We start from the raw sequence: 121,896 nt of genomic DNA on the forward strand, positions 1-121,896 counted from the left end.
TGACCTCCAGCAGGCCACAAATGTGCATGTGTCTGCTCAAATGGTCAGAAACAGACTCCATGAGGGTGGTATGAGGGCCCGACGTCCACAGGTGGGGGTTGTGCTTACAGCCCAACACCGTGCAGGACGTTTGGCATTTGCCAGAGAACACCAAGATTGGAAAATTCGCCACTGGCGCCCTGTGCTCTTCACAGATGAAAGCAGGTTCACACTGAGCACGTGACAGACGTGAAGGAGTCTGGAGATGCCGTGGAGAACGTTCTGCTGCCTGCAACATCCTCCAGCATGACCGGTTTGGCGGTGGGTCAGTCATGGTGTGGGGTGGTATTTCTTTGGGGGGCCGCACGGCCCTCCATGTGCTCGCCAGAGGTAGCCTGACTGCCATTAGGTACCGAGATGAGATCCTCAGACCCCTTGTGAGACCATATGGTGGTACGGTTGGCCCTGGGTTCCTCCTAATGCAAGACAATGCTAGACCTCATGTGGCTGGAGTGTGTCAGCAGTTCCTGCAAGAGGAAGGCATTGATGCTATGGACTGGCCCGCCCGTTCCCTAGACCTGAATCCAATTGAGCACATCTGGGACATAATGTCTCGCTCCATCCACCAACGCCACGTTGCACCACAGACTGTCCAGGAGTTGGCGGATGCTTTAGTCCAGGTCTGGGAGGAGATCCCTCAGTAGAACATCTGCCACCTCCTCAGGAGCATGCCCAGGCATTGTAGGGAGGTCATACAGGCACGTGGAGGCCACACACACTACTGAGCCTCATTTTGACTTGTTTTAAGGACATTACATCAAAGTTGGATCAGCCTGTAGTGTGATTTTCCACTTTAATTTTGTGTGTGACTCCAAATCCAGACCTCCATGGGTTGATAAATTGGATTTCCATTGATTATTTTTGTGTGATTTTGTTGTCAGCACATTCAACTATGTAAAGAAAAAAGTATTTAATAAGATTATTTCATTCATTCAGATCTAGGATGTGTTATTTTAGTGTTCCCTTTATTTTTTTGAGCAGTATACATATGAGATGAGTAATGTAGGGTATGAAAACATTATATAAAGTGGCATTGTTTAAAGTGACTAGTGATACATTTAATTACATCAAGATGGCAAGATGCAGTAGATGGTATAGCGTACAGTATATACATAGGAGATGAGTAATGTAGGGTAAGTAAACATTATATATATATAAAGTGGCTAGTGATAAATTGATTACATCAATTTCTCCATGATTAAAGTGGCTGTTGTTGAGTCAGTATGTTGGCAGCAGCCACTCAATGTTAGATAGAGCCATCAACAGCATGTATAATCACAGATAGAGCCATCAACAGCATCGTATAATCCAACAATAAAAACCAAAAACATTGCTACATGCCACAAAGACATACCATTGGGCCAGTGCAGCCATTCATTTCTTACTTAGACACATCTACAGCAATATAGGGCTTCCTATATTTATAGTAAGCACTGCAAGACTAATCAATTATTTGAGAAGTTAGGGAAGTTCGTAAGCATCAGATGAAGTTCCTCAATCAAGCCTGCTTACTGTGAGAATCTACCGGTGGTTTACTCTGTGGACTTACAGCAACATTATAGATGAAGAATTTAATTTTGTCTTCCAAAAGTCATGATTTGACAACATACATTAAGATATAAGCTTTGCTGACTCCCTGAAATAGCAGAATGCTGTATTTAAGAACAGTGGCCAATTCAGACCTTCAATCAGTACAGGAGTGGTAGACTATGGAGATGTCTGACTGTACAAACGAGAACACTGCCATCATCGAGCTGAAATGGCAGATGTTTTTGAGAGGACTGCTAATGTTTGCATTAGTACAGAAGACACCATGAAAGTGCGTTATGACCCTGACATTGAGAGAGGACCTCATCTTAAGGAGGACACCGGGGCACTCAACAAATACCAAAGAGGAGCCTCTACTCAGTCTACAGATCTGCTGCAGTGTGGCTCGGGCTGCTGTGTGTTCTCCTACTGGCTGGGGTCATAGGACTGGTTCTCTACCACAACAAAGTGAACAGGTGATTTTGAGCAGGAGACTCTGCTTCAGAGAGATGAACTTCAGAAGAGGTTTGATGATCTGGTGCAACAGTTACACCAGGGATGGATGGATGATCTTCACCTCAAGACTAGATTACACCTTTAAAATGTACTACCTCTCCACTGAGAAGAAAACCTGGGATGTGAGCAGACAGGACTGTCATAAGAGAGAAGCACACATTGTGATCATAAACAGCAGAGAGGAACCTGACTTGATCTATGGATTGAACAAGCACATCTGGATTGGTCTGACTGACAGAGAGAACCTGGAAATGGATAGACAGCAGACCACTAACTACAGCATACTGGGCAGGTATGGACAGCAGACCACTAACTCCAGCATACTGGGCAGGTATGGACAGCAGACCACTAACTACAGCATACTGGGCAGGTATGGACAGCAGACCACTAACTACAGCATACTGGGCAGGTATGGACAGCAGACCACTAACTACAGCATACTGGGCAGGTATGGACAGCAGACCACTAACTACAGCATACTGGGCAGGTATGGACAGCAGACCACTAACTCCAGCATACTGGGCAGGTATGGACAGCAGACCACTAACTACAGCATACTGGGCAGGTATGGAAAGCAGACCAGTAACTACAGCATACTGGGCAGGTATGGACAGCAGACCACTAACTACAGCATACTGGGCAGGTATGGACAGCAGACCACTAACTACAGCATACTGGGCAGGTATGGACAGCAGACACTAACTACAGCATACTGGGCAGGTATGGACAGCAGACCACTAACTACAGCATACTGGGCAGGTATGGACAGCAGACCACTAACTACAGCATACTGGGCAGGTATGGACAGCAGACCACTAACTACAGCCTACTGGGCAGGTATGGACAGCAGACCACTAACTCCAGCATACTGGGCAGGTATAGACAGCAGACCACTAACTACAGCATACTGGGCAGGTATGGACAGCAGACCACTAACTACAGCATACTGGGCAGGTATGGACAGCAGGCCACTAACTACAGCATACTGGGCAGGTATAGACAGCAGACCACTAACTACAGCATACTGGGCAGGTATGGAAAGCAGACCAGTAACTACAGCATACTGGGCAGGTATGGACAGCAGGCCACTAACTCCAGCATACTGGGCAGGTATAGACAGCAGACCACTAACTCCAGCATACTGGGCAGGTATGGACAGCAGACCACTAACTCCAGCATACTGGGCAGGTATGGAAAGCAGACCAGTAACTACAGCATACTGGGCAGGTATGGACAGCAGACCACTAACTACAGCATACTGGGCAGGTATGGACAGCAGACCACTAACTACAGCATACTGGGCAGGTATGGAAAGCAGACCACTAACTACAGCATACTGGGCAGGTATAGACAGCAGACCGCTAACTACAGCATACTGGGCAGGTATGGACAGCAGACCACTAACTACAGCATACTGGGCAGGTATGGACAGCAGACCACTAACTACAGCATACTGGGCAGGTATGGACAGCAGACCACTAACTACAGCATACTGGGCAGGTATGGACAGCAGACCACTAACTCCAGCATACTGGGCAGGTATGGACAGCAGACCACTAACTACAGCTTACTGGGCAGGCGAAGAGCCTAATAAAGGTTAGGTTATTGCAGAAGAGGACTGCACAATCCTCTCCTTCCATCAATACCCTGTGATGAACTGGGAGGATGGACTATATACACAGTATACTATATACGCACGTGCGCCACAATGTCTTTGTCCAGTCGACCACCAGTATTTGTAAAATCGCTTTGCTAAGAACCCTGAAATAAATGATCTAATATTGTTTAAATGTTGTTTATATCCTTGTCACACCCAAAAAATGTAAAGCAAAAAAAAATGTATTTTTGTTCTGTTGTGAATTTACAAAGTGGCACCTCAACAACGAAACAAAGGTACAGTATATGTGCAATGCACTGTGTCATGTCCTCAAAATATCCACCTCCATATTTACAGTGGCTTGTGAAAGTATTCACCCCCCTTCACATTTTTCCTATTTTGTTGCCTTACAACATGGAATTCAAGATGCAAAGTATTTTTTATTGTGATGCAATAAGACAACAAAACTGAAAACTTGAGCATGCATAACTATTTCCCCCCCCCAAAGTCAATACTTTGTAGAGCCACCTTTTGCAGCAATTTCATCTGCAAGTCTCTTGGGGTATGTCGCTATAAGCTTGGTACATCTAGCCACTGGGATTTTTGCCCATTCTTCAAGGCAAAACTGCTCCAGCTCCTTCAAGTTGGATGGATTCCGCTGGTGTACAGCAATCTTTAAGTCATACCACAGATTCTCAATTGGATTGAGGTCTGGGCTTTGACTAGGCCATTCCAATACATTTAAATGTTTCCCCTTAAACCATTCAAGTGTTGCTTTAGCAGTATGCTTAGAGTCATTGTCCTGCTGGAAGGTGAACCTCCGTCCCAGTCTCAAATCTCTGGAAGACTGAAACAGGTTTCCCCTCAAGAATTTCCCTGTATTTAGCACCATCCATCATTCCTTCAATTCTGACCAGTTTCTCAGTCCCTGCCGATGGTCGCTCGGGGTGATGAGAGATGTTGGGTTTGTGCCAGACATAGCATTTTTGTTGATGGCCAAAAAGCTCAATTTTTATCTCATCTGACCACCTTCTTCCATTTGTTTGGGGAGTCTCCCACGTGCATTTGGGCAAACACCAAACGTGTTTGCTTATTTTTTTCTTAAGCAATGGCTTTTTTTCTGGCCACTCTTCCGTAAAGCCCAGCTCTGTGGAGTGTACGACTTAAAGTGGTCCTATGGACAGATACTCCAATCTCTGCTGTGGAGCTTTGCAGCTCCTTCAGGGTTATCGTTGGTCTCTTTGTTGCCTCTCTGATTAATGCCCTCCTTGCCTGGTCCGTGAGTTTTGGTGGGCGGCCCCTCTCTTGGCAGGTTTGTTGTGGTGCCATATTCTTTCCATTTTTTAATAATGGATTTAATGGTGCTCCGTGGGATGTTCATAGTTTCTGATATTTTTTATAATCCAACCCTGATCTGTACTTCTCCACAACTTTGTCCTTGACCTGTTTGGAGAGCTCCTTGGTCTTCATAGTGCCACTCGCTTAGTGATGCCCCTTGCTTAGTGGTGTTACAGACTCTGGGGCCTTTCATAACAGGTGTATATATACTGAGATCATGTGACAGATCATGTGACACTTAAATAAAGTCCACCTGTGTGCAATCTAACTAATTCTGTGACTTCTGAAGGTAATTGGTTGCAACAGATCTTATTTAGGGGCTTCACTGCAAAGGGGGTGAAAACATGTGCACGCACCACTTTTCTGTTATTTATTTTTTAGAAATTTTTTGAAACAAGTTATGTTTTTCATTTCACTTCACCAATTTGGACTATTTTGTGTATGTCCATTACATGAAATTCAAATAAAAATCTATTTAAATTATGGTACAGTGCAAGGCACAGTACCATGGGCCCAACTGACACACTATTTCCTATACAGTGACTTTTGACTTCAGCTCTATGGGCAAAATAAGTGCACTATAACGGGAATAGGGTGTCATTTGGCTCACAGTCCATAACATTTATATTATTTAAGCTATATTTTAACAGAGAAGACATACTGAGACCTAGGTCTCTTTTCCAAATGTGCCCTGTATAATAGATTCTAAACACAACATACAGTGCATTTCGGAAAGTATTCGGACCCCTTGACTTTTTCCACATTTTGTTACTCATCCTTATCCAAAAATGGATTAAAAAAAAATTAAATCTAGCTCCTAGACAGGATTTGTCGAGGCACAGACCTGTGGAAGGGTACCAAAACATTTCTGCAGCATTGAAGGTCCCCAAGAACACAGTGGCCTCCATCATTCTCAAATGGAAGAAGTTTGGAAGCACTAAGACTCTTCCTAGAGCTGGCTGCCCGACAAAACTGAGCAATCAGGGGAGAAGGGCCTTGGTCAGGGAGGTAACCAAGAACCCGATGGTCACTCTGACAGAGCTCCAGAGATCCTCTGTCGAGATGGGAGAACCTGCAGAACTCTACCAATCAGGCCTTTATGGTAGAGTGGCTAGATGGAAGCCACTCCTCAGTAAAATGCACATGATAGCCGCTTGGAGTTTGCCAAAAAGGCACCTAAAGGATTCTCAGACAATGAGAAACAAGATTCTCTGGTCTGATGAAACCAAGATTGAACTCTTTGGCCTGAAAGCCAAGCGTCACGTCTGGAGGAAACCTGGCACCATCCCTACGGTGAAGCGTGGTGGTGGCAGCATCATGCTGTGGGGTTGTTTCTCAGCGTCATGGACTGGGAGACTAGTCAGGATCGAGTGAAAGATTAACGGAGCAAAGTACAGAGAGTTCCTTGATGAAAACCTGTTCCAGAGTGCTCAGAACCTCAGACTGGGGCAAAGGTTCACCTTCCAACAGCACAACAACCCTAAGCACACAGCCAAGACAACGCAGGAGTGGCTTCAGGATAAGTCTCTGAATGTCCTTGAGGGGCTCAGCCAGAGCCCGGACTTGAACCTGATCGAACATCTCTGGAAAGACCTGAAAATAGCTGTGTGGCGACACTCCACATCCAACCTGACAGAGCTTGAGAGGATCTGCAGAGAAGAATGGGAGAAACTCCCCAAATACAGGTGTGCCAAGCTTGTAGCATTACATTTACATTTACGTCATTTAGCAGACGCTCTTATCCAGAGCGACTTACAAATTTGTGCATTCACCTTATGATATCCAGTGGAACAACCACTTTACAATAGTACATCTATATCTTTTTTGGGGGGGGAGGGGGTTAGAAGGATTACTTAATCCTATCCCAGGTATTCCTTAAAGAGGTGGAGTTTCAGGTGTCTCCGGAAGGTGGTGATTGACTCCGCTGTCCTGGCGTCGTGAGGGAGCTTGTTCCACAATTGGGGTGCCAGAGCAGCGAACAGTTTTGACTGGGCTGAGCGGGAACTATGCTTCCGCAGAGGTAGGGAGGCGAGCAGGCCAGAGGTGGATGAACGCAGTTTGGGTGTAGGGACTGATCAGAGCCTGAAGGTACGGAGGTGCCGTTCCCCACACAGCTCCGTAGGCAAGCACCATGGTCTTGTAGCAGATGCGAGCTTCAACTGGAAGCCAGTGGAGTGTGCGGAGGAGCGGGGTGACGTGAGAGAACTTGGGAAGGTTGAACACCAGACGGGCTGCGGCATTCTGGATGAGTTGTAGGGGTTTAATGGCACAGGCAGGGAGCCCCGCCAACAGCGAGTTGCAGTAATCCAGACGGGAGATGACAAGTGCCTGGATTAGGACCTGCGCCGCTTCCTGTGTAAGGCAGGGTTGTACTCTGCGAATGTTGTAGAGCATGAACCTACAGGATCGGGTCGCCACCTTGATGTTAGCGGAGAACGACAGGGTGTTTTCCAGGGTCACGTCAAGGCTCTTAGCACTCTGGGAGGAGGACACAATGGAGTTGTCAACCGTGATGGCGAGATCATGGAACGGGCAGGTTCAGCTTGAGGTTCAGCTTGAGGTGGTGATCCGTCATCCACACTGATATGTCTGCCAGACATGCAGAGATGCGATTCGCCACCTGGTTATCAGAAGGGGGAAAGGAGAAGATTAATTGTGTGTTGTCTGCGTAGCAATGATAGGAGACTCGAGGTTGTAATCACTGGTCAAAGCTGCTTCAACAAAGTACTGAGTAAAGGGTCTGAATACTTATGTAAATGTGATATCAGTTTTTTATTTTTAATACATTTGCAAACATTTCTAAAAAAAAAACATTTTATGAGGTATTATGAATAGATTAATTATTATTATTTTATTAATATTAATATTAATTTTAGAATAAGGCTGTAATGTAACAATATGTGGAAAAAGTCAAGGGGTCTGAATATGTATGTATGTATGTATGTATGTATGTATGTGTGTATGTATGTATGTATGTATGTATGTATGTATATCTATACACACATTAAAATACAAAAACACAGTCATGGGAAGCACAAATAAAGCATCACAAATCACCCAGAAAAACATTTACATTCATCTCCAAATAAGTCCCCAATCAATACTTTAAATTGCCCAAACGGCACCAGAACATCAAGTTAAAATGAATTTTGCTCCAGCAATACAGTGTATTAAAACAAAAAAAAACTGATTTACCTAGCTCAGTGGAGAACAGTTAACCAATCCTGTGAACGGATGGGTTAGACAACTGAGTGTCTATACTTCAACAGTAGAGTTTAGATAAGAGGGAAGTTTATGAATTAGGGCCTTAATGTAATGTAGAGATCTACAGGTCTTTAGCGAAGTCCAGCCAACCTTTTGATACAGGATACAGTGATGAATATCAAATCTGTCCCCTGTAACAAAACAAAGGGCAATATGGTAGATGGCATCCAAAGGTTTAAGAGTAGTAGCAGCTGCACTTTGATAAATAATATCACCGTAATCAAGAACAGATAAAAAGGTTGATTGAATAATCTGCTTCCTACTGATTAGAGCAAGACATGATCTGTTTCTGGAGATAAAGACAACTTTAAATCTTAGCTTCTTAACCAGCTCATTTACATGTTTTTAAAATGTCAAATCCATATCAATCCAAATGCCTAGGTATTTATATGCGGGAACACGTTCAATTGGAGAACCATCTAATGAGTTAACATGTAGTTAATCTGAAACATTCTTACGAGAGTTTAAAAGCAACATGTATTTAATTTTGCCCGTATTAAGCACAAGTTTTCAATCAGCAGCCGGGGCAATACTACACATACCTGTATCTTCTACATGTAGATAAAGTTTACAGTTTTTAACAGAGTGACCAATGGTGTTTATATAAATAGTGAAGAGAACAGATGCCAAAATCGGCCCTGTGGTACATCTTTATGCACGTCAAGAAATTCAGACTTAACCTCATCAATCACGCTGGTCTGAGTTCTGTCACTAAGATAATCATGAAACCATGAACAGGCGTCAGAGCTCGAGCCTATCGAGGACAACTTAGTCAATACAATAGCGTGATCAACTGTATCAACAGTTTTGACTGGTCCACAAACAAAGCAGCACATTTCATTTTAGTGTGTAAAGCATCGACAAGATCATTAACTACTAAAGTGGTATCTGTATTAGTGCTACACCCAGGACTAAACCCTGATTGGTTTACATTCTAAATATATTTCTCAGATAAAAAAGAGCAAAGTTGTGCATTTACCAAGGATTCTAGAATCTTAGCTAGACAAAGAAGCCTTGAAATGTGGCGATAATGATTAAGATCTCTACTATTCCCGTCCTTATGGAGTGGCAGAACGAGCTGAAGTCCATACTTTTGGAATATTTCCTTACAACAATGTTAAATAACTAATGTGGGTTATTGAGCCAACAATGATGGGCGCTGCACACCTAAGCAGATCAGGATCCAATTGGTCGCCCCCCTGTGGATTTCTTGTTGTCTAATGCTAGCAAATCATCCAGGATGTATTTTTATGTAAATAGCCTAAAAGAAAAGCTTTGACTATCATTTCTCTGATCATTCAGAAAGTTTCCCCTATCAGCATCCAGACCAGTATCATTGTGAATAGGCTTAGAAGTTATTCCAAAGAGATAGCCCGCTGAAATAAAATGCTGATTAAATGCATTAATAATGCAATTCTTTCCCATAATGAGACCAGTGTCTGAATTCATTTGTTGTGGCAGAAAGGATGCAGAAACCTTCAGGGATTTGACAGCTTTCCTGAATTTAGCCGGGTTTCCATTACAATCTGAAAGAGCGGTTACATAATAATCAGATTTAGCCTTCATGATTTGTTTTACACAATGATTGCCAGTCCGGGTCTAAGCCTGTGTCCCTGGCCTTGACCCAAGCATCCTCTCTTTTATGAATTACTTCTGATAATTCCGGAGTGTACCAGGCATTCCATCTACATTTAACCCGTAATTATCCACAATAGTATTAAAGAGATCCGCAAAGAGGCTAAATGCTAAATCAGGTTCAGGGATAGCGGAAATACAATCAAGGTCACATCTGTTACCCCCTCGGGTTAATGGGTAAGGGTTAGGGGTGAATGGTATGGTCCCTGGAATGGAACTAACTAATCCAGAAAATGAGTGGCAGAGATCACCAGAGTTCAAACTGTGACTCATAGCCCACTTTACACAGAACTGGACCAGCAGGATAGGGAGGCCAGGGGACTGGACAAGCAGGATAGGGAGGTGAGAGACCTGGACCGGCAAGATAGGGAGGCCAGTGAACTGGACCGGCAGGATAGGGAGGCCAGTGAACTGGACCGGCAGGATAGGGAGGCCAGTGAACTGGACCGGCAGGATAGGGAGGCCAGTGAACTGGATCGGCAGGATAGGGAGGCCAGTGAACTGGATCGGCAGGATAGGGAGGCCAGTGAACTGGATCGGCAGGATAGGGAGGCCAGTGAACTGGACCGTCAGGATAGGGAGGCCAGGGGACTGGACCGTCAGGATAGGGAGGCCAGTGAACTGGATCGGCAGGATAGGGAGGCCAGTGAACTGGACCGGCAGGATAGGGAGGCCAGTGAACTGGACCGGCAGGATAGGGAGGTGAGAGACCTGGACCGGCAAGATAGGGAGGCCAGTGAACTGGACCGGCAGGATAGGGAGGTGAGAGACCTGGACCGGCAGGATAGGGAGGCCAGTGAACTGGACCGGCAGGATAGGGAGGCCAGTGAACTGGACCGGCAGGATAGGGAGGCCAGTGAACTGGACCGGCAGGATAGGGAGGCCAGTGAACTGGACCGGTAGGATAGGGAGGTGAGAGACCTGGACCGGCAGGATAGGGAGGCCAGTGAACTGGACCGGCAGGATAGGGAGGCCAGTGAACTGGACCGGCAGGATAGGGAGGCCAGTGAACTGGACCGGCAGGATAGGGAGGCCAGTGAACTGGATCGGCAGGATAGGGAGGCCAGTGAACTGGATCGGCAGGATAGGGAGGCCAGTGAACTGGATCGGCAGGATAGGGAGGCCAGTGAACTGGATCAGCAGGATAGGGAGGCCAGGGAACTGGATCGGCAGGATAGGGAGGCCAGTGAACTGGATCAGCAGGATAGGGAGGCCAGGGAACTCAATATGGCCCTGTTCTTGTGCCGGGATATTGGCTCTCCAAACCATCACACACCCCTGCTACATGGAGAGCTGTCTGCAACCTCAAACAGCCCCTGGGGGTGCAGCTGAGCCCTGAGATATGGGGTGATCCTTGACAGATGCACCCTGGCCACTGGCCTCAGTAGCATACCGGGGGAAATATTTAGCCTGGCCCCAGTAGCATGCTGGGGGAAATATTTAGCCTGACCCCAGTAGCATACAGGGGAAATATTTAGCCTGACCCCAGTAGCATGCTGGGGGAAATATTTAGCCTGGCCCCAGTAGCATGCTGGGGGAAATATTTAGCCTGGCCCCAGTAGCATGCTGGGGGAAATATTTAGCCTGGCCCCAGTAGCATACTGGGGGAAATATTTAACCTGGCACCAGTAGCATACTGGGGGAAATATTTAGCCTGGCACCAGTAGCATACTGGGGGAAATATTTAGCCTGTGAGAAGGGAGACTAATAGAGTGCCATTCTATCCTGTCATGCCAAGGCTGCAGTGGTAAGACAAATGAAGTATTTAACACAGACACAGACAACATACATTAATATGGGTCTTTAACCAACAGACAACATACACTAATATGGGTCTTTAACCAACAGACAACATACACTAATATGGGTCTTTAACCAACAGACAACATACACTAATATGGGTCTTTAACCAACAGACAACATACACTAATATGGGTCTTTAACCAGCAGACAACATACACTAATATGGGTCTTTAACCAGCAGACAACATACACTAATATGGGTCTTTAACCAACAGACAACATACACTAATATGGGTCTTTAACCAGCAGACAACATACACTAATATGGGTCTTTAACCAACAGACAACATACACTAATATGGGTCTTTAACCAACAGACAACATACACTAACATGGCCAGTGGCTTCTGACTAACAGATGGAGTCATTCCACGTCAAATCAACAAGCCATAGCATCCCACTATTGCATGTTTTTTTGGTGATCAAGTGTATATTTTCATTTTGTGGTGATGGTATAGTGTCAAAATCTCTGTGTTCATTTCACATGGAATGATCCAAAATCGATTCATCAATAAATACCATTTTCATAGTCTCATCAACAGCAGCACAGTACAGCATACACCCTGACGCCCAGTTGTTCAGAATACAAATGACAGATAAAATATCACTACTTGACATTTAAAATGGGGTCAAGTTTAACTTTGTCTGATTCAAATCAAATCACATTTTATTTGTCACATGCGACAGGCATTGGCTCAAGTGGTTGTTGTCCTTGATGATCTTTTTGGCCTTCCTGTGACATGGGGTGCTGTAGGTGTCATGGAGGGCAGGTAGTTTGCACCCGGTGATGCGTTGTGCAAACCGCACAACCCTCTGGAGAGCCTTGAGGTTGAAGGCGGTGCAGTTTCCATACTAGGCGGTGATACAGCCTGACAGGATGCTGTCAATTGTGCATTTGTAAAAATTTGTGAGGGTTTTAGGTGACAAGCCAAATTTCTTCAGCCTCCTGAGGCTGACTTACTAAATAAACTGAAGTTAAAAAAATCGAATAAAAAGTAACAAAATAACAATAACGATGCTATATACAGGGGGTATTGGTACCGAGTCAATGTGCGGGGGTTAGTTGAGGTAATTTGTACATGTAGGTAGGGGTAAAGTGACTATGCATAGATAATAAACAGCGAGTAGCAGCAGTGTAAAAACAAAGGGAAGAGGGGTGTCAATGTAAATAGTCCGAGGGGCCATTTGGCTTGGGGGTAGAAGCTGTTAAGGAGTCTTTAGGACCTAGACTTGGCGCTCCGGTTTGTACATCTAGTCAGTAACCAACAACGACTGTAATGTTATCTTCCTCTAACTTTACACCAACTTGTAATTAAAATGAATGGAAAACTCCACAGAGGTGTCATTCATCACTTGTTTTGTTCCCGACAGGGTCAGGCTCAGTACCTAATCACACACATTCACCGAGACATAAAGGGAACCGCTGTCTACAACACACAGGAAACATGTTGAAGACAGGCATAAAATTAACACTTCTATTCACACAGACATTTGAGAGAGTGTTTCCAAGAAATCTGGACATAGAGTTCAGAAGAACAGGACACCTAACCACGGAATGGAACTACATAGTGAAACAACGGAGTATCTCCTCAGACAAGTATAGATAGATACTGAAATGGATATAAAAATGTCAGAGCGGTTCATAATTTAAGACACATTTCAGCAAGACAAAATGTTACTCGAGGGCTTTTGTCAAGGGGGCAAAAAAAGAGAGTGACAATCGCTCAGGGTTGTGGCCGCACAGAGGCAGGTTAAGAAGAATTCAGAGTGTTTTCCTCTCTCCATCTGCAGAACACATCACTTCTGTCTGTCAGGGGACAGATGGGGGAGACGATTAACCCTAATAACATTCAACATCAACACATACTGGGATGCCTGTCATGAACATGACATAGTACCTGTTGAAAACCACAGATACCTCATGCCAAAATAGCAAAAGGATGACGTCATCAAGCTTCCTGTGTGTGTCTCTGTGTTCATGGTGCTTAAGAGGAAGAGACAGATCCCTGACTGCTCTCTGTGTCTCTAGAGAAAACTACTACATGAAAGAGCATTCACCATAGCTGTGCTATTGACTTCCCTGGTCGAGGTCAGCAACAGAGCATATTAATAATTCATGTTTCATGTCTTTGGCTCCAATGACCCAGGGAAGAGAGGCTAATGCATCATGCAGTGAGTGCTGTGCTGTTGGCCACAGCCCCATGAGGGTTCAGTGGGAAGGTGTTTCCTCTTTCCTCTCTAACTCAACCATAGCGGAGGACTTCCAGGTGGATATGTGTCTTTTTAGGGGGTAAACAAGGATGAAGAGCTGTTGTACCAGTGTCAAATAGAGGCTAACTAGGCATCGTGGCACTGTCTAAATCTTTTAAATACACTCATTTACTGCAACGGGAGTGAAGCCTTTACCAATATTTCACTGAACGGGGCAACGGGGCCGCTGAATCCGATCTGACCCCTGACCTTTTGCATGCCTTAAACAACTTTGTTAGCGGGTGACTGAGAAGAAGTCTTTCACACCTACGTTATCCTCACTGTGCACTTAACATCTGCCCTGACATCTTCTACGACCACAGACAAACAGACAGCATAGTGCGAACACTTCGGAGGTATTCTTTAAGTGATTTGTTTTTCACTCACAACAGACATAAACTAAATGTCTTACATCCAGTAATAAGGTGCGGACAGCATTAGTCTGGACATCTCCAGTCCTATATAGCTAGAAAAGGCTTGTGATTAGGGACGGTAACACTTTATATATGTTGCCTGTTTTGCATGTTATTTTGGCATTAATACGTGTCACATATCAGTTTGTAAACAATGTAAAAATGTTAATAAAGCCGCATACAAACATGGTCTCTTTTTTGTTTTCTTGAGTAAAGCAGCTCCAAAATACAGGTGTTTCAGCCTAACTTAGTGCTTTCTGTGGTGGTGGGGCAGCCAGCGGAATATACAGAGCATTGCGCCGTGATTGGCTCAGGGTTCTGTCACTCGTGAGAACACTACGTCACCGCAAAATCTAAGGGGAGAGCTACAAAACTCTAGCCACCTTGGGTGCTGCCATAGAGTTACATTAGAAGTGCCCATCCAAGAAGGCTCAAAGTCATTGGCCACAGATAAAATGTCAAATCACGTTATACGTAGAGTAGCTTTGATTGGACTGATCATGTCAACATCATACTTACAAAATCTTAGCTAGCAGTCATCATCATGAATTAATTCAACAATCTACTGACAAATCCTTTTCAATCCTTGTCATATGAAGAGAAATTATAGATAAAAAGTATCAGTGCTCATCAGCCATTGGACAAACATTACACAAGTTGGAAATTGCAAATTCAACAATGAGTGGTTTAGAAGGAATCAGTGACAGTGGCTAACTGCAAGCATTGCAAAGCAATCACTAGCCTATTATTCAGTGGAGTGGCTGTGTGGTCCCATATCTGGGATTAAGGAGCTCTTTTCCAAGTTGAAAATGATAAAAATTCAACATTGGCCATGCTGTCAATGAAGCATGATTTGTGCCTCGCTCAAAACAACAACTCGGAACTACGAAAACTTGAGTATGGAATAAACAAGCTCCGACCGAACTGAAGATCACTGACATCATCATGATTCAACCTTGTTCTAGAGAAACGTAATCATCGAATATTGTAAGAGCTGTCATTGTCTACTTATATGCCCCCTTTATTTATCCTACGACTCTGACTTGGTGTACAGGGATAACACTGAGAACGGCCCATGTTCTGACTCTTATCCGCTTGTCATCCACTTATGCCATAGTTTGTACATCTCAATTGTCATTAGAAACCACATTTGTTAAGCATGTCAGTCAAATCAGCTGTTTTTAAAAGGCAGCAAATGAGGCTGAATGAACTGTTTCGCTGCCAGAGAAATCTCCGCTGATAGCCAGGTGTAGTGGTAAGACGTTGGGACAGCTTTATGTAGGCCATTTGTGGGCACCGTTTGTCACCGTTATAGTACAACTAACGCATTGTTTAGTGTAGTGTAGTGGCTTGCTGGCACGCATCCCACTTTTTTTTTTTTGCCCCACCAAGATTTACATTATAAAATCCTCACTGTTTACAAAGTGTGTGTGTAGTGAGATCAGAGGCAATAGAGATGACAAGGGATGTTCTCTTGATAAGTGTGTGAATTGGACCATTTTCCCTTTCCTGCTAACCATTCAAAATGTAATGACAACTTTGTCAGGGAAACTGTATGGCGAAAAAAAAGTACATTATTTTCTTCAGGCATAAAGTAGTAAAAGTTGTCACAAATATGAATAGTAAAGTACACATACCACAAAACTACTTCAGTAGTACTTTAAAGTATTTTTCTTTAAGTACTTTATACCACTGCAGAGCAGTAAAGGATGGCGCACAGGACAGTCCTTAATCAAATTTGTAACATCAGAAACTCTAGCAAAACGTTGGTTATGGAGTGATATTAGTGCCACCAACAATGGATTCTGAATTTACTGCAATTCTAACTACAACCCACTAGAATCCCCCCCCCCCCCCAAAAAAATAAATAGGCTTTGGCATTTAACTCTATTTTTTAAAGAGTGCTCTGCTCAGAGGCATAGCTAACCATCGTAATGGGGGCTTAACAGAATTTACTTATCAGTGGCGTGGTCTTCTTGAGATCTCTGCAGACAATGAAGAAATGACCACATGCAAAGGTATCAGAGAGCACCTCCCGAGTGGTGCAGTGGTCTAAGGTGCTGTAGTGCTAGCTGTACCACTAGAGAGAGGGTTCGAGTCCAGGCTCTGTTGCAGCTGGCCGTGACCGGGAGACCCATGGGGCGGCAAACAATTGGCCCAGTGCTGAACGTTTTTTTTATTTATTTCACCTTTATTTAACCAGGTAGGCCAGTTGAGAACAAGTTCTCATTTACAACTGCGACCTGGCCAATATATAGCAAAGCAGTGCGACAGAGTTACACATGGGAAAAACAAACGTACAGTCAATAAAACAATAGAAAAATCTATATACAGTGTGTGCAAATGTAGCAAGATTACAGAGGTAAGGCAATAAATAGGCCGTAGTGGCAAAATAATTACAATATAGAAATGAAACACTGGAGTTATAGAAGTACAGAAGATGAATGTGTAATTAGAGATACTGGGGGCAAAGGAGCAAAAAAAAATTCAATAATACAGGATGAGGTAATTGGGTGGGCTATTTACAGATGGGCTGTGTACAGATGCAATGATCGGTAGGCTGCTCTGACAGCTGATGCTTAAAGTCAGCTGTCAGGGGAGGGTTTGGCCGGCACGGATGTCCTTGTCCCATTGTGCACTAGCGACTCCTATGGCGGCCGGACACAGTGCACGCTGACACCGGTCGCCAGGTGCACAGTGTTTCCTCCGACACATTGGTGCGGCTGGCTTCCGGGTTAAGCGGGCATTGTGTCAAGAAGCAGTGCAGCTCGATTGGGTTGTGTTTCAAGGGATGCACGGCTCTCAACCGTCGCCTCTCCTGAGTCCGTAAGGGAGTTGCAGCGATGAGACAAGACTAACTACCAATTGGATACCACCATTTTTTATTTTAAAAAGGTATCAGAGAGCAGGGTTGTATTCATTAGCAACAACCGTTAGGTTTCAAGTGAATACAGCCCATGTGTAGGTCAAAAAGACCCAAAATAATAGTCCTGTTCCATTTCATTATGTGGTGCAGCCTAGGGTATGTCTATGACTGAGTATGTGAGTCTTAAAGGAAGAAGTAAATGTAGGTACAAATCAACAGAAACTATTTAGGTCGTAGTTTACATTGTATTGCATGGACTAGACACTGTTGTTGTTGAGTGGGTAACGTGTCTATATCTGAATAAGCATGACTGGAAAAAAAAAACATGGAAATATTGGGGATACATATCTTTATTTAAAGCATCACAAACTGCAGCGATAAACTAAATAACAGTATATATTTCAGCTAACCAGAAACTGCTCTACTGTAAATCTAGCCTTACACTGCCCTCTAGTGGCTCAGATGAGAAACACCACAAGACAACAATAAAATACTTTACAAAAAAGGGTTTAACAGTACCCCCATTATCTAACCCAGGGGTACTTGAACAAAGTAAAACTCCTATTGAAACATGTTTTCTACCAGCACCCAATACAGTCTGCCCATCTGGTCTCACAAGTTCCCAATGCTTTAGAGCAGTGACCAGGGAAACTGCAGAAGATGGCGCGGCCCTTTGGAACTGATGTTATGCTCACTGTGGTCAGTAACGACGTCACTTAGAAGAGAAGTAAAGCTGTATTCATCCCAACAGGCAAAACTGGTTGTCAATGATGTCATTTCAACTAGTTTCTGTTGTCACAACGTCACTAAACCGAGTTTTGCCCGCTGGGATGGTTCCAATGGAATGAATGGAATAACCAAGTAAAGAGTTAGAGCTCATGTCAGCTTTTATAGTAAAGCATGGAACTACATGCTGTTAACTTTAGTGATGAAGCTCTCCATAATGTCCTTCATCTTCTGAATGTCCACCTCATCCTCTCGGAAGGCTTCTGTGTACACCCTGTCTACTCGCTTGTGTTGATCCTCTAAGAATTTCTGGAAATGATCACAATGTGAAATTCAGGCTCAGAAAGACAGTCATTGTCAAATGAAGTTGTTATTGTAAAAGGGAATATCAAGGCAAGGAATAAAATAAGTATTTAAATAAAGGCGAGATGAGCACGAGGTCAGTGGCTTTGTGAACAACAGGTTAGGGGCAAGATGGAGACTGACCTCTACAATGGACAGGTGGTTGGCAGCCGTGGTTAACACACTGGCAAGGTTGTTAACCACAGTCCGCCGCTCCTCATTGGTTTCTTGCTGGACAAGATGGTACCTGTGTACAATGAAAACAAACTTTGTGGTTGTGAAATAATTGTTAAGCCCAGAACATACCTCACACAAATGAAGAGTAGCCTAGGGCAGGAGCATATCTCATGTTTCTGTAGCGTGAGGCAGCTTGATGTACAAGTACTCCCCCTGGACAGGACGCTAGTCTATCCCCAATCCTTTTTTTTTTTTTTATGCCGTGTCTGCCTTTGACTATCTCACTGCACTCCTGCCTAAGTATGTAAACCCCCTTCAGTGGGTTTCACGTGACACACACAACAGCGGCATTGCACAAAGCAAGCCATTGTAAAGATCGTACCCTTTTTTTCAATATTGATTAAAATGAAATACCCAAATCAAACTGCCTGTAGCTCAGGATGATAACATTTGAAAGGAAACACTGTGGAAATGTGAAATTAATGTGGGAGAATAACACATTAGATCTGGTAAAAGATAAAAAGTTGTTGTTTGTTAAATCATCTTTTTAATGCAAGAGAAAACCCATAATGTCGTATTGCAGTTTAGATTTTGGCCACCAGATGGTAGCCGTGTGTGTGAAAAGTTAAAGATTGATTTTTATTTTATTTCACCTTTATTTAACCAGGTAGGCTAGTTGAGAACAAGTTCTAATTTACAACTGCGACCTGGCCAAGATAAAGCAAAGCAGTGCGACACAATAGAGTTACACATGGAATAAACAAGCGTACAGTCAATAACACAATAGAGAAAAAAAAAAAAAAAGTCTATACACAGTCGGTGCAAATGGCGTGATGAGGTAAGGCAATAACAAGGCCATAGTAGCGAAGTAATTACAGTTTAGCAAATTAACACTGGAGTGATAAATGGCAGATGATGTGCAAGTAGAAATACTGGTGTGCAAAAGAGCAGAAAAGTAAATGAAAGCAATATGGAGATGAGGTAGGTAGATTGGGTGGGCTATTTACAGATGGACTATGTACAGCTGCAGCGATCGGTTAGCTGTTCAGATAGCTGATGTTTAAAGTTAGTGAGGGAAATGTAAGTCTCCAGCTTCAGCGATTTTTGCCATTCGTTCCAGTCATTGGCAGCAGAGACTGGAAGGAAAGGCAGCCAAAAAAAGTGTTGGCTTTGGGGGCGACCAGTGGGTGGGTGTTGTTATTGTGACCAGTGAGCTGAGACAAGGTGGAGCTTTACCTAGCATAGACTTATAGATGACCTGGAGCAAGTGGGTCTGGCGACGAATATGTAGCGAGGGCCAGCCAATGAGAGCATACAGGTCGCAGTGGTGGGTGGTATAAGGGGCTTTGGTGACAAAACGGATGGCACTATGATAGCAAATTGGATGCAGTCTGAGTAGAGTGTTGGAGGCTATTTTGCAAATGACATCGACAAAGTCGAGGATCGGTAGGATAGTCAGTTTTACGAGGGTATGTTTGGCGGCGAGAGTGAAGGATGCTTTGTTGCGAAATAGGAAGCCGATTCTAGATTTAATTTTGGATTGGAGATGCTTAATGTGAGTCTGGAAGGAGAGTTTACCGTCTAACCAGACACCTAGGTATTTGTAGTTGTCCACATATTCTAAGTCAGAACCGTCCAGAGTAGTGATGCTAGTCGGGCGGGCAGGTGTGGGCAGCGAACGGTTGAAAAGCATGCATTTGGTTTTACTAGCGTTTAAGAGCAGTTGGAGGCCACAGAAGGAGCGTTGTATGGCATTGAAGCTCGTTTGGAGGTTAGTTAACACAGTGTCCAAAGAAGGGCCAGATGTACACAGAATGGTGTCGTCCGCGTAGAGGTGGATCAGGGAATCACACGCAGCAAGAGCGACATCGTTGATATATACAGAGAAAAGAGTCAGCCCGAGAATTTAACCTTATGGTAGCCCCATAGAGACTGCCAGAGGTCCGGACAACACGCCCTCTGATTTGACACACTGAACTCTGAGAAGTAGTTGGTGAACCAGGAGAGGCAGTCATTTCAGAAACCAAGGCTGTTGAGTCTGCCGATAAGAATACAGTGATTGACAGAGTCGAAAGCCTTGGCCAGGTCGATGAATACGGCTGCACAGTACTGTCTCTTATAGATGGCGGTTATGATATCGTTTAGGACCTTGAGCGTGGCTGAGGTGTACCCGTGACCAGCTCGGAAATCGGATTGCACAGAGAAGGTACGGTGGGATTCGAAATGGTCAGTGATCTGTTTATTAACTTGGCTTTCAAAGACTTTAGACAGGCAGGGCAGGATGGATATAGGTCTATAACAGTTTGGGTCTAGAGTGTCCCCCCTTTTGAAGAGGGGGATGACCGCGGCAGCTTTCCAATCTTTAGGGATCTCGGACGATATGAAAGAGAGGTTGAACAGACCGGTAATAGGGGTTGCAACAATGGCGGCGGATCATTTTAGAAAGAGGGTCCAGATAGTCTAGCCCAGCTGATTTGTACGGGTCCAGGTTTTGCAGCTCTTTCGGAACATCTGCTATCTGGATTTGGGTGAAGGCGAAGCTGGGGAGGCTTGGGCAAGTAGCTGCAGGGGGTGCAGAGCTGTTGGCCGGGGTCGGGGTAGCCAGGAGGAAAGCATGGCCAGCCGTAGAGAAATGCTTATTGAAATTCTCAATTATCGTGTATTTTTGTGACAGTGTTACCTAACCTCAGTGCAGTGGGCAGCTGGGAGGAGGTGTTCTTATTCTCCATGGACTTTACAGTGTCCCAAAACTTTTGAGTTAGAACTACAGGATGCAAATTTCGGTTTGAAAAAGCTAGCCTTTGCTTTTCTGACTGACTGCGTGTATTGGTTCCTGACTTCCCTGAAAGGTTGTATATCGCGGGGACTATTCGATGCTAGTGCAGTCCGCCACAGGATGTTTTTCTGCTGGTCGAGGGCAGTCAGGTCTGGAGTGAACCAAGGGCTATATCTGTTCTTAGTTCTACATTTTTTCAGAGAGGGGCATGCTTATTTAACATGGTGAGGAAATTACTTTTAAAGAACGACCAGGCATCCTCGACTGACGGGATGAGGTCAATATCCTTCCAGGATACCCGGGCCAGGTCGATTAGAAAGGTCTGCTCGCAGAAATGTTTTAGGGAGCGTTTGACAGTGATCAGGGGTGGTCGTTTGACCGCGGACCCATAGCGAATGCTGGCAATGAGGCAGTGATCACTGAGATCCTGATTGAAAACAGCAGAGGTATTTAGATGGCAAGTTGGTCAGGATAATATCTATGAGGGTGCCCATGTTTACAGATTCAGGGTTGTACCTGGTGGTTTCCTTGATAATTTGTGTGAGATTGAGGGCATCTAGCTTAGATTGTAGGACTACCAGGGTGTTAAGCATATCCCAGTTTAGGTCACCTAACAGAACGAACTCTGAAGATTGATGGGGGGCAATCAAGTCACATATGGTAACCAGGGCACAGCTGGAAGCTGAGGGGGGGGGGGTCTATAACAGCAGATTCAGTGAAGGATGGCACTACTGGACAATATTTTGTATCAAGTCTGGCCAAATGTGCCGAATTGGTCAATTGATACATTTTCAAGTACATAACTAGAGAGAACATACAAAAATGATATGGTAATACAACATTTAAGTTAACACACTCCCAGGAATGTCATACATGATGGAGCATTAGCTTATACACATCTAGATGGCCAGTCAGGGTGGGTGAGGAGCCAGAGACAGTAGGGGTTCAAACTGTAGAACCCAGTTCCTAAATTTGAATATAAAAATGGATTTTATCAAACAAAACTATGCTACATTTTATCTCTGGGAGCCTGAGGATGACAAATTAGAGCAAGATTACTGAAGTAAATATATTTACCTTCAAAGGGTGAATGTATCAAACCAGTTCCCATGATAAGAGTTTTGTTGTGCACTCTCAAACAATAGCATGGTATTTTTTCACTGTAATATCTACTGTAAATTGGACAGTGCAGTTCGATTAACAAGAACGTAAGCTTTCTGCCCACATAAGACATGTCTATGTCCTGGAAAAGTTTGCTGTTACTTACAACTGTCATGCTAATCACATTAGCTCAAACGTCCTGGTATAGGGACACCCATCCGGTAGAACTTAAATTGAGGAGGAAGTTTAACTAAATGGCTACTCCCTACATCCAGCTCAGCTGGACATAGGGAAAATAGGTTGACCTTTCAATCCTGGAACAACAGCCTCATCCTCCTCAGGAGGTTGAGAAGATGGCATATACCCTCAAAAAGTTATACAGCTGCACCATTGAGAGCATCTTTACTGGCTGTATCACCGCTTGGTATGGCAACTGCACTGCCCTTGATCTCATGGCGCAGACAGCCCAGTAGTTCACTGGGGCCGAGCTCCATGCCATCCAGGAGATAGATAGGAGATATATCTATATCTATATCAGGCTGTGTGAAAGGAAGGCCCGGAGGGAAAAAAAACTCCAGGCATCCAAACCATAGACTACGCTGTTACCCGCACAGCAAGCAGTATCAGAGCAACATCAACAGGCTCCAGAAGAGCTTCCATAAGCCATAAGACCGCTAAATATCGAACTAAATGGATACACAGACTATCTGCATTGATACCTTTTATGCACACTCACGTAATTGGCTAACACGCATCATGATGCCTAGTCACCTTACCCCTTACACATCTAACCCTACAACTCCAGTATCCATGCACATTGGAAATATGGTATTGGAACTGACCTTGTATATAAACAGTAGCTTACTTACTCGTGTTATTCATATTTACATTTGTGTTTTTTTTCCTATTTTACTTTAGTAGACAATTTTTACTACCGATATGAATTACTTCAATGTCAGGAAAGAAAGGCATTTCACTGTAGTTGTGCACGTGACAATAGAACTTGAAACTAAGCCCTGTAGCCCTCACCATTGTGATTTGGTCCAAAATAATTGTTAGGAGGAGCACTACTCACTGTTGCTGTGCAGCTTTCAGCTGCTCCACAGACTCGTCATAGCCCAGGGTCACCTTCTTCTCCAGCAGCTTGCGGTGGGTCTCCACAGACTCCATCTCAGCAGACCACTTCTGCTCCTCATGGGCAATGTCCTACACACACACACACACACACACACACACAACGAAGGGATGTCATTTTTCAAAATGATAAAAAACAATTTAACCACAGATGTGGATACAATACATTTAAAATAACTGAGGAGAACAAGAAAAGTTGTTTCCATGATGGTCCTAACAAGACAATGAGCTGTCTTGGAAAACCTTGGATGGACCAATGATTCACATAGACACCACTTCCTGACCAATAAATGACTAGCCTGTAATATCATTTCAGATGGGTTTCTGTATAGAATATTCAAACATTTGTAATGTTGAAATTATAACCCACCTGTATGTCTTGTTCGAGCTGCTCGTCGAGCCTACGGATTTGCTCTCTCAGTTGTTTCAAGTCATTCGCTTTATCTGAAATATTGGAATTCACCTGAAAGAGAAAGAGACCATGTTAAAAAAAAAAAGCACCCACAAAATTGGACAAAACCTTTGGACTTCTAAGAAACAGTGAAATGTCTAGGTACCTGTTCTATGGACTCCTCCAGGCTTAGTTTCATGTCTGTCAGTCGACTACACTCCTCGTCCACATCAGTGATCAGTTTCCTCAGTAGTTGCTGTACAGAATAAGCCACAGAATTAGGACCAGATACAACACACACCTGTTGTAATAAAGCGATTGTTCAATGAGAACTAAATCGCCATACTTGAATCTGTGTTCTGCATTGAACCATGGTGGACGGTCCGTATTCTGTGGAGGTCCTGATCTCAAAGTCGTGGCCGCACGCGTTCTCGGCAGACACAGGGATGAGCTTCAGTTTGCGGGCAAGCTTGTGGTACTCGGCCAGCTTCACTTCGGCCTAAATCAGACGGATCAGCATTGGCTCATAGCTAGCCAGTCATTTAAAAAAAAATACTTATTGAACCTTTATTTACCAGACAGATGAGTATAGAATGCAGACGTATCAGGCCAGCATCCTATTCCTTACCGTCTCCTTGGCCTTGGCCAGAGCGATTTCCTCGTTCCACATGTGCTGCTCGGCCTGCTCCAGGCTCTTGCTCAGGCTGTTGATGGTCTGCTGCAGCTCCCTCTTCTCCCAGTTGATCCTCTCAATGTCTGCGGGAGTGAACTTCTGGGTGGACAAGATGTGTTGGAGCCGGGACTCCTCCTGTTTTAGGGTCTCCACTTGCAGTCCTACACAGGACAAAAAAGGGTAGTGGGGGGAGTGTTAACATTTCAGGGTTTCCAGGACAGTAACAATTCTTTTTAACGAATATTTTAAGGGATTTTCAGATTTCATTTAAACAGATAGGATGAAGTGGGGACAGATAGAGAGATGATGTGTCAAAGGGTAGTAGACCACATATACAGACACTGTAGAAAGAGAAAAGTGTCCTGGAGGCTGCATCAATACCGCAAGACCAGCCAACCCACGAGAATAGCAATGTTTGGTCATAGTTTTTTACCCGATGCTTCCAGCTCCTCGGCCAATCCAGAGGCTTTGTTCTCCAGGTTGGCTTTGAAAGACTCCAGGTTACTGCGATAACTCTGCAGCTTCTGCAGGTCTGTCTGAAGTTTGACTTTCTCTGTTCTTTTGACCATCAATCGGTCCTGCTCCAAAGTGAATAAAATGGTTACAAATGTACTGAACCAAACGGCTCCGTTCAAACGTAATTGGCACTTTTACGGCTCATCGACTGCTTAAACAAGGTGAGGTGTACAATATTCCCGTTGCAGTACATGGACAAATCTATAAATACAGTGCATTCGTAAAGTATTCAGACCACTTGACTTTTGCCACATTTTGTTACAGCCTTATTCTAAGAAGGCTACAATATTCTCTCCCTCATCTACACACAATACCCCACAATGACAGAGATGAAAACGATGTACTAAATATAAAAAACTGAAATACATTTACATAAGTATTCAGACCCATTGCTATGAGACTACAAATTGAGCTCAGGTGCATCCTGTTTCCATTGATCATCCTTGAGATGTTTCTACAACTTGGAGTACACCTGGGGTAAATTCGATTGAGTCAACATGATTTGGAAAGGCACAAACAGTGAGGGGAAAAAGTATTTGATCCCCTGCTGATTTTGTACGTTTGCCCACTGACAAAGAAATGATCAGTCTATAATTTTAATGGTAGGTTTATTTGAACAGTGAGAGACAGAACAAAAAATCCAGAAAAACCGCATGTCAAAAAGTTTATAAAATTATTTGCATTTTAATGAGGGAAATAAGTATTTGACCCCTCTTCAAAACATGATTTAGTACTTGGTGGCAAAAGCCTTGTTGGCAATCAGAGGTCAGACGTTTCTTGTAGTTGGCCACCAGGTTTGCACACATCTCAGGAGGGATTTTGTCCCACTCCTCTTTGCAGATCTTCTCCAAGTCATTAAGGTTTCGAGGCTGACGTTTAGCAACTCGAACCTTCAGCTCCCTCCAGATTTTCTATGGGATTAAGGTCTGGAGACTGGCTAGGCCACTCCAGGACCTTAATGTGCTTCTTCTTGAGCCACTCCTTTGTTGCCTTGGCCGTGTGTTTTGGGTCATTGTCATGCTGGAATACCCATCCACGACCCATTTTCAATGCCCTGGCTGAGGGAAGGAGGTTCTCACCCAAGATTTGACGGTACAAACATGGACCCGTCCATCGTCCCTTTGATGCGGTGAAGTTGTCCTGTCCCCTTAGCAGAAAAACACCCCCAAAGCATAATGTTCCCACCTCCATGTTTGACGGTGGGGATGGTGTTCTTGGAGTCATAGGCAGCATTCCTCCTCCAAACCAGCTAAGACAACGCAGGAGTAGCTTCGGGACAAGTCTCTGAAAGTCCTTGAGTGGCCTGACAGAACCTGGACGGGATCGAATATCTCTGGAAAGACCTGATAATAGCTGTGCAGCGACGCTCCCCCATCCAACCTGACAGAGCTTGAGAGGATCTGCAGAGAAGAATAGGAGAAACTCCCCAAATAGAGGTGTGCCAAGCTTGTAGCGTCATACCCAAGAAGACTCGAGGCTGTAATCGCTGCCAAAGGTGCTTCAACTAAGTACAGGTTCTGAATACTTATGTAAATGTGATTTCAGTTTTTTAATTTGCTAGCATTTGCTATAATTGATAAAAACCTGTTTGCTTTGTCATTATGGGGTACTGAGTGTAGATTGATGAGGGGAAAAAAAAAAAAAAAAAAAAAAAAAACACTAAAATAGATTAAGTAGAAGGCTGTAACATAAAATGTGGGAAAAGTCAAGGTGTCTGAATATTTTCCGAATGCACTGTATACACAGTCCTTAGATTCAAAAGACTAACCGTTTGGCTTTCTTTCTCCAGTCGCTCAACCTCATCACTCAGCATCCTGTACTTCTCCTCCATGGATGCGAGAAGCCCTTCGTCAACGTTGTAAAGTCTCTCTGTAAATATAAGTTGACGTTTTATGCGCTTGTTGCTGGTTTTTGTATATGTTCATTTGGAAAGAAAAGGCACAACTCACAATTAAAATCAATGCATTTGTCGTCACTGCTTACTTAGTTTAGCAAGATAATCTGCATCCTCTTCATCAAAGGAATCTGCTCCTTGCATGAACTTGTTGTAGGTTTCAGCAGTGTAGTCCAGAAAGAGCTAGAAACGGAGGGGAGCGTGCAGGGTCAAATAGAGGCCTAACATCCTAAATGGTTTTGTTGTGAGTAAGTTGGCTCTGTACCTTGTTGAACGCCACCCCGTCCTCAATCTCAGTGCTTCCGTCAGAGAAATCAGCAAAGAGCAGGTCCTGATCACTCATACAGCAAAAGATCTGCAAAACAACCAGAACAAAGTCAAGGAAAATAAATTCAAGGAAACATACAGTATACAGAGACATGATTGCATGGAACTGCCATCTTATATGGCGCAAGTGAACAACAAACCTGGTTTCAAAAATAAAGTAACCGTTCATGGCACAAGGCCTCCGCCCCATCTGACCTACCTTTCTTGTTCATGTATTGAAAAGTGTAACTAATAGATGCACACACAATACATGTTAATGTTTTGAAATGTATGTAAATTGTAAAGGATTTTGTTATGTCGAAGTGCAGTAAGACTAGCAGTCGCCATTGGCGTCGGCTAATGGGGATCCTTATAAAAAATGTTTTTATAAACATCTCATTATTCAAACCTTCATTAAGACAGTTAATGTTATTATTGAGTTTAGAGATTAAATAGTATTCTGCTGTACTAATACCCACCTTCACAGTATCCATGAGCCAGACAACAGCCCCCAAGACCTGTGGCCATGTATGTGGTGCCCCCACAGAGTACATGGAACTTTTGGAGAGAACAAATGGATACCTGCCATCAGAAATATACAGTCAGTATCCTAAAATGAGGAACGGGCTTGCGTACAAAAACCAGATGCAAACAGCAAATGATCACATCTGGGTCCAAAATAGCACCATATTCTCTATATAGGGCACTACCATTGGCCAGGGCCCATAGGGATGCCATTTGGGACACAGACCATGTATGGTAGAATGAGCACATTTTTTACGAATTTAACATGTAACCTTTATCTAGGCAAGTCAGTTAAGAAAAAATTCTTATTTACAACGTCGGCCTACTGGGGAACAGTGGGTTAACTGCCTTGTTCAGGGGCAGAACGACAGATTTTTTTTTTTTTTACATCGTCAACTCGGGGATTCGATGAAGCAACCTTTCAATTACTGGCCCAACACTAACCACTATTTACCCCAAGTCTTTGAGAATCCTGGGGACCTCTTCCTCCACTTTGGAGGTGGGCATCTGGAAGGTGGGGTCCAGGAGGCAGTAGATGAACTCAAAGATCTTTAGGAACTCCTTGGTGGAGGGCGACTGGAGAGACTTGACTGTCATTGAACCCGGAAAGCCCTTCTCTGACAGAAACTAGAGGAGAACGAGGGAAATTATGTGTCTTTGTGAAGGAGTGCTGATCTAGGACTAGACCCCCCCCCCCCCCCCAGTTCATAGAATCTTATGCATGAGGATGTAAAAGTGACAACAGATCCTAGAGCAGCACTCCTACTCCGAAATACTATATAAATATTCGGGCCGGTCTCGAAAGACTTAAAAGTACAGTGAGATTCTGTTTTAGAAATCTGTGTATATTAGGAATCCATACCTCACACAACTGTCTGATGCACTGCTGAACATAGGCCTTATCGTGTAAGGGCCGGGGATCCTTCATCTTCTCTGTACCTCCAAAGGTGCTGTTGCGAGCCATGCCAGCCCCACTGGTCCTGAAAAGAGTTCAGATTTTTAGCATTTATGGTACTACTTAAGCCTCGTTCACATTGAAGTGACTCAAATCAAAACATTTTGCATATCTGATTCAAATATCTTCTTTTTCCTGCAGTCTGAACAGTCAAACAGCACATGGTAGCAGACATTTCAAGTCCCAAATGTGATTCCTGACCATGACGTGTCTGAATGGTCAAATCTGATTGATTTGCCCTCGTGGTTTTACGACTGTTGTTTGGCATATCTTGTTATTTGCTATTTAGTCTTGACAGTTTTGACAAGAACATGTGGTAGCTAACTAGCTTTTTAATTGTTTACAAACAAATTAGTGAACGCGCTATAGCGCTTAACATCTACTGTGAGATTTGGCCCTGCATAATGGGGTGTTAAAGTTTAACCTATACCTTTAACCTAATAAGTATTGTTGGGTTTTATTTCACTTATTAGATATGATGCATTACCATTTACAGTAGATGTAGGCCTAAGTATGAACGGACTGTAATGCACTAAGAGGTTTATATTGTATTAACATAGATTGAGCAACATATAATAGACATGACTAACTGGGGGGTTGCTGACTAGTAGGAGTGTAGGCTGAGTAGACTCGTGACACACACACACAATGCCTGGTTGTGGGGCCGCTCAAGGACAGGTGTACGGGAGGGGCTGGTAGAATGGAAGCAGAAAACTGTCCTAACTGTAGCATAAAAACAGGCACTGTCCTTGGGTGTCTGACTCTCGGGTACACACATGAAGATAAGCTAGAAGACAACTATGCTTGGCAACAAAAGATGCGTCTAGAGGCTGGGACCAGCCTGCACGCCAACGATAGGATGAGTAAGTTTAAACCACGCTCATCCTCCCTCTGACAGGCCAGCAATGAGCTGGAACTATCTCTGTCAGAGTATTTAATGAAGAACTTATGATGTCATTTTCAGTTCTCTGTTTGCCCTGCGAGGTGTTACAGTGAACCCGTATATACGGAATTTGCATTTGCCATTTATTAACTGCTGAATAAATATTGACATTAATATAAAATATAATTGACTCTTTGTTCCTATATCAGATTCGAACACATGCAGCCTTAACACTACCTAACAAGTTAGTTGAATATTGTGGCTAGCCAAAAAGGACTTGTTTTGAAAGTTGGATCACCTTGTTCTTTGAGGCTTTAAAAAGGTGTTCTGACACTATGATTTTGAACATTCAAAGCAACTGTGAAACATCCCTGGCAGGCATTATTTTCACCGTAGATTTTGCTACATAACTATGGGATCAATATCATGCCAAATGTAAGTCACCATTCCACCAACAAACACCTTTTGATTTGTAAATCAATATATTGCAGTAGCATTTTTTTTCTAACTGCAGATATGCAGGTCATTTCCAAAACTACTGCCATAAAGACAAAAAGTTCTCACGCGTAGAAAGCGATGTAGTCGTAGAAAAAAAGTTGATCCTATTGATGCTGTTGACACAGATCACTGGTTGATGTGGAAAAGGAGCCAGTGAAGGGATTGAGTGTAACCGGTGTGAAATGGCTATTAGCTAGTTAGCGGTGCGCGCTAATAGCGTGTCAATCGGTGACGTCACTCGCTCTGAGACCTTGAAGTAGTTGTTTCAATTAATCTGCAAGGGCCGCGATTTTATTGGAGCGATAGGTAACGATGCTTCGAGAGTGACTGTTGTCGATGTGTGCAGGGGGTCCCTTGTTCAAGCCAAGATTGGGGTGGGGGAAGAAAGCAATATTGTTACAAAGTCTGATCCCATATCCTACACCTCCCCTCTATCTTTCGCATGCCTCTCCTGGAGAAATGGCTGGAGGCCTCAGGAACACTTATGTCTCCTTAATGCTCATCGTCTGTGCAGCATAAGACAGCGGATGGATTATAATCATTTACAATATATGACATATCCTTCACATTTAGTGGTGCTATCACATTGGCCAGCTAATTCAACTATATGGGTGACAAACGGGTGTACACAGCAATAGTGTTGCAAATAGAGTAATCTAGGGCTTCGATTATTTACGTTGGACATACTATGGTTAATATATTATGGTTACTACACTACCATTTCTGCAGCCTTGAAAGGCAGGCATCAACATTGCCGAACGAGAGGCTGCCAACGATGTACATAAATCGCTTTCTATGGGTACAAACCGTTTTTTCTAGGAATACAAAACACTTTGTGTGAGAACTTTTTTTCTTATGCATGAGAAAACGTTATTTTTCTTGTCAAATCTCTGCCAAAAATCAGGTGATTTTTTTTCTTTTTTTCTCCAAATATGGAGTTGCAGGTTTGCCATATCTGTTATGTTTGCGCATATCTCTCCTATGTGCAAATCTTTATGGCAGTCATTTTACTTAAGGCCCTTGGAAATTACCTGCATATCTGCAGTCATAAAATAATTCTAATGCAATTTATCGATTTACAAATACAAATCAAAAGGTGTTTGTGGATAGTGATTTACATTTGGCATGATATTGATTCCATACATAACTTCTAAGTGATAGGAAGCACGAGCTCCACCACCAATCAGCTTACACCACTGCGTACAACCATCATTACTATGACAACTAGCATAGCCTTGTCAGCAAATGAAGGCTGTCTGAACACACAAATCCAATTTGGACACTTAAATTGCTGTTTGGACAGTCACTATTCCAAAACAGATTTGAAAAACAAAACTGATTGGAGCAGTAAGGCCTGCAGCATGAACATGTCCACAGCTACAATAAAAACGTGTACTGTCAGAGGGACTCGAGGACTGGAGTTGGGAACCACTGAACTTGGCAGTGTGAAATGGCTCCCAATCATATGGATTCACTAACAGGAATAGTCTTTGTCTCGCATGGTGACAGTGATAGAGAACTAGGTGTATAATGGTATTTTCTTCAGTGTCGGGACTTACCGACTACCAAAAAAGCTGGTTCTTCTCTCGGATGTGACAGACTGGGGTTTAGGAATGTTCAACTTTCCGAAGGATTGCTTGCTGTGAACAAATATTGATATGCTCATTGCATTAGCAAATATATATTCCATATTTATGACAGGCAGTTAAAGCAACTTCCATTGACGTTCGTTTGCCAACTTACCTCTGCGGTGTTGCATAAACCATGCTCATTCTGTTGCTTTCAACTCTTTGAGGGAGCTCAGAGAGCCTACTGCTGGATGCTCGGTTCATCCTGGATCTGGTGAAAGAATGAAGAAAAGACTTAGGCAGCTAAATACATGTAGGCTATAGATGGATAGCCAGGCCAGTTAATGTTGAAATAGGATAGCAAATGTTTCCCATACCAGTCAGCTAACTGCAAATGCCTTCATATGAACAACGAAAGATGGGCACACTAGCAGGAAGTGGGGGGGGTTACCCACTTAATTGGCTGACATTGTCCCAGATTGACACAGTCCCACATTTTGTCCCTTTGTCCCGCAACCAAAAATTCATATCCTGAAAGAAAATGATCTCTACAAGATCTTGTTACCATGGAAAGGAAAATACCTGTGTATTTCTGGAGAAATCACCCTGATTAACTATTTAGTCATATCCCAGTTTAACTTTTTACTTATGGCCTTGCCTACACCAAGCAATGCGATTTTTCATTATATTTTATTTGGAACGGCAAGCCAAACAAAATTAACTGGGCTTATTTATTATAATGAATATGAATTCAGAAATTATTAAAGCATTCGACCTCTCACTAAAGGTTTCAGTCATACAAAAGTTATACTTAAATCCAAACTGGTTCTCCCCCTTCATTCAGATTACAACCTCTCAGTTTCGGTTATTTGAAACTGAAATAATCCCCAAATTGTTAAACTCAAATATACCAATTGATACATTTAACATTTGGGGGGGGATTAAACAGCATAATCTTTTTAAATTATATCATAAATAGGACTGGTGAAGTTGTCACACATGCGGCTAACAAAAATATGAAAATGTCTGCTATAGCCCAAATCACAACCAGCATTAATGCAAAAATGGAGGGAGAAAGGAAGGAACTTGTCTGTTTGACATCCACTAAAGACAAAAACTGGTTAAAAGAAAATTGTGATGAATAAAAGTAGTATACCAATTTCATTTAAAGACCAAAAGAAATGTACAGCAGTGCCATAGATTGCAAAATAGTTGGTAAGAGATTGATGTTCCAATTCCATGCCACATGGTTTATGAACTGATACAAAACACCAGATTCAAATTGTAGGATTTCAATTATACAAAATTCTAGCAACCAATAGAATGTTCGATATTACGAATACAACCATCCCGGCAAATTTTGCTGCGAAGAGACAGAATATTCGATCATTTGTTTAGGTACTGTCCATATGTAGCTTGTTTTTGGTCACAGATTCAGGAATGGCTGATGAATTGCAACATTTAAGTGGAGCTAACTGATGGGTGATTTGAAAAGTCAGTCAAAATTTTTTTTTTAATATCGATCAATAATATAATACTGTTAGCAAAAATGTTTCTTTAATTTACAAACTGTAAACACTGAGAATAGAAAGGTTCAGAACATATGGCAAAAATAAATTGGATGGTATTCAGAGAACGATGGGAAGGGTTGAGGATAACTGAAGGGTGGGACTAAAAATAACTAAATGTGTCTGTAAAATGTATATAGCATGTATCAGGGCTGACCCATTCAGTCGATTGGCCAATCTGTTGGTGGACCAAGATTTTTTATTTTTAAATCGAGCAGTGGCAAATATATGCTATCTGGCCTGCGCGCAAATGTAGGCCTATAAATGTTCCCATTTGGGGATTTGATACTGTTTTTGATTGTCGTAACTCACCATCTCTGTGGAGCTTCTCAAAGTCATTTTTTCTTCACCTCAAAAAGCAAGTAAAATAAGTGTTTTTACAGCCACTGAGAATGACAATAGTTCCTCAACGTAGCCCATTGGAAGAATCTGTCCAGCTCTCCCTTTCCATAACCACTCAGCGTGAAAAAAAAGGAAGAAAAAATGTCATGCTCTGATCTGGTAGAAATGTCTAAAAAGACCTACCGGATTACTTATCCCTTGAGCAAATAGCCTAAAGCTGTGTGTCTGTCTGGAGAGCACTGACTCGGGACTAGTTTAAACACCAGCTTCAGGCTGGACCCAAGTTAAGGTCCGCCTTCTCCTGTAGTCCACGATCAGCTCCTTTGTCTAGCTCACATTGAGGGAGGGATTGTTGTCCTTGTGCCACACTGCCAGGTCCCTGACCTCCTCCCTATTGGCCGTCTCATCGTTGTCGGTGATCAGGCCTACCACTTGTCGTCAGCAAAATGAATGATGGTGTTGGAGTCGTGTTTGGCCACGCAGTCCTGGGTGAACAGGGAGTACAGGAGGGGACTGATCCCCAGTGTTGAGCATCAGCATAGCAGACGTGTTGTTGCCTACCCTTACCACCTGGGGGCGGCCCGTTAGGAAGTCAAGGATCCAGTTGCAGAGGGAGGTGTTTAGTCCCAGGGTCCTTAGCTTAGTGATGAGCTTTGAGGGCACTATGGTGTTGAACACTGAGCTGTAGTCAATGAATAGCATTCTCACATAGATGTTCCTTTTGTCCATGTGGGAAAGGGCAGTGTGGAGTGCGATTGAGGTTGCATCATCTGTGGCTCTGTTGGGGCGGTATGCAAATTGGAGTGGGTCTAGGGTATCTGGGAGAATGCTGTTGATGTTTTTTTTTTATTTAACTAGGCAAGTCCGTTAAGAACAAATTATTTACAATGACGGCCTACACCGGCCAAACCCGGGGCCAATTGTGTGCCGCCGTATGGGACTCCCAATCACGGCCGGTTGTGATACAGCCTGGATTCGAACCAGGGTGTCTGTGGTGACGCCTCTAGCAAAGAAGCATCGGGAGCCCCCGAGTGAGCCATGAACAGTCTTTAAAGCTTCATGGCTACCGACGTGAGTGCTACGGGGCAGTAACCATTTAGCCAGGCTACCTTCGCTTCTTTAGGCACAGGCACTATGGCGGTCTGCTTGAAACATGTAGGTATTACAGAGACTCAGTCAGGGGGAGGTTGAAAATGTCAGTGAAGACACTTGCCAGTTGGTCTGCCATGCTTTGAGTAAACGTCCTGGTAATACGTCAGGCCCCACGGCTTTGTGAACGTTGACCTGTTTAAAGGTCTTGCTCACATCGGCTACCGAGAGCGTGATCACACATTCGTCCCGAACAGCTGGTGCTCTCGTGCATGCTTAAGTGTTGCTTGCCTCGAAGCGAGCATAAAAAAGGCATTTAGCTTGTCTGGTAGGCTCGCGTCAACTGGGCAGCTCGTGGCTGGGTTTGTTTTTGTAGTGTGTAATAGTTTTCAAACCCTGCCACATCCAACAAGTGTCAGAGCCGATGTAGTAGGATTCAATCTTAATCCTGTATTGACACTTTGCTTGTTTGATGGTTCGTCTCAGGGCATAGCGGGATTTCTTATAAGCATCCCGCTCTTTGAAAGCAGCAGCTCTAGCCTTTAGCTCGATGCAGGTGTTGCCTGTAATCCATGGCTTCTGGATATGTGCGTACGGTCACTGTGGGGACGACGTCGTTGATGCACTTACTGATGAAACCGATGACTGAGATGGTATACTCCTCAATGCCATTGGATGAATCCCGGAACATATTCCAGTCTGTGCTAGCAAAACAGTGCTGTAGCGTAACATGCGCGTCATCTGACCACTTCCGTATTGAGCAAGTTACTGGTGCTTCCTGCTTTAGTTTTTGCTTGTAAGCAGGAAGATAGAATTATGGCCAGATTTGCCAAATGGAGGGTGAGGGAGAGCTTTGTTTGCGTCTCTGTGTGTGGAGTAAAGGTGATCTAGAGTTTGTTTCCCCCTCTGGTTGCACACAGATTTAAGTCTGCCTGCTTTAAAGTCCCCGGCCACTAGGAGCGCCGCTTCTGGATGAGCATTTCCTTGTTTGTTTATGACCTTATACAGCTGGTTGAGTGCGGTATTAGTACCAGCAGTGGTTTGTGGTGGTAAATAGACGGCAACGAATAATATAGATGAGAATTGTTGATAGATATTCTACCTCATGATAAGCTGTAGACTACCTCATACGAGCAATACCACAATACTTTAATATTAGACACAGCGCACCAGCTGCCATTGATAAATAGACCCCCGCCCCTTACCAGACGTAGCTTCTGTCCTGCTGGTGCATGGAAAATCCCTCCAGGTCTATATTATCCGTGTCATCATTCAACCATGACTCAGTGAAACAAGATATTACAGTTAATGTCCCGTTGGTAGTATAATCTTGCACGTTGGCCAATAGAACTGATGGTAGTTGAGGTTCTCACTCGCCTACGAATTCTCAGAAGGCAGCCTGACCTCCGCCCCCTTTTCCTTCACGCAAATGACTGGGATTTGGGTCCCTTACCGAGAAACCGGTATATCCTTCATGTCGGACTCGTTAAAATAACATATATTCTTCCAGTTTGAGTTGAGTAATCGCTGTTCTGATGTCCAGCAGTTATTTTCGGTCATAAGAGACGGTAGCAGCAACGTTATGTACAAAATAAGTTAAACACTACAACAACAACAAAAAAATTTAAACTTAAATAACAGTTGGTTAGGAGCATGTAAAACGTCAGTCTTCAGCGCCAAAACAGTCACTCAACAAGTCCATGTCAGCAAAATGTTTTAGATTAGATTATCTACCAGCCAGCTAATTTACCAAACTGGTAGTAAGCATGGTCCAATTACCAACCCTGGTGGGGTCCATTGAATTATCAGAAACTGCAAACATTTGCCTCCACCCCATGGCAAAATGTGTAGAATTGAAGGATATTAACATAATTTGTCACAAGGGGTGCTGCTAAAATGTTTAGCTCAACTGCAAAACCACTCATGGCATCTATAGATTGGAATGTCCACAGTGCAAGGTGTTCTACATTGGACGGACAAAGACGACTTCAAGACTGCTTGGCGGAACACAAGTACGCCATACGGGTAGGCAATGAAGACTACCCCATGGCAAGGCACTACAAGTCCTTACACCATGGCAACCCTGCCTCCCTACAAGCTATGGGTATTGATCATATCCCGGCCTCTATTAGAAAAGGGGACCGTCTTAAACAGTTAAACCAAAGGGAAACTTTTTGGATTTACAAACTACAGGCCACTAAATACCCGGGTTTAAATGAAGATATGGATTTATAAACTACAGGCCACTAAATACCCTGGTTTACATGAAGATATGGATTTCTCACCCTTCCTGTAGGGTCGTGATAGGTCATCTAGTGGACATTTTGCTCAATTGCCCTCAGCTATGTTTAGACTTTTGTTGTTCATGTTTTGCTGTGTTCTAGTCTACTATGGAATATATTGCTTTCTTATTCTTGACACTTCTCCCAGTCATATTTAAGGTTAGAACTACCTTTCTAAGTGTCCTGATACTTCTAGCTTGGAGTTGTATTTTTATGATAACATAGCTACAGTATTAAACTTTTTAATGTGTATAGTATTGCTTACTAGGTGTGTCCAAACAATTTTGTAACCACTCCCTCTTCTAATTAGGGCTAATTGGAAAAGCTGTTCAAAAGAGGACATTGTATTATTTTTTTGTACTCCCTGACGAAGGCCATGCAGCCGAAACGCGTCGGGATTTTTTTAATACTTTGTTTCTATTGAACATGCCATACTAATAAAGGCATTTTAACTAATTATATGAAGAGTGCCTTGGTCCTCCTTTCTTTTTAATACCAAACCATCTCAACTGGGTTGAGGTTGGGTGATTGTGGAGGCCAGGTCATCTGATACAGCACTCCATCACTCTCCTGCTTGGTCAAATAGCCCTAACACCGCCTGGAGGTGTGTTGGGTCATTGTCCTGTAGAAAAACAAATGATAGTCCCACTAAGTCAAACCAGGTGGGATGGCGTATCACTGCAGAATGCTGTGGTAGCTATGCTGGTTTAGTGTGACTTCAAAAATAAAATTAGACGGTGTCACCAGCATTCCGTCACACCTCCTCCATGCTTCACGGTGGGAACCACACATGCGAAGATCATCCGTTCACCTACTCTGTGTCTCACAAAGACACAGCGGTTGTATCCAAAAATCTCATTTTGACAAATTAGACCAAAAGGACAAATTTCCACCTGTCTAACGTCCATTGCTTGTGCTTCTTGGCCCAAGCAAGTCTCTTCTTATTATTGGTGTCCCTTAGTGGTTTCTCTGCAGCAATTCGATAATGAAGGCCTGATTTACGCAGTCTCCTCTGAGCAGTTGATGTTGATAAGTGTCTTACTTGAACTCTATGAAGCATTTACTTAGGCTGCAATTTCTGAGGCTGGAAACTTAATGAACTTATCCTCTACAGCAGAGGTAACTCTGGGTCTTCCATTCCTGTGGCGGTCCTCATGAGAGCCAGTTTCATCATAGTGCTTGATGGTTTTTGCAACTGCACTTGAAGAAACTTTCAAAGTTCTTGAAATGTTCCTGATTGACTGACCTTCATGTCTTAAAGTAATGATGGACTGTCATTTCTCTTGCTTATTTCAGCTGTTCTTGCCATAATATGGACTTGGTCTTATACAGAAGATGACCTTACTGGGTAAATCACCCCCATCTTGTCACAACACAACTGGTTGGCTAAAACGCATTAAGGAGGAAAGAAATTCCACAAATTAACTTAAAAAGACACCTGTTAATTGAAATGCATCCCGGGTGACTACCCCATGAAGCTGGTTGAAAGAATGCCAAGAGTGTGCAAAGCTGTCATCAAGGCAAAGGGTGGCTACTTTGAAGAATCTCAAATATATTGATTTGTTTAACAATTTTTTGGTTACTACATGATTCAATGTGTTATTTCATAGTTGATGTCTTCACTATTATTCTATAATGTCGAAAATAGTAAAAAATAAAGAAAAACACTTGAATGAGTAGGTGTGTCCAAACTTGACTGGTACTATATATCCTGATGCATAAATCACCTTAACATATCTACCTCTAACGAGACAGTTCCATCACTAAAATTGTAGTGTAGATAGTTTTATATCTGGTGTGTTTTTGTATTACATTGTTATCGATTACTGCATTGTTGGGGTTGGCGTTTACAATAAAAGCATTTCACTGTACTTGTGCATGTGACATTAAAACTACACGGTCCCGTAAAATCTTCCTGTTGTGTCGCATTTGAGTATTTTAAACGTGGTCACCCTACCGCGAACGTTCTCAAAAACGCAACGCGACATCAGTAGGGCAAATGTACACCATCATGACACTTTCACTCGCAAATACGTCCTACTTTATTTATTGTGATAACGTTGGCTAGTTATATTGTTTAACGAATAACATTCCAATGGGGCAACATACAATTAAAAACTACTGTTAGACTTGAAAACCATAAACTAAAATACAACTAATTTAGCCAACTAACTAAAGCTAATTTACTTAGTCTCTTAGAATTTGCCTGGGGTATTACAATTAAATATTTCTAGCTATAAATGAAATGCAACAACCCATTGAGACGTCTTTCAAACAAATACGTACCTTTCCACTTTCGATAATTTTGAAATAATCCGTTTAGAAACTTCTGTTTCTACATAAATAACTAAAACGTTTTTAAAAATACGCCTGCAAATTTAAACAAAACGGACGGTCTTCTTCTTCGGAAGGGTTTATCGGCGGTTGGCATCCAAAGTTATGGTGCATTACCGCCACCTACTGTAGTGGAGTGTTGGCCAGAGACAGGTTGAGGTGGTTGTCCAGGGGGCTCTGGGATACCAGAACAGATTGAGAAAAATTGTGTCAAACACAAAGTAGCAGCCAAATAGCCTACAATCTATGGTGGTAAAACAGACAGCACTCTCCAAGGTGCTAATTAATTCAAAGCACTTTAGACGTCACTGCAGAATGCCCACATACTTGAGTATAGCCGCGGGGCTTACACAAGTCCGAATTTCTTATCATTTACAAGACATCAATGTAGCAGCAGAATGAATATCACAATATCTAAATATAACTTCAAATAAAATAAATCAATGTAGGCTACCTTTTCTTATCATTTGTTTATTTGGCTTTCCCACAATTCAAATTCAGCAGGGAAAGGACTAGGCTAAGTGATGTGATTATGTAGGGACCTCTTCACAAGCTGACCACCACTACCAAGACCTGTGTCAATATCAGTTTATATACCCCACTGGCCCTCCCCATAACCTCTATGTACAAATAAGAGAGCAGGTCTGGAATCAGTGTGGCAGGATAGGATGATTATGTAGAAGGATCACTAAGCATTTACATGATGGTCTTTCTGGGAGGCAACTTGATGCCATTCTGATTATTAGAATTCCCGTTTATTAGAATGTCTACAGTGCAAACAGTGAACTAATTAATAAATCATGCCACGAGAGGTAATGGTTAGCAGATGTAATTGAGTGTAGCAAAATGCTTGTGCTTCTAGTTCTGACAGTGCAGCAATATCTAACAATATCTAACAATTCCACAACAACTACCTAATACACACAAATCTAAGTAAAGAAATGGAATAAGAATATATACATATAAATATATGGATGAGCAACAACAGAGCGGCATAGGCAAGGTGCAATAGATGGTATAAAATACTGTAAATGCATATGAGATGAGTAATGCAAGATATGTAAACATTATTAAAAAGTGGCATTATAAAAGTGACTGGTGATCCATTTATTAAATTGGCCAATGATTTCAAGTCTGTATGTAGGCAGCAGCCTCTTTGTGTAAGTGATGGCTGTTTAACAGTCTGATGGCCTTGAGATAGAAGCTGTTTTTCAGTCTCTCGATCCCAGCTTTGATGCACCTGTACTGACCTCGTCTTCTGGATGATAGCGGAGTGAACAGGCAGTGGCTCGGGTGGTTGTTGTAGATGCCGGAACAAACAAAGTCAAACCTGAGAGGTGCCGGATCCTGTTGGATGGGGAGTATCGCTGCACAACTATTTTCAGGTCTCTCCAAAGATGTATGATCGGGTTCAAGTCTGGGCTCTGGCTGGGCCACTCAAGGACATTTAGAAACTTGTCCTGAAGCCACTCCTGCGTTGTCTTGGCTGTGTGCTTAGGGTTGTTGTCCTGTTGGAAGGAGAACCTTCGACCCATTCTGAGGTTCTGGGCGCTATGGAGCTGGTTTTCATCAAGGATCACGCTGTACTTTTCTCTGTTAATCTTTCCCTCGATCCTGACTCGTCTCCCAGTACCTGCTGCTGAAAAACATCCCCACAGCATGATGTTGCCACCAGCATGCTTCACCGTAGGGATGGTGCCAGGTTTCCTCCAAATGTGACACTTGGCTTTCAGGCCAAAGAGTTCAATCTTGTTTTCATCAGATGAGAGAATCTTGTTTCTCTTGGTCTGAGAGTCCTTTAGGTGCCTTTTGGCAAACTCCAAGTGGGCTGTCATGTGCCTTTAAGTGAGGAGTGGCTTCCATCTGGCCACTCTACCATAAAGGCCTGATTGGTGGACTGCTGTAGAGATGTGGTCTGAATATACTTTACGAATGCACTGTATTTATAGATTTTTCCAAGTACTGCGACTGAATATTGTACACATCTTACCTAGTTTAAGCAGTCGATGAGCCGTAAAAGTGCCAATTACGTTTGAATGGAGTCATTTGATTCACTATATCTGTAACCATTTTATTCACTTTGGAGCAGGACCGATTGATGGTCAAAAGAACGGAGAAAGTCAAACTTCAGACAGACCTGCAGAAGCTGCAGAGTTATCGCAGTAACCTGGAGTCTTTCAAAGCCAACCTGGAGAACAAAGCCTCTGGATTGGCCGAGGAGCTGGAAGCATCGGGTAAAAAACTATGACCAAACATTGCTACTCTCGTGGCTTGGCTGGTCTTGCGGTATTGATGCAGCCTCCAGGACACTTTTCTCTTTCTACAGTGTCTGTATATGTGGTCTACTACCCTTTGACACATCATCTCTCTATCTGTCCCCACTTCATCCTATCTGTTTAAATGAAATCTGAAAATCCCTTAAAATATTCATTAAAAAGAATTGTTACTGTCCTGGAAACCCTGAAATGTTAACACTCCCCCCACTACCCTTTTTTGTCCTGTGTAGGACTGCAAGTGGAGACCCTAAAACAGGAGGAGTCCCGGCTCCAACACATCTTGTCCACCCAGAAGTTCACTCCCGCAGACATTGAGAGGATCAACTGGGAGAAGAGGGAGCTGCAGCAGACCATCAACAGCCTGAGCAAGAGCCTGGAGCAGGCCGAGCAGCACATGTGGAACGAGGAAATCGCTCTGGCCAAGGCCAAGGAGACGGTAAGGAATAGGATGCTGGCCTGATACGTCTGCATTCTATACTCATCTGTCTGGTAAATAAAGGTTCAATAAGTATTTTTTTTAAATGACTGGCTAGCTATGAGCCAATGCTGATCCGTCTTCTCAGTCTTAACCACCGCTAATGATTTAGGCCGAAGTGAAGCTGGCCGAGTACCACAAGCTTGCCCGCAAACTGAAGCTCATCCCTGTGTCTGCCGAGAACGCGTGCGGCCACGACTTTGAGATCAGGACCTCCACAGAATACGGACCGTCCACCATGGTTCAATGCAGAACACAGATTCAAGTATGGCGATTTAGTTCTCATTGAACAATCGCTTTATTACAACAGGTGTGTGTTGTATCTGGTCCTAATTCTGTGGCTTATTCTGTACAGCAACTACTGAGGAAACTGATCACTGATGTGGACGAGGAGTGTAGTCGACTGACAGACATGAAACTAAGCCTGGAGGAGTCCATAGAACAGGTACCTAGACATTTCACTGTTTCTTAGAAGTCCAAAGGTTTTGTCCAATTTTGTGGGTGCTTTTTTTTTTTAACATGGTCTCTTTCTCTTTCAGGTGAATTCCAATATTTCAGATAAAGCGAATGACTTGAAACAACTGAGAGAGCAAATCCGTAGGCTCGACGAGCAGCTCGAACAAGACATACAGGTGGGTTATAATTTCAACATTACAAATGTTTGAATATTCTATACAGAAACCCATCTGAAATGATATTACAGGCTAGTCATTTATTGGTCAGGAAGTGGTGTCTATGTGAATCATTGGTCCATCCAAGGTTTTCCAAGACAGCTCATTGTCTTGTTAGGACCATCATGGAAACAACTTTTCTTGTTCTCCTCAGTTATTTTAAATGTATTGTATCCACATCTGTGGTTAAATTGTGTATTTTATCATTTGAAAAACGACATCCCTCTCTCTCTGTGTGTGTGTGTGTGTGTGTGTGTGTGTGTGTGTGTGTGTGTGTGTGTGTGTGTGTGTGTGTGTGTGTGTGTGTGTGTGTGTGTGTGTGTGTGTGTGTGTGTGTTTGTGTGTGTGTGTGTGTGTGTGTGTAGGACATTGCCCATGAGGAGCAGAAGTGGTCTGCTGAGATGGAGTCTGTGGAGACCCACCGCAAGCTGCTGGAGAAGAAGGTGACCCTGGGCTATGACGAGTCTGTGGAGCAGCTGAAAGCTGCACAGCAACAGTGAGTAGTGCTCCTCCTACCAATTATTTTGGACCAAATCACAATGGTGAGGGCTACAGGGCTTAGTTTCAAGTTCTATTGTCACGTGCACAACTACAGTGAAATGCCTTTCTTTCCTGACATTGAAGTAATTCATATCAGTAGTAAAATATTATACTAAAGTAAAGTATGGAAAAAACACAGGAGAAATAGAAACATGAATAACATGAGACAGTAAGTTAGCTACTGTTTCTATACAGGGTCAGTTCCAATACCATATTTACAATGTGCAGAGATACAAGGGTTAGACTAGTGTCCTGTCCAGGGGGAGTACTTGTACATCAAGCTGCCTCATGCTACAGAAACATGAGATATGCTCCTGCCCTGCCCTATGAGCCCTTCTGGCCCGGACAATGATACTTTATTTGCGTACGGTATGTTTAGGGCTTTACAATTATTTCACAACCACATGAAGTTTGTTTTCATTGTTCATATCTAAAAATAGACCCCACCACCACAGTATTTGTCATTCTACTCCACAGGTACCATCTTGTCCTGCAAGAAACCAATGAGGAGCGGCGGACTGTGGTTAACAACCTTGCCAGTGTGTTAACCACGGCTGCCAACCACCTGTCCATTGTAGAGGTCAGTCTCCATCTTGCCCCTAACCTGTTGTTCACAAAGCCACTGACCTCGTGCTCATCTCGCCTTTATTTAAATACTTATTTTATTCCTTGCCTTGATATTCCCTTTTACAATAACAACTTGATTAGACAATGACTGTCTTTCTGAGCCTGAATTTCACATTGTGATCATTTCCAGAAATTCTTAGAGGATCAACACAAGCGAGTAGACAGGGTGTACACAGAAGCCTTCCGAGAGGATGAGGTGGACATTCAGAAGATGAAGGACATTATGGAGAGCTTCATCACTAAAGTTAACAGCATGTAGTTCCATGCTTTACTATAAAAGCTGACATGAGCTCTAAGTCTTTACTTGGTTATTCCATTCATTCCATTGGAACCATCCCAGCGGGCAAAACTCGGTTTAGTGACATTGTGACAACAGAAACTAGTTGAAATGACATCATTGACAACCAGTTTTGCCTGTTGGGATGAATACAGCTTTACTTCTCTTCTAAGTGACGTCGTTACTGACCACAGTGAGCATAACATCAGTTCCAAAGGGCCGCGCCATCTTCTGCAGTTTCCCTGGTCACTGCTCTAAAGCATTGGGAACTTGTGAGAACAGATGGGCAGACTGTATTGGGTGCTGGTAGAAAACATGTTCCAATAGGAGTTTTATTTTGTTCAAGTACCCCTGGGTTAGATAATGGGGGTTAAACCCCTTTTTGTAAAGTATTTTAGTTGTCTTGTGGTGTTTCTCATCTGAGCCACTAGAGGGCAGTGTAAGGCTAGATTTACAGTAGAGCAGTTTCTGGTTAGCTGAAATATATATATATATATAATATATATATATACTGTTATTTAGTTTATCGCTGCAGTTTGTGATGCTTTAAATAAAGATATGTATCCCCAATATTTCCATGTTTATTTTTTTCCAGTCATGCTTATTCAGATATAGACACGTTACCCACTGAACAACAACAGTGTCTAGTCCATGCAATACAATGTAAACTACGACCTAAATAGTTTCTGTTGATTTGTACCTACATTTACTTCTTCCTTTAAGACTCACATACTCAGTCATAGACATACCCTAGGCTGCACCACATAATGAAACGGAACAGGACTATTATTTGGGGTCTCTATGACCTATACATGGAGTGTATTCACTAGAAACCAACGTAAAAAGAAATTGTCAAAACGTTTTGCTACGGTGTGCACTAATGAATACAACCCTGCTCTCTGATACATTTGCATGTGGCAAGTTCATCATTGTCTGCAGACATCTCAAGAAGACCACGCCACCGATGAGTCAATTCTGTTAAGCCCCCATTACAGCGGTTAGCTATGCCTCTGAGCAGAGCACTCTTTAAAAAAACATACATATACAGTATATATTCTTCTGATGTGTTAGAAATGTCAAAGCGAATTCCCAGTCCATCCCTGGCTGTGGTCTTCATTAAATTACAGCAACAAGGACCACTGCAGAGCAGAGCAAGTCCACTTAACTCTGGATTCTAGTGGGTTGTAGTAAATTCAGATTCCATTGTTGGTGGCACTAATATCACTCCATAACCAACTTTCTGCTTGAGAGTTTCTGATGTTACAAATTTGATTAAGGACTGTGCTGTGTGCACCATCCTTTACTGCTCTGCAGTGGCGTAAGGTACTTTCGTAAAAATACGTTAAAGTACTACTTCACTAGATTCCAAAAGAAAGTAAAGTACTTTTTACTCCATACATTTCCCCTGACAACTAACATGTATCATTACATTTTGAATGCTTGGAAGGACAGGAAATTGGTACAACTCACGCACTTATCAAGAACATCCCTGGTCAGCCTCTGATCTGGTGGACTCAATAAACACACATGCTTCATTTGTAAATGATGTCTGAGTGATGGAATGCTTTATGTAAGGAATTGGAAATTGTTTATACTTTTACTTTTGATTCTTAACTATATTTTAGCAATTATGTTTACTTTTGATACAAAAGTACATTTAAAACCAATTACTTTAACTCAAGTAGTATTTTACAGAGTTTTTTTACTTGAGTCATTCTCAGTTAAGTTATCTTTACTTTTACTGAAGAACGACAATTGGGCAGTTTTTGCACCACTGCCACTCTGGTTAACAACGTGAAGCTCATCCAAACACCAGGGATCTCAGTGAGTCATCCCACACGGCAGGCTGTTTCAGCTGCTGTATCTGGTGCGCATTGAGAAGGATAATGACACGTGCATGACTCACTCCTGTATTCACACTTCAGCCAACATAACATACATCCCAGGTCGGTGCCGTGGTCTGAACAACATGGGGTTGGGTTTCTAATCTGTTACCTACTTACCTGCCTGGGATGTGGTTCAGCGGGAGTAGCTTAATGTGAGGCTGTACAGAAGTGGGACCGGCTATATGGCAGACGATCCGGTCCATCTGTAGACTGGTCTAAATCAGGCATTTTGCACCAAAATTATAATTGTTTGGCTAATAATGGGGTCTTCAAGGGCCATTTCTGGTCCCAGTCCGTCTCTGACTGTATAGCTACCATTGAATGTTAATATTACAGCCTATATTGTCGTCAGTATAGGCCCGTCGTACTGAGCTTTATACTAAACATATAAACTAAACATATAAACAAAGAAACGTCCCTTTTTCAGGACCCTGTCTTTCAAAGATAATTCGTAAAAATCCAAATAACTTCACAGATCTTAATTGTAAAGGGTTTAAACACTGTTTCCCATGCTTGTTCAGTGAACCATAAACAATTAATGAACATACACCGGTGGTACAGTCATTAAGACACTAACAGCTTACAGACGGTAGGCAATTAAGGTCACAGTTATGAAAACTTAGGACACTAAAAAGGCCTTTCTACTGACTCTGAAAAACACCAAAAGAAAGATGCCCAGGGTCCCTGCTTATCTGCGTGAACGTGCCTTAGACATGTGGCAAGGAGGCATGAGGTCTGCAGATGTGGCCAGGGCAAGAAATTGCAATGTGGGGAGAGACAGGACGGACAGCTGATCGTCCTCGCAGTGGCAGACCACGTGTAACAACACCTGCACAGAATCGGTACATCCGAACGTCACACCTGCGGGACAGGTACAGGATGGCAACAACAACTGCCCGAGTTACACCAGGAACGCACAATCCCTCCATCAGTGCTCAGACTGTCCGTAATAGGCTGAGAGAGGCTGGACTGGGGGCTTGTAGGCCTGTTGTAAGGCAGGAATCCTCACCAGACATCACCGGCAACAACGTCGCCTATGGGCACAAACCCACCGTCAGGACTGGCAAAAAGTGCTCTTCACTGAAGAGTCACGGTTTTGTCTCACCAGGGGTGATGGTCGGATTTGCGTTTGTCTTCAGTGAAGTTAACTGAAAATGACTTTCCAGCGTTACATCGAGGCCTGTACTCTGGAGCGTGATCGATTTGGAGGTGGAGGGTCCGTCATGGTCAGGGGAGGTGTCACAGCATCATCGGACTGAGCTTGTTGTCATTGCAGACAATCTCAACGCTGTGCATTACAGGGAAGACATCCTCCTCCCTCATGCGGTACCCTTCCTGCAGGCTCATCCTGACATGACCCTTCAGCATGACAATGCCACCAGCCATACTGCTCGTTCTGTGCGTGATTTCCTGCAAGACAGGAATGTCAGTGTTCTGCCTTGGCCAGCGAAGAACCCTGATCTCAATCCCATTGAGCACGTCTGGGACCTGTTAGATCGGAGGGTGAGGGCTAGGGCCATTCCCCCAAGAAATGTCCGGGAACTTGCAGGTGCCTTGGTGGAAGAGTGGGGTAACATCTCACAGCAAGAACTGGCAAATCTGGTGCAGTCCATGAGGAGGAGATGCACTGCAGTACTTAATGCAGCTGGTGGCAGCTGCATTAATGCAGCTACTTTTGATTTTGACCTTCCCCTTAGTTCAGGGACACATTATTCAATTTCTGTTAGTCACATGTCTGTGGAACATGTTCAGTTTATATCTCAGTTGTTGAATCTTGTTATGTTCAATCAAATATTTACACATGTTAAGTTTGCTGAAAATAAACGCAGTTGACAGTGGGAGGACGTTTCTTTAAAATGCAAATCAATTTATAACATTTTTGACATGCGTTTTTCTGGATATTTTTGTTGTTATTCTGTCTCTCACTGTTCAAATAAACCTACCATTAAAATTATAGACTGATCCTTTCTTTGTCAGCGGGCAAACGTACAAAATCAGCAGGGGATCAAATACTTTTTCCCCTCACTGTGTACTGTATCTTCAATGTTGGAACTTTTAGACATTTCATTTAAAATAACTTATTCTGAAGCTATTTGAAAGCTTGACGGGTGAAACTGTAAACAGCATCTAGAGAACTACTTTGACAGGCGTAATGAGGAGAGATGAAGTGAGTATGAGTGGAGCCGGCCTGAGATGGATAAATTCCACCCTTCACCGTGGCTGCAGTCCAGCTCCTCTGAGAGGCTGGAGCTCCTCTGAGAGGGGGGGGGGCTCCTCTGAGAGGGGGGGAGCTCCTCTGAGAGGGGGGGGGGGATCCTCTGAGAGGGGGGGAGCTCCTCTGAGAGGGGGGGGGGCTCCTCTGAGAGGGGGGGGCTCCTCTGAGAGGGGGAGGAGCTCCTCTGAGAGGGGGGCTCCTTTGAGAGGGGGGGAGATCCTCTGAGAGGGGGGGGAGCTCCTTTGAGAGGGGGGGGGGGGAGATCCTCTGAGAGGGGGGGAGCTCCTCTGAGAGTGGGGGGGAGATCCTCTGAGAGGGGAGCTCCTCTGAGAGGGGGGGGGGCTCCTCTGAGAGGGGGGGGGGCTCCTCTGAGAGGGGGGGGGGCTCCTCTGAGAGGGGGGGAGCTCCTCTGAGAGGCTGGAGCTCCTCTGAGAGGCTGGAGCTCCTCTGAGAGGGGGGGAGAGCTCCTCTGAGAGGGGGGGTGTGGGCTCCTCTGAGAGGCTGGAGCTCCTCTGAGAGGGGGGAGGGCCAAGGCATGTGCTAATGTATCAATAGCGCTGAAAACATTCTGCCAACAATCCCACAATTTAATTCTGCTTCTCTTGCTTTGTATCCGAGTAGTCCCTAAGGTAACTTTTATTTGGACAGTCCATTTAGAAATGCCCTACAGATAGTTTGTTGATAGTATGACCATCTGTTGATAAGCAGCTGCTTGCTAAGGTTACGGTTAGAATAAGGGTTAAGGGTTGGTAGATAGTTATTTGAAATGTTACTGGTAGTCTGTAGATGGTCTGTAGAGCATTTACAGACTTTCCATATAAAGTGTTACCGTCCCTAATCACAAGCCTTTTCTAGCTATATAGGACTGGAGATGTCCAGACTAATGCTGTCCTCACCTTATTACTGGATGTAAGACATTTAGTTTATGTCTGTTGTGAGTGAAAAACAAATCCCTTAAAGAATACCTCCGAAGTGTTCGCACTATGCTGTCTGTTTGTCTGTGGTCGTAGAAGATGTCAGGGCAGATGTTAAGTGCACAGTGAGGATAACGTAGGTGTGAAAGACTTCTTCTCAGTCACCCGCTAACAAAGTTGTTTAAGGCATGCAAAAGGTCAGGGGTCAGATCGGATTCAGCGGCCCCGTTGCCCCGTTCAGTGAAATATTGGTAAAGGCTTCACTCCCGTTGCAGTAAATGAGTGTATTTAATAGATTTAGACAGTGCCACGATGCCTAGTTAGCCTCTATTTGACACTGGTACAACAGCTCTTCATCCTTGTTTACCCCCTAAAAAGACACATATCCACCTGGAAGTCCTCCGCTATGGTTGCGTTAGAGAGGACAGAGGAAACACCTTCCCACTGAACCCTCATGGGGCTGTGGCCAACAGCACAGCACTCACTGCATGATGCATTAGCCTCTCTTCCCTGGGTCATTGGAGCCAAAGACATGAAACATGAATTATTAATATGCTCTGTTGCTGACCTCGACCAGGGAAGTCAATAGCACCGCTATGGTGAATGCTCTTTCATGTAGTAGTTTTCTCTAGAGACACAGAGAGCAGTCAGGGATCTGTCTCTTCCTCTTAAGCACCATGAACACAGAGACACACACAGGAAGCTTGATGACGTCATCCTTTTGCTATTTTGGCATGAGGTATCTGTGGTTTTCAACAGGTACTATGTCATGTTCATGACAGGCATCCCAGTATGTGTTGATGTTGAATGTTATTAGGGTTAATCGTCTCCCCCATCTGTCCCCTGACAGACAGAAGTGATGTGTTCTGCAGATGGAGAGAGGAAAACACTCTGAATTCTTCTTAACCTGCCTCTGTGCGGCCACAACCCTGAGCGATTGTCACTCTCTTTTTTTGCCCCCTTGACAAAAGCCCTCGAGTAACATTTTGTCTTGCTGAAATGTGTCTTAAATTATGAACCGCTCTGACATTTTTATATCCATTTCAGTATCTATCTATACTTGTCTGAGGAGATACTCCGTTGTTTCACTATGTAGTTCCATTGTGTGGTTAGGTGCTGTGGTGACCTGTCATTCAGGGCATGTGGGGTGTTCAGCAAAAAAAATATATGTTTAGTTGTTGCCTGTTTTGCATGTTATTTTGGCATTAATACGTGTCACATATCCATGTGCAAACAATGTAAAAAGCTCTGACTGGGAAAATAATGACAGACTTTGATGCCAAAATTTGATGCCAAAATTTGCCCTCAAGAAGGACCGCCGCGCCTCCTTCCTGTTCAAGTGAGCACAACAAGGTGAGTCCAAACATGGCTTGCTTGCTGCTGCATAAATTATTAAATATGCCAGGGAGATATGTACAGTGAGGGAAAAAAGTATTTGATCGCCTGCTGATTTTGTACGTTTGCCCACTGACAAAGAAATGATCAGTCTTGTCACGTCCTGACCAGCAGATGAAGCTAGTGTTTTAGTTTTGGTCAGGACGTGGCATGTTTGTGTTGGGTATGTTTGTATTGTTGATTGGGACTTCCAATTGAAGGCAGGTGTGTTGAGTTGCCTTTGATTGGAAGTCCTATATAGGGGTGTGTGTTTTTCTTTGGGGTTGTGGGTGGTTGTTTTGCACTGCGTTTTTTAGCCTGAAAACTGTTGCTGTCATGTTTATTGTTTCCTGTGGATGCTTTACTCCTTTTGTTGGGTAATTAAAAAATGAGTATTCACATACCTGCTGCGCCTTGGTTCATTTCAGAAGACAGCCGTTACAAGTCTATAATTTTAATGGTAGGTTTATTTGAACAGAATAACAACAAAAAAATCCAGAAAAACGCATGTCAAAAATGTTATAAAATGATTTGGATTTTAATGAGGGAAATAAGTATTTGACCCCTCTGCAAAATATGACTTAGTACTTGGTGGCAAAACCCTTGTTGGCAATCACAGAGGTCAGACGTTTCTTGTAGTTGGCCACCAGGTTTGCACACATCTCAGGAGGGATTTTGTCCCACTCCTCTTTGCAGATCTTCTCCAAGTCATTAAGGTTTCGAGTCTGACGTTTGGCAACTCGAACGTTCAGCTCCATCCACAGATTTTCTATGGGATTAAGGTCTGGAGACTGGCTAGGCCACTCCAGGACCTTAATGTGCTTCTTCTTGAGCCACTCCTTTGTTGCCTTGGCCGTGTGTTTTGGGTCATTGTCATGCTGGAATACCCATCCACGACCCATTTTCAATGCCCTGGCTGAGGGAAGGAGGTTCTCACCCAAGATTTGACAGTACATGACGTGTCTGGAGAAGTCAATCGTCCCTTTGATGCGGTGAAGTTGTCCTGTCCCCTTAGCAGAAAAACACCCCCAAAGCATAATGTTTCCACCTCCATGTTTGACGGTGGGGATGGTGTTCTTGGGGTCATAGGCAGCATTCCTCCTCCTCCAGACACGGCGAGTTGAGTTGATGCCAAAGAGCTCCATTTTGGTCTCATCTGACCACAACACTTTTACTCAGTTGTCCTCTGAATCATTCAGATGTTCATTGGCAAACTTCAGACGGGCATGAATATGTATTCTTGAGCAGGGGGACCTTGCGGGCGCGCAGGATTTCAGTCCTTCACAGCGTAGTGTGTTACCAATTGTTTTCTTGGTGATTATGGTCCCAGCTGCCTTGAGATCATTGACAAGATCCTCCCGTGTTGTTCTGGGCTGATTCCTCACCATTCTCATGATCATTGCAACTCCACGAGGTGAGATCTTCCATGGAGCCCCAGGCCGAGGGAGATTGACAGTTCTTTTGTGTTTCTTCCATTTGCGAATAATCGCACCGGCTGTTGTCATCTTCTCACCAAGCTGCTTGGCGATGGTCTTGTAGCCCATTCCAGCCTTGTGTAGGTCTACAATCTTGTCCCTGACATCCTTGGAGAGCTCTTTGGTCTTGGCCATGGTGGAGAGTTTGGAATCTGATTGATTGCTTCTGTGGACAGGTGTCTTTTATACAGGTAACAAACTGAGATTAGGAGCACTCCCTTTAAGGGTGTGCTCCTAATCTCAGTTCGTTACCTGTATAAAAGACACCTGGGAGCCAGAAATCTTTCTGATTGAGAGGGGGTCAAATACTTATTTCCCTCATTAAAATGCAAAACAATTTATAACATTTTTGACATGTGTTTTTTTTTTTTTTTTTTTGTTATTCTGTCTCTCACTGTTCAAATAAACCTACCATTAAAATTATAGACTGGTCATTTCTTTGTCAGTGGGCAAACGTACAAAATCAGCAGGGGATCAAATACTTTTTCCCCTCACTGTGTACTGTAGCTAAGAAAGTAATACTGAGTTTATGTTTTGTAGTAAACTGTTTGTAGCCCCCATGTGCCTTACCCTAATAATTTGGTCCCTTTCCCACTCAAAACTTAGCCTACTGTTCTGACTTGGTGGTGCACATGTAGCCTGTTTAAGTGAAATGAAATCAAATATTGTAAGAGCTTTCATTGTCTGCTTATATGGCCCCTTTACTAATCATACGATTCTGACTTGGTGTACAGGGAGAATACTGTAAGAATGGCCCATGTTCTGAATTCTATCGCTGTACATTTCAAAAGTGCTGAACAAATAGTTGTATTGACTACGTCTGTTTTAGATAAATAAAACATTTAAATTGTAAAACATTTAAAATGCTATCCTTCTTTTTTTTTTTAGGTGAAACTATTCTAAACATATGCGGCCTTAGACCGCAGTGCCACTGGGGAGGCCTAAAACAGTGTGTTTTAATCAATTATTTGGTGACGTGAATATGTTTAGAATAGTTTTACCTAAAAAAAAAGGATAGCTTTGTAAATGTTTTATTTAATTCACTGGAGGATTTGAAAAGGGGGTGTCCTGCTGGTCCAGTTCACTGGCCTCCCTATCCTGCTGGTTCAGTTCTGTGGCCTCCCTATCATGCTGCTTCAATTCCCTGGCCTCCCTATCCTGCTGGTTCAGTTCTGTGGCCTCCCTATCCTGCTGTTCCAGTTCTGTGGCCTCCCTATCATGCTGCTTCAATTCCCTGGGCTCCCTATCCTGCTGGTTCAGTTCTGTGGCCTCCCTATCCTGCTGTTCCAGTTCTGTGGCCTCCCTATCGTGCTGCTTCAATTCCCTGGCCTCCCTATCCTGCTGTTCCCTTCAGAGGAGCTGGACTTCAGGATGGAAGTTATGGAAGGGTGGAAGTTATCCATCACAGGACGGCTCGACACATACTCACTTCATCTCTCCTCATCAAGTCTGCCAAAGTAGTTCTCTGGGTGCTGTGTACAGTTTGACCCGTCAAGCCTTCAAATAGCTTCAGAATAAGTTATTTTAAAAGAAATGTCAAAAAGTCCCAACATCGAAGTTCCAGGTCTTGTCAAAAACGACTAATCTTCTAAAAATACTTAATGGTTAATACATTTTTCATGTCAGTGATTGACCCCTTAGTCAAAACAGTAATGCGCAACCGATACTTATAAACACTGGCTATAGTATCCAATTTACAGAACCACAAATGGACAGTGACTAAACAGTAAACAACTACAGAAGCAGACATAACAAAGCATGACAACACAGAAACATCAGGATGAACACAAGGGGTGTATCCCAGAGCATCCTTCCTTCCTACAGCATGAACACAAGGGGTGTATCCCAGAGCATCCTTCCTTCCTACAGGATGAACACAAGGGGTGTATCCCAGAGCATCCTTCCTTCCTACAGCATGAACACAAGGGGTGTATCCCAGAGCATCCTTCCTTCCTACAGGATGAACACAAGGGGTGTATCCCAGAGCATCCTTCCTTCCTACAGCATGAACACAAGGGGTGTATCCCAGAGCATCCTTCCTTCCTACAGGATGAACACAAGGGGTGTATCCCAGAGCATCCTTCCTTCCTACAGGATGAACACAAGGGGTGTATCCCAGAGCATCCTTCCTTCCTACAGGATGAACACAAGGGGTGTATCCCAGAGCATCCTTCCTTCCTACAGCATGAACACAAGGGGTGTATCCCAGAGCATCCTTCCTTCCTACAGGATGAACACAAGGGGTGTATCCCAGAGCATCCTTCCTTCCTACAGCATGAACACAAGGGGTGTATCCCAGAGCATCCTTCCTTCCTACAGGATGAACACAAGGGGTGTATCCCAGAGCATCCTTCCTTCCTACAGCATGAACACAAGGGGTGTATCCCAGAGCATCCTTCCTTCCTACAGCATGAACACAAGGGGTGTATCCCAGAGCATCCTTCCTTCCTACAGCATGAACACAAGGGGTGTATCCCAGAGCATCCTTCCTTCCTACAGCATGAACACAAGGGGTGTATCCCAGAGCATCCTTCCTTCCTACAGCATGAACACAAGGGGTGTATCCCAGAGCATCCTTCCTTCCTACAGGATGAACACAAGGGGTGTATATCAGAGCATCCTTCCTTCCTACAGGATGAACACAAGGGGTGTATCCCAGAGCATCCTTCCTTCCTACAGGATGAACACAAGGGGTGTATCCCAGAGCATCCTTCCTTCCTACAGGATGAACACAAGGGGTGTATCCCAGAGCATCCTTCCTTCCTACAGCATGAACACAAGGGGTGTATCCCAGAGCATCCTTCCTTCCTACAGCATGAACACAAGGGGTGTATCCCAGAGCATCCTTCCTTCCTACAGCATGAACACAAGGGGTGTATCCCAGAGCATCCTTCCTTCCTACAGCATGAACACAAGGGGTGTATCCCAGAGCATCCTTCCTTCCTACAGGATGAACACAAGGGGTGTATATCAGAGCATCCTTCCTTCCTACAGGATGAACACAAGGGGTGTATCCCAGAGCATCCTTCCTTCCTACAGGATGAACACAAGGGGTGTATCCCAGAGCATCCTTCCTTCCTACAGGATGAACACAAGGGGTGTATCCCAGAGCATCCTTCCTTCCTACAGGATGAACACAAGGGTGTATCCCAGAGCATCTCTCCTTCCTACAGGATGAACACAAGGGTGTATCCCAGAGCATCTCTCCTTCCTACAGGATGAACACAAGGGTGTATCCCAGAGCATCTCTCCTTCCTACAGGATGTGGTAGGTTGGCTACAGTTGTAACAGCACATGGCATTGTTTACCAACCAACAGCACCTTATGCAAAGCATCTATTCAACCTCCAATACTATGAGAGGTGTTAGAAGAAATATCTATACACACACACACACACATACATATATATATATACACACACACATACATATACATATATATATATACACACACACACACACACACATACATATATATATATATATACATATATATATATATAAAAAAACAGGAAAAATATTTTGGATAATACTACATATTTAGTATAAAGCTCAGTACGACGGGCCTATACTGACGACAATATAGGCTGTAATATTAACATTCAAAGGTAGCTATACAGTCAGAGACGGACTGGGACCAGAAATGGGCCTTGAAGACCCCATTATTAGCCAAACAATTATAATTTTTGTGCAAAATGCCTGATTTAGACCAGTCTACAGATGGACCGGATCGTCTGCCATATAGCCGGTCCCACTTCTGTACAGCCTCACATTAAGCTACTCCTGCTGAACCACATCCCAGGCAGGTAAGTAGGTAACAGATTAGAAACCCAACCCCATGTTGTTCAGACCACGGCACCGACCTGGGATGTATGTTATGTTGGCTGAAGTGTGAATACAGGAGTGAGTCATGCACGTGTCATTATCCTTCTCAATGCGCACCAGATACAGCAGCTGAAACAGCCTGCCGTGTGGGATGACTCACTGAGATCCCTGGTGTTTGGATGAGCTTCACGTTGTTAACCAGAGTGGCAGTGGTGCAAAAACTGCCCAATTGTCGTTCTTCAGTAAAAGTAAAGATAACTTAACTGAAAATGACTCAAGTAAAAAACTCAGTAAAATACTACTTGAGTTAAAGTAATTGGTTTTAAATATACTATCAAAAATAAGTATCAAAAGTAAATGTAATTGCTAAAATATAGTTAAGTATCAAAAGTAAAAGTATAAATAATTTTAAATTCCTTACATAAAGCATTCCAGACCGCACCATTTTCTCTTCTTGTTGCAGGGGCTCATTCCAACACTCAGACATCATTTACAAAGCATGTGTGTTTAGTGAGTCCACCAGATCAGAGGCAGTAGGGATGATCAGGGATGTTCTCTTGATAAGTGTGCGAATTGGACCATTTTCCTGTCCTGCTAACCATTCAAAATGTAACGAGAACTTAGTCAGGGAAAATGTATGGAGTAAAAAGTACATTATTTTCTTTAGGAATGAAGCAAAGTAAAAGTTGTCAAAAATATAAATAGTAAAGTACACATACCCCAAAAAACAACTGGGACCAGAAATCAGCTTTGGCATTTCTAACATACCGGAGGATTTTTGTTTTAAAGAGTGCTCAGCTCACAGGCATAGCTAACCGTTGTAATGGGGGCTTAACAGAATTGACTGTACGTAGCCTCGCTACTGTATATAGCCTGTCTTTTTACTGTTGTTTTGATTTCTTTACTTACCTATTGTTCACCTAATACCTTTTTTGCACTATTGGTTAGAGCCTGTAAGTAAGCATTTCACTGTAAGGTCTACACCGGTTGTGTGACAAATAAACTTTGATTGGATCAGTGGCGTGGTCTTCTTGAGATGTCTGCAGACAATGATGAAATGACCACATGCAAAGGTATCAGAGAGCAGGGTTGTATTCATTTGTGCACACCGTAGCAAAAGGTTTTGGAACAAAAAAATTCAAACGTTGGTTTCTAGTGAATACACCACATGTATAGGTCATAGAGACCCCAAATAATAGTCCTGTTCCGTTTCATTATGTGGTGCAACCTAGGGTATGTCTATGACTGAGTATGTGAGTCTTAAAGGAAGAAGTAAATGTAGGTACAAATCAACAGAAACTATTTAGGTCGTAGTTTACATTGTATTGCATGGACTAGACACTGTTGTTGTTCAGTGGGTAACGTGTCTATATCTGAATAAGCATGACTGGCAATAACAGAAAAATATCGCAATATTGGGGATACAAATCTTTATTTAAAGCATCACAAACTGCAGCGATAAACAAATAACCATAATATACACGACCGTTCAAAAGTTTGGGGTCACTTAGAAATGTCCTTGTTTAAAAAAAAAGAAAAGCTCATTTTTGGTCCATTAAAATAACAAATTGATCAGAAATTGATCAGAAATACAATGTAGACATTGTTAATGTTGTAAATGACTATTCTAGCTGGAAACGGCAGATGTTTAATGGAATATCTACATAGGCGTACAGAGACCCATTATCAGCAATCATCACTCCTGTGTTCCAATGGCATGTTGTGTTAGCTAATCCAAGTTAATCACTTAAAAAGACTAATTGATCATTATAAAACCCTTTTGCAATTATGTTAGCACAGCTGAAAACTGTTGTCTGATTAAAGAAGCAATAAAACTGGCCTTCTTTAGACTAGTTGAGTATCTGGAGCATCAGCATTTGTGGGTTCGATTACAGGCTCAAAATGTCCAGAAACAAAGACCATTCTTCTGAAACTCAGTCTATTCTTGTTCTGAGAAATGAAGGCTATTCCATGTGAGAAATTGCCAAGAAACTGAAGATCTCATACAACGCTGTGTACTACTCACTTCACAGAACAGCGCAAACGGACTCTAACCAGAATAGAAAGAGTGGAAGGCCCTGGTGCACAACTGAGCAAGAAGACAAGTACATTAGAGTGTCTAGTTTGAGAAACAGATGCCTCACAAGTCCTCAACTGGCAGCTTCATTAAATAGTACCCGCAAACACCAGTCTCAATGTCAACAGTGAAGAGGCGACTCTGGGATGCTGGCCTTCTAGGCAGAGTTGCAATGAAAAAGCCATATCTCAGACTGGCCAATAAAAATAAAAGATTAAGATGGGCAAAAGAACACAGACACTGGATAGAGGAACTCTGCCTAGAAGGCCAGCATCCCGGATTCGCCTCTTCACTGTTGACGTTGAGACTGGAAGTGATGGTTACGCAAAATGGGCTTCTGTACGCCTATGTAGATATTCCATAAAATACCAATTGTTTCCAGCTACAATAGTTATTTACCACATTAACAATGTCTACACTGTATTTCTGATACATTTTATATTATTTTAAATTGACAAAACAATGTGCTTCTCTTTCAAAAACAAGGACATTTCTAAATGACCCCAAACTTTTGAACAGTAGTGTATATTTGGCAGCAGGTAGCTTAGTGGTTAGAGCGTTAAGCCAATAACCGAAAGGTCGCTGGCTCGAATCCACGAGTTGATAAAGGTGAAAATCTGTCATTTTGCCCTGAACAAGGCAGTTAACCCACTGTTCTCTGGTAGGCTGTCATTGTAAATAAGATTTTTTTCTAAACTGACTTGCCAAGTTAAATAAAGGTTAAATTTAAATTAAAAAAATATTTCAGCTAACCAGAAACTGCAGTACTGTAAATCTAGCCTTACACTGCCCTCTAGTGGCTCAGATGAGAAACACCACAAGACAACAATAAAATACTTTACAAAAAAGGGTTTAACACCCATTATCTAACCCAGGGGTACTTGAACAAAATAAAACTCCTATTGGAACATGTTTTCTACCAGCACCCAATACAGTCTGCCCATCTGTTCTCACAAGTTCCCAATGCTTTAGAGCAGTGACCAGGGAAACTGCAGAAGATGGCGCGGCCCTTTGGAACTGATGTTATGCTCACTGTGGTCAGTAACGACGTCACTTAGAAGAGAAGTAAAGCTGTATTCATCCCAACAGGCAAAACTGGTTGTCAATGATGTCATTTCAACTAGTTTCTGTTGTCACAATGTCACTAAACCGAGTTTTGCCCGCTGGGATGGTTCCAATGGAATGAATGGAATAACCAAGTAAAGAGTTAGAGCTCATGTCAGCTTTTATAGTAAAGCATGGAACTACATGCTGTTAACTTTAGTGATGAAGCTCTCCATAATGTCCTTCATCTTCTGAATGTCCACCTCATCCTCTCGGAAGGCTTCTGTGTACACCCTGTCTACTCGCTTGTGTTGATCCTCTAAGAATTTCTGGAAATGATCACAATGTGAAATTCAGGCTCAGAAAGACAGTCATTGTCAAATGAAGTTGTTATTGTAAAAGGGAATATCAAGGCAAGGAATAAAATAAGTATTTAAATAAAGGCGAGATGAGCACGAGGTCAGTGGCTTTGTGAACAACAGGTTAGGGGCAAGATGGAGACTGACCTCTACAATGGACAGGTGGTTGGCAGCCGTGGTTAACACACTGGCAAGGTTGTTAACCACAGTCCGCCGCTCCTCATTGGTTTCTTGCAGGACAAGATGGTACCTGTGGAGTAGAATGACAAATACTGTGGTGGTGGGGGGGTCTATTTTTAGATATGAACAATGAAAACAAACTTCATGTGGTTGTGAAATAATTGTAAAGCCCTAAACATACCGTACGCAAATAAAGTATCATTGTCCGGGCCAGAAGGGCTCATAGGGCAGGGCAGGAGCATATCTCATGTTTCTGTAGCATGAGGCAGCTTGATGTACAAGTACTCCCCCTGGACAGGACACTAGTCTAACCCTTGTATCTCTGCACATTGTAAATATGGTATTGGAACTGACCCTGTATAGAAACAGTAGCTAACTTACTGTCTCATGTTATTCATGTTTCTATTTCTCCTGTGTTTTTTCCATACTTTACTTTAGTATAATATTTTACTACTGATATGAATTACTTCAATGTCAGGAAAGAAAGGCATTTCACTGTAGTTGTGCACGTGACAATAGAACTTGAAACTAAGCCCTGTAGCCCTCACCATTGTGATTTGGTCCAAAATAATTGGTAGGAGGAGCACTACTCACTGTTGCTGTGCAGCTTTCAGCTGCTCCACAGACTCGTCATAGCCCAGGGTCACCTTCTTCTCCAGCAGCTTGCGGTGGGTCTCCACAGACTCCATCTCAGCAGACCACTTCTGCTCCTCATGGGCAATGTCCTACACACACACACACACACACACACACACACACACACACACACACACACACACACACACACACACACACACCCACACACACACACACACACACACACACACACACACACACACACACAGAGAGAGGGATGTCATTTTTCAAAATGATAAAAAACACAATTTAACCACAGATGTGGATACAATACATTTAAAATAACTGAGGAGAACAAGAAAAGTTGTTTCCATGATGGTCCTAACAAGACAATGAGCTGTCTAGGAAAACCTTGGATGGACCAATGATTCACATAGACACCACTTCCTGACCAATAAATGACTAGCCTGTAACATCATTTCAGATGGGTTTCTGTATACAATATTCAAACATTTGTAATATTGAAATTATAACCCACCTGCATGTCTTGTTCGAGCTGCTCGTCGAGCCTACGGATTTGCTCTCTCAGTTGTTTCAAGTCATTCGCTTTATCTGAAATATTGGAATTCACCTGAAAGAGAAAGAGACCATGTTAAAAAAAAAAGCACCCACAAAATTGGACAAAACCTTTGGACTTCTAAGAAACAGTGAAATGTCTCGGTACCTGTTCTATGGACTCCTCCAGGCTTAGTTTCATGTCTGTCAGTCGACTACACTCCTCGTCCACATCAGTGATCAGTTTCCTCAGTAGTTGCTGTACAGAATAAGCCACAGAATTAGGACCAGATACAACACACACCTGTTGTAATAAAGCGATTGTTCAATGAGAACTAAATCGCCATACTTGAATCTGTGTTCTGCATTGAACCATGGTGGACGGTCCGTATTCTGTGGAGGTCCTGATCTCAAAGTCGTGGCCGCACGCGTTCTCGGCAGACACAGGGATGAGCTTCAGTTTGCGGGCAAGCTTGTGGTACTCGGCCAGCTTCACTTCGGCCTAAATCAGACGGATCAGCATTGGCTCATAGCTAGCCAGTCATTAAAAAAAATACTTATTGAACCTTTATTTACCAGACAGATGAGTATAGAATGCAGACGTATCAGGCCAGCATCCTATTCCTTACCGTCTCCTTGGCCTTGGCCAGAGCGATTTCCTCGTTCCACATGTGCTGCTCGGCCTGCTCCAGGCTCTTGCTCAGGCTGTTGATGGTCTGCTGCAGCTCCCTCTTCTCCCAGTTGATCCTCTCAATGTCTGCGGGAGTGAACTTCTGGGTGGACAAGATGTGTTGGAGCCGGGACTCCTCCTGTTTTAGGGTCTCCACTTGCAGTCCTACACAGGACAAAAAAGGGTAGTGGGGGGAGTGTTAACATTTCAGGGTTTCCAGGACAGTAACAATTCATTTTAACGAATATTTTAAGGGATTTTCAGATTTCATTTAAACAGATAGGATGAAGTGGGGACAGATAGAGAGATGATGTGTCAAAGGGTAGTAGACCACATATACAGACACTGTAGAAAGAGAAAAGTGTCCTGGAGGCTGCATCAATACCGCAAGACCAGCCAAGCCACGAGAATAGCAATGTTTGGTCATAGTTTTTTACCCGATGCTTCCAGCTCCTCGGCCAATCCAGAGGCTTTGTTCTCCAGGTTGGCTTTGAAAGACTCCAGGTTACTGCGATAACTCTGCAGCTTCTGCAGGTCTGTCTGAAGTTTGACTTTCTCTGTTCTTTTGACCATCAATCGGTCCTGCTCCAAAGTGAATAAAATGGTTACAAATATAGTGAATCAAATGGCTCTGTTCAAACGTAATTTGCACGTTTACAGCTCATCGACTCCTTAAATTAGGTGAGATGTGTACAATATTCAGTCGCAGTACATGGAAAAAGTGCATTCGGAAAGTATTCAGACCACTTGACATTTGCCACATTTGTTACATTCTAAAATAGATTAAATAGTGTTTTTCCCCCCCTCATCAATCTACACACAATACCCCGTAATAACACAACAAACACGTTTTTATCAATTGTAGCAAATTGTTGCTAAATAAAAAAAATGAAATATCACATTTACATAAGTATTCAGACCCTTTTCTCAGTGCTTTGTTGATGCACCTTTGGCAGTGATTAGAGCCTCGAGTCTTCTTGGGCACGACGCTACAAGCTTGGCACACCTCTATTTAAGTAGTCTCCCATTCTTCTCTGCAGATACTCTCAAGCTCTGTCAGGTTTGATGGGGAGCATCACTGCACAGCGATTTTCAGGTCTCTCCAGAGATGTTCAATCGGGTTCAAGTCCGGGCTCTGTCTGGGCCCCTCAAGAATATTCAGAGACTTGTTGCCCGAAGCCACTCCTGCGTTGTCTTGGCTCTGTCCTGTTGGAAGGTGAACCTTTGTCCCAGTCTGAGGTTCTAAGCATGTTTTCAGCAAGGATCTCTCTCTACTTTTCTCCGTTCATCTTTCCCTCGATCCTGACTAGTCTCCCAGTCCCTGCCGCTGAAAAACACCCCACAGCATGATGCTGCCATCACCACGCTTCACCGTAGTGATAGTACCAGGTTTCCTCCAGACATGACGCTTGGCATTCAGGGCAAAGATTTCAAATCTTGGTTTCATCAGACCACAGTCTTGTTTCTCATGGTCGGAGTAATTTAGGTGCCTTTTGGCAAACTCCAAGCGGGCTGCATTGTGTCTTTTACTGAGGAGTGGCTTCCATCTGGCAACGCTACCATAAAGGCCTGATTGGTGGAGTGATGCAGAGATGAGTGTGCTTCTGGAAGGTTCTCCCATCTCCAAAGAGAAACTCTGGACTAAGGCCCTTCTCCCCTGATTGCTCAGTTTGGTCAGGCAGCCAGCTCTAAGAAGAGTCTTTTTTGTCTTCCATTTAAGAATGATGGAGGCCACTGTGTTCTTGAGGACCTTCAATGCTGCAGACATTTTTTGGTACGCTTCTCCAGATCTGTGCCTCGACACAATCCTGTCTCGGAGATCTACGGACAATTCCCTAGACCTCCTGGCTTGATTTTTGCACTGTCAACTGTGGGACCTTATATAGACAGTTGTGTGCCTTTCCAAATCATGTCCAATCAATTGAATTTACCACAACTTGGAGTCCAAGTTAATATATAAAAATGTTCATCTTTGTCATTATGGGGTATTGTGTGTAAGCTGATGAGAAAATATTTTATACATTTGAGAATAAGGCAATAACATAACAAAATGTGGAAAAAGTCAAGGTGTCTGAATATTTTCCGAATGCACTGTATACACAGTCCTTAGATTCAAAAGACTAACCGTTTGGCTTTCTTTCTCCAGTCGCTCAACCTCATCACTCAGCATCCTGTACTTCTCCTCCATGGATGCGAGAAGCCCTTCGTCAACGTTGTAAAGTCTCTCTGTAAATATAAGTTGACGTTTTATGCGCTTGTTGCTGGTTTTTGTATATGTTCATTTGGAAAGAAAAGGCACAACTCACAATTAAAATCAATGCATTTGTCGTCACTGCTTACTTAGTTTAGCAAGATAATCCGCATCCTCTTCATCAAAGGAATCTGCTCCTTGCATGAACTTGTTGTAGGTTTCAGCAGTGTAGTCCAGAAAGAGCTAGAAACGGAGGGGAGCGTGCAGGGTCAAATAGAGGCCTAACATCCTAAATGGTTTTGTTGTGAGTAAGTTGGCTCTGTACCTTGTTGAACGCCACCCCGTCCTCAATCTCAGTGCTTCCGTCAGAGAAATCAGCAAAGAGCAGGTCCTGATCACTCATACAGCAAAAGATCTGCAAAACAACCAGAACAAATTCAAGGAAAATAAATTCAAGGAAACATACAGTATACAGAGACATGATTGCATGGAACTGCCATCTTATATGGCGCAAGTGAACAACAAACCTGGTTTCAAAAATAAAGTAACCGTTCATGGCACAAGGCCTCCGCCCCATCTGACCTACCTTTCTTGTTCATGTATTGACAAGTGTAACTAATAGATGCACGCACAATACATGTTAATGTTTTTAAATGTATGTAAATAAAGTCATCCTTTTAACCCCCCCCCCCCCAAAAGGATAGATGTACTATTGTAAAGTGGTTGTTCCACTGGATATCATAAGCTGAATGCACAAATTTGTAAGTCGCTCTGGATAAGAGCGTCTGCTAAATGACGTAAATGTAAACGTAAATTGTAAAGTATTTTCTTATGTGGAAGCACAGGAAGAGTAGCGGTCGCCATTGGCGTCGTCTAATGGGGACCCTAATCATTTTTTTTAATTATAAACATCTCATTATTCTAACCTTCATTAAGACAGTTAATGTTATTATTGAGTTTAGAGATTAAGTAGTATTCTGCTGTACTAATACCCACCTTCACAGTATCGATGAGCCAGACAACTGCCCCCAAGACCTGTGGCCATGTATGTGGTGCCCCCACAGAGTACATGGAACTTTTGGAGAGAACAAATGGATACCTGCCATCAGAAATATACAGTCAGTATCCTAGAATGAGGAACGGGCTTGTGTACAAAAACCAGATGCAAACAGCAAATGATCACATCTGGGTCCCAAATAGCACCATATTCTCTATATAGGGCACTACCATTGGCCAGGGCCCATAGGGATGCCATTTGAGACACAGTCCATTTTTAACATGTATGGCAGAATGAGCTCATTTTTTTACAAATTTAAATGTAACCTTTATCTAGGCAAGTCAGTTAAGAACTAGAGGTCGACCGATTAATCAGAATGGCCGATTAATTAGGGCCGAATTCAAGTTTTCATAACAATCGGGAATCTGTATTTTTGGACGCCGTTTTTTTTTTATAACTTTATTTAACTAGGCAAGTCAGTTAAGAACAAATTCTTATTTTCAATGACGGCCTAGGAACGGTGGGTTAACTGCCTTGTTCAGGTGCAGAACGACAGATTTTTACCTTGTCAGCTCGGGATTCAATCTTGCAACCTTTCGGTTAACTAGTCCAACGCTCTAACCACCTGCTTTACATTGCACTCCACGAGGAGCCTGCCTGTTACGCGAATGCAGTAAGAAGCCAAGGTAAGTTGCTAGCTAGCATTAAACTTATCTTAGAAAAAACAATCAATCAATCATAATCACTAGTAATCATAATCACTAATCAATGCCTTTCTTAAAATCAATACACAAGTATATATTTTTAAACCTGCATATTTAGTTAATATTGCCTGCTAACATGAATTTCTTTTAACTAGGGAAAATGTGTCACTTCTCTTGCAACAGAGTCAGGGTATATGCAGCAGTTTGGGCCGCCTGGCTTGTTGCGAACTGTGAAGACTATTTCTTCCTAAGAAAGACAGCCGACTTCACCAAACGGGGGATGATTTAACAAAAGCGCATTTGCGAAAAAAAGCACAATTGTTGCACGACTGTACCTAACCATAAACATCAATGCCTTTCTTAAAATCAATACACAGAAGTATATATTTTTAAACCTGCATATTTAGCTAAAAGAAATCCAGGTTAGCAGGCAATATTAACCAGGTGAAATTGTGTCATTTTGCGTTCATTGCACGCAGAGTCAGGGTATATGCAACAGTTTGGGCCGCCTGGCTCGTTGCGAACTAATTTGCCAGAATTTTACGTAATTATGACATAACATTGAAGGTTGTGCAATGGAACAGGAATATTTAGACTTAGGGATGCCACTCGTTAGATAAAATACAGAACGGTTCCGTTTTTCACTGAAAGGAAAAACGTTTGGTTTTCGAGATGATAGTTTCCGGAGTTGACCATATTAATGACCAAAGGCTCGTATTTCTGTGTGTTATTATGTGATAATTAAGTCTATGATTTGATAGAGCAGTCTGACTGAGCGGTGGTAGGCAGCAGCATGCTCGTAAGCATTCATTCAAACAGCACTTTCGTGCATTTTGCCAGCAGCTCTTCGCTGTGCTTCAAGCATTGCGCTGTTTATGACTTCAAGCCTATCAACTCCCATGATTAGGCTGGTGTAAACGATGTGAAATGGCTAGCTAGTTAGCCGGGTGCGCGCTAATAGCATTTCAAACGTCACCCGCTCTAGACTTGGAGTAGTTATTCCCCTTGCTCTGCATGGGTAACGCTGCTTCGAGGGTGGCTGTTGTCGATGTGTTCCTGGTTCGAGCCCAGGTAGGAGCGAGGAGAGGGACGGAAGCCATACTGTTACACTGGCAATACTAAAGTGCCTATAAGAACATCCAATAGCCAAAGGTATATGAAATACAAATCGTATAGAGAGAAATAGTCCTATAATTCCTATAATAACTACAACCTAAAACTTCTTACCTGGGAATATTGAAGACTCATGTTCAAAGGAACCACCAGCTTTCATATGTTCTCATGTTCTGAGCAAGGAACTTAAACGTTAGCTTTCTTACATGGCACATATTGCACTTTTACTTTCTTCTCCAACACTTTGTTTTTGCATTATTTAAACCAAATTGAACATGATTCATTATCTATTTGAGGCTAAATTGATTTTATTGATGTATTATATTAAGTTAAAATAAGTGTTCATTCAGTATTGTTGTAATTGTCATTTTTACAAATAAAACATTTTTTCCCATTTATTTTATATAAATTGGCCAATTAATCGGTATCTGCTTTTTTTGGTCCTCCAATAATCGGTACCGGCGGTGAAAAATCATAATCGGTCGACCTCTATTAAGAACAAATTCTTACTTACAACGACGGCCTACTGGGGAACAGTGGGTTAACTGCCTTGTTCAGGGGCAGAACGACAGATTATTATTTTTTTTACATTGTCAACTCGGGGATTCGATGAAGCAACCTTTCGATTACTGGCCCAACACTCTAACCACTATTTACCCCAAGTCTTTGAGAATCCTGGGGACCTCTTCCTCCACTTTGGAGGTGGGCATCTGGAAGGTTGGGTCCAGGAGGCAGTAGATGAACTCAAAGATCTTTAGGAACTCCTTGGTGGAGGGCGACTGGAGAGACTTGACTGTCATTGAACCCGGAAAGCCCTTCTCTGACAGAAACTAGAGGAGAACGAGGGAAATTATGTGTCTTTGTGAAGGAGTGCTGATCTAGGACTAGACCCCCCCCCCCCGTTCATATAATCTTATTCATGAGGATGTAAAAGTGACAACTGATCCTAGAGCAGCACTCCTACTCCGAGATACTATATAAATATTCGGGCCGGTCTTGAAAGACTTAAAAGTTCAGTGAGATTCTGTTTTAGAAATCTGTGTATATTAGGAATCCATACCTCACACAACTGTCTGATGCACTGCTGAACATAGGCCTTATCGTGTAAGGGCCGGGGATCCTTCATCTTCTCTGCGCCTCCAAAGGCTCCAAAGGCGCTGTTGCGAGCCATGCCAGCCCCACTGGTCCTGAAAAGAGTTCATCAGATTTTTAGCATTAAGGCCTGCAGTGTGAACATGTCCACAGCTACAATAAAAACGTGTACTGTCAGAGGGACTCGAGGACTGGAGTTGGGAACCACTGAACTTGGCAGTGTGAAATGGCTCCCAATCATATGGATTCACTAACAGGAATAGTCTTTGTCTCGCATGGTGACAGTGATAGAGAACTAGGTGTATAATGGTATTTTCTTCAGTGTCGGGACTTACCGACTACCAAAAAAGCTGGTTCTTCTCTCGGATGTGACAGACTGGGGTTTAGGAATGTTCAACTTTCCGAAGGATTGCTTGCTGTGAACAAATATTGATATGCTCATTGCATTAGCAAATATATATTCCATATTTATGACAGGCAGTTAAAGCAACTTCCATTGACGTTCGTTTGCCAACTTACCTCTGCGGTGTTGCATAAACCATGCTCATTCTGTTGCTTTCAACTCTTTGAGGGAGCTCAGAGAGCCTACTGCTGGATGCTCGGTTCATCCTGGATCTGGTGAAAGAATGAAGAAAAGACTTAGGCAGCTAAATACATGTAGGCTATAGATGGATAGCCAGGCCAGTTAATGTTGAAATAGGATAGCAAATGTTTCCCATACCAGTCAGCTAACTGCAAATGCCTTCATATGAACAACGAAAGATGGGCATACTAGCAGGAAGTGGGGGGGTCACCCACTTACTAGGGAGACATATTCCCGGATTGTGCGAGACAGTCCCGCATTTTGGCCCTTTGTCCTGCAACCAAACATTCATGTCCTATTCATATCAAATCCACGATAATTGAGAATTTCAATAAGCATTTTTCTACAGCTTGCCATGCTTTTCCCCTGTTACCCCTACTAGAAGCAGACCGATTATTGGACAACCAAAAAAGGCGATACCGATTAAACGGCTGATTTTAATTTTATTTATTTATTTGTAATAATGACAATTACAACAATACTGAATGAACACTTATTTTAACTTAATATAATACATCAATAAAATCAATTTAGCCTCAAATAAATAATTAAACATGTTCAATTTGGTTTAAATAATGCAAAAACAAAGTGTTGGAGAAGAAAGTAAAAGTGCAATATGTGCCATGTAAGAAAGCTAACGTTTAAGTTCCTTGCTCAGAACATGGGAACATATGAAAGCTGGTGGTTCCTTTTAACATGAGTCTTCAATATTCCCAGGTAAGAAGTTTTAGGTTGTAGTTATTATAGGAATTATAGGACTATTTCTCTCTATACGATTTGTATTTCATATACCTTTCACTATTGGATGTTCTTATAGTGTCACGCCCTGACCTGAGAGACGGGTATTTCTCTATTTTGTTAGGTCAGGGTGTGCATTCTATGTTTTGTATTTCTTTGTTTTGAGCCGAGTATGGTTCCTAATCAGAGGCAGCAGCTGTCTATCGTTGTCTCTGATTAGGAATCATACTTAGGCAGCCTTTTGCCACCTGTGTTTGTGGGTAGTTGTCTTCTGTTTAGTTTTCTGTACCTGACAGAACTGCGCGCTTTCTCGTTATTTTATTCCCTTTAGTGTTCTGAGTTAAAATAAACATTCATCATGAGCAATCAACACGCTGCGCTTTGGTCCCCTCTCTAGGACAGCCGTTATATATAGGCACTTTAGTATTGCCAGTGTAACAGTATAGCTTCCGTCCCTCTCCTCGCTCCTACCTGGGCTCGAACCAGGAACACATCGACAACAGCCACCCTCACCCATGTAGACCAAGGGGAATAACTACTCCAAGTCTCAGAGCGAGTGACGTTTGAAATGCTATTAGCGCGCAGCCGCTAACTAGCTAGCCATTTCACATCGGTTACACCAGCCTAATCTTGGGAGTTGATAGGCTTGAAGTCATAAACAGCGCAATGCTTGAAGAATTGCGAAGAGCTGCCTGCAAAACGCACGAAAGTGCTGTTTGAATGAATGCTTACGAGCGTGCTGCTGCCTACCATCGCTCAGTCAGACTGCTCTATCAAATATCAAATCATAGACTTAATTAGAACATAATAACACACAGAAATACGAGCCTTTGGTCATTAATATGGTCAAATCCGGAAACTATCATTTCGAAAACGAAACGTTTATTATTTCAGTGAAATACGGAACCGTTCCGTATTTTATCTAATGGGGTGCATTCCTAAGTCTAAATATTCCTGTTACATTGCACAACCTTCAATGTTATGTCATAATTATGTACAATTCTGGCAAATTAATTACGGCCTTTGTTAGGAATAAATGGACTTCACACAGTCCGCAATGAGCCAGGCGGCCCAAACTGTTGTATATATCCTGACTGCTTGCATGGAACGCTAGAGAAGTGACACAAATTCATGTTAGCTGGCAATATTAACTAAATATGTAGGTTTAAAAATATATACTTGTGTATTGATTTTAAAGAAAGGCATTGATGTTTATGGTTAGGTACATTGGTGCAACGACAGTGCTTTTTTCGCAAATGCGAAGTAGGGTGTGATTCGATGAGAAATGAACAGGCACCGCATCAATTATATGCAACGCAGGACACGTTAGATAAACTAGTAATATCATCAACCATGTGTAGTTAACGAGTGATTATGTTAAGATTGATCGTATTTTTATAAGAAGTTTAATGCTAGCTAGCAACTTACCTTGGCTTCTTGCTGCCCTCGCGTAACAGGTAGTCAGCCTGCCATGCAGGCTCCTCGTGGAGTGCAATGTAAGGCAGGTGGTTAGAGCGTTGGACTAGTAACCGGTAGGTTGCAAAAACGAATCCCCAAATCCCCCCTGAACAAGGCAGTTAACCCCCGTTCCTAGGCCGTCATTGAAAATAAGAATGTGTTCTTAATCTGACTTGCCTAGTTAGGTAAAAAAAAAAAAACATTTAACCGGCGGCCAAAAATACCGATTACCGATTGTTATGAAAACTTGAAATTGGCCCTAATTAATCGGTCGACCTCTAACCCCTACCCCGGTCAACAGCCCTGCACCCCTCACAGCAACTTGCCCAAGCCTCCCCCATTTCTCCTTCACCCATATCCAGATAGCTGATGTTCTGAAAGAGCTGCAAAATCTGGACCCCTACAAAACAGCCAGGCTAGACAATCTGGACCCTCTCTTTCTAAAATTATCCCCCGAAATTGTTGCAAACTCTATTACTAGCCTGTTCAACCTCTCTTTCATATTGTCTGAGATCTCCAAAGAATGGAAAACTCTTCAAAGGGGGAGACACTCTAGACCCAAACTGCTACAGACCTATATCTATCCTACCCTGCATTTCTAAGGTCATCGAAAGCCAAGTTAAACAGATCAACGACCATTTCCAATCCCACCGTACCTTCTCCGCTATGCAATCTGGTTTCCAAGCTGGTCATGGGTGCACCTCAGCCATGCTTAAGGTCATAAACGATATATCTGCCATTGATAAGAGACAATACTGAGCAGCTGTATTCATCGACCTTGCCAAGGCTTTCGACTCCGTCAATCACCACATTCTTATCGGCAGACTCAACAGCCTTGGTTTCTCAAATGACTGCCTCGCCTGGTTCACCAACTACTTCTCAGACAGAGTTCTGTGCGTCAAATCGGAGGGCCTGTTGTCCAGACCTCTGGCAATCTCCAAATCTCGGGCTGACTCTTTTCTCTGTATACATCAATGATGTCGCTCTTGCTGCTGGTGATTCTCTGATCCACCTCTACGCAGACGACACCATTCTGTATACTTCTGGCCCTCCTATAGACACTGTCTTAACTAACCTCCAGATGAGCTTCAATGCCATACAACTCTCCTTCCGTGGCCTCCAACTGCTCTTAAATGCAAGTAAAACTAAATGCATGCTCTTCAACCGATTGCTGCCCAAACCTGCCCGCCCGTCCAGCATCACTACTCTGGACGGTTCTGACTTAGAATATGTGGACAACTACAAATACCTAGGTGTCTGGTTAGACTGTAAACTCTCCTTCCAGACTCACATTAAACATCTCCAATCCAAAATTAAATCTGGAATCGGCTTCCTATTTCGCAACAAAGCATCCTTCACTCATGCTGCCAGACATACCCTCGTAAAACTGACTATCCTACCGATCCTTGACTTCGGCGATGTCATTTACAAAATAGCCTCCAACACTCTACTCAGCAAATTGGATGCAGTCTACCACAGTGCCATCCGTTTTGTCAGCAAAGCCCCATATACTACCCACCACTGCGACCTGTATGCTCTCATTGGCTGGCCCTCGCTTCATATTCGTCGCCAAACCCACTGGCTCCAGGTCATCTATAAGTCTCTGCTTGGTAAAGCCCCGCCTTATCTCAGCTCACTGGTCACCATAGAGGCACCCACCAGTAGCACGCACTCCAGCAGGTATATTTCACTGGTCACCCCCAAAGCCAATTCCTCCTTTGACCTCCTTTCCTTCCAGTTCTCTGCTGCCAATGACTGGAACGTATTGCAAAAAAAATTAAAATCACTGATGCTGGAGACTCCTATCTCCCTCACTAACTAACTTTAAGCACCAGCTGTCAGAAAAGCTCACAGATCACTGCACCTGTACATAGCTCATCCCCATACTGTTATTTATTTTGCTCCTTTGCACCCCAGTATTTCTACTTGCACACTCATCTTCTGCACATCTATCACTCCAGTGTTTAATTGCTATATTGTAATTATTTCACCACTATGGCCTATTTATTGCCGTACCTCCCTTATCCTACCTCATTTGCACACACTGTATATAGACTTTTTCTATTGTATTACTGACTGTATGTTTGTTTATTTGATGTGTAACTCTGTTGTTTGTGTCGCACTGCTTTGCTTTATCTTAGCCAGGTCGCAGTTGTAAATGAGAACTTGTTCTCCACTAACCTACCTGGTTAAATAAAGGTTACATATTAACTGTAACTATGTTAAATCTTTGCAAGTTGCGATAATATTTTTGTTCTGTATAGTTTAACACTATCTGCTCAAGAAACAGTAATTCAAGAAAATACAAATTCTCATGAAACATATCAAATGACGAGCATGCAGACGCAGTTTGGACATTCCGCTGCTAAAACGTGAATAATCAACATTCACGCTTGACAGTGATGCCATGGCCTATTTTTTTTATTTAATTATTAGATAACTTATGCCTAACAATATCCGTGTTTAAGACAACTTGGTGTATTACATAGTTATTTATTATTGCATTGTTGGGGTTAGAGTTACAATAAAAGCATTTCACTGTACTTGTGCATGTGACATTAAAACTTGAAACTACACTGTCCCGCAAAATCCTCTTGTTGTCTCGCATTTGGGTATTTTTGATGTGGTCACGCTACCTCTAACGTTCTCAAAAACTTAAAACAACATCAGTCGACATTCGTGGGGCAAATGTACACCATCATGACACTTCCACATGCAAAAACTGAATTTATTTCCTGTGATATAACGTTAGCTAGCTATATTGTTCAACGAATGACATTCCACTGGGGAAATATACAATTAACGTAGTAAGACTTGTAAAGCATAAGCTAATTTAACAAACTAGCTAACGTTAGCCAGCTAACCTGTTAGAATTCGCCTGAGGCATTACAAATAATTATTGCTAGCTATAAATTAGATGCAACAACCTATTGAGACGTCTTTCAAATAAATACGTACCTTTCCATTTTCTATAAATGTAAAATAATCCGTTTAAAAAATGTTGCTTCTACGTAGGTAGCCAACCAGTCAAAAAAATCCGCCAAAAACTTTAAGCACAACGGACGCTAGTGACGACATGAGTTTCGACGGAACGCGCAATGGTTCAGATGAGACGTGCGTTCAAGATCAAAGCGATTTGCTACGTTTTAAAGGTTCCAAGCGGCACACAATAATGAGCATACGTTTCGTTTTCAAACAATTAAATAAGTATTTAACACTTTAACAAGACAAGTGACAAAGAGAAGTAGAAAATTTATTGCAGTATTTGTTCCACCATAAGGACTAGGATCCCATTGTTCTCTTACAACTAGGGTGACCTTATACAACAAAATCTACCTTTACAAAATATCATCCTGCAAGTAGCCCACAGATACTGCATGCGTGGCTTGAAATAGAATAAATTATACCCAGAAGACTGCCATTTAACAGCATGGACAATTAAAAGTAAACAAAAATCAGATCTCAGAGAATATCTAAGCTAAAGAAAGCCACCGGGTACTAGTTTAAATTCAAAAAAACACTTTAATAAGACCATCAAAAGGACTAATTTCCAACATTCACATAAGATTTTATTCTATTTTTTTTTCTTTACAGATGTTTTTTTTCCGAGATATAAACATTTGTAGTTTTCTGTGTTAAACCTATAATACAGTGGGAGTAGAAATGAAACAACTATGTTCTGCTGCACAACAGCGAAGGAGCCTCCAACAATGTTTTAGTAACATTTCCCTCTGGTTTGGCGGTGGGTGGATGTGATCGTAGAAATTGGTCAATGCAGGGTTCATTAACTGGAAGTCCCCTCCTTGGCAGCGTACAGTGACCGTAAAGTCTGCGCCACTTTGTTACTCAGTTTGTGGTTACTGGTCAAGGCGATTTTTTTGTAAATTATGTCAGACTCCTTAATAGTGTCCACCCAAGGCACCGTTTTGCGTCCGTCCCGTTTCTTGGCGTCGGCCCAGGGGCCAGAGTAGGAGCCGGACATCCAGTGCACGCTGTAGCCTGTGCTGATCTTCTGGATGACCCGGGCGAGCTGCGGACGGTCCTTGTGCTTGGGGCAATGGATGGCGATGACGTCCATAGAGTCCACGCTCTCGTTGAGGTTCCCGGGGTCCCCTGAACGTCTCGCCCGCCGAGAGGACTGAGGAAAGAGAATATAGGCGGTTACATTCGAGCTCTATCCTGGGTACATACAGGAGTTTATGGGTTGGGTTGCAGAGCTATAAATATTCATCTAGGGATTAAAGATACCAAATGACAAGATTAGGCTACTAAACAGTATGCTTTAGTGCATCTTGGATGCTTTACAGTGCCTTCAGAAAGTATTCACACCCCTTGACTTTTTGCACATTTTGTTGTTACAAAGTGAGATTAAAATGAGTTTAACTGTCTTTTGTCAACGATATATACCAAAAACTCTTAAAGTAGAAGGAAAATTCTAACTTTTGTAAAACATTCAGAAAAATAACACTAATATATCTTGAATAGATAAGTATTGAACCCAGAGTCAATACATGTTAGAATCATCTTTGGCAGCGATTACAGCTGTGAGTATTTTTGGGTAAGTCTCTAAGAGCTTTCCACACCTGGATTGTGCAACATTTGCCCATTATTCTTTTCAGAGTTCTTCAACCTCTCAAATTGGTTGTCGATCATTGCTAGACAACCATTTTCAGGTCTTGCCAAAGATTTTGAAGCATATTTAAGTAAAAATTGTAACTCGGCCACTCAGGAACATTCACCGTCTTCTTGGTAAGCAACTCCGGTGTATATTTGGCCTTGTGTTTTAGGTTATTGTCCTGCTGAAAGGTGAATTAATCTCCCAGTGTCTGGTGCAAAGTAGACAACCAGGTTTTCCTCTAGGATTTTGCCTGTGCTAGTAGCTCCATTCAGTTAATTTATCCTGAAAAACTCCATGGCCTTAACAATTACAAGCATAACCATAACATGATGCAGCCACCACCATCCTTGAAAATATGGAGAGTGGTCCTCAGTAATGTGTTGTATTGGATTTGCCCCAAACATAACACTTTGTATTCAGCACAAAGTTAATTCCTTTGCAGTATTACTTTAGTTCCTTGGTGCAAACAGGATGAAAAATGTGTTATTGTGTACAGGCTTTTTTCTTTTCACTAAAATTAGGTTTGTATTGTGGAGTAACTACAATGTTGTTGATCCACTCTCAGTTTTGTCCTATCGCAGCCATTTAAACTCTGTTTTAAACTCATGGTGAAACACCTGAGCGGTTTCTTTCCACTCCGGCAACCGAGTTTGGAAGGACGCCTGTATCTTTGTAGTGGATTAATAACTTCACTATGCTCAAAAGGTGTATTATTTAGGCTTACCTTAACAAAGGGGTTGAATACTTATCGACTAAAAGACATTTCAGCTTTTGTAAACATTTCTAAAAATGTATCACTTTGACATTATGGGGTATTGTGTGAAGGCCAGTGACAAAAATAAAATCTCAATTGAATCCATTTTAAATTCAAGCAGTAACAACAAAATGTGGAATAAGTCAAGTGGTGTGAATTCTTTCTGAAGGCACTGTATGTATTTAGTGGTAAAGGCTGGTAAAGGAAAAGCTTGGCTGTGGGTCTCACCCCAGGGTTTCTCTCATCTTCGTCACTCTCGTCATCCTCATCGTACTCTACTGGTGCAAGATGCCCGTGGCCGGCCCCTCCAAGCAGTGCGTTTATGGCTTTGTTCCGGATGTTGGCGCTGGCCTGTGCTGCCTCGCCCTCCTCGTCCTCCTCATCTGGGTCCAAGTGTTCCATCAGGGTTTTGAACTAGTGGGACAAGAGAGGAAGAGGATTATCAGGTCATTCCATGTGCTCCTTTCTTTGTAACATCCATCCACATTCTCTTCCCATTCAGAAATTCATGCTACAAAAGTAGTGAAGACTTGAAAATGTTGAAAAGGGACCTGAAAATGACTAGCTAGAAAGTAGAGGCAGTAGAACTCTGTCCGTGTTTGGGACATGCAGGTGGTGCCAAAGCCTAACACTCACATCCAGGTACTGCTTGACTATCCTCGTCTTGATATCGTGAGTGAACACCACGTTGGCCCAGTTGTTGGACAGGAAGTCGATGGTCTGTCGGGGCTTGAAGTGGACGTTGGTCTTCCTGTTCACCGCCTTGTCGTACACTTTGGCCGACTCAGTCGGTGAGTACTTCTGGATTTTGCTACAGACAAGGAGAAAGTGAGTGAGTTGTCCATTGTGCATTAATTATCTGAAGTCTATAGCCACATCAAAATCAATCAAATTAGTGATCAAACGGAGTTCAAAAGGGGTTTGTCATAGCCAGTTGACAATCAATTCATTTTTTATGAGATTTTACACTCAAAGATTGAGCATTTGAACACTCAGAATCGTTTGCTTTAGCCTAACAGGAGTATTTGAAAGGATGTAGAATAGTATTTGAACTCACGTCTACCTATAAACCTTAGTAGGGATGTCATGTGTGAGGCACCTGTAATTGGTATTATATGTTACGTTATATTCACCTGTCTGAGAAGCTGTAAAGGTTCTTGAGGTGTTGTTTGAGCACGAGGAGCAGCAGGATGCCCTGCGAGGCGTTGGCAAAGTCCAGGAGCGGCGTGGAGTTCTCAGGCAGTCGCCGCATCACCCGGTCCACATCTTCCACGTCCAGGTCTTCCAGGTCTAAATCCGACTCAGAGCTGGGTTCCTCCACAGCCACAGGCCTCTTGGACTTCTTAGGCCGCCGCACCACCTCATCATCATCATCAGGGTTTGAGTTGTCATCACTCCTCGAGGAGTCACAGATCTCCTCCTTGTCCTCGTCCTCCTCCCCGCCAGAGCCGTTCTTTGACTGGTGCTCCTTTTTAACTTTGGGCTCGCGGCGCCGCGGCTCCTTCAACAGAGACTGGGGAGAGAATGAGAGCACGGAATCTGTCAGCAAATTGTCTATTTGTGTGAATTCTAAAATGGGTACTGTGTGTGTGTGTCTTCACAAGTATATTTGATCATGTTAAGATAGGCTGGATACGTTACATTAACAATGCTTTTTCTGATAAAAACGAGTTGCATCCGCCGTGGAGCCCAGTTTCATAATATTACCATATGTCCTAGCTGCCTGCCGTAGTTTTGAAGTAATCACGAAAAAACAGGCCTTATTTCAGGGCATTTGTCACCCTGCCAGCTCCTATTAGTTCTATTGAGCAGTGTGACACCAACTTGCCTTCCAAACATTCTATTCCCAGCTTATTGTTCTACGTCACAATGCCTGCTTTGCTATTGTTGGCAATGAGAACTGCCCACTTTGTAATTAAAATGTAAACAAAAGAGGGTAATGGTTGTCCCATTGTTTCCTATAGGGAAATATAGGCATGTCTGTATTTCGCCAAATATCTCGCAATGTGTATACGTGTATAGATATTTTTTTTTACATTTGATAGCATTTTAATCATGAGAATCTCCTCTTTCTAATTATGTAAGGCTGGGAAGTGTATTCCGTTGTCATCAAACGCTAGCCCTGAAATACCTTTTGCCCTTGGAAAGCTGAGCTCCTCCCATTGTTTTCGTATGGAGAGGCATGCTGGTATATTTCGCCAAATATCTCACAATGTGTATATTTAGATTTTTTCAAGTCGGACACCATTTTAATAATGATAATGTCCTCTTTCTAATTATGTAAGGCTGGGCGGTGTATTCCGTTGTCATCAAACGCTAGACCAGAAATAGTCAGAAGTTGCAATTTTTTTCCCTACTTCCTCGTTATGCAGACATAAGCTCACATGGCATCATCGAGGTGCGGAAGTTTACTTTCAACACAAGTTATTTTTCAGTTTCCTCCTAAGAACAGATTTTAGTGGTAAAATAAAATTATATTTTTTTGGTGCCATTTAGGAGAAATGGAATTTTAAGCATCACTCCAGTCAAAACATGCTCTGTGAACATTCCATTCCATTGCTATGGGCCCACGCTAGTGTTCCAGCTTAGCCAACTTTCTTTCGCCATTTTCAGCCTTGGGTGAATTTTGACTCGTTCTATTGTCCAACTTTCTTTCGCCATTTTCAGCCTTGGGTGAATTTTGACTCGTTCTATTGTCCAGCCTAGTTAAGAGTGCAAATGGGTTTGTGTGTGTGTGTGTGCGCCTGCGCGCGCCTGACCTCTTTGAAGGTCTGCAGCAGGTTGCTGCCAGACACAGACAGTGTGATGTCTATGTGGTGCATAATGAAGAGGGGTTCCTCCTGGCTCTGGTAGGGGAAACAGGCCAGGTTGTCAGCTATGAACAGCAGCATGTTCACGTCAGTCTTCTGTAGAGGCACAAGAGACACAAACCATCAGTCAAACGCGCACATTCATACACATGCGCATACCGGACAACACACATACCAACACACACTTTCACACACATATGCTGCCGCTACTCTTTTATTTAATCCTACTCTTATCTATCCTGATGCCTAGTCACTTTACCCTGTCTTCATGTATATATCTACCTCATTATTATTATCTATCCTGATGCCTAGTCACTTTACCCTGTCTTCATTTACATATCTACCTCAAATAGCCTGTATGAAGCTCCACATTGATCTGGTATTCCCTGTATATAGCTCCACATTGATCTGGTACTCCCTGTATATAGCTCCACATTGATCTGGTACTCACTGTATATAGCTCCACATTGATCTGGTACTCCCTGTATATAACTCCATTCTTGTGTATTTTATTCTTTGTGTTGCTATTTTAATTCAAATCTAACTCTGCATCGTTGGTTAAGGGCTTGTAAGCAAGCATTTCTCGGTAATGTCTACACCCGTTGTATTCTGCACGTGACAAATAACATGACTTAAAACAATAGTAATTTTCCTTAACCTTTATTTTCACAGGAAGCCTATCAAAAAGGGAGACCTGGCCAAGAGGCCAACGCCGTAAGAAAATATCAACATAAATCTAACTAGCAAGCAAATAGTGGATTGATAAAGAGGTGGGGTTGGGATGAAGAGACTCACGGAGCTGTCATCAAACAGGTTGAGCAGGGAGATGAGGAAGGCTCGCCGATGCTGCCGGTTCCCTCGGACCATGGAGAAGAGGTGGGCGCAGAGGGCCGAGGTGGTCTCGTCGTGCCGGAAGCCTCGGATGATGCTCTTGCGGGACGCCATGATGGCCTGCTGCACCTGGTAGGACATCTTCATCCCAGCCACTGCCTTCATCTGTAGAGGGGAGACACATCGTCAGCTAAAGCTGATAACACTAGGCCCAAACGGCACCCTATCCCCTATATAGTAGAGGTCGACCGATTAATCGGAATGGCCGATTAATTAGGGCCGATTTCAAGTTTTCATAACAATCGGTAATCGGTATTTTGGGCCACCGATTTGCCGATATTTTTTTTTGTTACACACCTTTATTTAACTAGGCAAGTCAGATTAAGAACACATTCTTATTTTCAATGACGGCCTAGGAACGGTGGTTAACTGCCTTGTTCATGGGGGATTCGTTTTTGCAACCTTCCGGTTACTAGTCCAATGCTCTAACCACCTGCCTTACATTGCACTCCACGAGGAGCCTGCATGGCAGGCTGACTACCTGTTACACGAGGGCAGCAAGAAGCAAAGGTAAGTTGCTAGCTAGCATTAAACTTATCTTATAAAAAACTATCAATCTTAACATAATCACTAGTTAACTACACATGGTTGATGATATTACTAGTTTATCTAACATGTCCTGCGTTGCATATAATCGATGCGGTACCTGTTAATTTCTCATCGAATCACACCCTACTTCGCATTTGCGAAAAAAGCACTGTCGTTGCACCAATGTACCTAACCATAAACATCAATGCCTTTCTTTAAAATCAATACACAAGTATATATAAACCTGCATATTTAGTTAATATTGCCTGCTAACATGAATTTGTGTCACTTCTCTTGCAAGCAGTCAGGATATATACAGCAGTTTGGGCCGCCTGGCTCATTGCGAACTGTGTGAAGTCCATTTATTCCTAACAAAGGCCGTAATTTGCCAGAATTGTACATAATTATGACATAACATTGAAGGTTGTGCAATGTAACAGGAATATTTAGACTTAGGGATGCCACCCGTTAGATAAAAAACGGAACGGTTCCGTATTTCACCGAAATAAACATTTCGTTTTCGAAATGATAGTTTCCGGATTCGACCATATTAATGACCAAAGGCTCGTATTTCTGTGTGTTATTATGTTATAATTAAGTCTATGATTTGATATTTGATAGAGCAGTCTGACTGAGCGATGGTCGGCAGCAGCAGGCTCATAATCATTCATTCAAACAGCACCTTCGTGCATTTTGCCAGCAGCTCTTTGCAATTCTTCAAGCATTGCGCTGTTTATGACTTCAAGCCTATCAACCCCCGAGATTAGGCTGGTGTAACCGAAGTGAAATGGCTAGCTAGTTAGCGGGTGTGCGCTAATAGCGTTTCAAACGTCACTCGCTCTGAGACTTGGAGTAGTTATTCCCCTTGCTCTGCATGGGTAACGCTGCTTCGAGGGTGGCTGTTGTCGATGTGTTCCTGGTTCGAGCCCAGGTAGGAGCGAGGAGAGGGACGGAAGCCATACTGTTACACTGGCAATACTAAAGTGCCTATAAGAACATCCAATAGTCAAAGGTATATGAAATACAAATCGTATAGAGAGAAATAGTCCTATAATTCCTATAATAACTACAACCTAAAACTTCTTACCTGGGAATATTGAAGACTCATGTTAAAAGGAACCACCAGCTTTCATATGTTCTCATGTTCTGAGCAAGGAACTTAAACGTTAGCTTTCTTACATGGCACATATTGCACTTTTACTTTCTCCTCCAACACTTAGTTTTTGCATTATTTAAACCAAATTGAACATGTTTCATTATTTATTTGAGGCTAAATTGATTTTATTGATGTATTATATTAAGTTAAAATAAGTGTTCATTCAGTATTGTTGTAATTGTCATTATTACAAAAAATATTTAATAACAATAATAAAATAATAATTACAAAAAATATTATAATAATAATAATAATAATAATAATAATATTTTAAATAAATAAAATAAAACGGCCGATTCGTCTGCTTTTTTTTGGTCCTCCAATAATCGGTATCGGTATTGAAAAATCGTAATCGGGCAACCTCTACTATATAGTGCACAACTTTAAACCAAGGACAATAGGGCTCTTGGTCAAAAGTCGTGCACTATATAGGGAGCCATTTATGACGCATTCTTTGGTCACCCGGTGAGGGGTTCAAGACGCGGGTTTAACCACCTTTGAACTGCATGGGAGGAGTTCGAGGATAAAATGGTTAAACGTTTGAGGTGTGCTACCATTTCGATTATGGACTCACGTGAATGAATCCGGTGTACTTCTTGTCGATCTCCACCAACTGCTGGTCCGCTTTGTTTCTCATACTGGGCTCGGGGTCCGTTCCCATGGCGATGAGGTATGGTACACACTGGAGAAAAGACACTGGTCTGAGGGGAAAACATCCTAACAGGGGTCTGAGGGAAAAACATCCTAACACAGAGGGTCCTCTTTTTACATTAGAAAAAACTCCCCCCTTCAAAATTTTTTTTTTTTATTGTGATAGCCTATAGTAAATAAAACACCAGCTTGATTTTGTTTAATTTGAGGGACCTTGGAGCATGTTCATTTGAACCTAATTCCTGAAATTCTATGTAGTTTAACCAGAATTATGACATTTTTTAGGTAGGCTATTTGACGATAATAGATAAGGAAAATAAAGACCCGATTTCCCCAAATATTACATAGCTAACAAATGTTTTATGATGATAATTTATATGAACCCTCAATTTAATTATACATAATATTTTACAGAAAGTGATTCAATCAATTGATAGCGAGTCACACATTGCATAAAATTACTTCCCAAGCAATGTCCAATTTCTTTGATTCCTCGACTTTAGGTCATAACTCAGCTTCTGAATGTCAGAGAGAAACCAAATATACTGCTCAAAAAAATAAAGGGAACACTTAAACAACACATCCTAGATCTGAATGAAAGAAATAATCTTATTAAATACTTTTTGCTTTACATAGTTGAATGTGCTGACAACAAAATCACATAAAAAGAATCAATGGAAATCCAATTTATCAACCCATGGAGGTCTGGATTTTGAGTCACACGCAAAATTAAAGTGGAAAACCACACTACAGGCTGATCCAACTTTGATGTAATGTCCTTAAAACAAGTCAAAATGAGGCTCAGTAGTGTGCGTGGCCTCCACGTGCCTGCATGACCTCCCTACAACGCCTGGACATGCTCCTGATGAGGTGGCGGATGGTCTCCTGAGGGATCTCCTCCCAGACCTGGACTAAAGCATCCGCCAACTCCTGGACAGTCTGTGGTGCAACGTGGCGTTGGTGGATGGAGCGAGACATGATGTCCCAGATGTGCTCAATTGGATTCAGGTCTGGGGAACGGGCGGGCCAGTCCATAGCATCAATGCCTTCCTCTTGCAGGAACTGCTGACACACTCCAGCCACATGAGGTCTAGCATTGTCTTGCATTAGGAGGAACCCAGGGCCAACCGCACCACCATATGGTCTCACAAGGGGTCTGAGGATCTCATCTCGGTACCTAATGGCAGTCAGGCTACCTCTGGCGAGCACATGGAGGGCTGTGCGGCCCCCCAAAGAAATACCACCCCACACCATGACTGACCCACCGCCAAACCGGTCATGCTGGAGGATGTTCCAGGCAGCAGAACGTTCTCCACGGCGTCTCCAGACTCTGTCACGTGCTCAGTGTGAACCTGCTTTCATCTGTGAAGAGCACAGGGCGCCAGTGGCGAATTTGCCAATCTTGGTGTTCTCTGGCAAATGCCAAACGTCCTGCACGGTGTTGGGCTGTAAGCACAATCCTCACCTGTGGACGTCGGGCCCTCATACCACCTTCATGGAGTCTGTTTATGACCGTTTGAGCAGACACATGCACATTTGTGGCCTGCTGGAGGTCATTTTGCAGGGCTCTGGCAGTGCTTCTCCTGCTCCTCCTTGCACAAAGGCGGAGGTAGCGGTCCTGCTGCTGGGTTGTTGCCCTCCTACGGCCTCCTCCACGTCTCCTGATGTATTGGCCTGTCTCCTGGTAGCGCCTCCATGCTCTGGACACTAAACTGACAGACACAGCAAACCTACTTGCCACAGCTCGCATTGATGTGCCATCCTGGATGAGCTGTACTACCTGAGGCACTTGTGTGGGTTGTAGACTCCTTCTCATGCTACCACTAGAGTGAAAGCACCGCCAGCATTCAAAAGTGACCAAAACATCAGCCAGGAAGCATAAGAACTGAGAAGTGGTCTGTGGTCACCACCTGCCGAACCACTCCTTTATTGGGGGTGTCTTGCTAATTGCCTATAATTTCCACCTGTTGTCTATTCCATTTGCACAACAGCATGTGAAATTTATTGTCAATCAGTGTTGCTTCCTAAGTGGACAGTTTGATTTCACAGAAGTGTGATTGACTTGGAATTACATTGTGTTGTTTAAGTGTTCCCTTTATTTTTTTTGAGCAGTGTATATTCTCATGTGTATCAGAGTCGCATCTTCCTCTGTCATTTTACAGCTTTTTTTTTGCCTAAAGCATTGCTGACTTATGCGTAGTTTTAGATTGGTATAAACAATTGCGAATTGTATAAAACATTTTTCAAAAACCTCCTAGCACAGGGGTATTCAACCGTGTGTCTGCGGATGCCTAGGTACTGCAAGGGGTCAGAGAAAAATATATACAAAAACTTACTTTAAAAAAAAGTTTTTTTTTTAGGAATATCACTTTCAACAGAATAAACAAAGTTTGAATTACATATCTACTGTAGAAAATAGGATATATTTTTTCTAAATGTCAACTTCAACTAATATTGAGCAGATTACACTGAAAAAGCACCCGTGAATAGGCTACCTGTGCCGCTGGCTATTGGTTAAGCTTTCTTGACATGGACATACAGTATGGCTAACCTTTGTTTAACAAGCTAAACAGCTGCTCTTAGCAGTTGCTTTTGGAGTTACCTTACTGGCTAATAATAATACACCTCCTCTTCCAATTATCTACCAAATCTTTTCATTTTAAAAATGTTGATCGCTTCTCCTTGCCATCATCAAAAAGTTTTGCTAGCGTATGATGGAGTCCCTGGGACGCCAGTTTGCCTGGGAGGGGGTCCCTGGGCAAGAAAAGGTTTTAGACCCCCTGTGCTAACACACACACTGGTACGAGGAAAACATCCTATGGAATGGGCACTTCATTCCACTATTCTCCCAGTAAAGAGTGTCACAGACAGGGTTGTAGACTGCCAAAAGGCCTCATTTTTTTCAAACAAGCATTGTTTACCTGTACAGGGTGGATGAGGCCCTGGTTGAGGGTGAGTGCGATGACGTTGAGGGCAAAGTGGCGCACGCTGGACTGGGTGTGGAAGAAGGCTTCCAGCACCTGCTTGAGGTACAGCTGCATGATGGAACTGCTCATGCCCGACGAGATGTCCCCCATCTCCTTCAGGTCCTCCTGCTTGGACAGCTTCTTCCCTGCATGACGAGACAGACAGAGTCACCAACGGCTGGAGACAGAGCAGCACACATGATAAAGAGAAGACTGCTACCAAACCGTTAATGCTCTGTTTGACACGTATGGCATAGAATTGGGAATATTCGTTTGTCACGTTAAAAGGGGAAATCTGAAAAAACCTTTTGATCTCATGTATGGTTGAGTCCTTGCTTCCATAGCTCCGCCTATGAATTTGAGTGGTTATATTTATCCAGCCCCACCCCTAAACTGTTCTCCAAAACAGTGGCGGGGTGTCTGTTGTTGTTTGAACAGATAAAGCTATGCAAAAGCTGTGAGGCTGTAAGAGGGTGTGCGAGTGGGTTGGTTTGGCTTCGGAGCAGGCGGTGGTTACTCACAGTGCTGGTCCGCCTCCTGCATGCGCGAGTCCTCCTCCTGCAGATAGGTCTGCAGGTTCTTCAACACCTGGATCTTCAAGTTGACCGAGGTGCTCCTGTCGGCCAGGATGCCGTTGTACAGGGTCTTCACCTCCGGGGAAAACATCTGGCTAGGGTGCATGATCACCAGGAAGCCTGTGATGGAGCACAGGATGGAAGACCACAGGTGTATTCATTAGTTCACACCATAGCAAAACATTTTGCAACAAAAAAGAAAAACAAGCAGTTCTTATTGAACAACTTCAGGTAGGTCCATCCCCATTTCATGCCGTTTGCTTTCTAATGAATATACTCCTGGAATTCATAGCGACCCAGAACAAAACCGCTAACACGAGCTACCATACAACAGATTGACAATGCAGGACTGCGTTCAGAAAGGCACAACGTTGTAGAATGTTCAAATAGACATGTTGGTTTGGCATAATGGCCCCGGTCCAATTTTAGAAGAGGTGAGGAGGAATCAGAAGGTGAACCCAGCAGGCCATGGGGCATGGGGGGGGCAGGTGGACGTGATATTTCACCTAAGCCGATGATAGCCTTGGTCTTCACCTCCTCGTCCTCATGTTTGGTAAAGTAGAGCAGCAGCTCCAACACCTTCTCTTTGATCACCACCTGGACATAACAGTCCGAGGGAAAAGAGGTTATGATTGATGTAGTCAACCCACGTTGGAAGCTTAAAAAAGTTACTTCTTATTCCCAGTTATTTTACATACATCCATATGACTGGAGTTCCAGAGTGTGGTTTGAATTATAAAGGAGTCCTTTACCTTGGTGATGCCCTTGAACTCCTCCATGTCGAACTCAAAGTGGCGACACAAGGCTCCCACGGTGAAGAGGGAGCGCAGGAGGGCTGGCTTGTTGGCAGCCAGAGCTGTACTGTTGGGATCTTCCTGGTGCTGCGTCTTCAGCTTGGTCAGAGCACCTTCACAGAACACAACACGGCTGTGTTATACTAGATATTCTCTAGATGATTTGAAATGCATTGTATCCACAACGTGTGTGGCTGGATTGTGTTGTTTGTCAGTCATAACACAGACAGAGCTTGAACACACCCGGAGTAAGCTGAGGAGATGGTGTGTGTGTGTGTGTGTGTGTGTGTGTGTGAACTCACCGTAGTATCTGTTAAAGCAAGACCACACAAACTTATAGTTGTGGGTCACCTTGTTGACCACGGCGCCGAGGCAGCTGACACAGTGTTGGACAACCTGGCAGAGGCCGGAAGGGGGGGAGAATATGTTCAGTTGTTTGGCAACAACAACACTACCGTCAAGCCTAGTAAAAAGCATGAGCTCATTTTAAATGTGTAGGGCATGGGAACCAACATTCAAGTAATTTCTTCAAAATTCCCAGAAATCCCAGCTGGAGATGAAGCAGGCAATCAAGAAATCGTTCAACAAATATTTCTGGAAAAGCTAGGAATTCTGGGAAAGTTCCTGGAGTTTTGCAACCCTATATCCAGAACACTAGCACTCTACGCACCGTCATGCCATATTTGATGATGAGTTTCATGAGGTCTTCCTCGATGGTGGTGAGGAAGGTCTCAGAAGGGTGCTCCATCAGAGGGATCACCAACTCCAGGATCTTGGCCACGTTACAGATCACCATGAAGTCGCTGGCGTTCTGCACCACAACACAGCATTAATACTCAGGTTTCCATACAATCTCTTATGCGCATAAAGTACATGTCAGATAGAAAAGAAAGTCACGACAGGCCTGATGGAAACCGCAAATATGTCGGTAAAACTTTCTAAATGTCGACAAAACAAAATACACTAGACAAGCTGGGATCTTCGTGTCAGTAAAATTAATTATGCGAGAAATGTCAGTGGAAACGCCTTTATGCGCAAATATTGATATAATAACCATCATAGCAAAGTAAACTTGGGAGTCACGGGATATGTTGCGTTGTCCTCCCACTACGACTCAGGAAAACATGCAGTTTATTAAACTACAGATGAAATAAGTTATGATGAACTTCACAGGGTGGTGAAAGTGAAAGATGAGCTTGATGCTCCGTTCAATAAATACCTAGGGTCTTGTTCTGGTTAAAATAATCTTGCTCTTAATAATCTCATCATGTAGGCTATACCTGCACTGTATCTGCACGCTGTTGGCTAGAGAGCACGTGCCAATACCACAGTGGGCACATTCACTATTTAAAGGAAAATGTTCAGTGACAAAACCATCAGAAGAGTTGAAAATGTGATCGAAACCCATTTAACATCGGTCCGTGGGGATTTAACCACAGGTTATTCTTATGTGCCCTACATCATGGCACAAAGCCTTCTATCCACAACAACTCAATTTGATGGAAAAACATCTCTGGTGGGGAAATTAGCATATTATTTGTATGCAGATTTTAGAATATTCACATGAAAATGTGTGGCCAATTGGATAAAAACCTAGCTTGTGATACAATCACAACAACAACAACAATTAATACAATCACAACACTAGAGCTGGCTTTCTTCACACTGTGGTCTGAAATGTGCATTTTACAATAACACCACAGTTCTCTCTCAATATGTGGAATTATTCTATCGTATATACATTACTTGTTCATTATTTTGTGTGTGTGGTGTGTGTGTGTGTGTGTGTGTGTGTGTGTGTGTGTGTGTGTGTGTGTGTGTGTGTGTGTATGTATGTATGTATGTATGTATGTATGTATATATATATATATATTGTGGCACAGCGGTCTAAGGCACTGCATCTCAGTGCTAGAGGCGTCACTAGAGATCCTGATTCGATTCCAGGCTGTATCACAACCGGCCGTGATTGGGCGTCCCATAGGGCGGTGCACAATTGGCCCAGTGTTGTCTGGGTTAGGGTTTGGCCGGGGTAGGCCGTCATTGTAAATAAGAATTTATTCTTAACTGACTTGCCTAGTAACATAAAATAAATAAAATGTTGTGGTCAGCACCATTTTCCAGGTCAAATTCTTGGTACATGCAAATGTACTTGGCAAATAAAGGCGATTCTGATTTGATATGTTTTGCATCGTGACTTTTTTTGGGGGGGTGGGACACGAGGGCTCTTTGGGATAATCTCACATTGCACTTGGTGGTCAGGTAGGGTTGCATGGTCATGGCGTGTTTGACGATGAGCTGAGCCCGGATCTTGCTGAACAGGAAGAGAGTTGTGATGCAGGACACCAGGCGGGTTGAGTTCACCCCTTTACTTTCTGAAAGGGGACAAGAATCACGTTACATTAAAGAAATCCACTCACGGGCCGCCAGTTTGAGAGCCCTGGGTTAAAGGGATAGTTCACTCAAAAACTAGATTTTAGTATTTTGTTCATAAGTCCACTGTTAATACAACCCCTCAAAGTGTGCATGTCAGAGGTCAATCACCCCAAAAGTGTGCATGTCAGCAATCAAGTTCTCAAGATGGAGCAAAAACTGTGATGGGTTTTTGACGGACTTGTTTATGAGCGATTAGATAGTTTCAGTGATCTATCCTTTTAAAGTGTCCTCTGGAATTGGCGGGGGAAAACAAGTCAAAACAAGACTGAGGCAAGTTACCTGTAAGAGACTCCTCGTATTTGAGGATGTGCTCCACAAGATTGTCCACGAGCTGCACACAAGCCTTCTGGGCCGGTTTGTAGGCAGCGTCTTCCTCCACTTTCAACAGCTGACGGAGGAGACGAGAGCAGAAAGACAAGGAGGTTAGTAGCCCCAACGGCACTCAAAGAGATGCATTCTGGTGAATACGACAAGGCGGCAGCACTCCGACAAGAAAAAAAAGAAAAAAGATACTTACATTTTGAAGGAGTTGCTCAAACCAATCGTAGCCCGTGTCTTTGCATGCCGCGACCTGCAAAACACATTGAGCATGTTAATGATCGCACAATCCAAGATGCAGTCGGTGTAGGACAATAAATCAGAACATCTGCAAAATGACTCCCATGTAAATAATACATCAAATGATTTGAGTTTAGCTTGATGACAACAGCGTTGACGTGCACTCACCACGTCGGTAATGTTGAGAATCTTCCTGGTCATAGTGTCTTTGTCGTGGGCCGGGGTCGGGGTGAACCACAGCTTCTGGAATGTTTCGTTGACTAGTTTCTGTCATAGGGACAAGTATCACAGTTGAGTCAATACGTCACACATGGAGACAATGAAGCTTCAAGTGCTTACAGGAGGTAAGTGTGTATATTATTGTCTCATTGACTTTTTATTTTTACCTGCACTGTTGGAGCATAAGAATGTCACTGTACCCCGATGCAGATTTAAACGTAGGGTACAGTGACATTCTTATGCTGTGCATGTGATTAATAAACTCATCTAATCTACTGTGTAGACAGCTTCTTCTCAGAATACTCAACTTGCGGACAATACCTCAGTTAAAAAGATCCATTATATGACTGATTCCAGATAGGAATGTTACTTATAGAACTGTCATTCTCATTGAATGTAAGTCAGATAAGCGATAGATCCATTCTATGCGCCATATTTCTATGCTTCCCCTCCGTAAGTTCATTTTTTGATTCTTTTTACTTTTGTTTATGTACATCAGCTTCAAACAGCTGAAAAAAACTATTTTTTTGGTTATAGAAATATCCTGTGTTTAGATGGTATAATGATTCTCTACACAATACACCATTTGTTGTGTCACAAACTGAAATTAGACAAACGTGAAAATGTTAAGACTTTTTAAAAATGTTATATTTCTACACATTGCACCTTTAAGCCTAGAAACAATAGGGTCTGTAGTTTTTCCTGGTCAGGATCAAAACTCTGGGTCCTAATGATAAGAACAGTACCTTAATGCCCTCCTCGTCGTTGACCCGACGGATCATCCTCACACACATCTCTGTAATCTTGTTGAAGGTGGGCTGCTCCAGACAGATGTCTCTCAGGATCTTAATCACCCTCTTCCTCACGCTGATGCCCGTGTCCTGAGGAAGAGCATGCAGAAACTTACTGACCGTCTCGTATCTCAAGTATACAACTTCAAAAAGTAAAGGCTGTACATTTTAACTGAGCGCCAGTGGTGAGTGCAATGCTTTTATTTAGCCAATAGGTGGCAGTGGAAGACAGATGTGCATGAACATGAGGTGAACTATCCATAAAGTCTCAGATGGATTCCAGTGCAACAACACTCTTCAGCTGAGATTGCTTTTTCAAACACTTGGGACGTGTGCGTTGTGGTGTGTGTGTTGCGGTGTGTGCATTGCGGTGTGTTGCTCGGGGCTCACCAGTATCCTCTCGATAAGCATGTCGTAGTACTGCTCGGTGAGCTGGGGACGGCTCAGCACGAAGCGGCCCAGAAGCTCCACGGCCGCCTCGCGCACGCTGGTGGAGTTGTCCATCAGACGGCCATGCACCCCGCGCTGCATGTCCAACTGCACACACAGCCAGGAGAGGACAGGGTTAAGGGAACACCACACAACAAAATATATTTTTTGGTATTTTGTTCATTCAATCCACTGTTAACGCACCATGTCATCCGTCAAGTTTTAAAAATAGAACACATACAAAGCAAAAAACATATGATGTTGCTTACACACTGCCACAGGACAAGACTGGTCACACATAATACACTCTTACCCTGGAAAGAATGCTAGGGTCTACAGAAACCACCTCAGACAGACATTTCATGGCTTTTGTCCGGACAGCGATTGCACTCTCCCCCAGGACTCGCAAGATCTAGAGAGAGAGAAAGAGGGTAATGGAAAGAGAGAGAGAGGGGGTAATGGAAAGAGAGAGAGAGGGGGTAATGGAAAGAGAGAGAGAGCGAAGAGAAAGAAAAAGGGAGATGGGGAGAGAGTGAGAGAAAAGCCACGGTGTTGCTCATTGTTACTCACTGCCTGGCAGGACAGAGCATCATAAAGAAGGAGAGCTGATCTGGGATCAGGTACGACCTTCTGTCCATACAATGGTATTCATTATGATCTACAAGGTGAAACTGATGGAAACTAGATCTATACTCCAACTCTGAGAAGCATTTTGATTATGGGCCCCGAGTTCATTTAACAGCTTCAAATCAAACATTTAAAATCACAACACTATACAGTAAAACCACAGAATAAAGTAAATAAATGAACAGAAAGCAATAAAGCAGATGAATAAAAACAACATGCTTGTGGGTTTCTTGCCTGGGTTAAGTAAATATCAAAGCTCTGGGCGAACGGCCTCATGGAGGCTAAGTAGCGGACGATGAGGCAGGAGTCGTCGTAGTCCACCGTGTCAGAGTTCATTCTGGTAACACAGAACCGGTTTGGGAAAACAGATTTAGTATTTACATCAACCACTGGGGCCATCTCCTTTACTTCACCTTTAGTTAACCAGGTAGGCCAGTTGAGAACAAGTTCTCATTTACAACTGCGACCTGGCCAAGATAAAGCAAAGCACTGCGACACAAACAACAGAGTTACACATAAACAAACGTACAGTCACAAAATAAAATAAAATATTTTTTCTATTTATGTACAGTGTGTGCAAATGTAGAAGAGTAGGGAGGGTAAGGCAATAAATAGGCCCTAGAGGGGAAATAATTACAATTTAGCATTAACACTGGAGTGATAGAAGAGCAAGTAGAGATACTGGGGTGTAATAGAGCAAGAGGGTAAGTAATAATATGGGGATGAGGTAGTTGGATGGGCTATTTACAGATTGGCTGTGTACAGGTACAGTGATCGGTAAGCTGCTCAGACAGCTGATCCTTCACATCAGGCTATACAACAGCTGTGTTACGGAGATGGTTCAGCCAGGAGCGTCGGTCGCATCGAAATAGAATTCTATCCATAAATGAATAAATATAATACATATATAATTACAATGATTAAAACTTTCACTGGGTGGTCTGACCTAGGGTTGTGCAGGAATACAGATGTTCATATCGTAATGCCATCCTTCTCCCATGTTTGGATATTTACAAGTTTGTGAATGAGAGACATTGTGCAAATTAACACAAAAGTTATGATGCATGCTTTTCTGATGGAACAGCAGCACAGGCGCTGCGCTGAGATGACAAGCCAGTTAAACCACACAAAACAGCTGGTCTCACCTGCTTCCACTTCCTCCTGTTGTACTTACAAACAAACACGTGACTGGCTAAACTGTTGTGATTGTTTATATTATAAATCTAAGCGTAGTTCAGAGTATGTGAGCGGAGCAGAGCTGGGAGAGTCGGCATTCTCCCCCGCAGCGCTCACTTCACGAGCTCAGGACATGCCTGACACAGCACGCACTGTCATTGTAGCAAAGTATTTATCAACTAAAACATTTTGTTCATTTTTGTGCTATTATCAATACTATAGGCCATAACTGATGTTGGCCCAATAGGCCTGGCATATTCCCACGTTCAAGGAGCTTTCCGTTTTGATTGGGTTATTTTGCCTAAAAACCTTAAGGCCTAACTATAAAATAAATAAATCAACTCTGCATCCCTGCGCAGCCTGGCTCGAAGGGTGTTTATCATCCCCGGTGGCTCTGCAGGGGTAGAGAGGATGTTCTCTGCTGCTGGCCGCCTCTCCAGGAACCGTCACACGAGCCTGAAGACACCGACTGGCCAGACGTGGTTCTAACAATTCATTCAGAGCCTATATGCATCATTTATAGACAATAATGATTGACTACAACAAAATGTTTAAATGCTTTATGTCCCTACCAGAATATTGTGTCACATTGGTAAATGCTTCACAATGTATTTCTTTGTATGTTATAGCCTTGAAATAATATAGCCTAAATCATTCAGGCTCCCCGTCTGTCTCTTGACCTATTTACAGTGTTTATATGATGTTTAATATGACATGTAGCCTGTTTGAAATTATGTGCTTCTTCCATTCATCTTTTCATGTTGTTTATTCAAATACTTTTCATTCAAATCATATGGTTTGGATTGAAAACCAAAATGGTTGGTCCAGGTAGTCACAACAATAGATGGTGTTGGTTAAATTGGGATTTTAATGAATGGAGTGAATATGGAGCAGCAGTTTTCTTTCTTGTGAGCGTGGTTAGCGGAGGGGTTGGAAAGGACGTGGCACGCGATGACCAGGATTTCCAACCACACAACTCCGCTCAAATACTCTGAATGAAAGATAAATGTGACACGAGAACTGAAGAACGGGATCTGATTTATCTCCTAAAATATTTCACTAGTTGACTGCAGGTTAACTTAAAAAGTAGCTACAAATAGTCAAATGTATTGAACTAGAAATAGTTTCAACAGTACTGACTGTATTAAAAAAAACGATTTCCAAACACCTCGGGACAAGACAGACACACAAACGTGCAGTACCTCAGGGTGGTGAAATGGGAGGGGACCGTCTTTATGATCTTGCGGAGGAACTTCTTGCGCGCCTCGGCCCGCTGCATGACCTCCCCAATGGTCTCGATGTCCTTGGCGTGGTGACCAGGGCCGTCCGACGAGTCCTCTTCCCGGTCCCGTTTCTGGCTCTTCATGGTCTTCTCTGTCTCTATGGTGGTGTCGCGAAACCACTGTGCTATGTAGAACTTCCTGGCAAACTGGCAAAGGCAAAGTACACAGTTAGTAGAAGGAAATCTCTAATATATTATTTGTTAAGCATCTTTTCATTCCAAAAATAATCTCAAAGTTGATAAAATAACAAGATTGAGCGCAGTGGTGTAACAAACTGACCAATAGTGAAGGGTCAGTCTCTGTGTTCTCCTCCATGTAGTCCAGAAGGGCTTTCTGCAGTTGCTGGGTCTCGTCGTCACCTTGGGTCTGTGTGGGGAAAAGGAAAAATGTTCCACCCCTTCTGCGCCTCTGTTTCCCCCCCCCCCCCGCCATCCTATTTGGTTGGCTGCCTTCAAGTCATGTCCACCTCTGAATGTAGGATCTGAGAAACAGCAGTCATGTTGTTCCCTACCTCTTTCAGGATGCGGTCAATGGATCGCTGGTCCATCTTGCTGGTGACGGCATCTTTGCGCAGGCGAGCGGCCACCGTGCCTAGATAGTCCAGGGAGGCAACCCTCAGGGTCATCTCCGTCTGCTTGTTACTAAACTGGTGCACCTGTGAGTGAGTGAGAAGGGCACACACACAGAGAGACAGAGAGAGAGAAGGGTACAGAGAGGGAGAGAGAGAAGGGTACAGAGAGGGAGAGAGAGAAGGGTACAGAGAGGGAGAGAGAGAAGGGTACAGAGAGGGAGAGAGAGAAGGGTACAGAGAGGGAGAGAGAGAAGGGTACAGAGAGGGAGAGAGAGAAGGGTACAGAGAGAGAAGGGTACAGAGAGAGAAGGGTACAGAGAGAGAGAGAGAGAAGGGTACAGAGAGAGAAGGGTACAGAGAGAGAGAGAGAGAAGGGTACAGAGAGGGAGAGAGAGAAGGGTACAGAGAGAAGGGTACAGAGAGGGAGAGAGAAGGGTACAGAGAGGGAGAGAGAAGGGTACAGAGAGGGAGAGAGAAGGGTACAGAGAGGGAGAGAGAAGGGTACAGAGAGGGAGAGAGAAGGGTACAGAGAGGGAGAGAGAAGGGTACAGAGAGGGAGAGAGAAGGGTACAGAGAGGGAGAGAGAAGGGTACAGAGAGGGAGAGAGAAGGGTACAGAGAGGGAGAGAGAAGGGTACAGAGAGGGAGAGAGAAGGGTACAGAGAGGGAGAGAGAAGGGTACAGAGAGGGAGAGAGAAGGGTACAGAGAGGGAGAGAGAAGGGTACAGAGAGGGAGAGAGAAGGGTACAGAGAGGGAGAGAGAGAGAGAAGGGTACAGAGAGGGAGAGAGAAGGGTACAGAGAGAGAGAGGGAGAGAGAAGGGTACAGAGAGGGAGAGAGAAGGGTACAGAGAGGGAGAGAGAAGGGTACAGAGAGGGAGAGAGAAGGGTACAGAGAGGGAGAGAGAAGGGTACAGAGAGAGAGAGAGAAGGGTACAGAGAGGGAGAGAGAAGGGTACAGAGAGAGAGAGAGAAGGGTACAGAGAGAGAGAGAGAAGGGTACAGAGAGAGAGAGAGAAGGGTACAGAGAGAGAGAGAGAAGGGTACAGAGAGAGAGAGAGAAGGGTACAGAGAGGGAGAGAGAAGGGTACAGAGAGGGAGAGAGAAGGGTACAGAGAGGGAGAGAGAAGGGTACAGAGAGGGAGAGAGAAGGGTACAGAGAGGGAGAGAGAAGGGTACAGAGAGGGAGAGAGAAGGGTACAGAGAGAGAGAGAGAAGGGTACAGAGAGAGAGAGAGAGAAGGGTACAGAGGGAGAGAGAGAAGGGTACAGAGAGAGAGAGAGAGAGAAGGGTACAGAGAGAGGGAGAGAGAAGGGTACAGAGAGGGAGAGAGAAGGGTACAGAGAGGGAGAGAGAAGGGTACAGAGAGAGAGAGAGAGAAGGGTACAGAGAGGGAGAGAGAGAAGGGTACAGAGAGGGAGAGAGAAGGGTACAGAGAGGGAGAGAGAAGGGTACAGAGAGGGAGAGAGAAGGGTACAGAGGGGGAGAGAGAGAGAGAAGGGGGTGAGGAGCGGAAGGGATGAAGGGAGAGAGAAGGGTACAGAGAGGGAGAGAGAGAGAGAAGGGGGTGAAGAGCGGAAGGGATGGAGGGAGAGAGAGAAGGGTACAGAGGGGGAGAGAGAGAGAGAAGGGGGTGAGGAGCGGAAGGGATGAAGGGAGAGAGAAGGGTACAGAGAGGGAGGGAGAGAGGAGCGGAAGGGATGGAGGGAGAGAGAGAGGTGGTGGGTCAGGCCTCCACTCTGATGAGGTAGATGCACCAAGCAGAACAGTTGGACTAGTATAGTAGTATTACTGCGTTTGTGGTTACTGCGGTGGATACACCACCTTTTGACAGGGAAAGTAGAGCGAATACTCCAAGACCAACAAATAGGCTTCTGCCTAACAAATCCAGCAACATTGTAAATATGGAATGCCCCATGGTAGATGTAAAGTTAATGTTTTAAGTATCACTATATTTCTGTTATTACGGTGCTATCACTCTTATTAGTGCGCCTGCGCAAGAGTCTCGTTGTAGATGAACCTGGCCTGAGTGCAATGGCAACCATGGATTGCGCGAATACGGTGGAGTTAACGTTGTTAAACTGGGACCTTGTCGTTGTGTCATTTTGAATTAACATTGTAGTTATTAACCATCCTCTGCTACCAATGTGGCACCTCGCTTCGACGAGAAGAGGTCCTAATAAAGTTTGAAAAATGAACTTGGAATCTGGACAATGGTTAGTAATCTGGACATTAAAAGTCAAGCAGTATTGTGGTGGTATTATCGCTCGAAGGAAGAGCGAGATACAGCAGTGGAAATATCCATTGAGGATTGGAACAAGGATGACGGTATGAGAACTTTGACTAGAACACTGGATTCGGTGCGTTTTAAAGAAGAGAAAGACGGTGCCCATGAGACATACTCAAACTTTTCACAGTGTTACGAAAGACATTTCGGTTGCGTTGACGGACTACCTAATTGATTTGGAACAGATGTACAATAGGATGCTCAAGTACGAGATGGTTCTCCCGGATGCAGTGTTAGCTTTCAAGTTGCTAGATACTGCCTGTCTGTCTGGTAGGGAGAAACAGTTGGCTTTGACTGCTTGTACTGTGCTGACTTTTGCGTCAATTTAGTCGGGCACTAAAAATAATTTCTGGTGAAAAGACGTCTGTCGCGCCGATAACAGATGGAATGCAAGTGAGTGACGCAGCATATTACACTTAGCAGCAGAGAAAAGGCGCCAAAAAGTTATTCAAGTCAACCAGACGAGGGCACCATTGCCCGGCACAAATCCACTGGACGGATATGGAAGGAGATCAAAATGTGCCATTTGTCAAAGCACTTACTATTGTGTTGAAGACTGTCCTCATAAAACATGAACAAGTTAAACTAACAGAAAAATCTAAACAGAGAGAGCAGTGTAACATTACACTGTTTTCAAACCAATCTGCTTCTGATACTGAGATCTTGCTTGGAAGTGTACTTCGCCAGACTGCCAAGAACCTTGCCCTCATCCAGGCCAAGGTGGCGAGGCACGATAGTGATGACACCATAGGCCTTGTTGATCTCTGCACCAGACAGAATGCTCTTGCCAGAATACTTGGGGTCCAACATGTACGCTGCGGCGTGTATGGGTTTCAGGCAGAAGTCTTCATGCTTTTTGATGTATTTCAGAACTGATGTTTCCTCTGCTTGGAGCAACAGTGAAGTGGGCAGGGCAGTACGGATTTCTCCTCTTACATCTGCAAGCAGAGTCTTAACATCAGACAGGATGGTATTGTCTCCCTCAATCTGTGCAATGGCTACTGCTATAGATTTCAGGAATTTCAGGCTGCCTACCACTCTCTCCCAAAATACATCATCCAGGAGGATCCTCTTGATGGGGCTGTCCATATCGGAAGACTGTGATATGGCCATTTCTTGGAGACTCCTTCCCTCCAGAAGACTGTCAAACATGATGACAACACCACCCCAACGGGTGTTGCTGGGCAGCTTCAATGTGGGGCTCTTATTCTTCTCACTTTGCTTGGTCAGGTAGATTGCTGCTATAACTTGATGACCCTTCACATACCTAACAATTTCCTTGGCTCTCTTGTAGAGAGTATATATTGTTTTCAGTGCCATGATGTCCTTGAGGAGCAAATTCAATGGTGAGCAGCACAGCCAATGGGTAAGGGTAGGACTCCTCCACTTTAGACCAAGCAGCCTTCATGTTCTCAGCTTTTTCTGTCACCAGTGCAAATACCTTCTGTGGTCCAAGGTCATTGATGACTGCCTTCAGCTCATCTGCAATGTAGAGACCAGTGTGTCTGTTGTCCCTTGTGTCTGTGCTCTTGCAGAATACTGGTTGAGAGGTGGAGAAGTAGTTAATTATTCCTTGCCCACGAACATTCGACCGCCCATCAGAGATGATTGTAATAGAGTGCTTTCTCTATGATTTGCTTGACCTTCACTTGAACTCAAACTATGCATCCAGCAAATGAGTAGATAAAGCATGTCTGGTTGGAAGGGTGTATGCTGGGCGAAGAACATTCAGAAATATCTTTCAATACACATTGCCTGTGAGCATCAGAGGTGAACCAGTTGCATACACAGCTCGGATTAGAAGAAAATTAGTTTAAAAAAAAAAAAAAAAAATACAATTCCATGTACAGATAAATAGTTAGTTACAACTAAACAACTCCTTTGTAAGATAAATGTTTTAAAATGAAACATGTATGGAAACAGGTGAATTAACACTCCTCAGTTAGCAGGCTCAAGCATGCTAAACCCCACATTCTAGCAAAAACTAACTAAAAGAAATTGTTAAGTATGAAATGATTTGAACAGACTTTGCTGTAGGCTACTATTTACTAGTTAACAAAAAAAAAATCATGTATGTCATAAAATATATTCACCCCAACCAGTATTGTAATAGAAACTTACCAGAAAGCATGTAGTCTTTGGCTCAGACAGTGTAGTAGTGTGGGCTCAAAAGCATCTCATTGGTGTGCAAGATCTTGAGAATCAGCTCTATATGTGATGGAAGAATGCACTGTGCATGCAGAGGGTTGCAATTCCATTGAATTGGGGATAGTTTAACCAAAATATGCCACAAGACCTAGAATTGCCATGTGTATCCCACAAAAAAGGTTCACTGTTATAAAAGGTAACTTTTTGATGAATTTAAGCAAAATTCCCAGGCTTAACTTCCCATGGAAAAATTGCAGAAATTTACCAGAAAGTTTCCGACCATTTGCAACCCTACTATTAAGCAAAGCTTCCCTCAAGAAGGCAGGGGCTGTACTAGACATAAATTACAAGGCAGTGATGTTTAAACAACCAGTGACCCTTGAACTTACTACCTCAGGCCAATACGGTGTAAACATTTTAGACAAAGACAGAGAGTCCATGTAAAAATGAGATTCTGACAGACACAGAGAACATGAATACAAAGGGGGAAAAAATATTAACTTCAAACAGTTTGGACATGCTACAGTTGACATACTTCACAAAATCACTCAGCAGTTCTGGGAATAATGAGAGTACTTCCATTCTACGGCAAATGGTTAACAGTTGTGAGACATGTCAGAAATACAGCAAACCTAAGCCCAGACCAGCTGTTGCTTTGCCGCTGGCTTCCAAGCACAATGAAACAGTGGCTGTAGAGCCACATGAGCTAGGACCAAGTGTGTGGTATCTTCACATCTACCACTTCATACGTTTCAGTGCTGGAAGCATTGTGAATACAAAAGAAATTCAGTGAAATCATCAAGCACTTAACTTCACTCCTGGATAAGTGTGCATGGCCCGCCCCAGAAATTGTATCGTGACAAAGGAGGAGATTCAATAATAATAATGAAATAAGAGAAATGTCTGAGAAATTCAATATGGAAGTAAAGACAACTGCTGCATAGAGTCCATGAAGCAATGGACTTCTGGCGAGACATAATCAAACACTCACAAAGATTATGCTGAAAGTGAAGCAAGATAATGGATGTGACTGGAAAACAGCCCTCGATTGGGCTTTGATGGCAAAAACCTCGATGCACAATGTTCATGGCTACAGCCCATAGCAACTAGTGTTCGGGCAGAACCCTAATCTTCCTTCTGTACTGGTTGACAAGCCACAAGCACTGGAAGTGACCAGTGTGAGTGCACGGGGGTGGGACAGCACCTTTCAGCACTACATGCAGCATGAAAAGCATTCACTGAAGCACAGTGTTCAGAGAGAATTCGCAGGGCTCTGCGTAAACAGCTTCAACCCACCGATGAGAAGTGCGAGCCTGGAAACAAAGTGTACTACAAACGAGTTCGACTGTCAAGAGTGGAAAAGGACCGGGAGTAGTCATTGGCCAAGATGGTGTGGTGATATGTGAGGCACCATTGTCAGGGTGCATCACTCAAGATTGAGGAAAGTAAATGATGATCAACAAGACGGTGGAACTGTTGGTGAGAATCAGTCTCCTAATGAAAATGACAAAAAGGACACATTAACAGAGACAAACCTACCAGATGTCACATCCAAGGATATGAACACAAACAGGAAATGGAGCAGAGACCTTCAACCATGACACAGGTAATACTGTTGAGCGTTCAAAATAGGAAAACATTCAACAACAGCCACATGTGTTAAGACAACATGGTTGTTCCAATCTGAAAACTGGACAAACTGTTAAATACATGGACAGAGAAAGTGGTATTCCACATACAACAACCGTCATTGGCCGAGCAGAAAAAGCTAAAGGAAAACCAGAACTGGTACAACTTGCAGTACACTGAACCAGCTACACTTCCTGGTACAACAGGGTCAGCTGACCTGACACTTGTAGATCTCAGAATTGAACCAATGGAAAATTGCGAAAAACAGAATGACATTCAAAATGATGATGTACTTGAAACAAAGGACATGTCATTTGACTCAGCTAAACTAGATGAGCTCAGTAATTGGAGGAAAAATTGAGTGTTTGAGGAAGTCAACGACATTGGCCAAAAATGTGAGAGGAGCTGGCTGCTAAACAACTCCTAAAACCACATCTAGCGACTAGAGGTTGAGAGGAGCTGGCTGCTAAACAACTCCTAAAACCACATCTAGCGACTAGAGGTTGAGAGGAGCTGGCTGCTAAACAACTCCTAAAACCACATCTAGCGACTAGAGGTTGAGAGGAGCTGGCTGCTAAACAACTCCTAAAACCACATCTAGCGACTAGAGGTTGAGAGGAGCTGGCTGCTAAATAACTCCCCAAAAATCCACCCGACATTCACCTCAGTCACTTAGATTGCTGCTGACAGTGATCTGCCAGAAAAAATTGAAACGTCATCCATTGACATCAAATCTGCATTTCTGCGGGGAACAGAGCTGTCAAGGGACATTCACATCCGACCTCCGCCTGAAGCTAAGAGCAAAGGAACCGTAGAATAGTGTGGAGTGCAGTTTATACATATGAGATGAGTAATGTCAGATACAGAATCATTATTAAAGTGGCTAGTGATCCATTTCTAAAAGTGCCCAGTGATTCCTAATCTATGTCTATAGGCAGCTGCATCTGATGTGCTAGTGATGGCTGTTTAACTGTCTGATGGCCTTGAGATAGAAGCTGTTTTTCAGTCTCTTGGTCCCAGCTTTGATGCACCTGTACTGACCTCGTCTTCTGGATGATAGCGGGGTGAACAGGCAGTGGCTCTGGTGGTTAATGTCCTTGATGATCTTTTTGACCTTCCTGTGACATCGGGTGCTGTAGATGTCCTGAAGGGTGGGAAGTTTGCCCTCGGTAATGCGTTGTGCAGACCGCACCACCCTCTGGAGAGCTTTGCGGTTGTGGGTGGTGCAGTTGCTGTACCAGGTGGCGATACAGCCCGACAGGATGCTCTCAATTGTGCATCTGTAAAAGTTTGTGAGGGTTTTAGGTGTTAAACCAAATTTCTTTAGCCTCCCGAGGTTGAAGAGCCTCCCGAGGTTGAAGAGGCGCTGCTGCGCCTTCACCACACTGTCTGTGTGGGTGGACCATTTCAGTTTGTCAGTGACGTGTACTCCGAGGAACTTGAAGCTCTCCACTGCGGCCCCATCTATGTGGATGGGGGATGCTCCCTCTGCTGGCCATCATCTCTTTTGTTTTGCTGACATTCTGTGAGAGGTTATTTTCCTGACCCCACACTCCCAGAGCCCTCACCTCCTCCTTGTAGGCTGTCCTGTTGTTGTTGGTAATCAAGCCTACCACTGTTGTGTCGTCTGCAAACTTGATGATTGAGGTGTGCTTCCACGCAGTCATGGGTAAACAGGGAGTAAAGGAGGGGGCTGAGCGTGAACCCTTGTGGGGCCCCAGTGTTGAGGATCAGTGAAGTGGTGGTGTTTTCCTACCGTCACCACCTGCGGGCGACCCGTCAGGAAGTCCAGGACCCAGTTGCACAGGACGGGGTTCAGACCCAGGGCCTCGAGCTTGATGATGAGCTTGGAGGGAACTATGGTGTTGAATGCTGAGCTATAGTCAATGAACAGCATTCTTACATAGGTATGCCTCTTGTCCAGATGGGACAAGGCAGTATGGTGGCGATCTATTGGGGCGGTAAGCAAATTGAAGTGAGTCTAGGGTGGCAGGTAAGGTGGAGGTGATACGATCCTTGACTAGTCTCTCAAAGCACTTCATGATGACAGAGGTGAGTGCTACGGGCCGATAGTCATTTAGTTCAGTTACCTTTGCTTTCTTAGGTACAGGAACAATGGTGGACATCTTGAAGCATGTGGGAACAGCAGACTGGGATAGGGATTGATTGAATATATCTGTGAACACACCAGCCAGTTGGTCTGCGCATGCTCTGAGGACACAGCTAGGGATACCATCTGGACCAGCAGCCTTGCGAGGGTTAACACGCTTAAATGTCTTACTCACGTCGGCCACGGAGAAGGAGAGCCCACAGTCCTTGATAGCAGACAGCGTCGGTGACTCTGTATTATCCTCAAAGCGAGCGAAGGAGTTGAACCTGTCCGGAAGCAAGACGGTGTCCGCGACGTGGCTGGTTTTCCTTTTCTAATCCATGATTGTCTGTAGACCCTGCCACATACGCCTCGTGTCTGAGCCGTTGAACTGGGAATCAACTTTGTCCCTATACCGACGTTTAGCCTGCTTGATTGCTTTGCGGAGTGAATAACTACTGTTTGCATTCTTCCATATTCCCAGTCTTCTAGCCCTGGTTAAATGCGGTGGTTCGCGCTTTCAGTTTTGCGCGAATGCTCCCATCTATCCACGGTTTCTGGTTGGGGTAGGTTTTAATAGTCACAGTGGGTACAACATCACCTATGCACTTCCTGATAAACTCATTCACCGTATCGGTATATGTGTCAATATTATTTTCTGATGCTACTCTGAACATATCCCAGTCCGCATGATCAAAACAATCTTGAATTGTGGATTCTGATTGGTCAGACCAGCATTGAATAGTCCTTACCACAGGTGCTTCCTGTTTGAGTTTCTGCCTATAGGAGGGGAGGAGCAAGATGGAATCATGGTCCGATTTGCCGACTGGAGGGCGGGGGAGGGCCTTATATGCATTCTGGAAGGTAGTGTAGCAATGGTCGAGGGTTTTAGCAGCGCGAATACGACAATCAATATGTTTTCCTCAAACTTGCTTTGTTAAAATCCTCAGCTACAATAAATGCAGCCTCGGGATGTGGTTTCCAGTGTGCATAAAGTCCAGTGAAGTTCTTTGTGGGCCGTCGTGGTATCGGCTCGAGGGGGGATATAAACCTCCGTGGCTATTATTGACAAACTCTCTCGGGTAGATTGAGAAATACAAATAAATACTGTCACACAACCCATCTGTAATGGGTAATTTAAATAATACTTGGGACCTTAAAATATTTTGCTGATGTTTAATTTGTCTTTAAAGTAAAGTGGGAGATTGTTAAGTCCATGTTTTAAGTATCACTATATTTCTGTTATTACGGTGCTATCGCTCTTATTAGTGCGCCTGCGCAAGAGTCTCGTTGTAGATGAACCTGGCCTGAGTGCAATGGCAACCATGGATTGCGCGAATACGGTGGAGTTAACGTTGTTAAACTGGAACCTTGTCGTTGTGTCATTTTGAGTTAACAGACAGGCAGCCAGCCAAGACTCACCAGCAGTCTGCCTAACAGGCTCAACAGTAGCTCGGCAGCGGGCCACTCTGGCTTGTTAACCGTGGAGAGCAGGTCCTGGACAAAGTTCTCAAACAGAGGCCTGTAGTCCTCCTCGCTGCCCTGCTTACTGCCACACCTGGACACGACAAAACACAGAAAGAGAAAGAAGGAGAGAGGCTGTTAGGTGGACATTACACTAACCACAGCCGATGGGGAGAGAGCGAGAGGCTGTTAGGTGGACATTACACTAACCACAGCACATTGGGGGGGAGAGGGGCTGTTAGGTGGACATTACACTAACCACAGCCGATGTGGTCATGAGGAGATACAAACAAAGAGAGGACAAACTGTCTGGAGATGAAAGACAATCTTACTTTTTGAGGAACACCGAGAGGAAGTTCTGGGCTGTCCTCATGGCCGTCTCGTAGTTGTTGGTGATCAGCAAGTCCTGATCTACCTAGAACAAATCAAACATTTACAGAAGATTGTTAAAATAAGGATGCTCTTCACTAGGAATGTCAGTTTTGAGATTCTCAGTTTCAAAAATATATCTGTGACCATAGAGTTGGAGAGGGTACAGTCGTGGTCAAAGGTTTTGAGAATGACAAATACTAATTTCCACAAAGTTTGCTGCTTCAGTGTCGTCAGATGTTACTATGGAATACTGAAGTATAATTACAAGCATTTCATAAGTGTCAAAGGCCTTTATTGACAATTACATGAAGTTGATGCAAAGAGTCAATATTTGCAGTGTTGACCCTTCTTTTTCAAGACCTCTGCAATCCGCCCTGGCATGCAGTCAATTAACTTCTGGGCCACATCCTGACTGATGGCAACCCATTCTTGCATAATCAATGCTTGGAGTTTGTCAGAATTTGTGGGGTTTTGTTTGTCCACCCGCCTCTTGAGGATTGACCACAAATTCTCAATTGGGAGTTTCCTGGCCATGGACCCAAAATATCAATGTTTTGTTCCCCGAGCCACTTAGCTTTCACTTTTGCCTTATGGCAAGGTGCTCCATCATGCTGGAAAAGGCATTGTTCGTCACCAAACTGTTCCTGGATGGTTGGGAGAAGTTGCTCTCGGAGGATGTGTTGGTACCATTCTTTATTCATGCCTGTGTTCTTAGGCAACATTGTGAGTGAGCCCACTCACTTCATGAGAAGCAACCCCACACATGAATGGTCTCAGGATGCTTTACTGTTGGCATGACACAGGACTGATGGTAGCGCTCACCTTGTCTTCTCCGGACAAGCTTTTTTCCGGATGCCCCAAACAATCGGAAAGGGGATTTCATCAGAGAAAATTACTTTACCCCAGTCCTCAGCAGTCCAATCCCTGTACATTTTGCAGAATATCAGTCTGTCCCTAATGTTTTTCCTGGAGAGAAGTGTCTTCTTTGCTGCCCTTCTTGACACCAGGCCATCCTCCAAAAGTCTTCGCCTCACTGTGCGTGCAGATGCACTCACACCTGCCTGCTGCCATTCCTGAGCAAGCTCTGTACTGGTGGTGCCCCGATCCCGCAGCTGAATCAACTTTAGGAGATGGTCCTGGCGCTTGCTGGAATTTCTTGGGCGCCCTGAAGCCTTCTTCACAACAATTGAACCGCTCTTCTTGAAGTTCTTGATGATCCAATAAATGGTTGATTTAGGTGCAATATTACTGGCAGCAATATCCTAGCCTGTGAAGCCCTTTTTGTGCACGTGTTTCCTTGCAGGTAACCATGATTGGCAGAGGAAGAACAATGATTCCAAGCACTGCCCTCCTTTTGAAGCTTCCAGTCTGTTATTCGAACTCAATCAGCATGACAGAGTGATCTCTAGCCTTGTCCTCGTCAACACACACCTGTGTTAACAAGAGAGTCACTGACATGATGTCAGCTGGTCCTTTTGTGGCAGGGCTGAAATGCAGTAGAAATGTTTTTGGGGGATTCAGTTCATTTGCATGGCAAAGAGGGACTTCGCAATTAATTGCAATTCATCTGATCACTCTTCATAACATTCTGGAGTATATGCAAATTGCCATCATACAAACTGAGGCAGCAGACTTTGTGAAAATGAATATTTGTGTCATTCTCAAAACTTTTGGCAACGACTGTACAGCTTCCACAAAGCCTAGTTGGACATTGGTGGCGTCATTGAATTGGGCCCTCTTCCTAACTCTATGGCGTTACATTTGGGGGCGGCTGTGTGTTTTAGTGCTTTCAAGACAACCCCGGAACAAAACAAAATTATAAACGGTCATACAACTGGGAAATCCAAGTCGGAAACTCTGGCATCATCCTAGAGCTTCAACTTCTCTGACCTAAAGATCACTATGTGAGATTGTATAATCCCGAGTTTACAGTGGTCATGATCACAACATTTCTCTGCGTACCTTGCTGTCGTACTCGTCCTCCATGGCGTCGCGGTCGTTTGGGAGGTGTACCACGCACTGAATGAGCTGTAGCACCAGGGCTGTAACCATTTGGATGTACATGGGCTCGCCGTCCCTGTCGCTGCTGTTCAGCCTGCCCAAACAACCAACAGCGTTATTAGTTGATTTACTCCCTTTATTTAACCAGGGGGTGTATTCATTAGTGCACACCATAGCAAAACGCTTTGCAACGAAAACATTTATTATAAGTTCAGGTATGTCCCGGCCTGTTTTGTCCCGTTTGTTTCCAAGTGAATACACCCCAAGTCTTTCAAGACAAATTCCCTTTAACTGCAACGGTGAGTTTTGACACAGTGGGGAAATGTTTATATGACATGATTTTGTAGCACCTCTCCTTCCTATGTTATATGGGCTTGGCTATGGTTCTATTTACCTGAAGTTGCGGAGACTGCGTTTGCTGGTGGGCAGTCTGGCCAGAGATGTGAAGATCTCTTCCAGAATCAGCTGCCTATGCTTCTCATAGCGGGAGAACACCTAGCCACGGACACAAGACAAGGTTAAGGTCAATCTAACACAGCGTTTCCCAAACTCGGTCCTCCGGACTCCAAGAGGTACACGTTTTGGTTTTTGCCCTAATACTACACAGCTGATTCAAATGATCAAAGCTTGATGATTAGTTGATTTGAATCAGCTGTGTAGTGCTAGGGCCAAAAAACTAAATGTGCACCCCTTGGAGTCCCGAGGACAGAGATTTGGGAACCCTGATTTGTTTGAATAAATCATGTTTTTAGCCACCTACAAAATGACATTTTGAGTGAAATGACCTACTAGAATTTACAGCTCACACCGAAGCGACCAATAAAACAAATATAAAATTCTTACTCTGGAGCCTTGGAAGGGAACACTTACCGCTGTCACCAGCTTGATGGCACACAGCTGCAGCTCACTGACACTCTCCACAAAGAAAGGGGTGATGCCCATTGAAGAGATCTACCACAGGGAGAGAGAGAGAGAGAGACAGCAGAGAGAGAGAGAGAGAGACAGCAGAGAGAGAGAGAGAGAGACAGCAGAGAGAGAGAGAGAGAGACAGCAGAGAGAGAGAGAGAGAGAGAGAGAGAGAGACAGCAGAGAGAGAGACAGCAGAGAGAGAGACAGCAGAGAGAGAGACAGCAGAGAGAGAGACAGCAGAGAGAGAGACAGCAGAGAGAGAGACAGAGAGAGAGGGAAATAAAAATAAAATACCATTATTTCTGAGGTCCTGTCTTAATGTGGGTTACTAATTAATGCAATGAGCCAAACATCAGAGGCAGGTTTGAGGAAAGGGGGAGAGCTGGCTACCTGGAGGATGGTGGTGTCGGTGAGCAGCTGAATCTCCAGCAGCTCAGAGATGTTGCTGACCATGTCACACACCTTGTTGTACAGCATGACAATGACCCGCTGCTTGTGGGTGGAGCACTTGGCCCGCTTGGCTTTGGAGCTCAGCAGGCCACCTGTTGCAGGGGACGAGAGAGTGATGCGCTGCCGTCTTGAACAAATTGCATCTCAATAATAGACCACTTTGGAAATACGTTTTTTTCATTCTTATTTTCATGTGTTCATCTTCTGGTGTTAGAAAATCAAATGGAAAACAATTCCATTCAATGTGACCCACGGTCTGTTTGTAAACAGCAGAACACATTCTCTACGACTACGTAGTTGTCACAAGACGGAAATAATGGCTGAGGAAATTGGTGAGGGCGTTTCAGACCAACGTGTGTGTGTGTGTGTGTTATAAAGCTAGCTGACCTCCGTGAGGGTCCACCCTATAGACAGGGTCATACTGGGGGTAGAGGGTGTTCTGCAGGTGGAACTTGGTGTACTGGAGAACCCTCTCGATCACGTCCTCCATGTATACGGCCTTGGGCATGTGGGCGGACGTCATGATGTTGAGGGCCGTCAGACAGGCGTCAGCTGACTTGGTCACGCGCTCCATAATGAGGTCTCGCCACAGCTTCTCCTCATCTTCGCCGTTGTCCTGCGTGTGTGTGTCAGCAAAGAGGGGGTGGGAGACAGGAGCAGAGTTCAGCCGATCAAACAAAATGCTTACGGAGTATAGGCTTAACGGTAGTGGAGAACAAATGATCCCCGAAGTTGTAATGTATTAGTGTGGGAAGAAGACACTCACGTGGCTCATGAGTGTCGAGAGCCTGGCCCCATCCTGGATGTTTTTCTCCAGGATATTCAGTACCTTCACCAGCTTATCCGACGGTATCTGTGAATCAATCGATTTCAAAGAAGAGATCCAAGGAAATGAGATGCATTTGAAAGGTATTCGAACAGGGCCATGACATCAAGAACAAGTGGAAGAGAAAAAGGCCTACCCTGCAGGTGATGCCCATGGCCTTGATCTTGGCCGACTCACTGCCCAGCTCGTTCAGCTGCTGTTTACCCAGCAGCAGCTCCTGTGGGATCTCATCGTCGTCTATTGATTAAGGATCAGAGAGAGGAGGGTTTCAAATATATAGGGCTCTACAATCAGGGAACTGGCTAGAGGACATTAAGTAGATGAACAACAGAGAAACAACAGAGAGATCTAACTTACCCATTTGCGTGAAGTCCACATCCTCCAGATTCTCTAGGATGTTGTCAACGCTGGAGGAGAATCTTTTGAATGTGGACGAGTCCATCAGTTCTAGAAGGCAGAAAGTCAATGTCATCGGTCATCATAATTAATCATTGTATAGCAACATGATAGTTTGCAATCAAAATGGTAAACCAATGAACAGCTACCCTGGTGAGTGAGCTTGGGCTCATAGGCTTTCCTCTTTTTCTGATTCTCTTTTTTCTTCATCTGCCTGGCAACTGAAAGAGATAGAAAGAGCATCACTTCATTTCTAACAATATTTCATTAATAAAAAGTCCCTTAACCATGTTAATGCTCTGACCACATCAACAGAAACATGTTAATCATAGGAATTAGTTGTTTTACAATGTTAAATAATGCAAATATGTGCAAACAATATTTTAGTGAACAAAGGTTGCATTTCGTCGTTATAATAAGTTAGGAAGCAATATGTGAAATTCGCTGTGGAGCTCAAGTAAAATCACAAACCCACAATGCAATGCTCTCTCTCTGGACAGGGCCACGGGTGCCTCGAGTGCGGCTTGCTGATAGCTAGGTAACGTTACTGTCAGCGTCCAAATGTTTAACTATCTTTTTAAGAGTCATGTCTTTTGATTTTTTTTTAATGATGTTCACTGAAGGACACACCTAAAAGTTTAAGCTTAGGCATAAATCTAGCTAGCTATGTAGTTTACAGTTAGCAAGTTATGTCCCTTGATCAACCTAATGTACGCATGAAATGTCAATAAGCTATTAAAATGTAGTTCATGTGTAATCAGTTTGACGCTAGAAGGACAGCTAGCTTCACGTTTCTATGAAATTGCGGGCGGGCTATAGGCAGTAGATAGCTACCTACCTGCCTTTGGTTGGGCTATGTGGCAAATTAGCACAAGCCAAGCACTGTGCTAAACAGCTGCCTGCCTGGAGAACAAGGAGGAACATAGATAGTAGGAGTGTGCCAAGTACTCAGACAAAATGAGTATAATAAGGAACATTTTCCAAATACGATTATGACATGTATTTTTTTTAATTATCTGTCACCGGAAAAAAATACATTTTCAGCTGCCAGCGCACATCACTTTCACTCAATGTGAAACGCTGTGTGCTCCAAACAGCTATTGGCTAGTTCTTCCGTCTGTAAGGAAACAGGTGGGGGCATCGGTTGAGCCTGCTGCAACGATTGGATTAGAACAAGCCGCTCTCCCTCTGATCTCACTCACTCGTCTCAGGGCACAAGTCACCCCTTCTCCAAACATCGTTTATGAATCAGAATCCGTGGCTTGTTATTGTTGTTCAACATCGTTATTTCCTGTGGACTTTGCTGAGGTCATATGGTTGTTTTGGTCTACTTGGTGTTGTTTAGTAGGCCCTAGGCTACTATGTCTGACAGTAAAATGATACCATTGCTGACGACGTCTGTTATGTTGTGATCCAAGCCCATGCTTGTTTGCTATTATTATTTATTCTCAGCCAGGCACCTTCACCGAGCGACAGATCATTAGAACATAAAATTACAAATGTTGTGGCATAAATGCATAAACATTTATTTGCATTATTTATGCCACAACATTTGCCCCATTTATATACATATTATTTATTTATATGCGGGCGGGCTATAGGCAGTATATATATATATATATATATATATATATATATATATATATATATATATATATATATATATATATAGAGATATATATATATAGAGAGAGAGATATATATATATATATATAGAGAGATATATATATATATAGAGAGAGAGATATATATATATATATATATATATAGAGAGATATATATATATATATATATATATATATATGCATGCATGCCCATCTAAATCCGTCTAGAATAAATGCAGGCTGTAATAGCCAGCCATGAGTTTGGCTATTTATTAGCCTTTAGTCTTAATTAAATCACTGATAATGGAATAGGACTAAGTCAATAAATCGTACACATTGTCATCTTTCAGGGTCATTTACCTTTGAACAATGTGTGAATGAGTGAAGGAACATAACGATGTGCTCTGAGATGAACAGAGTGATAGAGCAGTAGTGAAGGAACATAACGATGTGCTCTGAGATGAACAGTGATAGAGCAGTAGTGAAGGAACATAACGATGTGCTCTGAGATGAACAGTGATAGAGCAGTAGTGAAGGAACATAACGATGTGCTCTGAGATGAACAGTGATAGAGCAGTAGTGAAGGAACATAACGATGTGCTCTGAGATGAACAGTGATAGAGCAGTAGTGAAGGAACATAACGATGTGCTCTGAGATGAACAGTGATAGAGCAGTAGTTAATAAGGAACATAACGATGTGCTCTGAGATGAACAGTGATAGAGCAGTAGTGAAGGAACATAACGATGTGCTCTGAGATGAACAGTGATAGAGCAGTAGTGAAGGAACATAACGATGTGCTCTGAGATGAACAGTGATAGAGCAGTAGTTAATAAGGAACATAACGATGTGCTCTGAGATGAACAGTAATGTGCACTTGGGGTATTGGCTTTACTGACATTTAAAGCGCACTGCCGGGTTTTCAGATCACGAGTAAATCCGATTACAAGTATCAACTGTGATAAAACGGATACAATTTCAACAAGACGAGAATGACGAGATCGACATACGCCTAACAGATAGCCAGTGGTGTAAAGTACTTAAGTAAAAATACTTTAAAGTACTACTTAGAGTACTACACTAGAGATCCTGGTTCGAGTCCAGGCTCGGTCGCAGACGCCCGTGACCGGGAGACCCGTGTGGCAGCGCACAATTGGCCCAGCGTCGTCCGGGTTAGGGGAGGGTTTGGCCAGCAGGGATGTTCCTGTCTTGCGCACTAGTGACTCCTGTGGAGGCTGGGCGCAATGCACGCTGACACTGTCGCCAGGTGTACAGTGTTCCCTCCAACACATTGGTGGCGGCTGGCTTCCGGGTTAATCGGGCATTGTGTCAAGAAGCAGTGTGGCTTGGTTGGGTTGTGTTTCACAGGACGCACGGCTCTCGATCTTTGCCTCTCCCGTCCGTACGGGAGTTGCAGCAATGAGACAGGACTAACTACCAATTGGATACCCCGAAATTGGGGAGAAAAAGGGATATAAAAAAAACGTAAAAAGAGGGAAAAAAGTACTACCGTAATTTCCGGACTATAAGCCGCAACTTTTTTCCCAGGCTTTGAACCTCGCGGCTTAAACAACAACGCGGCTAATATATGGATTTTTCCCGCTTTCAATTTTTTTTTCTCCAAAAAAACACATTCTGTGACGTGCTCAGTTTTTTGGCGGCATAAAGCTTTCATTAGACCAATGAAATTGCTGAACGGGTTAAGGTCAAACAACTTTTTTGTTTACTGTTTAGATTAAATCGAGCGCTCTCAAACTTCTCATCATTCTGATTACGGTAGTCATTTTGTCACCCTCATCATGGCAAAGACACGGAGAAATGCATATGATGCAGCTTTCAAGTTGAAGGCGATTGATCTGGCTGTTGTAAAAGGAAATAGAGCTGCTGCACGGGAGCTTGGTCTTAATGAGTCGATGATAAGACGTTGGAAACAGCAGCGTGAGGAATTGACTCAGTGCAAAAAGACAACTAAAGCTTACTGCTAATTATTATTCTTTTGTTACAAGCCGTGTTTCGTTAAAGCCTATTTATTTTTGTTACAAGCCGTGTTTCGTTAAAGCCTGTATAAAGTTCATTTGTTTCAATGTACCGGTAGGCACCAGCGGCTTATAGACATGTGCGGCTTATTTATGTTCAAATAAAAAATAAATAAAAAATTCAGTGGGTGCGGCTTATATTCAGGTGCGCTCAATAGTCCGGAAATTACGGTACTTGGGTAGTTAAGGGTATTTGTACTTCACTATTTATATTTTTGACACCACTACATTCCAAAATAAAATTATGTACTTTTTATTCCTTACATTTTCCCTGACACCCAGAAGTACTTGTTACATTTCGAATGCTTAACAGAACAGGAAAATGGCCCAATTCATGCACAGAGAAAGTCCCTGGTCATCCCTACTGCCTCTGATCTGGCAGACTCACTAAAACACAAGTGCTTCGTTTGAGTTTGAGTGTGCCAATGGCTATCCGTAAATACATTTTTTTTTTAACAAGCAAATCGTGCTGTCTGGTTTGCTTAATATAATGAATGTGAAATGATTTATACTTTTACTTTTGATACTTAAGTATATTTAAAACCAAATACTTTTAGACATTTACTTTAGTATTTTACTGGGTAATTTTCACTGAAGTTATTTTCTACTCGCGTATCTTTCCTTTTACTCAAGTATGACAATTGGGTAGTTTTTCCACCCCTGCATATAGCTACTTCTAACAAAGATATTATGCCATCTACTGGCTGTGTGTAATGCAGTCCAACTTGCTAACTAGCTAAAAGTGCTTGGCTGGTGATAGCATCGTCGCTAGCTAGTTTGCCATCCGAAGCAGGTAGCTGGGGATTGTATTAGCTACCTAGCTACAGTGAATCCAGCTAGCTAGATAGACAAAGCTTCACCTATTCCTCTTTGCCCCAGCTGACTCCTTTCGCAGTGTGTCATCATAAGCAACTTCGCAGTGCATGATGGGAGAATACAGCTCCTACTGTATTCCACAAGCGTATGGGACAATGCATTTAAGAATTACAAATAGCTAAACTGGCAGTCGTAAGTCAGTCAATGCAGGTTAGAGGGAGGGAAACTCACTGTCACTCATGCTGGGTGGGGGCGACTCCTCATCAGAAGAGTCCCGGTAGCAGCTGCCTGAGCCTCTGCGTCCCTCCTGGAACCCCTTACTCCGCCTATGGTCCCCAGAGCCCCTCCTCTCCCGCTCTGGCTCATACTCCCAGGCCTTGTCCCCCCGGTTCTTCCTCTGGCGCTTCCTGGCAGCTGTGGAAAGACACACACACTGTCAACTCAGCACGGAGTCACTACGGACTATTCTATACATGGTGTTGTTGACTGAGAACCCTGACTGAGACTGGACTGCATATTGTCTATAGTTTACTCACATTCCCCGTTGGAATCGTCGTCCGAGTCGACCTCTGTGTACTTGGGCTTCTCTTTGACCGTACTCCGCTTACGCTTGTTCATCTTCACCCTCTCGCACAGCGGCATGGTGGACTCCATCTCCGCCAACAGTTCAGGAGGAAGCTCTTCCAGCACCGACTGGTCTAGTCCACCTACAGGAAAACGGTGTCATAGGGTCTTATTGTAGAAGAGGCTGGCAGGGGACAAGCTATAGACCTTCAACATGTGAGTAATTCATTGAATAACCTCAAAACAAAGTCTGAATTCCTTTATACAGTAGATGGGTTGACTACAGATTATTATTCACCAAATATTCAAACATGGTGATCACAGTGAGAGAATGAGTGCACAACTGCAGCCATCTTACCTTTGCCTGACCTTCCTGAGAGGAGCCTGTTCTTGCCAGACTTGGAGCCGTGACGGTCCTTAACCCTGATGATCCTCTGCACCTCATCAAAAGAGAGCTTCTGCAGCACCACGACAGGCTTGGGCCTCTTACTTATGTGGTCCACTAGCCCCCGAACCCCCAGCCGCTCCAGCTTGACCCGGGGCTGGCCCCAGCCTTCTGCCACCTCCACAGCTCCGCCGTCCCGCTTCATCTTGGGGATCACAAAGTTCTTCAGACCCCCAGACCCTTGCCCCCCCAGCAGGTAAGCAGGGAACTCTCCTGACTTGCTCTCAGGCTGTAGCTGTTTGTGTCCATCTGGGCGGTTTCTGGCAGTCTCTCCTCCGCTGGGGGACCTGAAGCCGGGTCTGTCGCTGCGAGGTCGCCCGCTGGGGTCAAAACCACCTCCTCGGCCCTCCTGCTTGACCCTGGGGCTGTCCGGCCGGTAGCGCTCCTCTGGCGAGCGCCTGTCTTCATTCCTGTGCCGCCTCTCCCGGTCTCTGTCCCGCCCGTGCTCTCTGCTCGATGACTTAGGTGTGTCAGGGCGCCGGTCTTGCTTTCCGTCATGCCGGTGCCTGGATGGCTCACGGTGGTTGTCGTGTTTGTCCATGCTGTTCTTGATGACCTCGGGTCGATCGTCGGCTTTGAGCCGGAGCACCCCGGCTGTGTCAGATCCCTCGGCTGCAGGGCCCTCGGCAGGCTCCTCGGGCCAGCGTTGTGCCTCCAGGGCCGGGATGGGAGCTGCCATGCAAGGGTCAAGCTGGCCGTCGGCCCGGCCCGCCTGTTGCAGGTCGATGCTGACCATGAGGGCTGGTCTGCTAGCTCCGTTTCCTGCTGCTGTAGCCTCCTGGGGGATCAGTTTGCCTGCATTGCCCCCTCCTCCGCTGCCTGGCGCACCGGTGGTGCCTGCGGTGCCCCCTGCTCCGGGCTCCAGTGGAAACGAGTCTTGCTTTCGCTTCTTCAGGGGCTTGTCTGGAAAGGAACAATCACAGGCACACAACTCCATTAAACTACAAAAGCCCCAGAAGTACAACAGTTAAAAATAAATGGAGAAATCAGATGAATAGCACTGAAGCAAATCTACGAGACGAAGTCAACAAGAACAAATCCTTTTCTTTGAAAAGACAAGTAGATGATGTTGGAATGCATTTGAAAACACTCAAACTGACAAATACACTCCCATGCATTTTAAGGTGTGAGAGCTCCTTTTAGAGATCTCTGAAAGCTAGAAGATGTACAATTACTCTATAGAAGTAAAGAAAATGCAGAAATGCATTACTTTAGAGACTGAGCACCAGCCAAACAGGGCCTAAATACAGGGGGTGATTACCTTATGGGGGGGGGTTATAGGTAGTATACACACCTTTATCCTGCACCTCTTTGGAGCAGCGCTCCCTCTCACTGGCTGACTCACGCTCTATCCTCTCAATCTCCGCCAGGGCGTCTAGCTCCGCCTCATCAAAAGGCGATGAGAGAGGGCCCTCCTGCCCTTTAATAACCCCCACGTTCTGCAGCACAGGGACCTGCTGGTAGCCAAGCTCGCCCTCTAGGTCAGAGTTCTGATCCATCATGACTGGCAGCAGCTCACCAGAGGGGTCCTCCACCTCCTCCGACTTGACCCGTGACAGCGACAGCGTCAGCTTGGTGGTGTCCTTGGAGGGCGAGGTGACGATGTCGTACGCATCCTTGTCCTCTTTGCCCACCAGCTTCTTCTTCTGCTGTTTCTTCCTCTGGTCGGGAGACTCCAGTAGCAAGTCCGGAGGGCCTTCCCGGGGAGACATGTACGGCGGAGGGGACTGAAGGATGAGCGGCGGCCTAGAACCAGCTGAAAAGACAGACAAAGGTGATGCTCACATTTATGTCATTAAGTTTTAAATGAAGGTCGCCACAATTGTAAGAAACAGAAAAGGCATCAGTCATTGCAACCGAGAATCTGGAGTTTTGATAAATAGCGTGAAAAGGAAGAGGGAGTTGGGCTGCCAAGGAAGGAGCTGGAGTCTGTCCCTGTGTACCTTTGGGTGTTCCTTCGTTTCCCACGGGCGAGCACCCAGGCTGAGGCGACCTCAGAGGGAATGAGGCGTTTCTCATGGAGGGGTCACTCTCCTGCAGAAGGAGACGGCAGAGTTAGTGACAGGGCATGGCTTCGTGAGAAAATCTCTATGAACGTTTTTTTGTTTTTGTTTTGTGGGCTATAAAAGTTCCCTCTAACATTTAGTCAGAAATACAGGGTAACATAATGACCCCATTACTATTGATTCAGGATCTAAGTCATGGTTTGGAAGTGCGGGTGGTACCTCGTTCCCCAGTCTCTGGACTATACTCATGTAGTCCTCCTGTCTGTCTGAGTGGTGGTGGGCAGCGTTGGTCATCGGTCCCTTGCTCTCATGGATGTTCCTCATGCCCCCAGGGACCATGGGGCTGGCTACAGACAGTACACAAGTGACAGTTCAAATCACTCAATCGTGTCGATATGATGGAATTACGTTCAAATTAACGCTTTTTGAGTCTTCTTTGCTCGTGTATCAATTATCGGTGCATTTATTGTGGCTTACAGTCACAGTTACTAACAGTACACAAACAAATGTCTGAACAATGGTGAATTATCCCCCCAACACACACGAGGCTTACCTTGCTGTATCTGTTGGTGCTGATTGTAGCTGGGCGGGTGGGGGTACTGCATGAACCCAGCTGGGCTCTGGGGAGTGTACGGGCTGGGCACAGGGCTGTTCTGCTGGGGGACGAACCGACTCCCTGAGCTCGACTGTGGGGAGACAAATCCCCGGCTGCCATGGGAGACAGAAGAGCAGGAGACCAGGATCAGATGGTGTGCCAGTGTTTTTTCACTAGCTATGTGAAATTCACTAGCTATGTGAAGACAACCTAAAACATGTCAAACATCAGATTCTATTGAATGCAATTTGCTAGGATATATCAGAGGTCTGTGGCATGGTGGGGGAAAACTATGGAATAGGGTCCAAGATAACAATCGCCAATGTATAGAGACATCACTCACTTGGATGGATTAGGAGACATTGAAGCCTGCTGAAAGTTTGCTGACTGGGCTGGGCTGCCATGCATGGAATTCTGTATTGGTTTGTACTGTTGCACCATCGGCTGCTGCATGACATCTGCAAACAAAAAGGACAACAAATAAACCCTAATAAATTGTTAAGACACTACGATTGAATTCTAAGTACCCAAGTAACTTGAACTAAGAGTTCAACGGTCCAGTTTTGTGTATAAAACACAAATTGGTGGTGAAGATAGGGTATTGGTTAGATATACTAAAAGGAACATTTCTACGCCCAGTTCCTCTTACAGATTGGTAAATGCAGCGTTGACAACCAGCAGCTACTAAGGGTGAGTTTGAATAGTAAATCAAAAAAGGTGCACTACGCAGAAATCACTCTGCCTTTTTTCCTGGTTCCTAAAATTCAAAATAGTTCACCTAATTTCAGTTAATGTGACCAAACTATCAAGTATAGTGTAGAGAATCACTGTATCATCTAAACCAATGAAATATATTTTCCATAAACAAAAATACTGTATTTTCAAGCTGTTTGAAGCTGGTGTACAAAACAAAGTAAGAGGCAAAACTGAAATGTAAAAATGCAAAGCACAGAAATAGCGTACATAGAACAGATCTACTGCTTCTTAGACTTGCTTTCAATGAGAATGACAGATCTATAACTCACATTTCTGTGATTTTGGTCAGATCACCCAAAGAAAGTGACATACTGCTGCTTTAATCCATTTGTCAATCGAAAGCTTCCATAAGGATTTAGAAAAAGGAAATTGATTTGTTTAAGAAAATACATTTCTTAAAATGACAGCTTCCCCCTAAGAGTAAAAAGCACCAAATTAGCCTTTCACTTTAAGATTAAGGGCAAGGTTTTGTCTTCTTCATTGCTCACTCCAGGTCGCAGTTGTAAATGAGAACTTGTTCTCAACTGGCCTACCTGGTTAAATAAAGGTGAAATAAAATAAAAAACTCAAATCCATATCTGTCTTCAGTTTGTTTAGAGTAACATTTGTTTACAAAACAAAGTGCCCTTCAAAGTGTGTGTACTTTTCTCCCTGAAGATGCCAGGGTTCCTGGACAGCACCGTCTGCAGCAGCACCGGCACGTCACCCTCTGGCTCATCACTGCCCAGGTTGTCCTTCAGCTCTCTGTGGGGGAAAGGCAGCAGGTCATGTCAAACGTGTGCTCACGGAAAGACAGACAGACACGGCAATTGACGCAAAATATCTGCATCGTTGAACAATTAATGACTCGGGGTTTAGTACTCACATGTGCTCTGTGGAAACCTGGTTAAGACCGTGGGCCAGCTGGGAGACCAGGTTCTCGTCCCGGCAGGCCAGCAGGCAGTTGACCTCCTCTGCGATCCTCCCATTGTAGAGCAGGCTTTTGGTGGTGGTGGCTGGGAGAGGAGAGGGCAGGGGCAGCTGATTCAACACTGCAAGAGAAAGAAGAGGGACGACAGTACATCAGACACATATGTGTTTTATTGCGACAGTTCATCACATGACGTTACAGCTGGAAATGACTAATCTAGTGGTACATTCTGTGTGGAAGTGAAATAGAGCAGGAGGACTTACAGTCTGTAAGGCTAGCAATCCCAGCGAGAGTGGTGATGGGAACATGAGGCATATCCCCATTCATGCTGAAGGTGGGGGCGGGGCAGTGTGGCGATACACAGGTTGCTCAGCGTCACAGCCGCCAGACCAGTACTCACATCTCCTTTGTTCTGGAAGAGAAAAAGACGAGGGATTCACTGTAGGCTACTTCAAAACACAGGAGGGGATGAAAAATATAATCCTAAACCCAATACGAGAAATAGACCATACGTGCGAGTCCTAAACCGTATCATTGCAGTCCATTTGAAATACCTTTCTGTAGGGCACTGTTCTGTATGGATTGAAACCAAGGACATTTCAGGAAAAAGTCCACAAGTCTGTGAGGGGAAAAAATGGCATAAAAATTCAGCAAAAAAATTATAGTGATTTAAATGTAAAAGTGTCAACTAGCTCCAAAACTCCTACTTGGCATGATGTTGCAGTTCATGTTAAAACCAATAGTGGAAAAATGTATATAAGTGTGGTGTTGGTGGGACATTTGGCTATGTTTGCTAATAAACTGCAGTCAGAGGCTACATTCTAATCACAACAACACATTGCCTTCTCATTATCAACAGAACAGCTCAATGAATGGCCCAATGTTAGCCCAGGTGTTGAGTCATACTGCCACCCACTCATCAAAGCATTCACAGCCCAGAGCTGAGAAACCCATCAGACCAAAACAATGGACCAAAACAAATGCAACACAACATATGTCTCTTACAAACAGACCATACTAAATCTATTAAGCTTTTTCATACTTCGAAAAGTAGATCTAGACCTGAAGTAAAAGCATTTTACACTGCTGCAACTGGCCGTTTATTATTTACGCATAGTCACTTTACCCCTACCTACATGTACAAATTACCTCGACTATACTGTATCGCCGCACACTGATACCAGTACCCCCTGTGTATAGCCTCATTGTTATGTAATTTTATTGTGTTACTTTATTACCTTTTTTTTTTTTACTTTAGTTTATTTAGTAAATGTTTTCTTAACTATATTTCTTAAACTGCATTGTCGGTTAAGGGCTTGTAAGTAAGCATTTCACGATAAGGTTGTATTCGGCACATGTGACAAATAACATTTGATCTACTTGAGTCCAGGATTGTGCTGAACTACCAAACGACCAATAAATGTCATGATTCATCCACTATAACAGTAGGAATCTCTCTGGGCTCCTCAGTTAAATTCTAAATATTATTTATTTGGTCCAACACTTTCTACAGTGATTTTGGATTTAGAAAGATTGTCTTCAAACTCTAAACTTGAAGTATTTATTCTAAGTAGTGTAGCCTCAGAAGATACTGACCGATGATTTGACTTAAACAAATATATTTGATTGTGTGTGATTTCAATATTACACTAAAAATAAACAATTTGACTCTAGCTTCCCTATACAGTGACAGTCGTCAGTAGCCTGCCATACTACTGACAGCTGGGAGACTGACAGGCCAGAGCACAAAGGAACAGATGCACAGTGAGGACTTGGGGGGGGGGGGGGGGGGTGTAATCGTCATCATCAATAATATTACGTGATCAACGCAATAGTGCTTGAAAACTTTAGGGGATTTTTTGTTATGCATTGAAACTACAATAAAATCAATGAACATGTTTTTGCTCAATTTGTCATGTTTATGAACGATAGATAACTACCTAACAGCACCGCGTAGGCTGATGTTCACCAAACTAATTTAATAGTAGCTAGCTAATTGCCCACATTTCAAAGGTGAACTTTATAAAGGAGTAACGTTAGCTAACGTTACGTATTGAAAACATATGAGTGGCTAAATAAAATCCTCAGTATTATTAACATATTTTACGTTAGCTTGCTAAGTTAACGTTCTGTTCTAACGCTAACCAACCCACACAATACTATCCAACTCAATGTTGTTGATATATCGTTAGCCAACTGTCTAGCTAGTTACTGTAATCAATTAAATAATCGGGTTAGATTACGTTAGCCTAGCTAACTAGTTAGCTATTTATCCTTACTTGTGGCAGGTCGGATTAACGTTTGTTAGCTAGTTAGCAAACAATAGTCGTTGCTATTTTGGTTAGCAGTTAGTTACTAGCTACGTTGATCAACTACGCTAACTTTAGCTAACGTATTTAGTTAAACATAAAATCAGTAAAGTCCTTGCTAGCTAACTAGCTAGTTGGCTAACCATTTGGCCGTTGCGCTGGCCTAGTATCTCGACATAGTCCACTATTTTACCAGACAAGCGATTTTATAATTCGGGTATAACGTTAGCAAGCTAGTTAACTACCTAGTACTCGGGCTCGAGGCCTACCTACTAAGCGAGCAAAACGTACAGTAGTAGCAAGCTAGGAAACTGTAATGATAAACATGACGAGGAGAGAAGCTAGCTAACGTTACCTGGCTACGTCAGTTAGCTAGCTAGCGAACTCCGTGAACAAACAACGCGACTTTTGTTTTGAGAAATTGACTTATGAACATCAAACATTATTCATAGTTTACATCTACATTTACCTTGTGATTTTTTTAGCTACGCTAGGTTGTCCTGGTCTGTGTCTCTCTAGCTCCCCCTTTCTTCTCTCTTGCTGCTCCTCCAACAGAACTCCGTTCTTGACTTGCCAGCTAACGTTAGCTGTCCAGCTAAACAAGCAGTCAACAATAATCTGGGTTGGGCAGATTCTTTCTTCTTCCGTCATACGCGGGTGAATGTTTGAACGGAAGTATATTGGGAAACATTCGTTCGGTGGAGTTTCTGTCGGTCTAAACCGACATGGATAAAACTGTGGCCAATTTCGCTTGTATGTAGGGGGGGAGGAAATATGACGATTGTTGCGGTGAGACTTCTCTCTTAGAACAAAATGCCGACCGGAAGTGCCGCCGTCGGAGTGACCTCCATCGGCGCCAAAACGAAGTGCCAAGTTTGAAGGAATCACCACTGTGTGGCGCTAGACAAACAAACCTGAAACAAACCCGCAGTCTATTTTAAATAATTGAACGTAAGTGTTTATAGATGACTATGGCACTGTTTGACAGCATGCACCTGGCAGTCATCTACTACACACCCTGGAATGTGTCATTTCAGATCATAGGTCGCAAGATAAATAAGACAAGAAAAGCTAACGTTATCGTGGGCAGGGATTTAAAACTCTCTGGGAATCCTGCAATGTAAAATCTTTGAATTCAGCGCATTTTTTTATGTTAAAATGATTTCACTCAATTTCACACTTTGAATGATTTCCCAGGGGTTTTCACTCCCATATCCCTGTTTCAATTTCCACCCCTGC

The 121,896-nt window shown here is 43.5% G+C and overlaps 4 protein-coding genes across 6 annotated transcripts; 1 reads left to right on the forward strand and 3 right to left on the reverse strand.

Moving 5' to 3' along the window:
* Window positions 1–17,581: 17,581 nt before the first annotated feature.
* LOC106585867 (kinetochore protein NDC80 homolog) lies at window positions 17,582–39,407 on the reverse strand. Of its 3 annotated transcripts, none has more exons than XM_045706978.2 (17): window positions 39,280–39,407; window positions 31,888–31,983; window positions 31,704–31,784; window positions 28,671–28,788; window positions 28,263–28,435; window positions 27,763–27,865; window positions 27,243–27,332; window positions 27,067–27,160; window positions 26,852–26,952; window positions 25,001–25,145; window positions 24,523–24,728; window positions 24,241–24,393; window positions 24,061–24,150; window positions 23,874–23,966; window positions 23,445–23,575; window positions 18,460–18,562; window positions 17,582–18,282 (listed from the first exon to the last, which is right to left on the reverse strand). In XM_045706978.2, the coding sequence occupies exons 2-17, from the start codon at window positions 31,974–31,976 to the stop codon at window positions 18,154–18,156; spliced, it is 1,899 nt and encodes a 632-aa protein (XP_045562934.2). In that variant the 5' UTR covers window positions 31,977–31,983; window positions 39,280–39,407; the 3' UTR covers window positions 17,582–18,153. The 3 variants fall into 3 exon arrangements, with proteins under 3 accessions (XP_045562934.2, XP_014028059.3, XP_014028058.3); XM_014172584.3 differs by lacking the exon at window positions 39,280–39,407 and adding an exon at window positions 33,593–33,718; XM_014172583.3 differs by having other exon boundaries at window positions 18,117–18,282; window positions 18,460–18,582.
* A 1,990-nt stretch (window positions 39,408–41,397) lies between these two features.
* Window positions 41,398–44,212, forward strand: LOC106600321 (kinetochore protein NDC80 homolog). Its single transcript, XM_045706821.2, has 8 exons — window positions 41,398–41,561; window positions 41,834–42,039; window positions 42,191–42,343; window positions 42,434–42,523; window positions 42,618–42,710; window positions 43,115–43,245; window positions 43,767–43,869; window positions 44,047–44,212. Exons 1-8 carry the CDS (start codon window positions 41,426–41,428, stop codon window positions 44,173–44,175), a joined length of 1,041 nt encoding a protein of 346 aa, XP_045562777.2. The 5' UTR covers window positions 41,398–41,425; the 3' UTR covers window positions 44,176–44,212.
* A 14,953-nt stretch (window positions 44,213–59,165) lies between these two features.
* ndc80 (NDC80 homolog, kinetochore complex component (S. cerevisiae)) lies at window positions 59,166–73,234 on the reverse strand. The gene is given in 17 exon segments (NM_001173803.1): window positions 59,166–59,331; window positions 59,509–59,611; window positions 60,136–60,266; window positions 60,656–60,748; window positions 60,842–60,931; window positions 61,022–61,174; window positions 61,302–61,507; window positions 61,780–61,924; window positions 63,468–63,568; window positions 63,683–63,776; window positions 63,859–63,948; window positions 64,530–64,632; window positions 67,005–67,177; window positions 67,408–67,534; window positions 67,775–67,855; window positions 67,959–68,054; window positions 73,177–73,234. Coding segments are annotated over 17 exon segments (1,923 nt in total). The 5' UTR covers window positions 73,185–73,234; the 3' UTR covers window positions 59,166–59,202.
* A 216-nt stretch (window positions 73,235–73,450) lies between these two features.
* Window positions 73,451–121,482, reverse strand: nipbla (NIPBL cohesin loading factor a). The gene is made up of 48 exons (XM_014172664.3): window positions 121,127–121,482; window positions 118,903–118,967; window positions 118,612–118,760; window positions 118,304–118,469; window positions 118,082–118,182; window positions 117,026–117,140; window positions 116,641–116,795; window positions 116,307–116,434; window positions 116,025–116,115; window positions 115,376–115,837; window positions 113,995–114,984; window positions 113,609–113,779; window positions 113,304–113,486; window positions 108,767–108,838; window positions 108,579–108,668; window positions 108,358–108,458; window positions 108,162–108,248; window positions 107,783–108,011; window positions 107,336–107,487; window positions 106,907–106,987; window positions 106,431–106,531; window positions 105,998–106,130; window positions 103,996–104,078; window positions 103,622–103,757; window positions 93,989–94,132; window positions 93,757–93,843; window positions 93,397–93,623; window positions 91,253–91,355; window positions 90,705–90,803; window positions 90,353–90,499; window positions 89,918–90,052; window positions 89,121–89,219; window positions 88,912–88,965; window positions 88,674–88,782; window positions 88,203–88,333; window positions 86,632–86,772; window positions 86,264–86,357; window positions 85,920–86,074; window positions 85,674–85,764; window positions 85,114–85,287; window positions 84,548–84,738; window positions 81,550–81,657; window positions 79,196–79,396; window positions 78,350–78,496; window positions 76,724–77,103; window positions 76,227–76,401; window positions 75,819–76,004; window positions 73,451–74,356 (listed from the first exon to the last, which is right to left on the reverse strand). Exons 3-48 carry the CDS (start codon window positions 118,673–118,675, stop codon window positions 74,003–74,005), a joined length of 7,623 nt encoding a protein of 2,540 aa, XP_014028139.3. The 5' UTR covers window positions 118,676–118,760; window positions 118,903–118,967; window positions 121,127–121,482; the 3' UTR covers window positions 73,451–74,002.
* Between the last annotated feature and the right edge of the window lie 414 nt (window positions 121,483–121,896).

The sequence above is a fragment of the Salmo salar genome, chromosome 24, assembly GCF_965601325.2.
Source record: "Salmo salar chromosome 24, fSalSal1, whole genome shotgun sequence".
NCBI lineage: Eukaryota > Metazoa > Chordata > Actinopteri > Salmoniformes > Salmonidae > Salmo > Salmo salar.

Excerpts from the sequence above, each read along its gene's own strand:
- LOC106600321 (XM_045706821.2), top strand. The coding sequence starts at position 41,426 with ATGGTCAAAAGAACGGAGAAAGTCAAACTTCAGACAGACCTGCAGAAG. Across the intron at positions 41,562-41,833 it reads CGAGGAGCTGGAAGCATCGG|GACTGCAAGTGGAGACCCTA; the intron begins GTAAAAAACTAT and ends TGTCCTGTGTAG. Across the intron at positions 42,040-42,190 it reads TGGCCAAGGCCAAGGAGACG|GCCGAAGTGAAGCTGGCCGA; the intron begins GTAAGGAATAGG and ends CTAATGATTTAG.
- LOC106585867 (XM_045706978.2), bottom strand. The coding sequence starts at position 31,976 with ATGAACCGAGCATCCAGCAGTAGGCTCTCTGAGCTCCCTCAAAGAGTT. Across the intron at positions 24,729-25,000 it reads CGAGGAGCTGGAAGCATCGG|GACTGCAAGTGGAGACCCTA; the intron begins GTAAAAAACTAT and ends TGTCCTGTGTAG. Across the intron at positions 18,283-18,459 it reads ACCACCTGTCCATTGTAGAG|AAATTCTTAGAGGATCAACA; the intron begins GTCAGTCTCCAT and ends GATCATTTCCAG.
- nipbla (XM_014172664.3), bottom strand. The coding sequence starts at position 118,675 with ATGAATGGGGATATGCCTCATGTTCCCATCACCACTCTCGCTGGGATT. Across the intron at positions 108,669-108,766 it reads GCCCAAGCTCACTCACCAGG|AACTGATGGACTCGTCCACA; the intron begins GTAGCTGTTCAT and ends TCTGCCTTCTAG. Across the intron at positions 81,658-84,547 it reads GCCTCATCCACCCTGTACAG|TGTGTACCATACCTCATCGC; the intron begins GTAAACAATGCT and ends TCTTTTCTCCAG.